Source organism: Gymnogyps californianus, chromosome 13 (assembly GCF_018139145.2).
Source record: "Gymnogyps californianus isolate 813 chromosome 13, ASM1813914v2, whole genome shotgun sequence".
Classification (NCBI taxonomy): Eukaryota; Metazoa; Chordata; class Aves; order Accipitriformes; family Cathartidae; genus Gymnogyps; species Gymnogyps californianus.
The window spans coordinates 17,242,036-17,384,039 of NC_059483.1; the positions used below are offsets into that span (position 1 = coordinate 17,242,036).

The 142,004-nt window shown below is 46.5% G+C and overlaps 2 protein-coding genes across 5 annotated transcripts in view; one reads left to right on the top strand and one right to left on the bottom strand.

The window, feature by feature from the left end:
- Positions 1–4,789, bottom strand: part of ALAS1 (5'-aminolevulinate synthase 1) — a 7,297-nt gene extending 2,508 nt beyond the window's left edge. The window contains exons 1-7 of one of the 2 annotated variants that reach the window (XM_050904479.1): positions 4,537–4,789; positions 3,608–3,796; positions 2,489–2,638; positions 2,185–2,407; positions 1,512–1,696; positions 737–916; positions 368–532 (exon numbers count right to left, since the gene is read on the bottom strand). In XM_050904479.1, coding sequence (XP_050760436.1) covers positions 368–532; positions 737–916; positions 1,512–1,696; positions 2,185–2,407; positions 2,489–2,638; positions 3,608–3,796; positions 4,537–4,738 — 1,294 coding nt within the window. In that variant the 5' untranslated portion in view covers positions 4,739–4,789. Of the gene's footprint in view, positions 1–367; positions 533–736; positions 917–1,511; positions 1,697–2,184; positions 2,408–2,488; positions 2,645–3,607; positions 3,815–4,536 lie in introns of both variants that reach the window. The other variant, XM_050904478.1, reaches the window with a different exon arrangement.
- A 6,785-nt stretch (positions 4,790–11,574) lies between these two features.
- Positions 11,575–93,585, top strand: POC1A (POC1 centriolar protein A). 3 transcript variants are annotated; one of them, XM_050904481.1, is made up of 11 exons: positions 11,575–11,591; positions 38,910–38,994; positions 42,187–42,358; positions 45,515–45,694; positions 46,837–46,944; positions 48,314–48,429; positions 53,752–53,885; positions 63,506–63,574; positions 64,504–64,602; positions 80,887–81,027; positions 93,301–93,585. In XM_050904481.1, the coding sequence occupies exons 1-11, from the start codon at positions 11,589–11,591 to the stop codon at positions 93,397–93,399; spliced, it is 1,206 nt and encodes a 401-aa protein (XP_050760438.1). In that variant the 5' UTR covers positions 11,575–11,588; the 3' UTR covers positions 93,400–93,585. The 3 variants fall into 3 exon arrangements, with proteins under 3 accessions (XP_050760438.1, XP_050760440.1, XP_050760439.1); XM_050904483.1 differs by lacking the exon at positions 11,575–11,591 and adding an exon at positions 37,260–37,319; XM_050904482.1 differs by lacking the exon at positions 11,575–11,591 and having other exon boundaries at positions 38,914–38,994; positions 64,504–64,606; positions 80,894–81,027.
- Positions 93,586–142,004: the final 48,419 nt, after the last annotated feature.

Genomic DNA, 142,004 nt, shown 5'->3' on the forward strand with positions numbered 1-142,004 from the left:
TTAGGAGCACTCCATTTCACATAAAAGAACTAAGTACTACTAAATATAGAGTACCACCCTACTAGCATTCTCACCTGAATTTATTCTTGAGTTGTATAATATGCCACTGGAGGACTTTTTGCTAGCTTGTTTAAAGAAAAAAAACCAATGCTACCTTAACTGATTTGTAAGGCAGCGTAAGTAGCTTAACACAAGCTTTTCAAACTTCGGGGCATACTTAAATCCTTTGGGCTTTTTGAAAAATCCTAGCCCCCAACAGCCCTTAGCAAGTTCATTTGAATAGACTGATTCTGAGTTAACCCACTTAATTTGGCTGCTCAGCAGCTTTGCTGCCTTAGCTTCTGTGAAAGTGCCAGGCCGTGCATACCAAGTGTTCCAGAGACGATGTCCATCTTGTGCATGATTCCATCCCGGTCTCCTATACCACCACCTCGAGCTCCATATAGCCCCACAGCATGCACTTCATCCACAAAAGTAATTGCCCCATGCTCGTGGGCCACATCACACAGCTCTTCCAGAGGACAGACTGCACCTAGGAACCAAAGCAGTTACTGGCTGTTTAGGATTCCCCGTACTCAGCTTGGATAGATACTACAAACACCCCCAAACACTAGGCATTTCAGAAGACCGTTTTCATGTAAGCCCTTGTAGCACTGTACACTTTCAGACCTAAAATACAGATGATTCGAGCACTAACTGCACTGGAAGGAGAGAGAAGGGTTTGATGTCAACTTACCATCCATTGAGTGAACAGTTTCAAATGCAACAATTTTAGGGATAGATGGATCGGACTTCTTCAATAGTTCTCGAAGATGGTTGACATCGTTATGGCGAAATATGTGTTTTGGCACCCTGCTGTTTCGGATCCCCTGGATCATGGAGGCATGGTTTCCAGAATCAGAGTAAATCTCACAGCCTGAGGAAACAGCCCAGTTACATGTTAAGTATAGAAAGCATTAACCGATTCCCAGCATTGCTTTATATGTGGGAAGTGTTCCAGCAGCAAGGGTAGCATGTTCTAGAAAGTAATGCTTTTGATCAAAAGAGCAAGTTACAGATCATGAAGCAAGAATAATATTTAAGGCCTATTTAGGTGTTTAAACTAACACAAACTTGAGCTTAAGGAAATTCAGAAGGTTTTTTTCAAGTCCTTAATATTTTTATCTAACTCTCCTAACTTCGGGGGGGGGGGCCCACACCCACAGCTGGGAGAACACTAAATTCCTGCTGCCTCATTTTCAGGTGGAATTTAAATGCAAGAGCAGAGACTCTGTGCTTTTTGTCTAATTCATTCTGCAGTTCCTAGCTCCTAGATCTCAATCTCAGTAGGCTGCTACTATGATTTGCATGAGTTGAACATAATTTGAATATGGCATTAAAAAAACCACCATACTTTGCTGATCAAGTAGGATGAATCCTCACTTTGGGTAGCCATTCGTAAAATGTACTCCCAACTGCTTAGGGCAAAGTTGTGTTTTTGTGGTAAACGGGGGTGCAGTCTGAGATCTCACCTGGCAGCATTTTAGCTAGAGTGAAGAGAGTGGAGTCATTGGCTACAAAGCAAGATGAGAACAACAGTGCTGCATCTTTTCCATGAAGATCAGCTAGTTCTTTTTCCAAATCGACATGAAATTTACTTGTTCCTGAAATATTTCTTGTGCCTCCTGCTCCAGCACCATGTTGCTTCAGTGTTTCCCTACAGAGGGCCCAAAGAGAGGCATCAGCATTACTGCGTGACACACAGATCAGTAAAGGATCATTGCCGAAAACATTCTAGTACATAATCGGTATTGTTCTAAAAAGGAACTGGCTGCAAAAAGCAGCTGTTAGGTTTAAGGTCTTTCAGCAACCTGCACAACTCAGGAATCAGATAAGCTAAGAAATCAGTTACCAAGTACAGCTGCAATATACCATCTAGTTTATCCAGTAACATCTGGGGGCTTCTAAGGAAAATCCAAGGAGCAGGGTCAGTGACTGACAGGTATACCGCAGCCCTGGAGCTAAATACTAAGTTACCTACCCCAGCTCAAGAGAAGAGCGTAAGCTTAATTATATACCAAGAATAATATCAGAAGCAGCTTATGTAGCACAGTACAGAAATCAATTCTTCAGAAGCCTTCCCACAAAAGCTTCTGCAGGGCACTATAGCTTGAAACTGCCTCTTAAGAATACGGCACTACTCACATAACTGCTCCACACACACGAGGGTGACGACTCATCCCCAGGTAATCATTGCTGCACCAGACAGACACCTCTTTCTTGGTGATCAGAGAATCAGTATAGTCATCTGCCATGGGAAAGACTTGTGCCTTTCGGTTCACTGTTTTGAATACTCGGTAGGTGTGATCCTTCTTCTTTTCATCTATCTTTTTCTCAAAGAACTGATCATACTGGAAGGTGGATACAGCTGAAATGAGACAGACACTTAAGCACACAGGAAATAATCACAAGAGGTCAGGCCTGTGGGGGTTTTGCCAGACAATCTTACATTTTGGCAAGTTATCCTGAAGCAGATGAGAGACACTTTCTGGTCTTTGCTTCAGCACAATATCCTTAAACTTCTTGAGCAAGCCACTCTGCTCTTCTCCCTCAGTCTTAGCGTTCCTCACTGTAGAAGTAGTTGGTATTTTGGCAAATTCTGTACCTACAGACATTGTAATAAATTCCAGTGAGCTTAATCAGTTTGAAACAAAATGAAGTTGAGTTCAGCAAAGCAAACATTTTAAGTAACTCTAACTCTTCATTCTTTAGGAAGCATGTGCCTGAATCTACATGCCTGTTAGGATCAACTATTTTATTTGCTTACAATTTTGCATTGTACAAGACAAAAGAATTAGCCTTGTTAATCGACAACAATACGACACGTAATTTCCTTACAACACATTTGGTTCATCATGACTCAGAAAACCACTCTATACAGCTACAGCATTTATCTGAAAGAGTTGGTACACACCTAACTGAAGGCAGAGTTCTAGTCAGTTGCTTCCTTTTTGTTCCTAGTATTTTGTTCAGTTAGCACAAATTTTTTTAAAGTTATGCCACAGAAAACAAACAGAAAAGTAAAATAAGCTTCCTGAGACAGACAGCAAGGCTTTATTGATATAGGTGAAAAGTTCCTTCCTTTGAAGGACAGCCCTTCCTCATGAGGAGGGCAAGCCAGCCAACACCCCTTAGTTCCATAAACCAGAAAAACCATTTGCTTGCTTTCCAGCTTGGATTTGTGCTGGTACTTGCCTACTACCTCAACCCAGTTTCTTCCACCTCTGGATACATTGCCTTTGCCTATACCAGCACCCTGGTGAAGCTCTCGTCGGTTCTAAGCATCCACTTTGGGTGCAAGCGTAACAGCTCGATTCACACATTTAGAGCCAGCGTATCAAAATACAGCATATGGTATTCCCGCACCAAAATCACCCAGGGGAAACACTGCACAATATTGCAGGTACACCATTAACATCTACATTCTCCAACAGCTTTTTATTGCAGTCTCCTGTAATCCCACCTGCATAATTTAAGTCATGACTGTTAGATATGGCACACTCTAGAGCAAAGTCAGGCACCAGAAGCTCTCATAAGGAACCAACGCTTCAGCACACAGAATACATACCTTTCCTGTCCACCTGCATTTCCTGCACATCCTCTTGGAGTTCTAGGCTGGCTTTGCAGAAAACATTACTGTTCTTGTGATTCATCTGAGCTGCCAGGAATGGGCATTTGGTAGCAGAGCTCTGGCTAGCACCAGCAGGTGGGTGGCCAGTAGGTGGCTGGGTTCCATCTGTATTCTGCTGGGCCACCTCTTTGGCATTTTTGGCCTCTGAGGTGGGGGTGGAGAAGGGAAAGCACTTCAGCTTCATCATTTTAATACACTGACTTAAGCTTTTCTATCCATTACCTTTGCAATTAATTTGGCACAAGCTATTCAGAACTATTTAACTGAGCAGTCACATTTTATTTATACAAGCACAAAATCCCAGTAACTGAGGGGCATCTGATTTCAGATGCTAGATGTAGCACTGTACCCTTTGAGGGAAAAAATAATATCTTCCCTAGGGAGTGATATTTTTTGAGGAGTTTGGCTATTTTCAGCCACCAATCCTTCCTCTGCTGCAAGCCTCAACTCTTTCCCCTGAGTGCAAGGGTAAGAATCCCCCAAGGAATGTTACTGGGTGGGGTAAAGACCTGCTCCAGCATGAGAAACCCCAACTCCGTGATCCAGGATCACAGATCCCCAACCAGAGCTCACGGCAGGACATCCTAACAGGCCGGTCTCTGATTTATGCCATGCCCATGCTTAATTACCATAGACATTTCAAGGATTAAGCAACCCTTATCTCAAGGCTGCCCATTCCATAAGTTTCCTTCTACGACATGCGATGTCTGTATTTTTTTTTTCTTAAGGGCGACTAGGTCTGTCCCTAGGAAAGCTCCCCGCTACAGCTACCGTGACCCAGCCCAGTGACCCGCTGCCCACCCTCAGGAGAGGCCTGGCTCCTGAGGCGCAGCCTGAGGCCGCTGCTCCCCTCCCGCCGTACTCACCCCGGCGGGCCGCGGGGGTCTCCTCCTCCGCCTGCTGTCCGCGGGCGGCGGACGTGGCCAGGGCGCGGGCGGCGGCCGGGGGGGCCGCCTCCATCATCTGGGGGCAGTGCTGGGCATAGAGGAGCAGCGAGGGCCCGGCCTTCTGCAGGAAGGCCTGCGAGACGCGGGCCAGGAATGGGCAGCGCCGCACCACCGCCTCCATCCTCGCCGCCTGGCGGAACACCGGACGTGACGTCAGCGCCCGCCGACTGACGACCACCACCGGGAAGAGGGACGCGAACCTCGGGTGCCGCTCCCGTACCCGGCACCGGCGCGCCCCGCCGCTGCCTATATAGCCCTGCCGGCCACGGCGCAGGCGCGCTGCGGCGGCTCCGCCGTCACGTGGCGCAGGCGCGGGCCGCACCGTGAGGGGCCGGAGGCGGTTTCGGGCGGCTTTCGCGGAGGTGGAAGCGGAGCGGTTGCCGGGGGGCGCCTGGGGCGCCCTGAGGAGATGGAGGGGGCCCTGGGCGGCTCCCGGGGGGCCGTGAGGGGCCGGAGGGGGCCCAGGCGGCTCCTGGGCCGTCATGAAGGGATAGAAACGCTGTGAGGGTACGGAGGGGGCCTGGGCGGCTCCCCGGACGTCGTGAGGGCACAGAGGCGGCCCGAGTAGCTGCCGGGGGTGTGTGTGAGGGGATGGAGGGGAGCAGCCGGCCCCGGGTACGACTCACAAGAGGGGCATGGCCCACACGGGAAGAAGAGGCGGGTAGTTGTTCTGCTCTGGGTTTTCCCTCAGCCCCAGGCTATGCAACACTTGTTTCCCAGAAATATTGGAGTTTCTTACCCCCCCGGACAGTAGATTTGGGGGCCCGTAGTGCACCTGTTATTGGAAAACATGAGCTCTGAGTCTGCTGAGCGGGGAAACCCAGTGCTGCTCAGACACACTCACGTGTTTTCTTCTTAAACGCGCCTCTGACTCCCTGCGGAGTCCTTGTATAGGGCCTCAGGAAGCAGCGGGTAGTCTCACTGGTAGTGGTGGGATCCTGAACCCCTCTCGCTTTGCCTACAGCCGCTACGAATCTAACAGTTTCTCTATCAGTGACACTCAGACTCCCACCACTGCGTTTTTGAAGTGTGGTGCCATTGCCGAGGTTTTGAAAATAAATAAGACTCTTGTGAGAATGACAGCAGCAAGTAAAATTGAATCCTGCATCATATGGTTTGCAAGGGACATTGAAGTTTATTTGTTTAAAAGAATATTTACAGGTGGGTAATGATAAAAGGAGCTCTCCTTATATATCTGGCCATCCGAGCTGCAGTAGTACTAATTCCTGTAAGCATATACTAACTGCTGAAGTGTGGAAAGAATGGAGAAGAAAGATAATGATGCTTTTTTTTTCCCTCATCTTGCGAAACAATGATTTCACAGAAGACAGATTTCGGGCAGAGTACTGCCTCTCAGCCTCACATCCCTCAGCTCGCCGAGAGTCGGCTTGGGCACTTTGAGGCAAGAGTGGTTTTTGTAACAGGTACAGAGTTTTGAGGAGACCTCTTTTAAAGCTCGCTCTTACTTGACTCGTGTCTTGCATGTAGTCACGTTGTGTAGTTACGAGAAGGTGCTCTTAGTAGGGAGAGTAGGGAAATACAAAACCTATGTAGAACTGTGGCTGCTGAACTCAAGTTTGGATACAAAAGGCACTCGGAAACTATTGGTCAGTACTTACATGTTGCAAATTAATCTTTAGATAACTCCTCTGTTGGAGGGCAGGGGGAAGACCAGCAGGATATTTGCCTGACCCTCCTCTCTTCATCACTGACTCACTTTGAAGATGCTGGCTGCAGTATGTAAACTTTGTGATCTGAGTAAGTAGATCAAGAGGAAGGCAACCTTAAACCATAGTGAGACGGCAGACTCGCTGTCAACTCCAGGGCGTTACTAAGCTCTGAGGTAGGAAATGGGACAGAGTTCTGCCCTCACGTACTCCTCGTGGGGCCCTGAAAAAAGTAGATGGGGCTTTACAAGACAGGGTGTGGGATTTGGGTTTTAGTAGGGCTAGATTGTTTTTTAAACACAGTTCACTTCGTGCTTATTAGGAATTTAAGACGGCATTGTTTAAGAAGTCTCGATGCTTAGATCTTAAACAATTCAACTCATTATTCCAGCAAAGTAATGCAGAAGTTGCCATTAAGAAACAGCCTTTCACCAATGGGCATTGTTAAAACTAGATATATGCTAGGTTTAATCTGTTCTGTAAATAATGATTAAACTAAGGCTATGGTATTTGACCTGAGCCTGTATAGCAGTTACGATAGCAAGAGTCTTGGCCATTTGCTAATGCCAGGACAGTGCTTCAAGTTATTAGTTCAGTTTGCTCATGAAAAGTGCTCTTTTTTCACAACTGGCTTTCAGTTAGTGTTATATGCCTCAAATATTTACATTTTGCAAAATATAATAGTTAATTAGCACTTGAAGTTTAAAGATACCTGATCTGTGTTTCAGATTACTGCTATCCCCATTCCCCTGACCATCAACATTTTACTCCCTACCCTGAAGTGTTGTATCACATCAGTTACTTTAAAAAATGAGGAAACATCATAACATTCTACCATGTAGACACCTGACAAGTGTCCTTAGAGCACAGAGTTAATATGTCTGAACCTAAGGGATCACTGCAGTGCTCCTTGGATTAATTTCAGTTTTAACAACAGAAATCAAGTTCCATATGCCTGATTTATAGTATTTTGATAGTATTTTTCCTTCTCCTCCTATTCTTCCCTTATTAATTGACCTTGGTACTTAACTCAAGAGGGACAGAGGGAATACATGTTTTGTTGTGAGAGGCACCAGAGAAAGGTGGTGTGCAAATATTCTGGCAGGGTACTGCAACAGGCTGCAGAGCTGTTCTGCTTGGACACCTGTCACAGCAGGTTCAATCCCACAAAAATCTGATAATCCTTCTTTATCCTGATAATCTTCACAGCAGCATCTTACCATGTTGCAAGGTTGAGGGATGAAGCAATTAGTCTGCTCTGTTGCTGGAATTCAGAAACTTGTGGTTCTGTATTCAAAAGTGCATGTGAAGTCTGAAGCCTGAAGTGCATCTGCTTTTTACACAAACGTCATTCAAGGTTGGCAGCTGAGACACAGCGACCTTGGCTACGATGTGGAGATCTCCACGTGGAGCAGAACTCTCGGCTTTCCTGTCAGTCTTCCCTACAATCTGTGCTATTAATCAGACCCTGCAATAACACTTCTTTAGAGCTTGATTTTGGTGAATTTATTTAACCTTGTACATGACAGGAGTTGCGCAGAGCTAAATAGCAATGGAATGATGTTAACTTGACCCTCATCTTGGAGAGCTGCCGAAGGAACATGTCCTTGTCAGTGCACAGAGATGGCTGTGAGCTCTGGGGCTGACAGGGTGGGGAAAAGTCAGGGGAAAAGCGTGTCTTGTCAACTGCTCAGCTGGTTTCCTCCCTTTGGAAATATTGCCAGGGCTTACATGTTGAAGGTGAAGTAAGTACTAATAAAGCTGCCATTAACTGAAATTTCTTAGGGCTTTGGTGGATTAATTAAATGGTATTTAAAGGTGTTAATTTTGGCGATATATTACCATCATCCTACAGGGCTCAGGAGAAACTAGCATGAAGTGCACGCAAATGCTGTTTGCCACACTCCAGGAGGACTTCAGACTGCGACAAGGGACAGTACCTTGGCAGCCCAAGGGGGAACAGGGAGCCCATCCTGAGAGAGAAAGCAGGCTTACGTAGCCTGTCTGGAGAGAGACAGCAGGTATGGTGGGTTGGGGAGAAGCAATGACTGCCTGTGAATATGTAAAGGGCAGAGTAGCATGTAATAAAGAAGGAGAATAGTTTAAGCTGAGGGGATAGCATTGGTATGAGAACAAATTTATGCAGCTGGCTATGACAAAGTTTAGGTCGGAAGGCAGGTAGTTCCTAGCTGTAACTGTGTTTTGGAGCAGTCTTTGGAGCTGGTACCTGAGACGCTGCGTACCAGATGGATTCAGCAGAGGAAGCTCGATGTGCCTGAAAGGCCCATGTGATGCAGTGGCAGGGGAAGGGAAGACTCTCAGCTACCCTGAGAGCGTCTGCTGATTTTAGTTTTCTAAAGCCCATTCCATTCTGATGATGTGTCCATTTCTTTGCTAAATAAGTTGCAATACGGGAAAAAAAGGTTAAATTCCAGCAGTCTGGGAGGTGGATGAGACGCCATAGAAAGTGCTTCCCATATAGAAATTGAAATGGGGAAAAAAAATCCCCTGCCACAGGGTCAAGTTGATTTCTGCAGATGTCTATGAAGAGCTGCTGCTGAAGATGGTCTCTTTCCATGTTACCGGTTTACTGTATAGGCTCGGGTGTAAGTTACCTTCAATACTTCCCTCCCATCTCTCTTCTCTCAAGCATGTTTTGCCCAGTATTCCTGGGAACAGAACTTGATTCACACATTTGTAGCCTTCATCCGGCCTCACATCTGTCAGCAGTTAGCTCCTTTCATGGAATTTTAATGAATTTTATGTTTTTAAGAGAGCATTTAGATACTTCAAAAAGCAAGAGTCAAAGCCCCTCTGCACTCAGCCTGTCCAAATGAAAGCATATAACTGTACCATTAGCAACCTTTAATCCCTTTTGCCCACTTCTGAAGTCAGAGCTGTGCATATTCTTAATTTTTTCCCACCCAGTCAGTGTCATGAGAGGGTGAGCCAGAAAAACAATTCCCCCTCCCCACGCACAAGCCACTGTCTATATTGAGATCTGAATTTTCCAAGGGAGTGGGTGTGATCCTGACATCTGGATTTAATCCAGACTCAAATTCCAGGCTTAGATCTGAGAACTTCCACCTCCGGTCCTGAGACCAGCAGTTCTTAGAGAGAACTTAGTTTACCTTTTAAGGCAAAATTCAAGGGTTGCAATAGTAGCTGCATAGCGAAAATTCTTCCCATGCTGAATTTCTTTAGCAGATTTTCCTCATTTGGATCCAGTGTCTTCTTTACATGACGGAACAGGAAATCTCATTTCTTTAGAGGACCCTCTAATCGACAGAGAATTCAGCCAAGCTGGAAGAGCTGCTGAATGCTGAGACACGTGCGACCTGTTGCAGAGTGACTGAGCAGCACCCCTGTTTCACAGACGCAGGCCAGGCAGGCTTCTTACCCCATCTCATACAGACAAGCACTGAGTTTTTTTCTCCCCGATGTAATGGATATCTTTTAAAATTCATGAACTGCCGGTGGGTCCTCACAAGGCTGTTGGGTCAGGACACTTTTGCCCGTCTGCCAGGCCCTAGGTGCTGCCCACTGATGCAGAGGATTTTGGTCTCTTGGGAAAGTCCCATTACAGGGGCATGACTCGCACTCAGTTGGGACAGCAGAAGCTGTTGCCGCCCTCACACAAAGTACCCTGCCCTTCTGCTGAAGGGCACCGCTCCCACACCAGGGCTGCTGCGGTCTACAGCCCATCTGATTAACACATCTAGCAGTGGTTTATCTTAATTCCAGAGTATCTCCCTGACATCACTCCAGTTGCTTCAGATGTGGAAAATCACACAATAGTCTTTTTTTCATCTTGCATCCTTGAGTTTGTCTTGCTTTGTGCAGCACACAGCAGGAAATGATACATGAATCCTGCCAGCTACTGTAAGCTTTGCTGCACTTGCAATGATTTGCATTCAAACCCTCATTTGGTCCTCTCTTACACAGTTTTCCTCCTTCTCTTAGAAAGAACCAGTAGACTCCAACCAGTTAGGATTATTTCTGGGCTTCAGCCTGTCATTTTTCTTGCATATCTCAGCCCTCGTTTCTCCTCTTTAGCTACTCAGGCAGAGACACCACCTTCTACGTCCGGTTTAGGAGCTTGAACTTTCTACGTAGTCAGCAGAGAGCGGAAGTACCTTAGAAAAAGTGAATCTGAGCACTTCCTGTATGAAGGTGTGAGAGGGTGGGGAAAGGACTTACCTCTGAAGTCAGAGCTCTCTATAGCTCTCTGTAACTGGAGTTTCCAGAAAAGAATTAAATAGATATCCTGCTCCTCTCTATATAGGAAGGACAGCTGACAGAGGAGAGAAAGAAGTGGGGGTGTCTTCATCTGAATTTAAACGCTCCAGGCCCAGAGAGACACTCAAGTCATGTTTATATAGTAAAGCGTCTTTGCTACACCAGGTAGCTCTAGTGAGCTCATATCTGCGTTAGTGTGGGCATTGGCAGGAATGTGGAAGTCAGAGCAGAGGCAGGATTGTAGAAGTCCTTGAAAACAAGAAATCGACCCACAGCAGTGAAAAATGCTGTGCTGGAGCCTATGGGCTGTCTCTTTTAAAGCAATGTTAATGTTAGGACTTTTCTGTCAAGCAGAAGATTGCTAGAAATCAAGGGCATACCTTGTTCTCTCCCTCTTGCCCTGTAAAAATGTACTGGTTTTGGCTGGGATAGAGTTAATTTTCTTTATAGCAGCTTGTATGGGACTATGTTTTGGATTTGCGATGAAAATAGTGTTGATAACACAGGGATGTTTTAGTTATTGCTGAACAATGCTTACACAGCGTCAAGGGCTTTTCTGTTTCTCACACTGCCCTGCCAGCAAGTAGGCTGGGGGTGCATGAGAAGTTGGGAGGGGACAACCCCAACTGACCAAAGGGATATCCCACACCATATGACATCAAGCTCAGCAATAAAACTTGGGGGGTGGAGGTTGGCTGGGGCTGCTGTTGTTCAGGGACTGGCTGGGCATCAGTCAATTGGTGGTGAGCAATTGTTTTGTATCACTTGTTTTTCTTGGTTTTGGTGGGTTTTTTTCTCTCTTTGTTGTTTTTTTCCTCTTTTTTAGTTATTAAACTGTCTTTATCTCAACCTACAAGTTTTCGCACTTTTATCCTTCTGATTCTCTCCCCCATCCTACTAGGGGGGAGTGAGCAAGTGGCTGTGTGGGGATTAGCTGCCTACCGGGATTAAACCACGACAAAAAAATCATCTCTCTGACTTGTATACCTGTCCCATGGGCCTGCCAAGGCAGTAGCATATTCAAGTGCCCTCACTCCTCCCCAGTCAGCCCAGACTCACTTTGACATGGTAAGTTAAATCCTTTGTATAAATTGATGTAGTTTTGTTTGTCAAAATGGAGATTCCCTGACCAGACAGGTTTTTAATCACTACTATTTCCTGCAGATGTACACGCTACCTTTCTTTTCCCAGGTGTAGTAATACAAATAAGATTGCCTTTTCAGCCTGGAGATAGGGATAAAGGCATCCTGTGAAGTCCTAATAGTCTCTCATCTCTTTTGGACGGGTGAAAATGATGGCATTTCAAAAGGCTGTCACCTTAAACTGTCTATTGTAGGTACAGTACACCTACAAGCAAGGCTAGTTGTTGTGGTTTGTTTCAGCAAAGGCTTATTCTTCTCTTACGCATCTGGTATTTTAATTTCTTCTGCAAGGATCAATATTTCAGTGAAGTAAGGCGAAGAAGCATTTCAGAATGAAATACCTGCTGATGACATGAGAAGGTGGGGGAAAATCCCCCTCCTGACTAGACCCAAGCTGAGAATTCCTGTGTGGGTGTTATCCCGTGAACAAGTACCCAGTGAGGCAACAGAACTCTTCTGTTATCTGGGTGGCTTTTCTTCTTATCCAGCTATTCCATAGCATTAGATATTGCAGGTCTTGAGACAGTCTTAAGAAATGTCTTGGAGAAAGCAAGCAATAAACAGAGGGAAGTGTAAAGCAGTTTTGATCTTTTATTGTTTCCATCAATGGTCAGGGAAACTTTATAGTTAAAGAATTAGTTGTTATAGTTAATATTAGTTGCTATAGTTGTATAGGCAGTTAGAATTAGCTCCTTGAAAGAAACAGTCCAAAGGGTTGAGAGGGAAGTAGCCACGCAGTAGAGCAGAAGGATGCCTCACATCTAAGTGGAGATGTTCCAGACATGAAAATAGCATGAAAGTGTGTGATAACAGGGGGTATGAAACATCACAGGGCCAAACCCACTCCTGTGAGTGGGAGGAGAGTCTGTGTAACACCATAGCCTGTGTACCACAGCAGAAAGCTGGAAGGATGAGCTACAGCCTTCTTGGTGTCCAGCTCCTTCCTCTGCAAATCTTTCCGTCTCCCAGTGTAAGTGTTGGTGCGTTCTGCCCATGTGGTTTGCTGTGCTATTTTGCAATAGCTCTTGTTGCTTAACCTTTGAGATGCAAGACGTATTATTCCTCCTTGTGCTGTAAAGATTATAGATAGAGGGTGGTGATAAGGTATTAAAATGAGAAGAGTGTCAGCAACAGGGAAGAAGGGGCCAGTGCTGAAATATTAAGGGAGGAAATTAGCACATCGTATCTCCAAATCTGAACTTGGGAGCTGCAGACCGGAGAAACTCTATGACATATTAAGGTTATTGGAGAATATGAGGCTTCCGTTCCCTGTTTGCCTTTGTACTGAACTCTTCAAAAAGCTGGCAAGTGCTCTGTTTGCGCTGTCTTACAGCCTAAGTCACGCAAAGCTCTGGGCTCTACTTTCAAGGCTGCTAGGCCACTCTGCCTGCCAAGCGGCGCCAGCAGTACCAGGAGGAGTACAAGTGAGGACCAGCCAGCACAGCTGGGATGGGAGGTTTCTTGGGGTACTGTGACCCCGCTGGCAGCGTTTTCTGCATGTAGTTTATTTGACCTGATGGTTCTGCAGCTGCTTTGAACACCATTCCGGCTGAGATCTGTGGGGCTAGAGGACTCAAAGGAGCGAGTTGTCTCTGACTTGGTGTGCTGAGCAAACCTAGTCTTGTCAGGTGTTGGCTTGGAGTGGTGGCAATGGTTGGAAAATGTGTTGCTCTTGTATCTCCAGGAGACGTGGTAAAGAACCTGGATCTCTAATGTCTTTTCAGGAATCCCTCCACTTAATCAGGAGAGATGCATGTGCTTTCTCTTGGAAATGTACATTGTCCCAGCCCTGGGCGAAGACGATAAAAGCTGATTCTAGGGAATGTTCTAGAAAGAGATGGAAGTGCAAACATTGCATAATGAAAAAGTTGAAAGGGATCAGCTGAGAAATTAAGACTGAAATGGCAAAAATACAAACCCGAGGTTAAGTCATTCTCTTTACTTCCGTGCCTGGTTTCTCATGTTGAATTGATTCTAAGAGCAAACCAAGGGAGAGCAGAGGGTTATTGCTGGCTTAGCATTAGTGATGGATCATGTGATTGACCTGTGTGCTGTGGTTTTATATAGCTCTCTGGTAATCTTATGGAGCTTTTATATACATTAGAAAATCTAGTCTCTTCAGACTTGCAGGTTGCAGCACTTTGCCCAAAAATTCCTGCAGCCATCCCACAATCTCCTAGGAGAACTGGAGTGTGGTTGTGATGGTTTGGTTTTTTTTAAGTACTTCCAATCATGATTTTTTAAGACCTCTAGTCTTGACAAGTCCCTGCTTCAAAGTTTAACTTGAAAAAGCAATTCAGAGTTCATGTTCTCAAAAAGTTGCATCTTGTTTCCAGTGTGAAATTTGATAATGTGTTAATTAAAAAAAAAAAATCCAATGTTAGGACAGGAGACCTCTCTTGAGACACCCCCCTCTTAGCACTCATAAGGGATGATTGATCACGTAGGGAGAAGGTACCGAGCCATGTGAGAATGTGGTGTGGAGAGGTGGTGGCTCTACGTGGAGAGTAATTTGGGGTGAAAGGTAACTGATTCTCTCCAGCCATCAGTAGCACTAGCAAACTTTCAGATTAACTCCACTGCACAAGGCTGTTGCTGGAATGCTCAGGTTTAAGCGGTGGCTGAACTGTTTCCCCAAAAGCCCTGATGGTAGTTTTGTATTTCTGTTGTTTGGCACTTTCAAGTCTGCAAATACAGCACAGCTGGTGTGTATTATTTCAGTGTTTAACAAGTAGAGAGGTGGTTGGGTTGCCTTGCAACATTTTTCCCCAGCCCATTCACTGCTTAAAGGTTAATACTTCTGCCTCTGATGGAGTGTGCTGAGCAATCTCTCTGTCTGGGTGGGTGTGAGGTAGGGCTTTTTTGCCAAGCTGCATTTTTGTGAGGCAACGATGTCTTGGAAGAAGCAGTTTTGGGGAGAGATGTCGTGCTGGGCAACACACGCTTACTAGGCCAGGCTCTAAGATACAAAGCAGACATTCATCCTGTCCAACCTGCAGCAGGAATGAGACCCTGTAGTGGAGGGTGGGGTACCTGGGAAGGGGGCAGCCACCACTTCAGCCACAAAACAGGAGCCAACAACTCTAATAATGTGAAGGTGTGCAAACCCTCTGGATCCTTGTGCTATCTAGTGCTGAAATCCAGAAGGGTCTTCAGGGCTTGCGTAGCGCCTGGTCTTGCACTTTGGCTGGAGGAGGGAGAGGAGGCTGGTGCTTGGCACAGCAAACAAGTATGCTGCTCCTCTGTGGGTGAGTGAAGGGGACAAGCTCTGGGTTCCCTTGTGAGCCTTTGGGACCAAGGATTGCTCCGCGCTACCTATGCCCTCTGTACTACTGTCTCAGAAAGGTGGTAACCTTTCCTGTGTTTGCTTCAACTTGATTCCCAAAACTGCGTGTCTCCTCCACAGCAAAAGCCCTGTCAAGATATATTTACCATGAAGGACGATGAGCAAGTAATCGAGATTTAAAGCTCCAATTACAACAGCAAATAAACTAGAGCTGCTTCCTAAGCTTGTGTTTTAATTGGAAGAAGTGATTTCAGTACATCTTTCCCAAAGTCCTTGCACTGTCTCTTGGGCTTGATTGCCAGTGACCTAGTTTTCATGGAGCGATCTCGCAGCTGTGCAGTCCCTCACCCAGCTGCACTTGGATGAGGGACAACAGTACATGTGTATGGTGATGGTGCGTATGCCTGGAGTTTGATTGCTCTGCTATTCAAAGTTTCCTTGGGTAGAAATACTGTTTTATGTTTACTTGGCAGCTTTTCTCCTTGCTACTTGTTCTGGTTTAATTGTATGGAGTCGTGTCTGTTCCCTGGTGTGCTGTCAGTTGTGCATGTTGCTGAATACAATGCCTTTGGGGGTGGTAGTGAGCACAAGTGACACCTTAATAAGGGTCCCTGGAGACATAGCTTTAGTACTAAGCTGCCCCCATCTCCCAACAATTGTCAGTTTAGGGCTTATTAGTCACACATCCCTCCTTTGAAACAACTATTTTTAATGCTCCTGCTCTGTGCTGAGTCCTCAGAAGCCCCGTTAGGTTTTGCCGTCTTTGCTGATGGTGGCTGCTTTTTAATTGCTGAGGTAGCAGAAGTGGGGCTTGAAAACTCAATCAACATTATCTCAGCTTATCTCCCTGTCACCAGTGGATTTAAGCAGATCAAGACATTCATAGGGATCATGTGTAGATGCAAAACACAGCTAACTGTAGAGGCCAGGGCAGATCACATGCACCTAGACTGTTCTCCCAGGTGTCAGCCGTCCGTGCCCTTGCCCTTAGCTGGTCTCTGCCACCCCAGTGCCAGATGGGCTCTCCGCTGTCATGGTCAGGGACAGGTCTTTCTGCCAAGTGAACAACCTGGCCCTGCCAGCGCATGACCTCTCCTAACTTCAGCTGCAGTGTCAGGCCCTTTTCTCCACTGGCCTTGATGCCCCTTTGCAGCACCCGTGTCTCAGGGCTGTGACTGCCAGCCCAGCATGTTAATTTAACCCTCTGTGCAAGCTGAGGCAGCGTACACGCAGAAGCTGGTAACTCTTAGCTTCTCCCAGAGGAGTCAGGGGAAGAAGTGACTTGGGATAGCACACCCTGGCACAGAGGAGTGTGGGGGAGAAGAGCAGGGTTGCAGGTGAAGCACAGTGCAGGGAGCCGGGGCTCAGCTGTCCAGCAGAATTTGGTATGACTCCTCTGCTGGAGCCTCATGTCTGCCTGCCCCTGGGCTGTTTTCGATCCTGCCTCTCTCCTGTTTCATGGTCTATGTCAGTGTGATTTAGGCAGTGGCTAGTGAACAGGCTCCAAGCTGCTGTCACTTCCTCGGAGGACATGGGGAGAGCCTGGTGTGTCTGCTGGCTAAAAGCTTGGCAGAGAGCAGGCTGGGCAAAGCAGCTGCTGCTGCCATTTTGTCCCCAAACCTCTGGGGGCTAGGCTGGGGTCTGGCATTACCCCTGGCCTGCTTCTGGGCTTAATGAGCTACCTTATCTGTCATGTTCCCCATGGCAGATGGGTTCTCTTCAGGATTAATTAAGGATAATAACTGACCTAGTTACCAGACTTGCACTATTGTTACTGGAGCTCTCTGAGCCATCAGGCTGTTTGAGAGAGCTTCTTACCCTTGTCTGCTCTGGTTACTCGCTCTGTATATCCTTCTGGGACTGACTCTGAGCCCCAGGCAGGATCACGTTACATTCATTTCTCTAATAGATTCCTGCCTTACCCTTGGGTAGGTAGCTAGCTGTTTTCTGCTTGCAGTGCACCGGTTGGCGTGGGGATTAGATGTGGTGGCCTGCATCTTTTGCGGTGTTGTCTCCTGTTTGGGAGGTGGGGCTGAAGATGGGGAGAGATCAGCTGCAAGATTAGAGAGAATGGTGCTGGAGACAACATCTTGAGACAGTCCAGTTCCATGCTGCCATGCCTTAAACCATACTGATGTTGAAGGGATATCCCAGGGTCTCTTCTCTTGGCTACTCAAATCCTTCTCATTTCCAGTTTGTACTTTATTGTAGCAAGCCTTTAGGAATGCTCACCATAAAGGAGCAGAAATGACTAGAGCTTGAGAAGTAAATTGAGTTCAGGCTCTTCTAACCCTGCTTCTTGCCTGCCAAATTTTCAGGTAGGGCACTATTTCAGCTGGGAACAACTCAGTCTTGTATTCCTGTGGTCTGCAGATCTGCTACAACCAGATCCTTCCTTCGGCTGGGGAGGGATTGCACCACAGGGATCATGGTGGGGACTTGTCCCCTTCGCATCTTCCTGCTCTCTCCTTCCCTCCTGTTGCTGCTTGTTTGATGAGAGCTTGCCTTGCCCGGTGGATTGAATCGCACGCAGCTGGGCCATTGCATGGGCTCACAGCCTTGTGCACAGGGGCTGCACGTGGCGTGTTTACTGTTTACATGAGGAGGGTTTATGTCCCTGAAGCTCACCTTGGTCCCCCATGGAGCTGGTCCTTAACTAGCCTGATGTTCTGCTTGGGGTCTGATCATGTCCCCAGTGGGATCCCAGCAGCTCCTGCTGATTTCAGACAGGAAGAGCATGAAGGAGGCTGTTGAGTGGGACCCCTGGGTAACAGCGCTTCGCTTTGTCCTCAGAAGCATGCGCAGCGGGGGAACTGCTTGGCTTTTCTCCTCTGCCTTGGAAAACATCTCTCGTGTTCCAGTGACCTGCTTATTATGTAGGTCATCATCAGCTGGAAGGAAAAAACAATTTCAAAAGTATGAGAAATCTAGCAGCGTTCCTCCACTAAGCAGCTTTTTCTGGAAAAGCAGGGAAAGTTGCCCTGGGGGAGGTGGCAGGCAGCGTGGCCTGTTCCTCTTCCACCCACCCTGGGCAGAGCACCCTGGGCAGAGCAGTTGGAGAGGGGGAACTCTGCAGCTGGAGGGATGAGCGATACCCTGAAAGCAAGCAGATCTGGTGTGCTCTGTGATGGGGGAACAGTGCATTAAGGTAGACAATAGGGACTTGACTTGAGTGGTCAGGGGTTGTTTGTTCTTTAATGACTTTCTTGGGCTTGGTTTTGGTAATTAGGAGGTTGTTTCTGCTGGTCTTACCTTGGTCATGTGTCTGCGCAGCGGAGATGTGTGCCATGTGTGCTGGAGGAGCCGTCCTTGCTGGGAGACAAGACTGTCCCGCCAGGGGTAAAAAGGGGACACAGAACAAGCAAATACCTCTGGATGCCAAAAGTAAAACTGGGACCTGAACCAAAATTCATCTCAGTGTCATGCCAGTGCCATTACCCTGGGGCGGCTCCACTTCGCTTGTAGCAGAGCTGACACCTTGTGATACCCCCTGAGAAAAGAGAAAGCCCTTAGCATAAACTCCTGGTTGTAACCTAAGCAAGGGACAAACTGCTCTGTGAACAACAGGTTCTGTCTGACTTCACTCATACTTGCCTCTGATGCAGTAACTCTTAATATCCCTCATTGTCCTCGCTTCTCTCCCAAATCCCCTAAATATCAGTTGGGCTGGAGACACCCTGTGCCTTGGCTACTTCCCACTTGGGGAAGTGTGTGTGTGCATTTGCTGGCCAGCCAGCAGGCAGGTAGAGAGCTGCAGCCTTTCCTTAGCAGGAGCATGAATGTGGCTCCCCTCTCTAACTGCTCACTGAGGGATTTCTCTTTGCCTTCAGAATGCGTAGAAATGTGATGTTTTTGAGACAACCAGGCTTGACAGGAGAAGCTGAAATCACTCACAGGCTTCACTAGTAATCAAGGTGAGACAACACGATCTTGTAAGTTGTTACCTTAGGAAATGAGATTTCAGTATGCTGCGTTCTTGGCAATAAAGAGCTGTATGGGGAGGTGGGCTCTGCCCCCCTCTGCCTTGCTATTTGCTGCGTCCCCTTCCCACGTCCCCATCATGGCTATGTCACTGCTCACTGTAGCAGAGCTGGCTGAGCAACCCCTCGCTGGGCGCTTGTGCTGTCGCTGCATTCACCCTGCTAAGCCTGAGTGAAGCCTCTCCAGTTGCAGGAGGTGCCTGGCACAGACTCTTGTGCTTGAAGGTGCGACTGATCTTTACCCAGAATACAGGTTCTTGCAGAGCTGCTTGCTTTGTTTTAGATGTGCTCGCTTCCTGCAGCCTTTGCTCTTTGCTTTATACCAGCATCTGCTGTGCTGTCTAGATAAAGCATGTACATCTGTCTGTGACTGGACTGTCCTCCCTCTTCAGCATCTTGATCTTGGTGGTTTCTATTTGAGATATGAAGATCTCTCTGCGGATCCCAGTTCTCCTGCTGTCTAACCCAAGGGTAGGCAGTACTCCTTATCTCATCACACCACAGTAGTCTAGAGAGAAGTCAATGTAGGAAGCAATACAGCAATGAAATTTTGAACAGAATGACATTTTTTCACCTACAGTAAAAAGACACCTCCCATGCTTTGTGTGCCCACACAGAGAAAAGCATTAAGAAAGCAGGCAAGCAGGCATGTGTCTTAGGTGGAGGCACTGCCATGCGATCTGCCAGTGTACCACAGACAGCTTGGATTAGGGTAAGTTCCTAGCACAAGATGTTCTGAGTTAGACAGGGGACCAGTGCCCTGAGGCTGGGATTGTCACATTGGCTTGGTGGGTCCTTGCACAATGAGGCTGCTGTGTGCTGTAGACAGCAGAGTGCTGGGCCTGTCATGTACTTGTGGTGAGAACGTCGAGGATAGCCTGTTATCTTTGCTTGGAGGAAGGGTTTGATTAGAAACTGTCTCATAAATGTGTGGTTATTGAATGAGTTGCTCCTTCAGTATGTATGAGCCATCTCCATATACATGCCAAGTGCATCTGTCCTGGGCATGCATGCAGCTGGTCTAAAGGAAAGCATGAGCTTTCCTCATCACAAGCTTTTCCTTATCAAGCTTTTTCTAAATTGCTGCCTGCATGGAGCAATTCTCCAACTATATTAAACACAGCAGCAGGGGTGAGTCAAGCAGATCTTGTCAAGGCTGCCCTATTTTTTCTCTTTTTCGTTTTATTATAAATTGAATCCACTGTGTCACAGGGCACAGTGCTGTTCCCAGAACGACTGGTGGCAACAAATAGCTAACCAGGAATGGTATGTATTGTGTGGTAGTTGGGGAGAACCTCCTGTTCCCAACATCGCCAGCCTGTCTGGGGCTTGTTGCCATGAAATTGTGGAACTTAACTACAGGATGATTGGGCTGTGAAAAAATAATTTTAATCACTGATTAACTGAGTTTACTTATGTGTGCCTCTTTGTCTTCAGAAGTTGGTGAGGCCATAAATTTAGCAAGATGGAGTGTCTAACTCAAGTTCTCAAATGGGAAGCAAGGCCACCTGGTGTTGTAATGAATGGTGATACTTTCCTGAGGGAGTAAAGGGCATTGTGGTCCATCACAAACCAGTCCCAAGGTGTTGGAGGGCAGGTTGAGACCTGTGCAGGCAGGCTGGGGTTCTTGCACCTCTTTGGGAAGTGTCTGGTGTTGCTCTGGATAAGAGATGAGATTAGGTGGCCCTTGAACTTGACTTCTTGAGATGGAGGCGTCAGCAACGCTCTGCCTAGCCTGGGGCTCTGCACAGCTTTCTGTTGCGAGAGCACATCTCTAATTTGCTCAACTTTGCTTAGCTCATCTCAAGATAAGTCTTGATATTGTTTAACGCAGGTTTTCACCCAAACCACGGGACAACAGTTTAACGGTTACTGTAGCCTCAGATGTTGCTGAACTATTGTGGGTAGTGGAAGAGCTGTACTGGAACATGGAGGGTCTTTAAGTAAACACCAGCCTGGGTCTTGAATAATAATTAGGGCTGCTAGCGAGTAGCTGTCCCACCAGTTACTTGTCTTGCAAGCATCAGTTGTCCTATGAATGAAACAACTTTTATTTGAATTAATCTCAAAGTAGAGGGTGCTTGAAAGAGTAAAACACCTTGGCTGTTTGTGCTGCAGTGAGCTCGCTGCAACCTGGGTTGCTCTTTCCTGCATGGCCCCCCACCCTGCCAGTGCTCAGGTCCTGGCTTCCACCTCTGGGGTGGTGCAGTGGCCCCAGCCCAGACCTGGGCTGCCCAGGCTGGGAGTGAGGAGCACAGCTGGGCCCTGCTGGGCAAGAGAGGAAGGACATGGAGAGGACTGTGTGCCTCTGGATGCATGTCGAGGGAGGTGAGGAGGTGGGGTGAGGTCACTGGAAGCTCAAACTGATGGTCTTAGCAGGGCTCTGCTCTTCTTTGTGCAGCCTGCAAGCAGATCCTAGCAGCCGCTGTCCCTGTCCCTGCACTGCCCCCTTGTTCACACGGTATTTTCAGACACTGCCGAGTAAAGCGGACAGGATACCCTCCCCACCAAGCCTTCATCAGGAAGAACGAGATGGCTTAATTACAACCAGACAAAGCCTTAAGGATCACAGCCTCCAGTAAGCCACTGACATCTCTGGTTGCTCAGCCCAGTGTGGCCACTGCAGCTTGGAGTGGGACCACACAGGGAACTGGCTTTACAGCTCTGTTGTGCTGGATGAGATCGTATTGGGGGGACAAGAAAATAGACCAGTGTCCCAGCATGAATCAGCCATCCATTTATATACAGCTACTGCTTCTCCAGTGGTACCAGGCAGTCCTGCAGGGTGATGGGCTGCAAGGATAAAGAACTGACTCTCCTCTTGTGACAGGAGGGTTTATGCTAGGCAGTTGTGACTGGCTACTGTTTGTGAGAGAAGAACAAGGCTCCAGATTGGGACTGAACTGCTTCCCTACTGTCTGGGCATTCAGGGCTGAAGATCTGGTAGCTAGATCATGACTGTTCAAGCTGTTTGGTTTGGAGGTTCAGGCTATTTCTCTGGGAATTGAGGAGAAGAGGCTACAAACAAGAATTTTCTGATTTGATGCCTTTTCAGATTTGGTATTGCAATTCTCTTGCATTTTAAAGGATTTTTGCTAGGCTATTATATGATTCACTATTGGCTTCCTTCTCCATCTGTTTTAAGCTGAACTTCATGATGGCACATGGGTGTGCTGTGGTTGTGCTGCCTGCCTGCCAGCGGCTTTGAACGTGGTGGCCATGCTTCAGTTCAGAGGAAAGCTCAAAGAACAGTAAAGCTTTTAAAGGTCCCTAAGGGATCTCTGAAACCACATAGCCAGTGGATAGAGACCTTACAATACACTGACCAAGAAAGAGGCCATAGCAGACTCGCACCATAGTAGCCATGAGGAAAAAAAAAACCCCAAACATGCAGAAAATAATTATCCAAATACTAAATCCATGAGGGACCAGGTTTCCTTAGGTCTGCTGTTGATGGAGCTCCTTGCATGGCAGAGAAAACAAAGTTGCTCACAAATTAGAAACCAAGTGAGTGGAAAAGATTTCTGGATTGCCTGCAACTATTTGCCAGTAGTGTAACGCAGACAAAGGTTAAACATTAATTTCTGTCTAGTATCTTCTGTACTTTTTTTCCCTTGCCCAGTGCTAATTCATCGTAGCTGTCTGGAGGGTGGGATAGCACACACAGTGCTGGGGGGAAGAGGTGCTTTTGGGTGAGGATATAATGTGAACGTCCACCTTTGTGGGATATCCTGCCAGGCCAGGGCTGCTGTTGCCAGTTAGACCAAATGCCACTGAGCTGCCGGAGTGAATGTGTGCTGCTGCGGGACTCTGCCTCAGGCAAGGTGCTACTCGTGGCAAGCATGGGCAGGAGAATTTGGCCTCTGCATCCAGGGTTGCTTCCTCTCTGGAATTACCCTGCTGCAGTCAGTCGCATTATGTACGATGGTATCTTTGGACAAATGAGAAGGTGATGACTTAGCCTGTGTTATAACCCCTGCCCTGGGTTTCTCCAAGCCCGTCAGTTATGAGTCACTGTTTGTTTGTTTATTTACAAAATGCACGCAAATGATACCAATACAGAGTAACTATTACAGACGCTGGTGTTTGGACATCAGGCTGTGTCTGTAGAGCGGAGACAGAGTAGTTGCACAATTAAGTAGTCACCCATTCCTAAGAAAATCAGTCAGATATCTCAGTTTGTCCACCTGACGTATTGCTTTAGCCCAATGACCTGACTCTGTGTGGTTGCTTTTACTATGTAAGGGGTTTGATTTTCCTGCTGCAAAGGTGGTTTAGCATGCATGGGCTTTGTATCATCTTTCCACCTCCTCCACTGCATAAAAGCATTAGGTCAAAAGCTGTAAGAGCATCACATCTGCCCAGCTGTATTTCACTTGGGAAGGGGAGGGGTTGTACAAAAGATATGTTTAACTTAAAACAATTTAATGAGTTTACTAGGAAATTTTTTTAATGCTAAAGACTCCTCCCCACGGTCTAAGCCCAGAGCAAGCATCATGAGTGCTAATATCACCAGCAGAACAGCAATGACAGCCCAGCTCAGGGGCAGTGTTTGGTGCTGTACCACCCTGAACAAGGATGTTTGCCTATGTAAGAGCTTATGGTGTGGTTGGCACCAGGAACCTTTAACTTATAACTATGTCATCTGGAGGTGAGATGAGGGTACATCTTTATAGCAGCAAGGAATTGTTCCTGTAACTGTGCAAGAAACATCATGTTTTTCTGTTTGGTTGAAGTTGTAAGAACCAAGGCAGCCCACTCCAGAGGTGTGGCAGAAAATCTGCTCTAGCATAGTCCTGAGCTTAGATAACGGACAACAGGTAGGTGCAAGTAGTTGTTGGGCTAGCACAAGAGAGTTGGGAGTCTTTGTTTATAGTTAATGTAAATAAGTCATGATGGAAGATTGTCATACTCCTCTTCTTTGGGTCACTTTTATCCATGACACCAATGATTGCAACATCAGCATGACTAATCCCTTGCATGGGATTTATCTAAGACGTCTGTTTCATCTGAGGTTAGACTGTTTGTTTGCACAGTGTGTTGTAATACTTTACAAACAAGAAGCAGAGCAGCCCTGTGCGGAGGTGTCTGCCCTCTTTGGAGATGGTGGCCTGTGTTCTGCTCAGGCTCACAAGAGACAGAAGGAAGAACTAAACGCATGAGACTCTTTGAGAAACAAGCCTGTAAAATCCCACACCACCAGGCGAGGAGGCTTTGTTTTGTGCAAACAAAATTGAGCCTCGAATACTTGAGTCTTGGCTGACTGTATGTGACAAGCAAGTCAGATCAAACGTCCATCCAGCTAGCAGCAGACACTAAGGGAAGGTGCTGGTGTGCAGTATGTCCCTGGCAATCCCCTGAGCCAGAGGATACAGCCCAGGACATAAAAATGCTGGTGAACCTGTTCTGCATTGATCTGTCTAACCCTTTTATGAACTTGCTTGGTTTAGATCCAGAACTTGGCAATGAGTTAGAGAGTTCCACATCATTTGGAAATGAACTTCCTTCAAAGAAATTAGTATTGTGTGTTCAAGGTCAGCTGCACTTTCCTGCCCTCTAGACTCTAGGATAGCATATCACACTGTCATAAAACTTGCTGGGTTTTACAGCTTACAGTTTGAAAGGCATAAGGTTTCATTTTGGCTAAGTATCCCGTAATGTCAACAGCTTGAATTTCTGACATCTTTTGTCATGGTGTAAGTATGGCAGCTCTGTTATGCTGGAGAATTTTTTCCCTGAAGGTCAGGACAGTTGCAGATGAAATAGCCTATCCCTCCCTGTGCCAGTCCCTTACTGTACCTCTACAATTTCTAATAAACGTTTGCTGATTAGAAAAATTACCTTTGGAGTAATTCGACAGAACTTAATGCTGCCAACCCTAATTGTTCAAGAAGTTAACTTAGCAAGTGGGGTCCTTCCCCTCTGCCTTCTAGTTATGAGCCTTTGTGGTGCACTTAGGTTTGCGATGAGGACCATTCTGCATAACTAGGAAAACAAAACACTGGATGCTCTTAGCATGAAGTTCTCCTACTTCTTGAAATAGGACACCGGATCTCTTCAGGTGAATACAAATACTGAAAGACATGTAATAAAAATAACAGGAGTTGGAAACGACTGGCCTGGCACCTCAGCTCTAATTATAACAGTGTTCAGCCACTGCCCGCACTTGGCAGAGGTACTGTCTTCTGTGAAGGAAGCACCCAGCTTGAACCAGTGCTTGGCCATTCTCCAGCGCCTGGTTTAGTGCGGCACTTCTCTGGGCAGGCAGCACCGTTCTCGTGCTGGTTCTCCAGGAAAGTCCCTCACACAGGACAAGTTTCAGTGGATCACTTCCTCATTCTGCTCTTCTGCTTCCACTTGTACAGGTTAAAAGTTACCACGAGCTTGAAAAATGGGCAGTAGCCATGCGGCTCTTGAACTGGTGTAAGTATGAATGCAGCTGTGGTGGAGGCTGTGGAAACTGCTCACATCAGCTGAGGGTCTGGTCCTTCTGTGCAGTGGTGGTTATTCAAGAAACCAAGCAACCCCTGAGGAGCAGTTGAGTGTGATATTCCCCCTGTTCTCCTGGCTGCTTGGAGCATCCCAAAGCCCAGCAGGTATTTTCCATTCGGCTGTGGCAGCAGGCTGTGTAGATAAATATCTACATATTCAGCAGACTGAGCAGGAGGGTTTGTGCGTGTCTCCCTTTAGGCTGGTCTGGACTTTGTCATGTTCTGCCTCCCCTTCCCAGATGCTTCCTTCTGTGCTTCAGTAAAGTGGGATATGGTGTCACTTTTGGTTTTGTCTTTGGAAGAGTAAACAAAACAGAAGGCCAAAAGCCAGCTGCTTAAAACACATTCCTCTGCTGTGACTGGGAAAAAATCTCTACTTCAGATACAGGCATCCACTGTTTGCATTGCTCATCCTCCTGGCAGGGGTTATGGGCTTTGTCTGCCTCACTTGATTTGAGCCTAACCTTTCTGATCTTTCTATTTTTGAGACGCCTGATATGCTGTCCCTTCCTCCCATGGATCCCAGGTTCCAGCTGCTTCCCACGTCTCCAGGAGTTGATAAAAAAGATCTTGTACAATGGATCAAGGTACAGTGATAGACAAGAATGCTCTTGGTCTTGATAGGGCTTGGTTTATCTACCAGGCGCATTGCGGACCTGGCATTGAGCTGAAAGGCAGAGGCAGAGGAATGTGTCCCCTCTCCAAGAGGGAGTAAACCTGACCAAGAAATGCAGGGCTGGGTGACTTGTGGGAAATAAGTTCTTCTGAGAAGGCCTGAGGTGCTGCAGGGGACAGTGGCTTCTCCTACACCTCAGGATGACTCAAAGCAGCACATCTCAAACTCACTGCAGCTGTAGCACCTCTCTTTTTTTGACTTGTCCATCTTCCTGTGACAACCAGCTCCTTTCTTCCCCTTTCTGCTTTCGCAGGAGAAAACGGAACGAGTCGCTTCCTGAAGGTAGAGATGGGAGAGGTGGCTGCGATCACTGGGTCCTGGCTCTCCACCCCAAAGGGTTTGCCCTGTGGCCAGCAATGGCATGTTCCTTGCTGTTCCTTGGCTTGTGTGAACACTTGGTGAGCTTCACCCTCAGAGCAAGCCTAAATTGCTGAGGATTTTCTGGAGATAAAGTGAAAGCCAAAAGCTGAACATGGACATTTTTCAAGGGTCAGAACGTGTTAGGAACTGGCTTGTTAGTTGAATCTGTGTTTTGGGTGGAGGATTCACATCCATTTGCAAAAGTCTAAAGCTAGATGGTGAAATACCCTCTGCTCCTCCCATTTCCCAGCACTTAATGCAGTATTAAAGCTCTATAACAGCATTTTGAAGGTCTCATGCTTAGATATAAACCATTTTATAGAGGAAATACTGTACAGTAATATTTGTGCTGCTCCCTTGTCCTGCTGCTGGTGAATCTCCCTCTGTTGACAAGCTCTTCATTCATAGGCATGATAGCGGCAAGACTGCTTTTAGCACCGTTTCCAAACTTAGCCACTGCTTAGAACAGATTGTTAGAGAACAGTAACCTGGGACTGCTAACAAGGTGAGCTCAGGGGTTGTTCTGGGCTCTCAGCTGTCTGCTGGGTCTCTGTCACCTTAGAAATAGCCTCCCCTGTTATAGAGCTCACAAAATGCTGCAGCCAACCTGCCTCACAATGGGCTGCAAGAGAGAGAAGCAGGAGCTCAGATACCAGGTACCATAGACTGATCCTTTGCATCGATCCTGCTGGCATGAAGAGGGTTTACGCCGCACAAAGGCTTGCTGCAATGTGTTTCAACAAGGGAAACCCTTTCCCCTTGCTTGACAGAAGTATTCATAGCCCCTTTGAAAGGTTAGTTTGCTACCAGGGAGCTTTTCCAGCTGCAGGACAGATCTCAGGGCATATGAAGAGTCCTTGTTCGCAGATCTTTAAATGCTGGCCTGAAGGAGCTTTATCAGTATTGTGGTAGTGCCTGGAGCATTGGGTCAGTATAGCTTATGTCAAACACATAAAGCTGGCTCAGGAAAAACTGTTGCCAGCTCTTCAAATCCAGAGAGGGTATTTCAGGGCAAATTTCTTCATGCACCCCCTTCCCTTTCTCATCAAATATAAGAAACAAAAGGCAAAACATCTTCCTCCCAGTTAAACTCCTCCAGGGCTAGAGAAGCCCAAGGATGAAGGGCACAATGCAGCCAGTGCCGGGGAGGGAGCGCACTGAAAGGTCGGAGCATGTCGCGGTACCACATGCCTGGAGCACGAGGGTGCCTGATGGCTGTGACAAAGATTATGACAACCCATATCAGGCACAGCTTGACTGTCCTGGTGTGCTGGGCTGGGCTGAGCTGTATGGTGGGCTCCTCCGAAAGCGGCCATGCATCTCAGAGGGAAAGATGCTGATCTTTCACCAGCCCATTAGGCTTCTCTTGGAGCAAAAATACTGTCAGAGCCTGGGGAGACTAGAAATTACTGCTGTGCAGTCCTGCAGTGTTTAGAGATGGGAGTATTTTGCTTGGCTTTTAAAGAATGTGCAGACAAGGCTTGTAAGATGTTTCTCCAGTGAATCACAAAAACTTCAGAAATGGGGGCACTGGGATGCCCAACACTGCAGCCGTCCCTGCTCCTCCCTGCAGACCCCCTCCTGGATGCAACCGGACACAGTACGGTCCTCTTATTGCCTACAACTGTTCAACACAGCTTTACTGACTTCTGGGCTCTCAAGATCAGATCCTCTCCTTTACAGAAAAAGCTCCTGATCCTGTAGAGAGGGGGTTGATTCAAAAGGTTTACAGAGCAGGATTGATTTTGTTGCTTTCATTCCTACATTTGAAAGAGCAAAGAAAAGCAGAGGAACCAAACCAAGGAAAGGGGGGGGTTGCACACCTCCTGTTTCTTCCATTTCCTTTGTGCAACCCTCTTAGTGTTTTACTTCTAGTTGATCCTCCAGAGCAGCCCCTGGGAGACTGCTGAAATCTGGGAGGGGAGCATCGCCTGGGCACATGCCTGTTCCCTTGCAGAAGCAGTGCTCTTCAAATCAGAGAGCCCTTCTCTGTCTAGAGAAGAAACAGGCAGCAAATAGGAAGAGATTTCTGTTTTCTTGCATTCATTCAGCTTGGGAAACGGACTTCCCCACACTGCTGCACAACCCAGAGGGAAATAAAGGGGACTAGGAGGGACCTAGTCAGGGTAACACGTGGGGAAGGTGAAGCAAAGTCTGGGTTGAGGAAGGACCCCTCAAACCCAGCACTCCAGACACTGGCTGCAGCCCCAGCCCTGCTGCTCCCCACTCTCTGCCAAAGGCTGTGAAGCAGGAGCTCAAGAGCCACCAGCACAGCAAAGGCCGTAAGGACGTTTCTGCAGGTGTCAGAGGTGCCCAGCTGGAAAGCTTCAGAAACTGGGCACTGGGATGCTGAACTCTGCAGCCATCCCTGCTCCTCCCTGCAGACCCACTCCTGGATGCAGCCGGACACAGCACGGTCCTCGCATTGCCTACAGCCGTTCAACACAGCTTTATGGACTTCTGGGCTCTGGAGTCCCACCGTCGGTGGCTCTGGGAGTGAAAAGCAACAAGTGCTCTTCAGCAACTTCTCCTCTTGCTGCTCCCTTCTGCCAGGTCACGAGTTCCACCCTGCCATGTCACCGCCACGCGGCATGGGTGCCACAGTGATGTTTGAGAATGTCCCATGGGAACCTGCAGTCGGCACCAGTTGGTACCAGTCAGCCTTTGGTTGGTGTCTGGCAGGACCAAGCCTGGCTGGCCAGAGTGATGGTTGCAGAAGAAAGGTCGAGCCCAAACGAGACTGGATGGTTCCAAAGGGAGTCATCACCAGCTGAAATCTCCTCCTCCTCTTCCTTGGACGAGCTGGGGGAGTCGTCAGGCTCAGCTTCTCCTGCCTCTCCTGAGTAGGATGATCAAGCAGCTGGGGACGCTGCTGCAGGAATAATGAGGGAAGAAGAGTCTTTCCAAGCTTGGAGTGATGACAGCACTACTGAAAGAGACACTCCTGCTTCTTCTGAGGAGAGTGCTGGCAAAACCGAAGACCTCTCCTTTCTCAAGCAGCTCTGGAAAATTGCCCACAGTGACGAGTTTCAGTCCATTTGGTGGGTTGATGATGGAGTCTTTGTTGCCATCAATGAAGAAATGTTCAAGAGGGAAGTGCTGGCAAGAAGAGGACTTGGGAGAGTTTTTGAAATGGAGAGCATGGAAAGCTTCCATCGTCAGCTCAACCTCCATGGGCTGCGTGAACTGCCAGAGGTGTCTGATTTGTCTAACTCTGGGGATGAATTTCCAGCAGAAGCAGCCGCTCCTGCTCCTAGAAAGGTACATCAGTTCCTCTGCACAGGAACTGGTGGGAGAGACTGATGTTCAAATCAGATAAGCCTTGGCAACAGAGGAGATGGGGATGGCCATAAATGTCCTCACCTTCATTTCTTTCTCAGGTGGAAACCCAGGATTGGTTATGACTTAACTATGTTGTAACATTTGAGACAGCCCAAGCTTGAGGTTTCCAGCGCCCCTGAGAGTCCTTTTCAATGCTCACCTTTGTCTTTTGTGATCAAAAGCCTTAGTTCTCATATCCTTGGTTTTTTCCCACGCGGGAACTGGTGGCAACTCACTCTTCTTTGCATTTTTTAGCTTCTGCGCTTCTACTACAACCCCAACTTTAAGAAGGACCATCCCCAGCTGCTAGCAAGGTGCAAGCCAAGAGTGGGATGCAAAAGGAGAGCCACAGCTGCATCACATCTGGATGAGGAGCTGGAGGAAAGCTGCCCCTCAGGAAGCCACCAAGGTCTTCAGCCTGCATGGGGAGCCGCTGCTGGGGTGGAGGAGGTGGTGTTTGTACCAGCTCCACGGCAGGACACGCCGGCATCTCCCCCTCGGAGTTCCCCAGCAACAAAGCACTGGGCTAAAGCACCTCCCAGCCTCAGCAGCACCCAAACTCCTTCCCAGGCAGCTGCCTCCCCACTGCCCGACCCTGCTGGAGCTGCAGGCAGGGAGAGCTTCTGGGCTGCCCCAGCAAGACAGGCGTCCCGGCACAAGCATGCGCCAATGTCATGGTAGCACCAAGAGGTCCAGCAAAGGCTGAGCTCCTGTTGGCACTGCACAGAAGAGCAGCCAGGCACCTCTTTCTCTCTCTCAGGATGAGATGTTGGGAGGGGAAATGATCCATGCAAGGAAGCAACTGGTTTGGCCCACACCGCCTCTCCGGTTCTGTCTGCCTTGAACGGGCTTGGAAATGAAAAGGACCGCTGTCCCCTCATGCAGTTAAATTCACTGCAGAAGGTCTGGCTTTAGTAACTCTACAAGCTGGTCAGACAGGGGAAAGAAGCTGCAGGGGAGATGGTTAGGTGGATGCCACAGAGTTAATGCTGGTTGGAACCAGGGCTGCTCTGACTTTTCTCAATCAGATGCATCTTTCCCTTCAGCATGTAAAGGCAGCAAATGCAACAGATACTTGGTTTTGTTCTGTGGTCTGTCCTGGTCATGTTGATCTGCCATTCCTCTCCGCAGCATGCAGGAATGGTGTGGAAAGGAGAGCAGAGGGCCACCCCGGGTCTTCAGGAGGTGCAAGGCCACTGGGAGTGCAGAGCTTTAGAAGAAGGACGAGATGGTTGCGTGCTTGCCTGTGCTGACCAAACTCAGTGCTGTCAACAGGAGTTTCTCTGGAAAGGTCGACGTCCTCCTGCCCACTCTGCTCTCGGCATGGCTGAGTGTGGATCCTTGTGGATCTTCCCATGTAATACTCTGCGTGGAAACTCAATACCCTTTAGCAGGGGCAGACGGATACCCTCCTCTAATCTGCAGAGTGAGGACTTGGACTTTGGATATTCTAGGACAAAGATTTTCGACAAGATTAAAGGCTTAAGTGAAGGCCAAATGTGATCCAGCCCAGTGATCAACATTGATTGGAAAGCAGCCTAATGGAGAGAGATGAAGAACTCAAAGCATGCTCCTCTAGCACTGTGCAGGCTGATAATACCATTCTGGTCTCTTAGGTGGGCGGTGCTGGACTGTGCAGCGTTACCCGCTCTGGCCAGGCCTGCCCCAGCACCAGGGTCTGTGCGGCAATGCCCCTGCCGGGTGTGGACGCTGGGCGCATGCCCCACGAGTGGGGAACTCCATGTCCCAAAGGTCTCAGCTTCACTCCTGTGAACTCAGCTAGCATTTTCCTAGTACCAGTCTCCGTGCACTTTGGGTTCTGGGTTGATGCAATCGTAAGTTCAGCGAAATCTGAACTCCACTCACCCCTGCAGGCAACAGCAGAGAAAGTTTGGGGACTGAAAGCAGCCGCCTGCCCTTGGTCAGCAAGATCAGCAGAGCTGGGGCCACCTGTACTGGGAGATATTTTAAAGGTGGGTTTGATCTACATTTGTGTAACCAATTTGAAGATCTTACAGTGGCTTAAGACACTAGAACCTATGTAAGTGGTCAGAGACAACTTTGTAGATGCCCAGAAAGCTGCTGATGGGATTCTGGCTGGATCCAGCTTGCCAGGATTTCTCACTCCTGAATCTTTCTCCTCCTTTAGGCTGGTTCTGGAAACTGTAGGCATGTATGAGTTCCCTTCCCTCCACCGCTCTTGGATGGCTGAAGAACTGTATAGCTTCACACAGGGAGTAGCAGTGTATTCCTCTGGCGCTCCAGGATATGTCCTGGTGTCAGTATGTCTCTGTCCCCTTGTCACCCTTCTCCTCACCAATTCAGCTATATGGATGAGCAGTGAAAGTAGTACAAATGACCTGCAAAGACAAGGCAGCAAATAAAATACGGTATTGCAATTAACAGAGCGCTTTCTGGCTCTCTGCCTAGCAGATGCTTCAGATCTGAGACAGACAAATTTTCTCTCAGTGGCCCGAGCAGCTCCAGAGCCCGCGCTCTGCTGACCCTTTGCTTTACAACAGCAAAGCACCCCTGCATGCTGAGTGCTGAGGAGGGGTGACGGGCTCCCCCAGCCCTGTCAGCCTTTTCCAGTTGTTGCTATAATCAGCTCATGTCACCTTCCTCCCTCTTTTCAAGGCTCTGATAACAAGCACCTAGGACAGCCAGTGACCTTTGGCTGAGCTTCCCCTTTAAACTCCTGTGGCTTTTGCTTCATTGCCTAGTTGTTACGCAGCAGAAAAGATCCGATAGCAGCAGAGTCTTTCCCCTCTGACTCACACAGGATCAAAGCTCTCTGAATTTGCTTGAACAAATTTGCATTTAGGTCAGTGAGAGATTTACTTGAGGAAAAGATTTTTTTCTCCTGTCTTTTTCTTAACTCCATAAAAAAGGAAAAGAAGCACAAAGGCAGGTGGGAGAAAAAAATTGTGGGCTGTAAATAAATGGGTTTGGCACACATGGGAGGACGAAGTCATTAGTAAGAGAGAAAATCACTGATGTGGCAGCAAGCTACATCTTCAGCTGATGTAAAGCAGCATGTCCCCACGGAAGCAATGGGACCACGTCATTGTCATTAGCCGAGCTCCTCGGTGGACCTGGTCTCTTCTGCAGTGCCTAAACTGTCTGCAGCTGCCTCCTTCCACAGCAGCAATGAGGGAAGTATGGACAGCAAGTCTCTGGACTACATTGATCTGCACCTGCAATTTTTGGCTCCATGTAGCTGTCTGCTTAGGCTGCCTAAATCCCTGCTGTGCTCTCTGGATGCAAAGTGGCAATAACAGGGTGGCTGTCCCATCCCAGCCGGCTGGGTTGACATATGCCAAAGCATTGCAGCGTTGGTTGCTCACGGCCCCTGCCTCCATCTCTAGGGCATATTGGGATGGGACACAAAACAGCCGTGGAAGACGCATGCTGGGATCGTGGTGGTCATGGAGACAGGATGACCTTGTTCTGAGAGTGCTGCTAGCGACTGGGAGACCTGGGTGTGGTTGCTGGTTCCATCTTAGCTTGTGCGCATTGCCTTGACCAACTCCACATCTCTTAGTGCTTCCCCTGTAGATGGCAAATACTTCTTCCCACCACTGGTCTCATTGAGAACCTCAGCTTTTCCAGGACAACAGTCTCATCGTGGCTCTCTGAAGCCTAGCACACTGTCCCCCAGTTGGCATATTCTTCAAACTGCAGAAGTAAGTAGAGAGACTGGTGGGCTCAGCAGTTTACATATTAACAAGACACGTGAGAACTGGGGTTTGCAATACAGAAGTGGTAAACATTCAGTTTAGTTGCTAAACTTAGACCCACTCACTCTAGCGAGAAGTTCAGGGCTTTCTGAATTGGGCTTGAAGTCAAAGGTTAGCTGTAATTTCATGCAAGAACGACCCACCTGAATTCTGGGTGGGTCTGATGGTGTGCAATAGCTTTGCTGCCCAACGTGGCTCTGTGCTGCCTTGCAGCGTGCAGGGACCGCAGCCCTGGCAGGGCTGGCCGTGCAAGGCTCTGTCGTTATGATAGAGGTGGCAGATCCTGGGGCTTCTGCTCTTTTCCTGACTCATGCTCATGCAAATAACCCCAGGGAAGGACTTGCTGAGGATTACTATATAATGTCTGGGTTGCAAGCTGGGAAGTGGTATTTGAAGGAGGCTAGCTCAACGCTTTTTTCGCCCAGAGTTATGGTAGTCTTAACAAGGAAGCTGACTAGTTTGGCATGATTCATCTTTAATGAAATCATGTTGTATTTTATCCAATTTTCCTGCTTATTTCTGTTCCTTCAGAAAACTGAAGGCTGGAAGGGGCCTCAGCCTGCCCTCAGGTGGTCAGCTGAAGAAAAGCAGGAGTCACACTGCTGGCCGTGTCTCTTCAGCCGGTGGTGACACCCGGGTGCTGCCTGTGGCAGGGTGACAGCACGTGGGCTGAGGTCCTTCTGCCTGGCTGGGGCGTTGGGAGGGGGCTGCGTCCCAGGGCCACGGTTTCTGAGGGATGGGAAAATCCCATCCTGCCCAAACCCAGGGCAGAGAATGCCACAAAGATGTTGGGATGCTCGGACAGAGCCTGCCCAGCGCTGCCCTGGCTGAACTGGGCTATCTCAAGACCCTGTCCTCTCCACCACAGGACCTGATGTGTGCCCGTTGCTCCTGAGGGCCCTTTTTTTCCCAAAGACTTTGGCATGAATATTCTTTAATTCTTTTTCTTTTGCCATTTGTTCTGGACTGCTGCAGGTGTGAATGTCTCGCCCGTGGGCTGCTGTTTCCTCTAGCTGTTGGTGTTATGCAGTGGCACCCCAGGGCTGAGGACTTGGTAAGTGAAGTAGCCATCCATGGCCACCATAGATGCTACTAGTGTATTATCTAGAAGGTGGGTTGGGGGTTTTTTTGGGTGGTGGAATCCTTCAATAAAAGCACATGTTCCCATTTCCTGCTTTTATAAGTGGGAGTGCAACCACAACATGTTTCTGACTCCATTTTTCTCTAAAATGGGTTGTACAAGGCTTCTTTAGCGCCTCGGGCATATTTAGCATCTTTTCTGTGTTCTGGTTTATTTCCATGCAGAGAAAGAAAAGCTAATAGTCAAATGCCAAAGAATTTCATGAGGAACAGATTAGGCGATGCTGGAAACTGCCTCAGATTTATAGATCCAAGATCTATAGCTATGTGGGCAGAAAGGCCATGTCTGAGGGAGGAATGTACCTCTTCAGACCCAAGAACTCAAAGGGCAGGGGGAAATGGAGAGCTTTGCAGACACACAAACACCCTTGAACCAGCAGACTGTCAACCACGGGATGGCAATGCAGGAGGGAGAAGGACGGATGGCTTCCCTGAGGAGAACAATTCATGGGATTGTGTTTATGGCTCCATGGCAGCCTGGATCGCACCAGTATTGGTTTGCTGTGGCCACGAGGGACGTCAGTAGGCTCCAGAGGCAACGTGTGGGCAGTGACTGCGGGCTGGCAGCGGCGTACGTAGCCTCGCACCAATGATGACCACAGCGGGGATTTGTGTCCTTCTCCCACTCACTGGAATCTGGCATGGAGGTGCTGGGAGGTGCAAGTGCTGTCCCCAGGGACTGATCACAACTGCTGTGGGTGCAGCCAGTGCACGCTGAGACTGCCTTGATGCTTTTGTCTGATTTAGGGGGGAAAAAGCTGCAGCTGGCGGTGGGAGAGGTGTGTTTGGACATTGCCCAAAGCAAAATGTCCTGGCTGATAGGGAAAAGGTTTGAAATTGTCAGGTGTTCCACTTGACTGTGCTTTTCCTTAAGAAAGTTAATGTTTTTTAACCCTGCATGAAGCAACTTCTCAGTTAGAGATATTAATCTTAAAAAATAAAAAGGAAAAAAGCTAGAAAAGGCCAAATATGCCATGTATTAGACAAAATACATGACCAATTGCTTTCTGAGAATTGGGGAGCTTGATTGCTTGGGCTGATTCACATTAGGGAAAACTTCTTTTCCTTTTTTGCTGTCAGTTAGGAGTGGGAGTAAAATAATTTCTGGTCCAACTTCAGCACAGCTTGAAATGTGTCTTGTAAAGGTCCTTATTGCTTGGTTGTGCTCTGGGAAGCGCTGTGTTAGAGCCCATCCACCGCCCTACGCTGCAGCAGGCAGTTTTCAACAACAAAGACAGACCTGTGTAATTTTGCAGTGGTTTGTTAACACTGGAATGAAAGCTGGAGGATTCCCCGTGTTTTGAATGAAGCTCTCAGTTCCTTAATAACTGGAGAACAATCCATTTCATTTTTAACCCAATTTCACGTAGTAGAATGAGCTTCCTCCAAAAAACTCAGCTTTTAAGCCATAAGGCTTCCAAACAAGTAAGTGCTCTGCATTTATGAACAAAGCAGGAGTGATTCAGATAAGGTGAACTGGCACATCTCCTGCCCAGAGGATGAAGAGGAAGGAACACAACGTTTGACGGTCTGACAGGGAGCCTGTAAAATACAGGCAGGAGAATTACATGCAGTTCTGCTCTTCTTGGACTTCAGCACGAAGTTAGGAAGCGTGTTTCCTGCTGATGCGATAAGAACCATGCTGGGGAGAGGCATAATGGGATGAAAAAAGCCGTCTTGGCAGCGGTGTGGGCAATGTGCTACGTTATGGAAATTCACAACTGGCCTGTGCTGACCGAGGCGAGAGGCCAGGATACGAAGCCTAGAATTACAAGGGTAAATCGTTATTCATGCGCATGAGGTGTCCCAGCCAAATCGGGGCATCCTGAATGTCGTTTTACATGGGGATCTTGCACCCTTCAAGTGTTCAGGTACAACACAATTCGACTAATCACTTAATCATAGGAAAACTTTGCAAAGCAACTCTATTTCTGCAGCATTCTTGCCGCTTGTCTATTGATCCAAATGTCCCTGGAGTTGGTCCTGCTGTAGTTACTTGTGTATGATGCTGGGAGGGTTTCAAAGCCGTGTCAGAGGGGCTTGTACGCCGGTGTTACCTCGGTTGTCCAGGGGTACATCTTTTAGCCCTCACGGACAGCTCTAAGCTTCCACACAGCGCAAACCTCATGCCCAGGGCAGGGCCGTCCTTTAGTTTGTTTTACTTAAGTACGAACAACACCCGAGTCTCCAGTAAAATTTCCCTACCTCCTTACATAGCAATGTATAATGTGAACTAATATATATTAACAGAGCTAATGCACTTTCACACTCTAAAGACTGACTGATGTAACAGTGAGGGAAGATTTTCGTAACACTGGTGAGCACCCTCAGACAGGGCCAGCTGTGCTCAGAGGAACCGACTTTCATAGCAAGGCCCGTGAGGCCCGTTCCCTACACATCCAACCGCGCTTGCTTTATAGCCTGACTGGCGGGAGGAGAAGGACGGGCCACCGGCTGCGGCGCGTTCCCGCTCCAGCTCCCGGGCCTGTAATGGCGGCCCTCCTCTGTGGGCAGGCCCCGCCCACGGCCGGAAATGCCCCGCCCGCCCCTTCCGGCCCGGCGCCGCGGCCCCTTTAAGGGCGGAACCGTTGCTACGGGGCGCGGGAGGCGCGGAAACCGAACTGCGGCGCGCGGGAGGTGTCATGGCAGCCGGCTGCTTGGTGAGAGGGTGGCTGGGGCCTGCTGCGGCTTGAGGGTTTAGTGCCGCCGGGGCTGGGTTGAGAGGGGGAAGGCCTGGGGGTTCGGGCTGGGGTCTACTGCGGCTCGGGGGTTTAGTGCCGCTGAGAGGGAGAAGGCTCGGCGGGCCTCTGGGGCCGGGTCGGGGGCAGCCCGGGCGTCTGGGAAGGTGAGGGAGGGGGGGGATGTGGCCTCTGGGACCGAGTGGAGTGTTGGGGGGCCCTGGCACTGGGAGGGGGGGTGCCTGGGGTCCCTGGGCTCGAGGTTTGATGGGGGGTGGCCCTTGGGGCAGTGCTGGGGGGGGCGAGGTGGGCACGGTGCAGGGCTGGGGAAGGGGTGAGGGAGCCCTGGTGCTTTGGGTGAGGGGGAAAGACAGGCCTGGTGCCGGGCCGGGGGGGTTGTGTCTGGGGCTGCTGGGGCTGGGCTGTGCAGGGGAAGGCCTGGGGGCTCTGGGGCCGGGGTGATGGTGGGATGCAGTTCTGGGTTTAGTGGAGGCTTAGTGCTGCTGGAGTTGGGCTGTGCAGCAATGGCTTACCTGGGCTTGGGCTGTGGGGTGGCATCATACAGTTGGGGTTGGGAGGGACTGGGGACAGAGTTGGGCTTGGGGAAGCTTAGTGCTGCTGGGGCTCAGGGGGGGCAGCCCTGGGTCTTGGGGCGCTGTTGCAGCTGGGATTGGCCTGTGTTTGTGTGTGGGGTCACCTCTAGGCTGGGGGGGTGGGGCTGGTGCAGGTGGTGGGAGCTCTGGATCTGGGGAGGGCTGGTGCTGGGTGTTGTAGGAGGCGGTCAGCCCCGTTCTTCTGGGGCTGGGTGCTTGTTTGAGCAGGCTGGGGCTGTGGTCAAGTCCTGAGGGGGAGCAGGCTGTGGTGGGGATTGCTAGGGAGGCAGAGGCTGTGTGTATGAGAGCAGGGATTGAAGGATGATCAGCCTGTTCTGAAGTCTGGACAATTTTCAAGTGTTACAACCTCTTGTAATGGTTCTCTCGGTGTTTTTGTTTTGTGTTTTTTTTTTTTTTTCCTCTGACCTCAGGCTTTGTTTGGCCTTTGCAGCAACATGCTGTGTAGGGACATGCTGTGTTCCCCAGATGTAGGGGAAGGGTAGTGGGTCAGTCTGTTTTGCTGCAGTTCTGATTCTACCTGTCTGTTTCAACAGGTGTGTTAAGTCTTGCAAATTTGTTCCTTTTGTGCAAACAGTGGCCTCTTGGCTACACCTGGGATGAGATGAGCAGCTGTCAGAGCAAAGCTGAGCTTGACTACCTGCTCAGATAGTCATTGACAAGGCTGATCTGTTCTAAAGTCAGCTTTGGGGTCTCTGTAGCAGCGGCATGTTGTAAAAATGCATGAATGATTTGTGCAAGTCGCCTAAGATCTAGGGGGGTTATTGGCTTGGATAATTTGCCTCTTTTAAAGTTTGTTGATACATGTGAAATTCACATTTTATGTTGCATGGTGTTCTTATCTCTACCTGGCTTTTGTGGGATGACTATGTGGCTTGGTTCACTTGTCGTAGAAATAAAATGGTTTTATTGTGCGAAGATGGTTATTAATCTATAGTGTCTGAATGTTATTGTCTTCTAGGAAGATCCGTCCCTGGAGAGACACTTCAAAGGCCACAGAGATGCTGTCACTAGTGTGGACTTCAGTCTCAATAAGAAACAATTGGGTAAATTGTCTCTCTGTGTTTTGATGGCCAGATGATAAAGAAAGAGCTTCTCTGCTTTAGTTAAATGGAGGGAGCAGTGGAGGTACTGAGCTCTACAAGAGCAAAGAACTTGTTTTCATGATGAAGAGATTTTGGAGAATTTCAGGATGAACATTTCTATGTGCTTTGAAAAAAAAAAAAAATCCTGTTGTTGAACCATAGGGTGCACACAATTGGCCACCCCTGCTAGAGCTTTAGGGACCTCTACCATTTCACATACCTGGCTTTCCCATGCAGTCAGCTTAAGGTAAAACCTTACTTATTTTCCCCTCTGTCTTCCATTTCTCCCCTTTAGACAGCTGCCTGTGGTTATGCCAAGGCTTATGTCCTAGTTGCTATCCAGTAGTCCACTGCATTTGCATTGAGTAGGAACCGGGAGGGTTTTTAGCTCTTAGTGAAGTCGCTGTTCAGTTGGTGTGGCATGGTGGACATTGCTTTGGCTCGCAGAGAAGGTAAGGCAGAAATGATAGTTTGAGGCAATATACCTGGTAGGCAGTGGGTGCAGTAGGCATGAGTAAATAGAAATGCAGCAGTCTAGCAGGTGGTAATCCTGTTCTGGATCTTGCAGCCTACACAACACTCTGGAAGCTGTAAGGAAATGAAAATGAATCAAACTTGTCTTGGACCCCCTCTCTCCCTGCTGCTGTTTTTATTGTTGTCTGCTATCTTTTTGTTTCCACTTCCTGCATCTTTGATTGCAGAGTAAGAGTTCCCTCTGCTCTGTGTCTGTGATTCTGTTTGTGTATCCCTAAAACTTTATCCAGTCAGTGCAGATCTCTGTTTAGCAAGGGTGCTCTGAATGTAATTTAGCATTGCTTTTGAATGGCCTTTCAGAAGTAGTACGGGGGCCTTTGCCACCTCCATCTAGACTGTGAAATGGTTGCTCTTGATATTTTTAGTAAATGAGATCAAGTAAGAAAGGGAACAAATTCTAAGAATTTTTCTTTTTTAGGTACTGTTGGGTCAGCCGTGTGTACTTGACTCTTATGAGATTTTAAAGTTCTTTTTCTGCATTCCTGTCCAGCCCCTCCTGTCCACCTCCCCCTGCCCCCCGCCCCCCAATAAAACAACCAAACCCTAGAGGACTCAGTCTTTTTATTCCATTAGATTCCTTGCCCAAACCACTAAGGATAATAGTTATTGCCAACAAGTCACATATAAGCAGTATCATACTGAAGTGCTTTATTGAGATGTAAGAGCATTATTTTCCTTAAATTTTTTAACATCAGTCCTGGGCAAGCTGTGATATTGCAACTTAATATCCTTGCCAGACAATGACTTAGTGTTGTTATGACTAACATTCAAATCTCTTGACACTAGGCTGTGTGCTCAATCTACTTTTAGACAGTTGTCTCCCCTTAAATTTTAATATCCCTAAGGAAAGGTGTTGCCTGTATGAAATACAAAACCAACAATTGAACTGACAAATATGTAAGGTTTTTTGTTTCCCATTAGGGGACATGCGTACTGAATGATCCTGTTTAAAGTGGGCATATATTAATCCCAAATCAATAGCAGGAACAGAGATGACTATTATTTTTTTGTGTTGAAATGACTGTGAAATAGAAGGACATTTCCAGCAAAATCTGTTTGGTATTTTGCCATAACACTAATGAACTGAAATCATCTTGTAATTATGATACTGCCATGTCAGAACCTACCATCAAACTGCTCTTTTTTTTTTTTCTAGGAATGTCTTAAGATCTCCCTGGAGATATGCCCCACTTGGCACCCGGGTAGAGAGATACAAATGTAGCTTAGGTTTGTTGGCAGGCTAAGATGTGTGTATTCTGTATTTGCCTATGGAAAATCTACAAAGTTTTCTATTATTTAGACACTAAAATTTATTTGAAGGGATATTTTTATTGTCATTGTTTGAGACTTTAAGTTGCCATGGGCATGTGTTTGCTTTTTTACAAATCACTAGAGTCCCAGTGCTACAGACTTGATGCAGTATGGTGGGCTTTAGGGGACAAGTAGCTCTTTGGTTTTCACTGCACTGAGTCAGTGATGGGATCTGGGCAGGGGAGTTTTAGACTGAAGTGGAGTTTACTCTTGTGTTTGGGAAACCTGTTGCCTGGTATTCTTGGCAGGGACTGATATGGCTCCTGTCAGATAGGGAGGGGGATGTAGCTTGTATGAAGTTCAGTGTCATGGAGATGAGTTGTCAGTTGTGCTTTCAGTGGAGGTAGCATGTGCACCTGAATTCTGCCTTCCACTTAAGTGACCCTTTGGTCTTGCTGCTGAGGGAGATCTTGAAAAAGCAGCATCTGTTCTGAGGAATGGCCACCTTCCTGTAAGTAGAGTCTTTACCCTCTGGGGTCTCCCTCCAGCCCTTTCTCTTCCTTCTTGTCTTTGGAGCATGCCTTTGCCCTCTTCCACCCCTTTCTTAGAAGCCCAAGAATAAAGGCAAGATGTGGTGGTTGTTGGTCGGTTGTTTTTTATTCCCACAGGTGAGTATAGAAGTAGGCATGAGTGGAAGAGTGGGTGTGAGTAGATGGAGAGACCCATCTCCATCCATAGTTCCTTAAAGCCTCTCATGAGTACCATCAGGTCCTGCTGACCCTTCCTACTAATAGCAAACTGAACACTGCTCTAATAGCGTTGCAAGCTTGTATTTTTCATATATTGTTAAGACTGCTGAGCTGACTTTGATCAATGTTTTGGAACAAGGGAGAGGTATTAAAAGGAGATGTAGCTGGGTTGCCTTTAAGTCACCAACTCACAGGGCTTCTCTGCTTAATCTGTAGTGTCTTACTTGATATTTAACCTGCTGCACCTGATAGGTGCCTCTGTTTCCCAATAAAGTGATGAGAGAACCTTCATTTACAGACATTCTATGTGTTTCCTTAGTGTGTATTTATTTGGAAGAAGTTTTGCAACTTGTGTGGCTTTTGCCTCTGCAGCTGTTGCATGATCTGACTCTTGGAAGTAAATTGTCAGTCCAAGCCAATGCATGACTGCCTTTGTTTTGTTTGAATTACTAATGAAATATACAGTATGCAATACATGGGTGAAGCTTCAAGGACAGTGTACTTGAGAATGGTGGATGCTGTGATGGTGAACTGAGCGTGAAATGTAGTTTCAGTGTAATTGGAGGAGAACTAATGCAACTTTGGTTTTGTGTGGTTTTGTTTTTCCTTTTTATTTCAGCAAGTGGCTCGATGGATTCGTGCCTGATGATCTGGAGTATGAGACCTCAGATGAGAGCCTATCGTTTTGTGGGCCACAAAGATGCGGTGATGTGTGTTCAGTTTTCACCTTCTGGTCACCTGGTGGCTTCAGGCTCTAGAGACAAAACAGTCCGTTTATGGGTTCCCAGTGTGTAAGTATCTATTCCCTTCTGTCTCTCTTTTTGTGTTTTAACTATGGTTTGGGATTTTTCCTTGGTGCTTGATAGCAGTTCTCCAGCTATGGGACTGGATTCTGCTTGAGGGAAAGAACCACCATTTGATGTGACAGCTCTAACAGAGGAGAGGTAATTTGGTCTTGAAATTGCATTGGAAACAAAACTAAAATCCTTTGCAAAGCTTAGTCAGTATTAAGTTCCTATGCTAACATAAGAAGTCACTAATGTAACTCATCACTGGTGAGCTGTTGAATTTTTCTTCCCCTTTCTCCCCCGGTCTGTCTTTCCTCCTACCAAATCAATCCTTTGCTTCTCTGCCAGTGTTAAGCAAGATGCTGAAACGCAAGTTGAGGTTTAGTGATGGAGATACCTGTTCTGTGAGCAGGGTGGAGGTTACTAGCTTGCATGCTTGCTGTAGTCCACAAAACAGTTAGGTGCCTTTAACCTTTATTTCTTGGTCTAAAACTAGTAACTCTGTGTTCCACTGCCAGTAAATGATGCTATATTACTAAGATAAAAGACTACTTTGGATTATGTATTGACTTTTTCGTGAGCTTGCATATGATTAACAAAAACTTACTTTCAGTACCTTAGCCTAATTATGAAGTTTCCATTTTTGAGTAGAGGGTTTAGTTGCTTTAACTCATTAACACTTGTCAAGTCCTTGGTAATCATTGGCTGAGACACCTCAACTTCTATTGTTTTACTCTGCAATGCATTAAGTGATATGCCTTCAGCAAGGAACACTAATTTGAAATACAACACAAAGAGGAGAGCACTGAAGAACTTCCGCTTGAAGACTTAATCTTGCTGCAAGTAATGAGAAGCTTTTTGCAGCCAAGATGCAGAAGAGCAACTGCCAGTGTTTCCTCTGGTCTTTTGGTTCCCACACTAAACAGTGGGATTTTTTTTTTTTCTGAATGGACAGGCATATAAAAAGGTATTGGAGTTTCCTTTGCTTATGAGCTTGTAAATTGCTGCTATGAAATACTAAAGGATTGTGTCCAGAAGCAGACCTGATGACTGTGGTGGCAAATAAAAGGGATTTAAAAAAACCAAACAAAACCACACAAAAAACGTACCCCAGCTTTAAAATAAACATGTTGCTTCAGGAAGCTGGGAAAGCATTTCTGGTTGTTTATTTTTGATGAGTTCTTATGGTTATGATTAGCCATTGGAAGCTTTATTTGATGATCTATTAAACCGTAAGTAATCTCTGCCATGGAACTGATAGGTTCTGAAAGTGACTCTTTAAAATCTGCGATAAAAGTGCTTTTAAGTATCTTAATTTATAGTGAAATAGAACTAAAATTTGCAGATTGTAATTTCAGTTATAATTATTTCAGTTTAGTTAAACTTTCCTGGAAGGAGTGATCACAATGACATGTTAGCATATGTATTATTAAAAGGCACAAGCTGGATTATGATTAAAATTTAATCTCGCTGCTCATCAATCTCCCATAAAGAGAGAGACTGACAGTGTCATTTTGCTATCTCCAGAGCTGTGCTGCTAACACAGAATGCTGAAAATAAATTACAGCACAAACTTGTTAGATTTATCAGAGGCTAACGTATACATTTTAAGAAAGGACTGGGATGTGATGAGAAAACTGAACTTGTGTTGGGTGATTCTATCTTGGTTGCTTAGGCATGTGAGCTCTGTGGTCTAAACTGCACCTATGGCTGTCATGTCAGAAAAGGGCCAGTGTGGAAAGGGAGTTGTTATTGTTATGCTGGTTGTGAATTCCTTGGTGCATGGCACCTTTAATCTGTGTTTATTTAGTATTCTTTGCCAAGTTACTTTCTCTAAATATAACAAAAAAAAAGCAGTGTTGATGTTGAATCAGGTTTGAGACCTTCAGCTTGCCAATTTTGCACTGTCATTAAAAGGGGAGGGAGAAGCTGCCCCATAGTCTGTGGCCAGGACTTTGTTTCCAAAGAATCTGAAAACTTGCAGTCCCTTTCAAGGGCGATATGTTGCTGAAGGAGTTATCCTGGTGTGTGGATTTCTGTCTTTGGGATTTGTTTTTTATAAGCCATGCTGACAGAATTTTGTAATTTCATGTTTCTGCATGAGTTTTTATCAAACTTGGGGATGTTCTGTGGTTTTGGACAGAAAGAAAACTTTCCTGAGAAGTAACCTTTACTGTTCCCTGCCTTCTGGCAAATAAAAGATTAAATAAAACTAGGCAGCTCTGACCTTTTCTGAGGAGGGAGGGAATATTGCTGGAAGGTATGTAGTATTTTGATTTTTTGGCCTTTACAGTTTTAGTAGTCCTCAGCCTCAGTATAAAGCCTGTTAAATCCTAATAGAGAAGGGAGCAAACCACTGTGTCTTTCTGTTGTTCTCTTCTGTCTGGAAGATGGAGCTCCTGGTAATACAGTATATGCTGGAGATGTATTTTGGACCAAGAGTCCCATATACCTGTTGGATCTCTAAATACGTTGCACTTCGGAGCTCTAAATATGTCTTGTGTTTGTTTGCCAGAAGAAAGCCTCTTGCATTTATTTGGAAATGATGGGTAAAGAAGAATAACAATACCTTGTCTTTTGTCTTGCCTGGCTGAGTTAATGGTAGCTTGCTGAAAGCTGTACAACATCAGGCATGCTGAATTTGGTTGTGTTATTTCTTGTGATGCTGCATTGGAAGCGTTCAGCTGGAGTGTGGGCCATTACAGAAACAGTTGTGAGGTGGTTGCCTGCTTGGCTCTGTCTAGATGAGCTGTGAAAACACTTACCTCCCTCCTCACCTGCCTTGCAGCAAAGGACCTGGTAACAGTACAGAATCTCAGCATCTCCTTTTATATTGATGTTTCCATAAATGTTGTTTTAAATGGTTGCACAAATTAACAGTAGCATTTTTTCCCTTTTATAGGAAACATGGGTTGTTTCCTGTTGGATTGGGCTCCAGTATTGAACTGGAACAACTGGTTTTAGCTATGTATTCTGTATAGCTCACGAAGCATGAGTTTGGGGTTGATCAACATTTTCTTCCTAGTGTAAGCACATGCAGTTCCCATAGAAGTGGTGGTTAATAGCACTGCTCAGCATACAGAAGCTTTGTGTTTTCAGGTACATAATGTCTTTGCTGCTCTGTTGTGCAGTTTTAAAGTGCTCTTTCCTTCTGTATAGCAAAGGAGAATCTACTGTGTTCAAGGCTCATACAGCAACTGTAAGAAGTGTTCATTTCTCCAGTGATGGCCAGTCGTTAGTTACAGCTTCTGATGACAAAACAGTCAAAGTGTGGACGGTTCACAGGCAGAAGTTTCTATTCTCACTCAGTCAACACATAAACTGGGTTCGCTGTGCTAGGTAAGTACAGCTTTCTGACAAATAGAGATGGGGATTTATCCCTCAAAGCAGAGACTGAGTATCATGGTCTTGTATAACACATTTCTATTCAGGATGATTCAGGTGTCTAGTGACTGAAATATATTGCTAATCTGCAGAGAGATCCCTTCGGATAATAGTTGCATACCCACATTGTGTTTTTTCAGTGATCTTTGTCAAGCGGAGATTTTCCTGCTTAGTGATTTGTGCTGTGTTTTGCTTTTACCTGGTATGGAGACTTCTGCATCTTGAAGTTGCTAACAGAAGTAAAAGGAGAGATTTATATTGTTATTTCAGCTTAGTTAGTCTTGTCATGCCTCTAGTTAAAACTGATCACCTGTGCTCCTTCCAAAATGCTTAAAGTGCTGCCATAATAGAAACATTATTTCCTGATAACTGTCTCAGATTTGGTTCTCAGTTGTCCATCTCAGTTGTTCTGAGGAGTTTTTATGTATATATGCATCTAGGATAAAGCCACAATTTCTCCGTAGGTGAAAAGTTCATTATAGTTCTTGAATGTGGTGGTGGCAGTGGCTAGTAGTACTATAGATGCCCACAGCAGAGCAGAAAGAATGTTTTTCCAGTATGTATGATGATGTTCTCTAGTTAGGGACTCAAGTCCTGATCCTGTAAAGTGTATGCCTCTGAAGAGAGATAGAGATCTGTCTTGTATATGAAATTTTGAGATAGGAGCTTAATACATTCTTTTAAGGCACTCTAATGATGAAGCTTCTCCTGTTGCAGCTGTTATCTTGGGAGTAATTGTATTGCTCTGAATGCTTGTGGCAAAGGTAGGAATCGTTTTGAATCAGGGTAGAGAAACAACTTGAGATGCACTTAAATTGAAACAAGTAGGACAGGAGATCTTAAGTTAGACTCAAGACTTCCCTGAGGGTTATCTTATGTGCTTGTGGAATTAGGGATAGTTTGAGGACTTACGGCTTGCTTTTTTTTTTTTTTTCCCCTCAACTTAGTAACTGGATTTTCAGTCTCACTGATGCCAGTGTGACTTCTTGAAGAGCGAGGTGTGTTTACCAACATACCTTGACAGCTGGCCAAATCCTGTTGAACCCATACACCTTTTGTTTGGGGGCATTTCTTAATTGCTATAACTCTTATCTTAGATTCTCTCCTGATGGACGATTGATAGTGTCAGCCAGTGATGATAAAACTGTCAAACTGTGGGATAAAACCAGCAGAGAATGTATACACTCCTTCTGTGAGCATGGGGGGTAAGTATCTGGTGGTGCACGAGGACCGGCCTTCTTGTGATTTCTGAAATGGGGATGCCTGGTGAATGTACACTTGGTTTTCTGACTGTAGTCAGAGGTCCTTGTCCTGGCAATCATTCCTACCTCTTAAAAGTCATTAGCACCTATTACAAAAGCAGCCAGCAGAGGATGAGATGCAAAAAGAGCTTCCAGAATTGCTTTGACCTTTTTATGACTTCTCCAGATGGGAACCTTGAAGCTTATATTTTGATAACTGTCCAACACATCAAGCCTTAGTTTCTTTATGCTTGTTTATTTTTGGAGATGTTTAAATTCTTTTTCTTTTTCTAGCTATGTTAAGCTTTTTCATTTTGCTCTGAGTTGAAGTAAATTAAAAGAGCAAAAGTGTAGTGGCAGATTGGTACTTGGATGCTTTGTTTCATCCTCAAATTTTTGAATGACAAGGTTATTCCAAAAAACACTTGTATTTGGAAAAACAGCTGTTGAATCAGGATTTTTTCATGGAGAATATTGAGCCACAGCAAAAATTAATTTGTCCAGAAACAAAACAAGTCCTTAGAACTGAGACTGGAATCTTCCTAATTTCTTGCTGTATTGAATTTTTAAGTACAAAGTTATGTTCTTTCCAGGGAATATACAATGATATTAAGACAAATTCAGTCTGCATTATTTTTTCCAGTGCTCTTAAGAATATAGTTTGTCCAAACAACCTATTGAAATATCTCAACTTCCTCAGTGTTTGTTACAACAATACTCAAAGGATAATTAATTTTATCCAATTTCTTGCGTGGATTGGATGAGGAGTTATAAGATGCTCTTCACTGAAGATTCTGAAGGTTTTACTGTACTTGTGTGTTCAAAATAAAAATTGATTGGATACAGGTCCAGAAAGGAACTTGGTCTCAGTCTTGCTACCTTCCAAGTGGCAACATATGATTTCAGGCACAAATTCAGTAAGTTCCATCTTAAAATTAGTTAAGCATAATACAAGAAAAATATCTGTTCAGTCTTGTACACACCACTCTAGAAATCGTGTTAATTTAGTAGAAGACATATTATGCAAACATTAAATGAACACTTGAAAATGTTGTTGTGACAGTCGGATCCATCAGATTTCAGGAGGCTTGTATCTACAGCTCCTACACCTGTAATGCAAAACGTTGAAGATGGTATGCTTAGATATAATCCTGCAGTCTACTTGAGGTTGTAAGCAAGGTCTTAAGAGAAATTCGGCAATACAAATTTTCAGGTTATCTCCTCCTTTCTGTAATGTTCAATGCATCACAATGTAGCTTCCCTTCTTGAAAAGACCTTTTTGATCTTTAGCAAGATTTGAATGTAAACAATTGGATTTAACTGCAATTTACAGGTTTGTGAATCATGTGGATTTTCATCCCAGTGGTACATGCATTGCTGCGGCTGGTACAGATAACACAGTGAAGGTGTGGGACGTTAGGATGAATAGACTTCTTCAACATTATCAAGGCAAGTTAAGATCTTAGAAAAGTCAAACCTTTCCACATATTGATATGAATTGCGCTGAAGTCCAAGGACTGTTTCTCCATCACCTGCTGCTTTTCCAGAAAGGCACTGGGCTAGGCCTGCCAGTGGAAGCCTTTTTTCACCAAAAAGCACATCGTGCTTTGCTTTATTAGCTCCAAGACTGATTCTCACATATTGGTGAGAAACACCGCTGTTCTGATTTCTCCTCTTCTGCCCACGATCAAAAAGCAAAAAAGCCCCGATGCTGAAACTGTCCCATGTTGCAGGTGTGCATAGGTGTTATCTGCGATGCCACTTGGCTCATATTCACTGTTCTGGAGGAGATGATGTGCAGTGAAAAGGATGTGCCCTTTGCCTCTGAATAAGCCTGTAGGAGGAGTCAGATGCATTCCAACAAAGCAAAAGGTTAAGTTCTTCATGAGAAAATTAGGAAAAGTTAACAAAAGAGGAAAGTCAAAATCAACCAATTGCAATTCTATACCATGATCCATGTTTATGGTTCCTTCTCCAGTATCGGTTTGGTTTTAAGCTTCCAGAATTAGCTTGGACCTTGTTATGACTTGTCCAGGTTGGCTTGTCCTTGGAGTAGCTAACTTTTCTATTTAGGAGTCTAAATCTTCCCCTGCCCCACCTTACCTTCCAAATAGCATCTCCTCCCATTACCTGTTCTTGTCAAACTGCTTAGCGCTGCCGTTTGGTAGAACTGGATAGGAAAAGGGTGCTTCTTTGAGTTTCATCATCCTGTTTTGTACATATTAGTTTCTTGAGCATAAATGTGGCTTTTCTTTCCTTTACTATTAACTATTTTTAGGGCTGCTGTAGTATTTTGTAAATCCATGCATTCTCAAGCATTGTTTCCAGTACAGATAGCTTATTAAACTTAATTTTGTTAGCTTTTCATGAAGACTGCTTCTGGCATGCTAGTAAAGCAGATCAGAGATACGGGGCTGGAGCTTGGTGTATTGTTCTTTCTGCTCTCCACATCAGATACTGTCAGTTCCTGCTGTGACAGCCTCACAGGTGAATGCCAGGCAGAAAAGACAGAGTAGTAAAATAGCTTGCAATTGATTCCTGCTAACTTTGGAAGTTAAGAGTCAAAAATTGAGTTCTAAATTAAAGCTGTTGGTCCTCCTGGCTTTATGTAACTAGAATTGTTTTTTAAAGTGCTTTTGACTGTGTATCCCTTTACTCACAAGGCGATGAAAGAATTTGCAGGCTCTCAATACAAGTTCTCTAGTTTCCCTTGATATAGAAAAGCAGAGAAAGTATAGCGATGTTTAAGGAGCAGAGTTCTTTGGTTTGTCTTCCTTCATAGCAACCTGTGAAAGACCAGACCTCTTCTGGTAGATAAGAGCAATGGGGAGTTACTCATCTCGAAGCAAATGCAGATTGTCTGCAGAGAAGCTATTATGATTATGAAATTCCTTTGGGTTCCATAAAAAAGTAAATAAAAGCTCCCCAAAAAGAGGTTGCTGTGCAGTAGAAACAGTCTACAAACTTTAGAATGCTTTTGTAATTCTGCTGTATATGGAGGGCTGTTCTTTTCCTCTTTGCGTGTAGATGGAAATGCTATTATGATCACTTGATCTGACTAAAGCACTGATGGTGACACCACTATCATTGGAACAGGGTTTTTTCTTGGGTAGAAAGAAAATCATATTCCTTATTTCTAGCATCAGCTTCCTGCTCCTGCACCGTGTTCTATTCCTGGCTTGTGGGGTGGTCCTCTCAAGTGTATTCTCCCTGTGTAGTCAAGTTGAGCACTCTTTGAACTCTTTTTCAACTGTAAACTTGCCTGAGCACCTTGAGCTCTCATATAATGTGATTTATTTTTTTTTTATTTCTTCAGTTATTTTTATGGACTCACAATCACTCCCAGTTCTCTGGTAGTTAACAAAATCTAATGGAAATCAAACATTTTGACGACAGTTGTTCCAATTCATCGGTATTGAGCTGGTACAATTACAACGATGAATACTGAAGTGTGATTCTTTGTGTAATAAGTACTGTTAACTTGTGGCCCATATCAAAATTGGGAAATGCCTTTCTGAAGTATTGTTGCTAAAATAGGTAGCATGTTTAAATACTTGAACAGTGTCAGTGTGTCCTTTAACCTACTTCATCAGCTTTTCAACAGTGGCAAGATCTGCAGTGCGTGTTTCCGGCCGCAGTATAACTTGGCTCAAAAATCATCTCTTCCTGCTTTCCACTTACTGCTGTTAAATTGTCCGAATCTAATGTGGTTTAGGTTTGGCTGCCAGGTTTATTTTTTTGTCTCGGAATTAAATATTTCCCCTGTATCCCATCCTTACAGAATAGCATTTTAGTCTGACACCCTTGCTATTGAAGCGATCTTTTCCTGTTACGAGTGTTATTTTTAACAGCTACTGTGTAAATCCTAATTGTGTATTAAACTTTGAACAAGGAATAGTCATAAAAGCCAAAGAAACCTAAAATTGCAGTGGTAGCTGTATGCAGTCACTTCATACACCTGTGGCAGCAAACTGATGTGTTTGTAACATGTTCTAGAGGTGTGTTTATAAGTCCTGCTCTTCCGAGGGTTAATACACATGCCTTTTGGCTAAATTGGATTTAGTTTTGTGGCTCTCCCATGTGAAGCTGCCATCGCAGTCCCACTAGAGGGCATCTCTTCCTTCAGTACGTGCTTATGCTGCCTGATTTCAAGGGAATCCATTTTAAAGATTGAGTTGCATCGAGGAGTTAATAGGTAAGTAGCCCTGCCACAGACTCTTGGGTGTTAAAGTTGGGTTGTTTTCCAAAACTGAGTAGTCTCTTAGCAGTGTTGCTCTTGTTGCCAGGCCTTGTTCCAACTGTGACATTTGTAAATCAAAGTTAGAAGTAGAGAGCAAACTGCAAAACCTTTTGTATGGTGTGTGGTTTTTTTAGCAAAGTAAAGTATGCTCTGGTCATGTTTACTGTACAGGAGAACAGACAGGTGCTTTCTTTAATCCTCTACCTGGCGCTAACTTTTTTGTACAGCAGATCATCCCCCTACAAAAATGGCCAATGTTTATTACCTGACATTTTTGCCCTGTGCAGAGCTGTGTGTGGGTACCTCTGTGGCAGGTCTATGGAGACAGCTCGAACCTTTTTTTTATTGCTGTTTAAAAAGAACAATTGGTACTTTTATACAGTTTAGGTGGGGCTGGATGGTGGTTATCTGTTTGCTAGGGGCTGTGGCTGTGTCAAGGCCATCCTAATTTATCTTCTCGCTAGTGGTTACTAAGTTGTTGCATTCACTGGTTACATAAAAGTAGTATTGTCAGACTTGGGACAGTTATGTTCAGTCACTCTGTAGGCTGGCATGACTCAATTTTAGTCGTTAACCCCCGAGTATGAGTCCCTTAACTGGCCGTGATTTTTTTGAGGTCTTGGCTGGTAGAAGGGTAGACTTGTAGCAGCAAGTCACTGGGAGATGCCACCTCATGCTGCACTGGATTTATTGTTTACAACATGAAATGAAGTGAGGTTGCAGGACGTGTTGGCAAGTTTTTGGAGGGGTGTTGTGAATAGTCTTGTGGGAGGCATGAGCTGGTTTGGTAGAAGAGAGATGAAGTTTTCTCTGAGCTTATGACAGCCAAGAACTCCTTGGGCCCAGAAGCTGTGACTGCTTACATGGCCACAGTCTAATTCCTTTCCATTATGAAAAGGTTTTTGGTGAAGTTGGAAATACTTTATTCACTATCTGGAACTTGGAGGATATATCATTAACTTCGTCTGTTTCTGGTGTGAATCCTTTCAGGACTTGCCTTAGTTGACAAAATGTGTTTGCTTTTATCTGAATATAGACACTAATGGGGTGAGGAATATTACAAATCACTTGGAATAAAATTTTCAAAGGAGAAATGTATTTAGCACTCTTTCAGGAGGAAAAACTCCACATAGGCTTTTTCTGTTTTAATACGTGGTGTAATACAGGGCTGGGGGGATAGAGGAAGATCTAGCTGTGTGATAGAGGCAGTATTCATCAACAAGAATAACTGTTTATAAGTTACCTGTGTTGAGTTAAGGTTTTCTTCTTCTGAGTTTTTTAGTAGTCCAGGTCAAAAGGAGTTATGGTCTCGGAACTTAAGCTGAGGTATCTAGTGTTCCTGAGAGTTTCAAAAGTTGATGCATTCTGTTTTACAATTGAGCAAAGTTATTTCAGATTTCTGCTTCAAATCCACATCTGCAAAAAATAAAAAAATTGGTTCTAGTGTCTTTAAAATTGTATTTTGACATTTTTTTAACATGCAGTTTGGATTTGAAATGCACAGTAGACTCTCAAGGGAATATAAATTTAGTTGGGGGGGAGCTGTATTAGTAGTAGTAGATTCGAGATACCAGAACATTTGGAGGGCACATAGTATAATTAAGAATAATTGGATAGTTAAAACCCTCTTCAAGCATAGTCTTAATATTCTCTACTGTCACATACGCTCAAAAAGCTGTGCATATGTAAAGTACTGCATGTTCTCATAAATAAATATGTTCAATAGCCTGTTTTGTAAAAGTTTGGGGAGGGAAAAAGCCCTACATTAGGTAGATGTTTTAATGTTACAGTGGACTTAAGGGTAGCTTGACTTTTTTCCTAGAGCATTTTCTTTAGCTCTTTTCAAAATAACTCTTAGGCTTCATCTTCATGCAGGAAGGATTGCTTTATTGGAAGTTCACACTCACTCCTGATAGTTTGTCTATTCATGCCTGTTTTAATTTTTGGTGAGACGGATGTCTGAAGAAATAATGCTTATACTGGACCATTTTCAAGTTGCTGGTTCTTCTTTCCTAGTTTCTCTTAAACCCAGTCTTGGTTAGAGTCAGGTAGTAAACCAAAAAAACCTGTGCAATGCCAACTTTTAGTTTGTCTTTGATTGTAATTTCAGTCCTCTCCTTAATGTACTAGCATACAGATTTTATTCTAGAATGACTTGGGAGCAAGAACAGCAGCTCCAGGGTAGTAAAATATGTCAATGTCCAGCTCTCTGGCAGAATTGTAGAGCTCACTTGCGCATATAGTTACATTTTGGGGCTATGCTGGAAGCTTTTGTAGCCTTAAATCTAGAATAATTGGCAAAACTTCCTTTTTCCTTTCAATAAAGTAGTGCCTATTTTTACAAGAATTGAGTACCACCCTTGTTCTCCAGTGCTTTGAAGAGTTTTTGTGGAATGTTTCCCCCATGATAATTTTCCTGTTAAACTTTATAACAGAAAATTGGAATGTGCTTGTACTTTATTTTATTCTTTTGCCTTGGGCTTATGTAAACTGGTGTCGGTGACTGTTATATACGTTTTTTCCATCCTTAGTGCACAGTGCTGTGGTAAACAGTCTTTCCTTTCACCCCTCTGGAAACTATCTGGTTACTGCTTCCAATGATTCAACTCTTAAAATTCTGGACTTGCTAGAAGGAAGACTTCTGTATACTCTTCATGGTCACCAGGTGAGGCAAAGCCTTTTATACAGTAACGTACAAACTCATGACAAACTGGGCAAATCTGTGCTTCAGCCTTTCATTCTTCATGGCCAAAAGTCTTTTGACAACTTCCTTGCATAAAATTACAATGATAGTACTACTAATAATCTTTGAGATCATCACTGTTTTGAAGGGAAGGCCTATGGGGAGGGAAGGAGGTAAGGCCTGAATGGAGAGGATGAGAAAGCAAGACAGAAAGGGAGCTCCAGTATTGAGGATGCAAGTCTAAGACCTAAGGGGCACAGTCAGAGCTGCGCCCTAGACCCTAATCCTGGGTCTGTCGTGCACGCTCTGTACTGCAGCTCTGACTGTCGCCCTCTCTAGAGTGGTGCAAGTAACATTTGGCCCTCGACATAGGTGTTGTGAAGATAAATGCTATTCACCTGACAGGACACTTAAGGACAGTAGGGGTAAAATGGAGGAAATATATTTCGGGATGTGATTTGGGAACATGTTTCCATTTTGTTAACAGACTGAATTAAATAATTGAAGGTGATAAATGCTGCTGGTTGGTTAAGTTTAACTGATTGGCCTATTAGTATTATGCTGCTGGATGTGTTGCTTGTAAGGTTAATTATATGAATGCTTGGAGCTCTCTTTTTAAATGTTAAATGGAAATAAATAGACTAATTTCATTGTCCATGCTGAGTGGGGCTCAAAGGCATGAAAAAGCAGACCTGCTTTAAAGGTTCCCTTTCCAAAAGGACAAAGAGAACAGGAATTCTTAACCTACTTGTCTCTCTGTTAAAATGGGGGCTGAGTCTTAAAGCATCAAAACTAGCTGTGGAAAATCACAGCCTGAAGCTGTTGGGGGTGGTGGGGATGGTTCTGGGCAATAATGGTAGCTGCATAAGCTGTAAAACTGGTAATTCTGGCTTCTCGTGGCTTTGTTTAGTGACTGCCTTGTCTGTCTAAGAAGGTCAAGTTTGTTCTGTAACTTCTCTTTTGCTGTGTATTAATAAACTTTTCTCCTTTTTTTGTAATATTAATGGAAAAATAGGACAACCTCATACTTAAAGCTCTACTTCATGGAAAGATCTGATTAAAACTGACCAAAGGGTTCAAATACTGAAAAGAATGGGAGGAAGATAATAAATGCTGGTTATCCTAACACATAAACCTTGACTGCAGAAAACTTACTTTCTTTGAAAACTGGACTAAGTGGATACTCCTATCATACAGGGGCTGCGAAGCTTTTAACTGTTGTATTAATCTTGTTTTCATGTTTGTCTTTTGTGTTAATTTGCCAAGAGAGTTCTTAGGAAGTAGCTTTCTGGAAAAGGGTAAGTGTGGAGGGACAGTGGATATTTACCTTTTGTCCTTCCCTCAGGAAGCGATGTGCCTGGTTATTGTTCAGGAGGAGGCTGAACCTGCTTTCCATTTTCCTCCCTTCTGAGCTGTAGGCTGCTCCTCACCGAGTGCAGTGGCACAAAAAAAGTTTAGCTTTGAGAGTCCAAAACTGATTGTGGTGATGGAGGTCTTCAGAATTAGACAACAGAAAGTCCTTTAGGCTGATGCTGTACTTAACTCAGGGCTTCTACAAAACAGTTAGTTTGTGAATCATCTGTTCAGAAGTAGAGTTAAAGCTCTGTATTTTTCGCCCCACTGTTTCAGATCAGTAATGTCTGCCACTCTCTCCTAGGCATCTAACTGGCATGACACTGGCACAGCTGAAGGGTAGTTGCCGTTGTGGGGTTACACCTCCTTCAGTTCAGAAACAAGTAGAAGTATAAAAGTGGCTGGTAGTGCTTTATGGTTGTCTTTAAGGGTATTGCACCAAGATGGCTGTGGAACCAGTCCTAGCATAGCCCTGGCTGGCATTCCCTCTGCTGGCATGTGCTGTATTGTTCTCGGTTGGTTCTTTTAATGCCTGATTTAACAGATACCTTGCTTTTCCACTAGAAGTGTATGATAACCTGTGCTTCATTCACAGTAAGCAACCAGCAGTGACAACAGGCACTGCTTTCATCAGAAGCTGCTGGGGTGGATTCCTGCACTGGCTGCTTCTCTAGCCTGCTCTGCTCAGAGATAAACCCAGGCTACTTAATACTGAGGGCTTTTTTCCTCTGTTCTCACTGTGATTTCTGCCAATATCTCTAAGTGGCTAAAAATGAAGTGGGTGTGGATTTTTTGGTCATTAAGTAGATTTGCCTTTTTAAGTGAGGGCTATAGGTTAGTCACCAAATGAACAGCCTGTTCTGAAGACATTCTTGAATTGTGACTGTGTGGGTGAATATGCTGGTTGAGACTTTGTTCCTACTCTGACAGCTGACTGCTGTTATGTTGTTCTGGGAAGGCTGCATGCAAGTGGACACTTGAAGGAAAAAAACCTTAAGGTCCTTTAGACATACTTTGACGCAACTGCTGGAGTGCCAGGAATTTGTTAGCAGCTGATTAGCTGCGGTTTACATAGGGAGGATTGCCAAGTTTACATTGCTGTCTTTAATTGTAATGTAGCTGGCCCCCTTGTAGCAGAAGGATTGTTAGAGACAGGAGTTTAGAGCTTGGAGCTGACATCTTGCAGCTGCAAAATATCATTCTGTATTATGCTGCATATTTTAGTTCTGGAGTGCTTCAAGCTGTGAAGTACTCTTGCCTAATTCTGTACAGATGAGACACCAGGTTGGTATGTACGTCCACCTCTGGTACTGAATCATAGTCAAGGAACAGAATGTTTTGGGGCCCCCAAGTCACCTCCAGAGAGTTGCTAGCTGAGAGCAGGTATGTACACAGTGCTTGTCCACCCTCTGGGGTGGTTTGATTAGAGCATTTCCAGACTGACTTCCTTAATGGAGTGGAAGTTCTCAGTAAATATTTAGAAAACATCTGCATGGTTATGTTTATAAATAGGAAGACAGAAAATGCAAAGTTACGATTCTCCAAGCAACCTTGACTTGAACCATGAAGTAGCTGCATTCTACCTACCTGGGTGGCATAAGTGCTCTCTGCTTTGCTGGCTGACTGAAGAGCAAGATCTTCTGAGCAGGTGCACAGGAAACAAATGTGCTCCTTTACTGTCTGCTGCCAGCTCTACCTAGGTGGCATTAAACATCTGTGCAGGTTTAGCCCTCTCTGAAGGGTGTGAGGACATCTCGGGGCTGCACAGAACTGGACCAACAAAGGGAGAGAAGGGTGTGCTGCAAACAACAAGCAATTGACTTTAGATTAGCATTTCTGAGTATTAAGAGGAAATAGCGCTCTATTCTTCCCTTGTATTTTTTTTTTAAACTGAAGCTTTCAGGAGTTAAAAAGCTACTGAAGATTCAATTATAAGGTGCCAGTATAAATTTTCCTTATGTTAGCTGTAGCCCTTACTCCCTGGCGAAGGAAGGTGCAGGCATGACTGCCTGTTAATTTGAATTGGTTACTGAACTCTCTTTACTGCTTTCTCTGCTGCTGAAACCAAGTGATAGGTGAAAGACAAATGACATCCAGCATCTTGTCTCGGGGCCTCTATGTTCTTTGGCACTTGAATGCATTTATCAAGTTTCTTACCTGCTCTGGCGTTTTTCCTAGTTGTCTTGATCACTTATTCTTTGCATCTTTTGCTCCTATACCCTCTGTCATTTCAATGTCCATCTGTCCAAGTGTGACTTACCCTCTTCTGTGCCATGAAGCAGTTGAAAGCACTGTGAACAGTGGCAATGACTGCTCTGTTTATTATTTTCTTTTATGCCTTGAACTGGTGATCGCATGCCTGGGATCCTAGTGTGCTGGCTGCTGGATTTGCTTATCAGACCTTGTCACCACTCATATCTCCTTTCTTTTTTTTTTTTCTTTGCACTAGTTAATCTAGGAGATTACCTCTGTTCCAGGAGAGTTTGACTGAATGTATTGGCTCATGTCTTCCCACTTCTACATCTCCTTTTGTGGGCAGTGGAAGAGGAAGCTTTCTAATTCAACTATTTGCATCTTCCAGATATGCCTTGTCCAGCACTTGGCACCTCCCTTACTCTCTTACCTGGCTGTTCTCTGGTATGCATTCATTTCTCCCAGGATTTAAAAAAAAAAAAAAAAAAAAAAAAATCTACTGGCATCCTTGACCCCACTTGTCTCTCCAGCTACCTTCCTCTCTGCATCTCCTTTCATTGTGCAGACTGCGCATCATTAAACTGCTCTCCTCTGGTTTATTTCTGGACCCTCTCCAGCCTGGCTCTTGTTTCTTCTGTTATGCTGAAGCCAAAATGTTAGTTCTGTTCCTAGCTGAAGCTTGCAAGTCTGGCCTCTCTTGACTTGAATTGACTGTTGGTGTTGGCCCTGCTGTTCTTGAAATCGTGTGCCTTCTCTCCTCTAGCAGTTCTGTGGGGGAGGAAATGGTCTTCAAGAGGGCTTTCTCTCTGGTTGTCCGTCTACTATTTTTAGGTGGTACACATTCATCTGCTATCTGCATGCAGGTATGACTGTTTGCTCCAGGCATATTTCCATTTCTCTAAACTAAACTCTTGGCCTTTCTCTTAAGTATTTATTTCAGAGAGATCTGTTAGCTCCACCTTTGAAAGCTTTGTGTTCAGGGATGCTATTCCTGTTGTCTCTTGTCATCCCTGTGTCAATTGTTACTGATGCTATTAGCATGCTGCCAGTCACTCATTCAGTGTTGTAATCTGTGTCCTGGCTTCAGATCCCATCTTTCTAGGTGATGAATTCATTAAAGCCATTCAGAATAGTTCTGAACATCTTTTTCTCAGGCCACACTTAATGTTTTGTGTAAGCTGATCAACCTGTGAATTGCTAGGGCAATCAAGGCCTTGTGATCACTAGCCTCCTTCTGTAGGAAGTGGGAGAAGTGGGGAAAACAAGGAGAAGGTATAATCTCTATCTCTGGGGAGTAGTCTGCACAGAAATTAGACTGTGTAACATGCTGTGCCTCACCCTTCTTACCGACGTACACAGCTAGAAGTGGGATATCACCTGGTGTTTCAGCTACCATGGCATGGCTATCCGACCTTGCCCAAATCTTGTTCATTGGGAATGCTGCTGCAGAGGAGTAGGTTTGATCCCGTTGTTATTCCTCCTGTATGGCTTCCTTTTTTTTGTTTCCAGTTTCTTTACCACATCTAATGTGCAGGCAATATGTCCTTTTCAAGGCTCCCTGGGGCTTATCTCCACCCTGCCTGGTACTCCTCTTTCACTAGAGGAGACGAGTTGATTAGTGGCAACATTCTTCCCACTCAGCGCTTCCAGTGGATGACTTTTTGCTCTCCTTCTGTGCTTTCCCCTCAAACTTTCTGCAGCTCTCTCCCAATATCACCAAAATTATTATTATAATGTCAAACTCTATTTGACATGCACAAAAGCTTGACAGTCCTGATGTTGTTGGTCTACTGAGAACTAAACAGAAATGTTCCTTACTGCTGAGTTGGTGTATCTCATTGTCCAATCCCTTCTTTCTGCAGCTCGCTGTTTAATCTAAGGCAACAAGCTGTAGGAGTTTGGGGACTGGTGCTAGCAGCTTGTGTGCAGCACCTAGCACAATGAGGATGCTGAACTGGAACTTCTGAACCCCCAGGGAATACTAATAGAAGGGCATTTGTATCCTGCTACAGAAAGAGAAATAAAGTGATCCTTTAGAAGGCTGCTGCATCCCACGTGTTCTAGTTGCATGGGAAATAAGCTTAAAATTGTCCCTACCACTTGTATAGAAGAATATGCAACTGCTGCTTTTTGACACTTTTAGTGCAAACAGTAAATTTAAAGGGGGAGAAAATCTGAAGGAAGGCTCGAATTTTTCAGTCTCCAACCATATACCTATAGTCCAGGACTGCATCAGAAATCTGTTGGATCTCTGCTGTGCTTACCTGGAACAAATGGGAGTCAGGCTGTGTCTAATCACTGGCAAGTGTACCTTTTTATTTGTTTTGTGTGTTTATATTAAATTGTGAGAGTATTTGGCAAACTATTATTTGTATGTTGCTATAGCAAACCTGTTTTATCTGGAAAGAGTGCTGTAAGTGTATGTAGCAAAAATACTTTCCACTTAATTTATGTCAACAAATCTGTAGAAGATGTTGTGTCTATAGACTTGTTTGTTCCCCTTCTTTCAATTTTATAAAGGCACATTCAGTCTTTGATATCATTTTCTATTTTGGGAGGAATACGTTCTGTTGAACTTCTTTTGTTCCCTTCAGAATGCCATGATGTTGGAGTCAGTTCATTGCCTGTTTTGATGTGACTTGTGTTGTGCTAAATTTTGTCTAAATACACTGAAGTATTTAGACTGATAAAAATAATTTTGTGAAACATTGCTTCTCTCCAGTATTTCTCATTTGTGCATGTTCCTGAACACTTTGTCTTAATGTCTTGAAAGTTTTTTCCGCCCTCCCAACTCTGACTGGTTTATACAGTCAGAGTGCAGCTTCTGTATCCTCAGCTCTGTTATCTTTGAGCAATATTCACTGATGTGCAGTTTTCTGGCTGTGTACTTGTTTCTGCCCTTCCTTACTGCTTATTTGTCTTTTGCTTTTGCATTTTTTTAGAGAGTCTCCATTCCTGACAGTGTGGTTGGAGAGCTGAACTGCTGGGGAAGGTGGGTGGGAGTAGAAGGCAGAAGCACGCTTCGTCTCAGCTGATTGATGGTGGTGTCTTTGGTTTGAAATATCTGCGCTATTTAATGCTGTGTTAGTTGAACAAACTTAGTCACACTAATGACTGTGCATGCATTTTGAAATTGCTGCTACTAGATAATTTCTGGCAAGATCTCTCAAGTGAGATCTTGCTATTAGAAGGCCTCAAAACCTTTTGAAATCGCTGCAGGTGAAATGATAATATGGAAATACCTTAATGTGTTTTAAGGAAGCTAAAACTCTTCACACTGGGAGTGACCACATCAAGACTCTAGCTTTGCCAGCATAACCTTGTGCCAGCATATTTGAAAGCACACAGGACTGTGGGACACAGGCTGCAGTGAGAGCTGGGTGCTTATCCCAAATGCAATCTTTGGGTATTTGTCTACCTTCAGGATTCATAATGATGAGCTCACTTTTACAAAGGAGAGAGAGAAGGGAAACCAGAAACAAACTGGATGTGAGATTTCCATGTGATGCCTGTTGGGAAGATGTGAACTCTTAATAGAAAAGTCTGTCCTTGCAGTTTGGTACAGGGTGAGGAGAAGCTTCTTACTTGCCTTCCAAGATATATGATATTACTTGGAAGAGGATAACTCTACTTCTGTCAGGAGGGGTATGTTTGTGTGGTGGAGTTTTCTGGTGGTGGTGGTTGTGGCTTTTCTGGTTGTGTTTTTGGGTTTTTTGTTTTGTTGTTTTTGTTTTTGTGTTTTTTAGCCTGTCACTAGTTCAGCTTGCTTTTCCCAGTGAATTTGGCCATAGGCAGCCTCTGGAAACGCTCGTTCCTGCCTCTGCCCATTTCAGCTTGGGCAAAAGCTCAGGCGTAGGACAGTATGCAAAGTAATGTGTTCAGTAGCTGACATAAAACTTCACTGTCTGGGTTCTCAGCTGTTCATTCTAAGCAGAACAGTTTCTGTTGTGCCTGTGCTCAAACACATGTAACAATTTCCCAGCTCTGTTTAACTGCATCTTAGAGCGCCTGCCTCATCCTTCCCATGTGCATCCTCCTGTGTGCTTTCTGAAAGGTTGAAAACGTATTAAAATAGATGCGTGGTGTGTAATGCATGCTTTTACTCAAGCAGTGCCTTAGCAGTCAGCACCATTTAAAGTCTCTCAGAACTGACTTTTTTAAGAGTGAGGCTTCTTCAAAATGCAGGTGGCTGTGCTGTGCGAAGATGAACCTGGATGCATTAACTCTAGCATCTCTTCTGTAAAACTACTAAGAGAAGAGCAGTTTAAGCCAGCCTTCTATTCTTCAGTTAAAAACCTGATAACTAACACAAACCTGCATAGATCATTAGGCTGTAGCTTAAAAATGGCAAATGATGGTATTCTAAGGAGTGTCTGCCTGCTGCTTGCATTCTGCCATGCTGCTGCAGGTGCCTGTTTGGTTTGAAGCCTCTGTTATGGCTCGGCCACATGCTCCACACATAAGGGGATATGAAGAAGTGATTCTGTTTTGTTTCTGATGCCTTTGGATGTCCCCCCTGTGTTGACTTTGTCCTGCTAGTTGGTATCCAAAGAGAATAGCTGCCTCCTGCAAAACTCTACATAGTATTAGAGAGTACAGTAAATAGAAGTTAGTGTACAAATACAGTATATTCTGCTGACGCTGCTCTGTCTGCCATTCAGTGACATGTTCTTTTTACCAGTGCTCCTCAGGTAGTCTTGGCTTTTTCTTCCTCCTGTGCCGAAAACTTTGTGGGCTTCTTGACTGCCAAGTCTCAAATAAAATGAGCAATTGGATTCTGCTCTGGATACTGAATCTTATGCATTCAGTTATTCTGCTTGTACAGATTTCTTGACTTAAAATGCTTCTAACCTTGGCCAAATCAATTGATGCAAATTGATTGCTTTGGTTGATTGCTGGTCAAGCATATTTTGAAGTTATGTTGTGGTGGAGTGAGCAAGAGCATTAAGCCTTGGGTCTTCTGCAGTGAGCAGTTTGTATGGAATTCCTAGAGAATATCCTAAAAATATATAGGAGAGCATGTGATGACTGTAAAAAACCAAAGAAACAAAACCAAACAAGCTCTCCCCCACCTTTTCCTTTGTGACAGAACTGTTTCACTTCTTGCATGTAGCCTGTTGGCTGTTTTTATCATCAGTCATGTGTTTTATGCTGTCCCTTAGTGACAGTTATGTATTTTCAAAGAAAGGCTGTTAGGAAAGCACGTGGACAGAAGATACTGTTTTCCATGGTGAATCTGGTGCACACAGTGGTCCATGAAATTTGCTGTCTTGTGGTGTCAGTGTCTTGAAGATTCTGGGTGATGTTTGAAGTTCTGGCCCCTGGAGTTCCATGTTTGTGTGAAAATCTTGGCTTAGTGCATTTTCCTTTCATGGTTCTGGTATTCACAGTGTGAGGAGGAGCTTGGAAAATGTGGATTCTGAGGGCCTGGCAATTGAAGCCTGAAAGGTGGATTCATCACTCCTCAAATGTGTCTTAAAAAACCTTATATTTTTATGGGACATGGTTTATAATTTGTGAATGCTTAGAATTGTCAGTAGTGGGGGTATCTTACGTCTAACAATCTTTCTCATATGCCTTTTGATGCTGCTCTGTGTGTATCTGTGTGTTTAAACCTCCTTTTCTGCTTTAAACCTTTCTGTCAGGTGGCTGCATTTAACAAAACTCAACAGTTTCACCACTTTTCATAAATGAACAGGAGTTTTAGAAATTTCTGATTCTAAAGGGAAGAGAGAATGACTGAGAGGGAACAAGGAAAAGCCTGAAGTTGTAAAACTTAGTTTGTTCCTGTCTCTGTCTTAATGCCATGGATATTGAAAAGTGGGTGTCTTAAACTGGGGGCAAAAATGTGGGAAATGGTAAGTAAGTGCCAGCAAGGTTAGCATGTTAATTGTGGCCCACTTACTTACCTGACAGATAAGAGCTTTTTAAGTTTTGCCTTTAGATTGCTGATCTCAAATGAGAAGTAACTTGTATAGCTGTAATGAATGGAGCTTTATAACACTTTGTTTTTTCACATTTTTTTTTTACACCTGTCTTTTTAAATCTGTTTGCAGGGGCCAGCTACCTGTGTAGTGTTTTCAAGAGCTGGAGACTTATTTGCCTCTGGAGGTTCTGATGAACAGGTATCTGACTAGTTTAATTTGATAGTTTTGTGCCTTGTTGTTACTGTTTTCTTGGCATCTTACTGCTTTCAAAGAAAACAAATGTTAAAAATAGTGAGAGATATTAAACATAGACTTTTCTTACTGAGGAAGCACTTCAGCTGCATTATCTGGGAATGGATATGTACAACAGAGGAAATATTACCCTATATATGGCCCTTGTTATGTGCCTTTCTGAGGCATCTGCTGCTGGGGAATAAGTTAGATGAGTGTACAAATGGCTGTGTTGAGATACCTTGAATATCAGGGGCTATGCTGATGGGTTGTCTTCTAATCTGCCACTGGCTAGTTCTGAGACACAAGCATAAGGACAAGGCAAGCAGGCAGGGATGCTTCCCCTAAATACTCTTCTAAGCCCCACTGGTCTACAGTGCTTCATACTTCATATTCCTTAATGTATTATGGAGAGAAGATGCCTATAAGTGGGATTTAAGTTTGGGATTCAGCTGACAAACTAGCTCAAGATCTCTAATGCTAGTCTCCAAAGTACTAACTCTCCTTTTCCTGTGAATGAATCTCATGATAAACCAGTGACTAGTTGTTTGGGGTGTGGCTGACAAGTGCTATAATGCTAAGCATGATATTTTAATGTATTTGTGGTTTTAGTGGTGTATTCTGCATGTTGCTTTGAAGTTCTCTAGGTAGCTCTAGTTTCATGATGTTCCTGACCCAAAGAATGTTGGAAGAGGTCACTTACCCATTGAGAACTCAGTTATGCTATGTCTGTATTCAGTAGCATATTTACAAATAACGTCCTTAATTTAATCAATGGCAAAGCTTTCTTAGGTAAACTTTGTGTGCATCTGCTGACTCTTTTCTGATGTGTTGACAAAATTCACCTTTAGCAAATGTAGATGGAAGATTTTAATGGGGATAACTTTCTTCTGCAGGTGATGGTGTGGAAGACTAACTTTGATGCAGTGGATTATGGTGATGTACTGAAAACACAGAAGTCTGGCACTAGTGTCAATGGGACCCATCACACTCTGGTAGGTCAGCATACAGAAATCATGTAGAGTTCCTTTTCAGTACACTTTCTGCAACTTGAAAGCATGTGACTCTTTCAGGCAGTTGAACTATAGAGCCACCTTTCCTTGGTATTTGAGCTGCAAGATGTCTGTTTTTAACCAATCTCATATTGTTTGTTTTGTTTAACTGTACTTACTTTATAGGAAAATGATATATAATGATTTTAAAAGGGAAATAAGTTTGGTGCATGTACATATGCTTTTTTATTAACAGCCTGTGTTTAAGAATGTGTGGTAGGCCTGGATGATAGTCCACAAAAAAAAGCATAGATGTGAGTAACAGCTGAAGTCAGTTTTGCTAGCTGATATGAATCCTTTAGGCTGGTGTCAGTCCTGAAAATAGATACTGTTCATGATATCATTTCACTGACAGTCAGCAAAGACAAAAGAAATCTCTGTACATAGACTTCACACATGAGAAATAGGTGACGTATTGTACTGGAGCTTCTTTCCTAAATATTTGGAGACATTAGTTCATATCTGTTCCCTGAATCGTGTTAAGAGACATCTGAGTTCTGACTATCTAATGGATAAATCCACCAACTGAATAATTCAGTATGATGCTCTGATCTAAGTGTTGTACTGATGTTGGATGTCATGGCTATTATGAGAGTAACCCTTAAGTTACTGCCCATATGATTTATAATTTTTGCACATGGTGATGCTTCACTTAAACTTCTGTATTTTGTCTTGTCAATCTTTGGATACTTTTGATACATTTGAGTATACCTAGAGGATTCTGAAATATGTTATTACTGTGGCTGTCTTTGGTACATCTTGTTCAACATGAGCTGTAAGCTAAAAAGCAGTTTGTGAACCAGGGGGTTTATGCATATGTGGCATTGCCTCAGTTGAAAAGTAAGCTTCTAGCCAACACCTGTTGCTGTGTAGCAGTGTCTTTAATCTAATCCACTTAGATATGCTTTACTGGGCTACTAAACTTATGTTCTGTCTTAAACATAGTAGCATTTTCATTTAATATGACTTCAGTCCATTGCTGGAGGTGTTGGAATAGCCATAGTATTTTGTCGTGGACAAGATTTGAGTCTGCAGCTCTAAACCTGATGCCTTACTATGTGGAGTGCTCTGTAAAGAAAGCAAACAAAACCAGAGGATGTTAGTGCTAGGTGAGTGGGAGAGGATAGTAGGAAGCAATCACAGAAGGAAGGAGGAGGTGAAAGTGTTTATTGATCCTCGGCTGGTTTTGGCTAAAACTGACTTCTTTTCCTCCTCTCCTGTGTTCTAACTCTAAAGTTATGCAGACTATGAAACTAGCAGTCCAATGACCTCTTTGTTTATTAGCCTGTTGAACTGGACTAACTTTGAACTCTATCTGCTTTAATTTAAGATACTGTGTAGTATAATTCTGGGCTGAAATACAGCAGAGACAAAGAAAGCCTTTATGGGAAGAAATACCATTTTCAGTTTGTAACATTCCAAGGAATGGGTTAAATAGTGTAGACAAGGTGTCTGCTAATGGGAGATTGTGGTAAGTTTACCCCCACCCGTACTGCTGTTACTACCAGAGCATATTATCCAGTAGTAATATAAGGAAAGGAAGGAAATGCCTGAGCTCTTCTAAAACTTAGTTCTTTGTTATAGAACCTCTTAAGATGTGCATTGAAGGTAGCTGCTGAACAAAACCCTTGAACAATGACTAACCACCCTGAACATCTGTCCCTCCAACAAAACTATTCCCCTGTGGAAGAGGGTTTACCTGGCAAAACCTCTAATAGATGCTGCTGGGACCAACTGTTTGTGTGCTACTGACCGGCAAATCCATGTCATGTGGTGTTGGTTGACAAGGCGTTGCTCTACTCATGCTCTGAGCCTATGGGAAACAGGGCGCTACAAATTCTTTGAGGTGTAATATATTGGTTTGGACCAGGTGCTGTGTTTTTACAGAGGGCAAAGCGAATCCATGCTGAGTCATGTGGAAGAGACATACTTTGGTTTGGGGACCTAAATTACTTCAAAGGAGTGAGTATTTTGAACTGCCACTCAAATGCAACCTTTGGCTTGGGCGTGCAGCATGGGAGCTGCTGATCCCAGCAGTAATACCTGAATATAAAAAGTGTTGGAAAGTTACTGTGTTATGTGCAATTTACAACAGATCAAACTGAGTGATAGTCAGTGGGATTCTTCCTATTTACTCCTTGGGCAAATGTGGTGTTATCTTTTGGTCTGAATAGCACAAATGATGCTTCCACTACCTCTGCCAGATTAGCTAGGAGCATGAATAGAGACTTGTAAATTAAACCTTTGACTGCCTTCAACAGTAAAATTATCCCTGGTTAAAAAGCAGGGGTGAAGGTGGTTGCAATGGAGAGCTTGGGTGCTAGCTGGCACAACTAAGACCAGTGTCTTAGTCAACTAAGTCTGTTGATGCAGTTCAACAATGTGGTCTCTTCTGTGCAGTTAAGAACATTGTTTTGCCTTCAAAGTGTGGTGCAGCTCAGTCCTGCTATAAAGGAGTGGAGTTTCAATTTCTGTCTGATGTCACACGGTCTGATTGGTGCTGCCAAAGCCAATATAGTCTAAATTTTTTTGAGGGGGATCAGCCATATCGTGGCTGCCTGTTACAAGAACAATCATGGAGCATGCTAGAGCCTATACCTGGTCTCTACTAAGAGCTCACTACACTTCATGAAAATGGAAGTGCAAAATATGACTAGTACTCAATATCCTTGTGTATTAGGTTATTAGGAGTGCAACGCTGGCTATGTAATAATTTGTACGTTCATGGCAATCTACTCTTTCTTTCAAGTGAATTTCATGACTTTTATCTTTTAGAAATATGTTATGCTGGGCTCTTTAAGAGTAGTCACTGCTACAACTCACTGCAGGACTTAAATTTCACTATGTATTCAGTTCCTTCTTTTGAGCAAAATGTTTGCTTTTTAATAATGAAGTACTTATTTTGGTGGATTTTGTGTAGTTGAGATCAGTTATTTTTCCCATCAAAATCTGCCACCTGTGGCTCCTGATTTCATGCCAAAGTCACCTTTTCTTTCAATGAAAAGTGAAGCTGCTTCATCTTTCTCTACTGCTGTGTTAGTGTGCCAGGATTCTGCTTCTTGAATAATACTGAGATTTTGCAGCTGGTTTGGGATGTAACTAATTTAAAACAGGCATATAAGTTGTTATTTGGTTTTGATACCCGTAAAACACATGAACACTATTCTTGACACATCTTGAATCTGTTTTCACCATTTACTTAAGTCAGAGAGAATATTTTTCCAAGGAGCGCTTATGCTCTCATGTGTAGCTGTATAATTTTTTTTCCTCAAGCATTGTGAAAGTACAAATACTAATCAAAACAGTGGCTGTGTAAAAACACTCAGTTTAGTGTCTGGTTTCTCATGGGGAGAGTCAGACTAACATGCAAGTGCTAAGAAAGAATAACTGAACACAGACATCAAAACTAGTTTGTCATTAACATGAATAGGAAGAAAAAAGAATCGTAAATAACCTGTGGGATAAAAGAAGCATGAAACACTGTCAAGGTTGGTGAGCTTGAAAACAAACTTGCTCTAAAACAATTTTCACTTCCGTAGGCAGAGGGAGACTGGAGCCTTTAGAAGATGCTGGTTTCTCAGGCAGTTGGTTAAAGTTCATTATGAATCAGGGTATTGGGCTTGTTTGCAACAATAGGCATGAACTTCAAAGTTGCTGTGCCCACCTGCTTGTGTTTTCTGTAAATATATGAGGCTTGGGAGATGTAGCTTGCTTTGAAAGTAAAGCTGCTCTGTGCAAGGACTAATGCAAATGAAAGAGAAGCTAATGATGAGCAGGAATTGCAGTCATGACTATGGTGTAAAAGCACAGACACGAAAGTGTGATAAAGAAAACACTGAAGCGGTCAGAAATGAATTATAATCTGTTAGCATAGATGTGAGACTTTAAATGTTAGATCAGAATTACAGTAGCTCAGAAATAAATGCTTACTCTTAAATTATAAGCTAACGATTGTAGCTGTTAAGTGTTGCATAATTGCCTTGAAAACTGAAGTTAAGGGCAAGCACTCATGATGCGTGCTGTGTGAAGCTGATGGGAAGAAATGAAGTCTTATAGTCCTGTGTCTTGATCCCATAAGCATTTGTGTTTGCTTTGATCTAGAATCTAAGGGGTAAGAGTAAATTCATGCTTTAAGCTGCAATATTGAGTGGTGAGGACCTAAAGGAAATGCAGAATAAGAGGTATGGATTTTGCATGTGATTTTGTAAATATGGGCTCTTATGCTTGCCCTGGGGTCAGTAACTGTAAGCATAAGAATCTGTCTGTATGAAGAGTTGTGTAGGATCAGATCAAAGGATATGCTCACGGATCTGCTATGTTGTGAAAACATTCATCAGACAATTTGTTCTTTCCAGAGAAGGCAGATAATGTGTTTTATTTTGGGGGGTTGGTGGTGGGTTTTTTGCGAATACAAGGAAAGCTTCATACAAGCGGTTACAGCTGACGTGAGTATACAAGAACACTCGTTTCATTATGTGACAGATTTGCTGCTATTGTTGACTAATTCCAAGAAGACTATGTATGGTCAAGTGTTATGAGCAAATGCTGAACAGTTGATGTCACATGGACAGTTAGAAAGTGCTTGGGTGTTTAGATAAATTTGTACACTGAAAATTATGAATAAAAACATTGTAGTGTAAGCTAAGTTGGTAAACAGTTTTTCATGCAATATTATGGAAAATAGGAAATATTCATTGATACAGAGATTCTTTACTCAAGTTTAAACATAAGCCTTCTTTAGGCATGTTGTAACTCTGTGCAAAATACTACTTTGCAAAGGAGGAGGCTTATGAGGAGACTTTAGTCTAAGCCTTCGCATATAGCTTTCTAAAGAAAAATACGTTAACACTTGTTTGTGTTGCAGTACCTCAGAGGCAAAGCTATCTTGAACAGGGGGAGTGGGAGCTTCAGATGTCCAAATGGCAGTGAAAAGTACAGTCTGCAAGGGTTGCGTGTAGTCTGTTTATCTCAAACTAAGGGTATCCTGGCGAGAGAGGTAATAGGTACAGCGGAACATAATCTTACAGGTGATGGCGAAGTGTTTCTCTTGTCACCTCAGTTGTGAATTCTGCAACCATATAACTTAAATATGCAGCTTAGTTTTCAGCTCCTGGATAGGACTCTGAGAGACCTGCTCATGTGAGCGGATGTGCAGACAGACTCAAAAGCAGGTAATCCCTTGGTAGAGCAATTTGGGAGACATGGGCAGAGGTGCAGAGTTGTCCTCTGTCAAGCTCTTGCAAGAAGTCTTTCTGCTCTTTTGAAATTCAAGAGCACAAGTGTTTTAAATATCTTGAGCTCCTTTGAAGTTAAATGGTACTCAATTGTGGAGCTACCAAATTTGAAAGCTATGGCATAGCAGACTTCACAAAGTGAAGCATGGGAAGAGCAGCGCTTCAGCAGAAAGGACTTTTAAACAAGTAGCCTGTGACTCTTCAAATGCGTTGGTTAAGACAGGCATTTAGGCCTCTTTCTGTGCTGCTGGGTTTAAAATTTTCTCCAGGCATTGGACTATGCTTATTTCTTCAATGGTAATTTTTCCAAAATAGTTCTGTTGGATAGGATTGGAGACTATGATCAGATCACATTTTTTGGAATTATAGTTGTCTGAGGCCTATAACGGAATGTCCAAAGCTGACTCCACCTCTCTCCTTTGCTGGTTCTGTTTTGTGTTTGGACGCACCCAAGTGCCTCCTGTGCTCAGCTCATGGTCTCCGTGACTGCAGCCTTTCATTCTGTCAGCCACTTGTTCCTTGTGTAAATAAATTCCTCCAGAGTTACTCATAGGCCAGATGTGCCTCTTCTTTTTTGACCTTTTGGCTTCCAAATTGGTAACTATCTCTAATTTTGGCATCCGTTAATGCTTATGAATACTTTTGTACACTCTTTTCTTTTTTACTTGCTGTAAAATCCCCTCCCGGGAAGCAGTTTCATTGCACAGAGCTGCAACTCTTCGCAATTGGATATGAATGTGTGTTGTCATTTGCACCTCCTCCACCCCCTTCTATTTATTTATTTTAAAGTGTTGTAAGGGAGGAATCCTGTATTCAACAGCACGGGATCCAACCTTCAGCCTTCAGGATAGATGTGGTCTGCAAAATGATTATTTTTCCTGATCTGCTCGTCACCTTGTTTTTCTGAGGATGCATTCCCACTCCAGGAAGCTTTAGTCTGCTACATGATTGTCTTCCTCTTGGAATAGGTAGGTAGATTATTTACTTAAAAGAACAACAGTGTGATGAGTGCTCAAGATGTTTCCACTGCTCTTTACCCTGCTTGGCTGTCCAAGAAGAAGCTTCATAGGGATGGGCAGGAGTCTTACTACGACTGATCGCAGGATGCTCAGGAGCTCTTCCCCACATCCTTCACAAACAGTGCAGTTGCAGATGGCTGCCCCTAGCTGCCTAACCTTCACTCTTCTTTCATTGAAGGAAGCCTGCTCATGTAAGCCTATTGCAACATGTGACCTTCTGATTTTTTTGCACGAGACAGAGATTCAACAGGAACAGAGGAAGAGACTTCTCCTTTCCTCTCTCTCCTTTGTGGTGCGGACAAAGCTGGGTCTCTACTTTGGCCTGTGCTTGAAGAGGGTGTGCTTGTAAACCTTGTGAGAGCCAGAAGGATGTCATTTTCTTTCATCGCTCATGTACTTTTAGCAAGAGCAGCTAGTAGTCCTTCCTGTGCAAGAAGTGTGCTCCTGTGCTGTCTTCCACTCATCGTGCTGGAAACCAGAGATTTAGAGTGGGATGAGCTCTAACCCCCAAGAGGTACCAGACAATTGACTAAGGGAGCTGTCATGGTGAGCAAGCCCGGCTAGTTGAGAATGTTTGTTTGTTTGCTTGATGTCTTCCTGCCTGGTTCAGCATTCTCAGACTCTGGGGAAAATAATCATTCTTCCCATGGTGGTGTATGGTTAGTAGGAACTATGGCTAACGTGGGCCAGAAAGAGCACACTGCCCATTCACTTGTAAACACGTGCTCTTGTTACAAAAGAGATAGAAACTTGGTCTTATGTTGTGTGTTTACAGGCCTATCTGAACTCCTTCACCCTGGTACAGATAACCTGGTTCCAGCCGAGAACATCAGGCAGGAAGGCATCAGTGTTGCATCATCCATTTTGTGGGTAGCCCCCAAGGGGATAACCCCGCAGCTTCATTGTTGAAAAGGCTGGATCCAACTGAGCTCTAGAGTCCGGCTCTAATTCACTGAAGAATAAAGTCTAGCAACAGTACCAGGTTTCTTCATATCAGGAAGCCCAAGTTTATCTGAGCAGAACTGGATAGCTGCATCAGTTGACTGTGCTCTTTGTGGAGCCTCACTGCAGATCTTGCCGATTTTCTGCATCTTAATTTGACTGTGAGGCTACATCAGAGCAAAATAAATGGCTTTCTCTCACTCGACTAAATGAATGTCTACCTCATATTCCAGGAAGCCTCTGTTAATGGCTAGCCCTCTAGTACTCTAAGCTTTTTGTTGTTGTTGCTATGTGAAACTGAATTTTTCACAAGCTAATGGGTTTTGCCCCTGTGTTGCTCTTTCCCCTGAAACTTTTGGGTTTGCTCTTCTCTTGATCTGCTCAATGTAAGGAGAGAAGGGTGTGCATGTCTTCTCTGATTTTGTGTGTTGACATCTTTTACGCATTGTTGCAGACTGTTTATCAGAGTTTTCCGATCTTGATGAAGGACCTGAGAGAGGAAAAGGCAGGGATAGGCACCCTCAGCTTGGCTTTCCAAGAGGCTCTGAATGACTGCAACAACCTGCAACAGCTTTGCCTGTTAGTGGATAGGAGCAGCTGTGCTGCTACAACTGTTTTTGCTTGTGTTCTTGTTTGACAAGATTTTTTGCAGAAGAGGATCAGCTTTTAATTTCTGTCATCTTACAGTGAATAGATTTGTTCTTTAAGGCTCTGGAACAATAAGGCAAGTCCTGACAAGTCATTATTGGTCAGAATAAAAATTGCCTTTTAAGTTCAGCATCTCAGGCTAATTAATGTAAATTCACCCACTTAGGTTGCTGCTGTATGTGGCTTGTTTTAATGCTTGAGTCATAATTCAAAGAGAAGAGACGGAGGCAAGATTTGTATTTTTTCCAAGCTGCTGTTCTGTGTCAGCTATGAGATGGATGAAGATAGCTCAAGCTTTAAAAGTTTAAGATCTCAAACTTTTCTGCTAAAACCCAAACTTCAAGCAAGAGTAATAACAAATGGGCGTATTATAATATGTGTGTGTCTGCATATGTTTACATATGTGTATATATACATAACATGCATTATTTCTATGTTAAGTAACATACACAGGCATGCAGATATGTATGTTACACAGCATATACATACCTATTTCATTAGAAAGAGGCAGATGATTCTGATGAAGAAAATGAGCTGGAAGCTGTTGTTCATGCTTCAGGAGATCACTGTGTGTGTGTTGCTGCTTGCCTTGGAGACTTGCTGTTGGTGTAAAAGAACCTGTAGCTGGATAACCCAAGGCTGAGGATAAACACTTTGTTTTAGTGTTTGGCTGGTTTTTCTTGGGAGCTTTTCCCAAGAGCAATCTTAAACGGGGCCAGGGAATTGTAGTTCAATTCTTGGTGAAATTCTTACCAATGGTTCTCATATTTATCTTTTTGTTCCTATAGTGGCTTGTTTCCACACAAAACTGTTCATTTGAGACTTTTGGTGCTGTTATTCTCTGGGAGCAGTGTTAGGATAGCCAGTTGAGCATCACCTATACAACAAAGCTTAATTATTCCATACTAAATTCTGGAAGACCTCTTCATATCTCCTAAGAAAACACTAGGACTGATGGGAGGGGAGAATTTGTTAAGGAAGGTAAAATTCTTAAGCAAAGTAGGAAAAGACAAATCTAAAATGTTGAAGGCTACCCATAGCTTTTTCTTCTCAATAAATACAGACCTGCTTTATTTTTTTAAACAGCTGGTAGTCATTAAGTTTTACTTGTCCATGTGCTCTTTCACTGGGCTTTCAATGTCTGGCAGTACTGTTTCCCATTTTCACTCATCACAGAAATGCCATTTGTGCTTTTGGAAATGTAATACATGCAAAACTCCCATTCTTCAGTGTTTGTAGAGGGCTTTTTAGCTATTTAAAATGTAACTCAAATTGGAAAGGAGCTGACTATTGAAGATTGGTTCCTATTATTTTATCATTTTTCCTTAGTAAGACTGTGAATTAATGTAGTATTGCATTAATTACTAGTCATTTGGAAACTCTAGCTCTGTTAGAGTTATATTGCTTACTGGTTTTGGGTTGTGGCGATCCCCTTTGCCAGAGCTTATCAGGAACTGTGACTTCTATTCCTTCCAGTGCCAGATACAGTCCTCCTTGGAAATGAGTGCAGGGATCTACTTTCTTTCAACTTTTTGTATAAAACAAAGATCACATAGCACAAAGAACCACGAGCCTGATATCAGCTGGCACACAACCAGTTGATGCCATGGTGTATATATAGTGGTGCTCAGTATAAACCAACTGAAAAGCATGGACAGCACATAGCTTGGATGCTTTTAGCAGTCTGCATAGATGCTTGCTACCTGAAGTTACCTCAAAAACCATGATACTAATGTCTGTCTTGGTTTAAAAGTGACACTTATAGAGTATAGAGGTAAGTTAAGTGGACCAACAGACAGTGAACCAAAGAGCAAGGTCACTGGAACAGGGGAGGGGAAGAGCTTTTCCCTTCTGGCAGGCAGGACCAGGGTGAGGACCTGCTCTTGGCTGGAGATTGCCAAACAGTGTCACTGGCAAAGATAGAATGCTAGTATTTCTGTAAGCAAATACAAATTTCAGTCCAAGTGCAGCCTTCTATGTATGGACAGGCTGGTTTCATGCATGTTTGAGTACAGTAGCTGGCCATGAGCTGTTACCCTGTTTCTTTCCTTCCTGGCAGCTTGGTCAGCAGAGCTGGATGGTGTGATGCTGCTTCACTTAAAATACACCTTACTCCATCTGCCTGCCTCTGCCAGTGGTTTGCTTAGGCTTTGGCACAAGAGTGCCTTGGGATTTAAAGGGGTTTGAGATGTACCTATTAACTCTATTTCTTCTTGGGGTTATCACAGACTTAATATTTACTGGCCTATGGCAAAACATGGCTATTACTGTAGAGGTGCCAAGTTTTAGTGTTCTAACTTGGAATTTTTAGTAGCACCAAAAGGGAGAAAGGTTCTGTCTGAATCGATTCTGGCCTCTTGCGTATCTAACCCAGCTTACCTTTTGGTGTGAAACAAAAATGCGAGCAAAAATAAAAGGGAAGTAATGTTCTTTTCACCTCTCTTCTCTTTTTCTCCCCCTCCCTCCCAAATCCCCTTCTGTTATTGCAACTAGAATCCTGAAATAAGAGGTGAGCAGGGATGAATGGTCCTATAAGTTGTTTCACAAAGCTGATTTAACTTGTATCTTACTTCTAGTTGTTACCCTATGCTGGTCTGGACAGTAGATGTGGAGTAGTGCAAGTCTTGAAGAATGTGATTGCTCCAGAAATTTCAGTGCTGCCTTGAAGAGGGGATACTTTTTCAGTCTAGAGAAATGTGCTTGTACTTGGAGAGCTGTGTTCAGTCAATGGTATTTTGCATGTAGCAGGGAGAAATGAGGTTACCTCTCAGTTTTTAGTGAGTCCTCGAATCTAGCATGGTGTACTCCATCTGACCTTCCTGTGGCGCTTACCTTGAAGCTAATATGCTTCCACTGGATGTCACTGTTGCTCTCTGGGAACACATTTAAAATATCACTTTACCTGTGGTCAAAATGAGTCCTTGAAATAGAAGACTTTTAATGGTATTTCTCTCTCCTTTGGATTAGTAGAATTGGGGTCCGAATAAACAGCGTACACCACCTTTGGGAGTTTTCTGCTCCTTTGTTGTTTCTAGGGGAATTTTTTTCAGCTAAGATAGCGTATTTAATTGCACTTAGTGAATTTAACTACATTGGATGTCTGTATTGAATTGAATACACTGTATGTATGTGTCGCTTAAAGGGAATGCCATCTTTCTGGATACTTGAAAATTAATTAATGATAACATCATATTCTCTTTAAAAAAACAAGCACAAAACCCCCAAAACAGTAATACACTGTGGAAATTGATTTAAAGGGACTTAAAGGTAGAGCTGAGCCTACCTGCCTTATACAACTCGGTTCCTCCCTTCCAGTGGAGAGAGGTGAAGAGAAGGGGAGAGAAATATTTCCTCTGGATTGAATTATAAGAATCCTACTTTTTATTAGTAGGTGTAAAATTCAGGTAGGTGGTTATCCTGTCAACATATCTTCCAAATTTCACCATTCAGAAAGCAAAATGGCATTTTTTTTAGTTGTCCCTTGCAGTTTTGCCACAGATGTACACGTCTTGTGTAGTTAATACTTGTCCCCCACCCCCTGATCAGCATTGTAATAGCTGGCCAGAATGCTGTTTAGCCAGAACAATTTTCGTAAGAGGCTCAGTGAGAGACCTCTGGAATGAAGGCTGATTAATTTTCCTCTTCCCCCAAGTAGTTGCACTGTGCTGTCTTTAAGTGGTTGCTATAAATAAATCACTTCTGTTTTCCTTTTGTCACTGAGAGCTATATTGTGTTCTGAAACTGCTCATCTATTCTTCCTTTAATGTTCAGCTGCTTCTTGCTGTACTCCTAGTGCTTAATACGCAGATGTTGTAATAAGATATTTAATGGCAAATACATTTGTTTGGTTGTGCCGAATAAATTGCGCACTTGAACTCTGACTAAAATAAATTAAACCTCTGCAGCAGTGTTGTTGTTTCTGGTGCCTGTCCCCAGGATTCAGCTGGCACTCTACCTTGCAGGTGAATCAGATGGGAGTACAGGTGTCTCTCTCTGTAATAGTGATGCTCATCAGTACAGAGACTATCACAAAGCCAATGCATATTTCAGGGTTCTTTCTATGTTTTTGCAATGTTTTTTAAAATCTCTTAGAATTTAAATCACCAGTGGCTGGCTCACCACATGATATAGATTGCTGTTAGGGGAAGGGTGGCTGTAGTTTGGTCTGTGAGGGTTTTCTTGTTCATTCTTATGGACAGTAGCAGGGGCTGATTTTTTACAAATCAAACTTTACAAAATTTGAAAAGGTTTCAGTCTGGGGGCAATTCCATTCTTCCTCACTTGGGTGCACGTTTCCTTTCAAATGTACTGGCCATTAAGGTCGTGATAAGTACAAGTTGTAGTCTGGCTGCTAAGGGAAAGCTTCCAAACATTTCCCTCTTTTGTTAAAATGTAAAGGGCAAAACTTCCCCTGAAGGACCCCACAATGATGCTTACCACTGTCAAATTTGGAAGTTGTACTAACAATTCAGCAGAGGTGGCCTTATTGCCTTTATAACACAGCTTCAACTGGTGTCACTGGTGTATTTGAACTACGACAGACATCCAGGTGGGTGCTTATGGCAGACAACCTGTCCCTCTGAGCATTGCAGTCTCTTTCCAGTTTTTTAAATGAAGAGTGTGTTTGAGCTCATAATGTTTGGCAGCTTTTTAAAATTAATGTCAAACAAAATTCTGGGTGTCCATTCGGATTTAGGATACTTGTAAAATGCCCTAGCATCTGCCCTGTGAAGTCCTGGCTGTGTTTTCTTAGCATGCAAACCTTCCCTTGACTGAAGGAAAAAAAAAAAAAAAAGGCTTCTGGTAGCAGAGCGACATGCTTTGGGTAGTCAATACAAATATACCTACTTGGGCTCCTCAGCCTCCTCAAAAAAGTGAGTTGAAATTAGTCTAGTGAACCTGATCCAGATGGATGCAAAGGCTCTGCTTTAACCTGTGAAAAGGAAGGGGCTGTGCGTTTGAGGTGCAGCAGTGTGCATGTCCACCTTGGCCGGGTTGGCTGTCAGCTGATGCTTTGCTGTTGTCCTTATGCTGTTCTGTACATCATGGACTGCATTTATAACTTGTGGTGTTTCTGTGTGTGTCTAGCTGAGAGTTTGCAGGCATTTTCAGTGAGCTCCACTTTGCACTGGACATGCCTGTGTTGGGCAAATCCAGGCTTAACCCTTGTTGAATGCTCTCTATAGGGCCCCTCTTTGAGAAGCCTACTTGGATGGGTCCCAGACTTCAGATTGCAGCTTGATGCCATCAGAGCAGGTGGGATGAGTAAGAAGCTAGAGCAAACTGACTTCAGTTTCTCTGCCTGACTGTTTGTGGGCAGCAATTCAAAGTGCTGTCTGTAGGTGTGGGTGGTGTATACTTGTTTTTTGCACCTGCTGTGGCAGGGTAGGCCAGGTAGGATGTGCTTGTTCCTAGAACTGAATATTCAAAGACCTTGGTCAGTTGAAAGCTTCCCTCTTGGAAGTCACACTCCATGACACATTGACATAGTTTTTATTTGCTGGTTGGATGTGTCCCTACTTTAGATAGATGAACTAACTCAGAACTTCATTGCTGAAGGCATTAGCTGCAGGTTATCTTCTTAATGATGATGGGCTGTAAGGAACCTTTCAAGCAGCTGTGGTGTTTGAAATGGGGCAGTATGCCATATTGTCGTGCTTCTATTTTTAAATGTAGATATAATTCTGTTCTTGGGGATGTTGCCACCATTCAGAGTGCTTTCAGGAGCCTGCATAGGCTTTGTGGAGGTGGCTTGCTTGGCTTTTCATGGGGCTGGTACATAGCCTGTGAGCTGATCAGCAGAATGTAGCATCTGTGACAAACAGCTGCTGCTGCCCCGGCTTCAACTTGACATGATGAGGGACCACCTGACCCCTAAAGCATTGGGTGTGGGAACATCTATGCAGTATTGCCCTTGCAAATATGCCAGACTCTTAAACTTTGTGGACTGTAGCAAAGAGAATATCAACTCTGAGTTCAACCCAGCAGCTTTTTATGAAAAGCGGTCTGACATATGCTACGAAGATAGAGGGAGAAAATATGTTGGTACCATCGTTTTTCTGCTTCTGTGAGTCAGCTTGTGCTAATGGATTTTGAAATGGAGAGGTCATCATCATTTGGGGTTTTTAAGTGCAGGTTGTATGCAGTGTTAGCTCACTCAAATTTCTGCTGTGCCATGATTGACTGGCCTGAAGTTACATCATCAAAATAGGATAGTCAGCCTTAAAATAACAAGAAAATATGCTTTTTAATGCTAATTACCCATTGAAAAGCAGTGGTTTGGTTTTTTGGTTTTATTTTTAAATTTAAACAGCAAATAGCAGCTTTGTAAGGCTGGCTTTATCTCATGTGTGCACGAACATATTTTAGTTGATTAAATCAATGCATTGGTGAGCAACACGTGGCTCTTGGGCTACCTGCAGCACAGGAGTAGTTTGAGTGTGGCTCCTATGCCGAGGCTGTGCAATGTGACCCGGAGTGTGGGCTGTGTTGGCCTAGGGCCTGTAGATAATCCAAATTATCCAAGCAAGTGGGAGGAAGCAAATTAAGGGAGGCTGGTGTGGCTGGTACCACCTGATACCCAGCTGCATCCCAAGCCTGTGATGTAGCACAGTGATCCCTGTGGAGCAGTTATATGTATCCTTTAAACCTTTCCCTTCCTTTCCTGCCCCTTAAGCAAAAATGGTTGTGATGCTTGGCTGTATGAGGATAGTTTCGTTGGCAGGGTCTGGAAGAATGGTCAGCCCTTACTTGCAGTTAGTGGACAGCAGCAAGCTATTCTCCTGTCAAAGCCTGCTATTGCTGTGGCCTCTCTTTCTTTTCTCACCTCCGCCCCGAGTCTCCAGCTTTCCTACGTAGTCACGTTTCTGTTCTTTGCTCTGCTTATTGCTTATTTTGCCAAACTGTTGGGCTGGACCTCAGCCTTGGGAGCCTTTCTGTGGCCTAAATCAGTGACTCCCAGCAGCACAGTTTTTTTACTATATATATTTATTTTTAAATGTATATATATGTGTGTGTGTATGTGTAGGTATGTATACACATATGTGTGTGTATATATCTTCATAATGCACTAAACAGTTTTGGGTTTAAAGTTATGTGAGCTGATCTAAGGTCTTGTTGCAGCTTAGTTGCACATCTGCATTCACCTGGCATCAAATATAGAGATGAGCAGGTAGATCGATACAGCGCTGGTGAGAAATGCATTCATAGTCGTGCGTATGAGAGAAGAGATGGAAGCAACTCTTCATTTCTTGCTTAGAAAAAGTACATGTGGGATAACTTTTAGATACCATTTTTCAATCTGTCAGAATTCCTCGCTGCTTTGTTGATTTGCAAGCTTCAGTCGTATATGTGAGTAATAAGTGCATGGAACGGAGCTGCACCAGGCATCGGGCCATGGACAACTACGTTTTGAGTGCTGTGATCTTGGCTTTAGATTCGAATCTTGTCTGTTAGTGTAAATTGAGAAACTTAAGTCTGCAATTGCTTAATCAGTTGGCTACCTTGTTTAGTTAGATAAACTTCTCAACTTCTACTGGCAGTAACGCAGATAAATAATGCACATAGTGTTTGTTCTAGAAGAAAGATACCATTTTGAAAGAGAAGGAAAGAAGAATAAGTTCTCTAGTAAAGATCTATTTGTGCTTTTAAAACTTAATTTATTCTGAATGAAATATTCAAGCTTGCATAACTAAAACAGTTGAAATTGAGACTTCAAAGTAAACTTGTTCTTAACGTCATTGAGGAGGGAAAACCAGTTCAAGATATAAACAAAATTAAAATTACTAAATCAAAACTGTCTGTTTTAATGCATATTGGAACATCTTGCTTTTGCTGAACTTCACTACAGTACTGCATCCTTGCCTTCTTACAACTACCAAACATGGAGAGAGGCTTTTACTGCACTGTTGGAGTAAAATAATTGGACTCTTCTCAGGGTAGCTTACTTAATTCGTATGATTTGGATGTAGTACTTCCATGTGGCTCTAAGTCTTCATTTACCTGTACAGTCTATGCCTGTGTACCACATGAACATGCCAAAGCTCTTTGCACATACAAAACTTGAACCTTGCAGGATTGCTTCAAGATTGTTATCTAAGGTTTGCCTTTCCTGATGAAGGTTTAAAAACAAAAAACACAAGCAACACCTCCCCTCCCCAGAAAACAAAAAAACCCCTCTCCACCTGGTAAAAACAGACAAGTCTGCAGCAGCTTTTCCTTTTCCAGCTGTGGCAAGAACAAACAATTCCTCTTCTCTTTTGCCCATTTTTAATAGCATAGACTGTCCCAACATAAACTGTTCTTTACTCTTTACCCTCCATGAAACAGCAGTCCTTCTCCAGTTGGTTGCATTGCAATAGCAGATTGTCTGTTTATTTTTCTAGCAATCAGAAATGGATTGTGGTGTTCATCTTAAGAAAACAAAACCTCAGGATTCTGGTAGGAACCATGCACAGCAAGAGGAGGAGACCAGTCTCACAAATACCTTGGAGCATATTATGGGACAGCTGGATGTTCTGACTCAGGTATGGTTTGCTCTTTAATTTTGCAATGAAAAAGGTACCTCTGACTGGAAGAACTGGGAATGTTTGCAATAGTTTCATAGGATAAAAGTGTGGCTAGTTCAGAACCTCTGCTTTTTAGGAATTTTTTGATAACTCTGTCTTCATCTGTTTGTCAGCTTTTATCTGTCAGTTCCCTTGCACCGACTTCCAGCTCAGGCCCTGCTCTTCCCCTAATTCTTTTATGCCGCAGTGTAGCAGAGCACTACTTGAGCCAGCTCTGGTACCTTGTGCTATTAGCCAAGGTTTACCTAAGGTGATGCCAGAAGGAGTGGTTGGCAGTAGGACTCTGTTTTGGCGAATAGTCTCAGTCTCTCTTCCCTCCTCCACTATACTGTAGTCTATAGGTAAACTCTGTTCAGATCCCGCTCCTTTCCCCCACCCAACGTTCACCTACACAATCCAATTTCTGCAGTATTCTCCTCCCATCAACAAGTCTGGGCCTTTCTGTGCCTCATCTCTGAAACATGCTTTTCACCCACAGCTAGCAAACAACTAATCCCTTGCTAAAGCATTAACATACAGTGCTTCCTCAGAGTCACTAAGCAATGCTTGAACAGTACCAGCTGTTAATGGTGATCATCATAGTATGTGTTTACTTAATAAGAATTTGGGGATAGAGCCGTTTTTTGTGTAACTAAATAGCTGCTCATTGCTCCTGTGAAGGAATACCATTTCTGATCACTGTCTGGGGCCGAATTTCATTGTGTATTTTTCAGGTATGTGAGAAGCAGGGAGAAAGCATGGGATAGTAAACATTGGTGATCTGTAGATGAGAAGAATCTGTGTGGGAGGGTTTTTCTGTGAGTTTTGAGTGTTGTTTCTGAGGAAGAACAAGCAGGTCTTGAACACTTGGTATTGAACATACTGATTACTAGTCAGAGTTAGCTCTGCTCTTGAGAAGAAGTACTTGTCAAAGAGTGTGAGATGATGGGTTGGAGGGCCCATCAGGGAGTTGAAGTAGGGCTGATTTAGGGATTAAAAAACATTCCAGGACTACAGACAGTCTAAAATAGTGTAGGATGAAAACCAAAAGGTATTTAAGTTCATTTGGCAGAAATGCAAGAAAGCACTTTTCCTGTGATCTGTAAAATTCTGAACACTGGAGGCGGGGGAGAAGTCTTACATGACATTGGGCCCTCGTGCTTGTGAGTAAAATGCAACCCAATGTACACAAAAAATATTACTGTTTTTATGTCTCCCTAGTAAGTTTGGAATGTGATTGTTATCTTTCATTACATAAATCAGATCCACACTTCTGATGATGGATGTGTAATGGCTCCTCTTCAACTTCATAGGTGTTTAGAGGAGGCAAATATCGCAGTAAACAGTATGTGTAGGATTTAAACTAGACATAAGCAATGCAAACATCTCTCGAAGATATTGTGTAACTGTAGAAAATTCCAAATGTTGTTTTAAACCTAGCAGAAAAGAAATTGAGATCAGTGGGGGAGGAATAAGTTAGTAGGTTATAGGATAAAATTGGAAATAGGCCTGAAATAGTAAAAAACCAAAAAGCTGCCTTGAGTAACTCTGCATTCAGCAACCTTTTACCTTTTTTGTGGCTTTTCTGCTATCCTTGAAGTACTTAATTTCCCATTGGTTCTAGTCTTTGTACGTTGTATTTTGTATTAACGCTATTTTAATGCATTTGTACAAGTAGATGTTCCTGACACGTTGAAATAGTTTCATAATTAGCAGTGAAACAAACGTAAGCAAATGAGCCTGGATGAAGTCCTCATTTCTAGAGTGAGGGAAGAGGTTCCTCCAAGAGGAGGGATGCAGGCAGGTAGCAAGGCAGAGCCGTGGAAGGTAACACTGGAGGGCATCTGCTTGCATAGCTAAACTTTGGTTTTTTTCCAATGCTGATGGCCTGTAACAGAGAAGGGAATGCAGCTCTGGTAGAGCCACTGTTACCCCTCTTTCATGCAATTAGATGTTGACCGGGAGGAGCCATGGCATGCTGATTGCTAGCAAGAGATCCAAGTGAAATGGAAACAGCAGCTGGTGGTGTTGGGTTGGTTGTCTTTCCTAGCTATTTCTGCCAAAGCACAACTGGGTGCTGCTCCCTGTGTGTAGCAGATTCAAACCAACGTTGTGTGTTTTATATGGCAACTTTGGGCTTGCTGACTTTCTTTTCCTGAAAGAAGGACACCACTACTTCAAAAAAGGAACAAAAAGCTTTCATAAATAACACATAATAGATGTCTGTATTTTTCCCTTCTTGAAGAAGGGCTGAGGATGCTCCTGGTGCTCTGTTATAAATCATTGATTCATAATTCCTGAGTGTTGCTTGTTTAAAGAGAACACTAATGGCGTAAGCAGGGTCATACAGCTGAAGGGAAAGGACAGAGTTCCCGTCGTATTTCCTCTATTGATATAGCCATCCATGGGTTTTTCAGGAATTTATAGTTTGTTAGCTCCATGGGAGCTTGGGTATATTTCTGATGTGGTACCTTGAGTTCCTGCGCTCTTTTTGTTTTTGTTGTAGTTCCCAAAACTGTGTTAACATGATGTAATGTACCAGTGGGGGAAACTTAAAGTTGCAATAAACTACTTTGGGAAATTATGCAAATATAAACCTAATTTATTTTCCTAATATTTTTTCCATAGCTATCATTTCAAGGTTTATCATACTAAACCTGGTATCATGTAAAAGTGGGAAGGAGAGAAAATACTTTCAATTTCTGCTGAAAGAGGTAATAGTAAGACATCAGCTGAAGGCTGTCATCTCTTGCCAGTGCACAGCTTTGTTCTGAGCTGCATGCTTGAAGCTGCATTGTCTGCTGCTCACCAGTTATCAGTACCTTCCCTCTGACAATAGATTTCCAGATGAAGTGGGGTGTCATGTACTTGGAGACAGCAGGATTGTGTTTATTCCATTGAGAGGTCTCTTCCTGCCAGACGCCAATCGCAAGTAGAAACGCTGAGGCTGTAGAGGCATTGTGCCCCGTGCAGGAGGATACACTGGAGCAGACTTGCTCCCTCAGTCAGGCACTTCAGTTCTTATTAGAGAAAGATGGATCAGAAGAAACTAGTGGCTGTTGTATACCACATCTAGCAGTAACCGCTATAGCAAATAGATATGGCCCCCTCAGATTTACAAAGCTTCATTTTTATGTTGTTGACTTTGTGCTATGATTTTATTCTTTAAGGTTTTGGCAACTTTCTTTAAACTGGTCTTTGATATATAAGTCACACTCCTACTGTTGACAGCACATTAGGAGGGAAAGAGTTCAAAATAATTGGTCTTTGTTCAAGCGCAGGATATTCTTGGGTACCACATTCCCATTGCTTCACCTCTTCCATGTCCAAACCGCATCCCAGGCTCGGACCTGGGTGAAGCTCAGTTCCACTCTGGATGCACAGAGTCTGAATGCATCCGTTATCTCTTGGATAACTTCCTGGAACAGAAAGTTGTGTTTTGGCTAAAACAAAAATGGAGCAGATATTAAGAGTTTACTTGGGTCAAATGCATTTTCTGCACTTGCAGCTGAACTGCATTTCTGAAAGAAGATCATCTGTGAGTAACAATCTTGGCTGCAGTGGAAAACTCGCATTTGCAGTGATTGTCTTCAAAGAGTTTGTATACTCTTGCCCTCACTCCAAACACCTGCAGCTGCCATGTTCACCCTTAATTTGTAGCACTGGTGGGCAATGGGCACTGAGGCAAAAGCTGCTGGTTTTATGTGGGAAGGAAGATGTCTGCTCCAAATGAAGAGTTCAGAATCAGGTTAGCATAAAAATTCATAAATAGCTGTGATAATCCACCCACAGGAAAGAGCTTTATATACTTCCCCAAACTAATCTTGCATTGAAGCTGGGAGAAAACAACACAGTGAAATGGAGAAGACTTGATAAATCTGTAAAAAAAAATCCAGGCCTGAACTGAAGGACAGTCTAGCTCATGTGAGATTAAAGGATTATTTCACTCCAGAAAAGATTTCAGAGGGAGGGAAGGGAAGAATTTTTAAAATTAAATTCTTTAGCATAAAAAAAGGCTTGGACACAAGTGAGTTGCTTTTTAATTAAAACTGAAAATGTTTGTGTGTGCAATTCTTATAATGAAAATGAGTAAACTCAAATTTGTTACTCCTTTTTTTGAGATGTGGTCTCCAAAGCCTGTATTGGTGAGGAATGAATGTGGCCCCTCTCTTCTGAGAGGTATTGAATGTAGACTAAGCAACTGGTTTAGTAAAATAAATGCTTTTATGCCTTCAAGTAGTTACAAGTCAAGAAAGATTTTTTTTTGGGGGGGGGGGGGGGGGGCAGTTGCAAGTGCTGCTGCCTCTGCCTTGCGCAAATGTCTTTGTTTCTATGTTGCTCTCAAGACCTGAACACCGACTGGCTACAAGCGGACCCAATACATAGGAGAAAAACTGCAAGCAGTTTTTATTCCAGAAGAGATGGTTTCAAATACAAAACACTAACAAAAACATTCCCATCTGAAAAATCTGTGAAATACCAAGTGAGCTTGGTTTTAAAATCTTAATTTAAAGGACATAAAGGCTATTTCTCATGAGTCTAAACCATCTCTTGGAGATGCAGTAGCTTTGGTCCCTCACTCAAAACAAATGAAGTATCCTGGTTGTTGCCAGTCCTCTGTATAATATCATCAGAGCTACTCTCTTCTGAAATTCACTTCCAAAATATACTTGTTACAAAATCTCTAAGTCTCAATGCAAAGACATTTTTCTTCTTTCTAAGACTACCTAAATTAAATGCACTCCTGGGGATATTGTTGTATTAGCAGGACACTGTCTAAAGGCTAGCTTCTCAGAAGTGCTGATCGTCTCCCTGGAGGTCCACAGGACCTTCACCTTCCATTATCCTTCAATGGGGAGGAATACTAAACACCTCCCACAATTTGTTTTCACAAGCAGACCTTGAAGATTAATATAAATTGTTATTCAGCCATTGGGTAGGGGCAGCTGGGTTAATTTAGCTGAGTGATTTGCATCCTTTCAGAGGTAGATTGGGTGGCAGGGGAAGGATATGGGAAGTCTTTGAAGTCTTTGTGATTGGGGAGACCTCTAGTCATTTGGGGTTCTAACCTCTATATTGTGCAGTTGCTCTCATGGTACATGCTTGGATATTTTGTTGTAGCTCATCATTACTTGCTGTGTTTTCCTACTGTGTGGTGAAACTTTAAGTCTCCTGACTCCTTTTGCTGTGCTGGTCTAGCCCCAGAGGTCTAGGAGCTCTGCACTAAGGAAGCTGCCTGTATCTGTGCAGAAGCTTGCAGCCATTCCTTTCCAGAAACTTGCAGGATCTGATGCAAGTGCCATCAGTTTAGCTTTGGCTGATCAACTGTCAAGACTGAAGCAACAGCAATGTGTGATGAAATATTTTTAGTAAGAGGGCTATAAATGGAAAGGCTCAGTTACAGATGGCTTGTGTGCCTTGTGTCCCCACACTGTGTGGAAGAAACTGGCAGAGCCTGTGGCTCATCTTCTTTGTGGCTAGGATTGATTTAATACAAAGGACATCCTTTTCTGTCCTCCAGGGTCCCTTTGGTCACTGATACTGGTACTGACCATGCTGCTTGGTCTGGCAAAGTGGATGATACCAGAATTTTCAGGTACTCTTGTATGGCTTTCCTACTGTAAAAAGCACAACAAGCACTGCAAGTGATAACTTGGTGGTGTTGCTGTACTCAGTCTACTGCATGAGTCTACTCATGCAGTAGACCGAAGTTGGTCCTATAATTTAGTTAAAGGGTTGGTTAACTGTGATTCAAGCATCTGCAGAAAGTGGAGTGTACTGGGAGGTAAAAGGAGAGATGGCAGCTGATAATCATAGAATCATAGAATGGTTTGGGTTGGAAGGGACCTTTAAGATCATCTCAGTTCCAACCCTGCTGCCATGGGCTGGGACGCCTTCCACTAGATCAGGTTGCTCAAAGCCCTATCCAACCTGGCCTTGAACACTTCCAGGGATGGGGCATCCACAACTTCTCTGGGCAACTTGTTCCAATGTCTCACCACCCTCACAGTAACAATAAGGAGTTAGCTGAGCAATACTGGTTTCAAATTTTATAACTACCCACTTCCTTCTTGTATTGCTTTGGGCTGCTAAATATAAAAAATTCTTTACTTTTCAAGTATTGTGAGTAGCACATGTCTGGCTAGCTGAAGAGAGCTGGTGGGACTATGAGCTTTCGTGCCCTGCACTAGAGAACAGACATCGAGGTTGTTTAGCCACACGACTTCTTGAGCAGATCTGGAGCTCTACGTAGGAATCCTGATGAGTCCAGGTTAGTGCTAGCGTCTGCACTTCTGCAGGCATCGTCATGTATTCCTAATCCACATGACCCAACAGTGACATTGGATGAACGTGCAAAAAACTGTGTTGAGGGGGCTTGTGGGACTTCCTAACCCACAGCTGTACAGCAGCACTGAGCAATATGTTCCTGTCCAGCCACACTGAAGCTAAGTGTTTTGTAGTAAGAAATATAAAAGCTTGTGGAATTTGAAGCATGTTACAAAGTAAACCCAGCAAAATTCATGAAGTTGCATTAAAGAAAGATGGAGGGGAAGACTGAAGCACTAGGTGAGTGATCTTCGTTCTGAAATAATCAATACACTATCCGTAAATCAGCCTGGTGTGAAATATTCTATGCAAATAGGCTTTATGAGAATCTACCTTAGAGTTTGCATTCAAAGCAATTGGGATGGTGAGGAGCTACAGAACTTATTTAAAATGTCTCTGGGGGAGCAGATCTTGTTTTAGTCTGAGCAGATGAGGAGCTATCATTTCTCTAGAAATCATTTCATATTAAAAAAAAAAAAAACCAAACCACCTTAACTGTGTATTTGATCTCTGAGATTAAGGCTTTGACCGCTAGAGTAAGGCTAGTCCTGGCATGCAAAGAGCCTTGCATGCGTTTGTTTGCTACATAAAGTGTTAATAACTGTGAAGGCTTCATACCTGGTTACACTCTCAGATATGAGGCTTACTTCTGCGGTTAGTCTAAACTGCCAGCTTTTGCTGAAAATGCTTCAGAGCATACTGAATGTCGGTAGCTGTTTCGGGCTCCATCTCAAAACTGTGCTAAGATGTAACTTGCACACGAGGAGGGTGGCCCAGCTTTCTTTAAGCATGCTTAGTAATAGCAGGGGTCTGCTTTGAGTTTCACTAGATGCAGTTGCTGAGACCGAAGGGAGGCTGACAGCAGGTCAGGGCAAAACAGTACGATATGAGGAAAAGCTGCTTCTTACCAGACAGGTTCATGCTTGAACCTCAGAGTGACTTTTGCTGCACAAGTTCTCCCATGAGCCTTTTAATCTTGCAGCTGAAGTTTGGTATTTTAAACTATCTTTGGTGGAAGGAGTTAATTTTTTTTTTTCTGTAAAAGGTAGGTAGGGCTACCCTGGTGCAAACCCTTCCTGTGGTAGTTTTTTATTTATTGCATTAGTTTAGAGAAGGGGCTCCTAAGCGTAATTTACCTGGATATTTGCTAATTCCTGTCTCTGCATAGGACTGCGTATATGCTGAGGACTATTTAGCAGGTGTTGGAGGTACTGTTTTAGTGATCTGCATACCATAACTGGGGCCTCTTCTTGCCAATATTACTCACTTTAACGGGTGCATTTGAAGGTTGACAACTGTACTCCTTTCTTGCAAAACTGTTTTTACTTACCAGTATAGTGCCAACAGGTCTCCTCAATGCTGTGCAGCAGTCTGTGGTCCAGGTGTCGTGAATTTGTGCCCCAGAGGTATACAGGTACCTCTGAATCCACTCATTAGTACTTGCCAAGGATGGGTCCTTGGATGCTAAGGCAGCATTTTTATGACGCAGTTTACTTGCTGTACTTCTTGGTCATGTTTGGGACTGAAATGGGCTCTGAAATGACCATTTTTAGGGAAAACCATAAGAAGTTATAGCAGGGCATCTAGCTCTTCAAAAACAAACCAGCGTTGGCCTTGCTCGTTACGGAGGGCAGAGCTCTTAAGCCTGCAACTCCAGGTCAAACTTGACAAGTCTCATTCTGCGAATCCATGGGCCATCTGCTGTCTTCATTGTACCTCTTGAAAGGCATCCCTAAGTCTCTCCTTGTACCAGCACAGTGGAGTGGGGAAACTGAGTGCACAGAAACTTACAACCTTCTGCATTGGTTGCATGTTCTTTTGCAGGTGCATTTTTTGATAAATTGAAAAGAAAATGCTGTCTTCATAAATTAACATGTCAGACAGGAAAGAAAAATCTGAAGAGGTAGAAGTAATGTTTTTTCTTGGGCTATTTGATATGTTAGTGCCCTGCAAAAGCTTTTTTAGCATATGCTTAGAAAAACTGATGGAGCAAACTTGTAAGAATCTTTTCATTTAAGTACAGCTAGGAAAGTACTGCTGCCTCCTTTGAGATCAATGGAGAGAGAGTTTGTTATGAAATGATGACAGGAATAGAATTGTAAGTGTAATACTTCGCTTGCACATAGCTAAGAGCACATCTACTTTGCAGTCGGTGTGCAGGATCGTATCCCTTGTAGGCTCAGCCAAGCTGTTGTTACCTGATCTGAGTAACTGTTGTATCAATACATGGGGTTTTTTGGGGTCCCACAATTACTGATGATCAACCGGAGCAGTGTTATGTCCCCCGTGCTATTATGTGTGCTAACTGAATCAAAGCCAGGGTGGGCAGCATACTGAAAAGCGTGTGTGCTGCTTGCAGAGCAGTCATCCCTTAGCAGGGTGAGCCTCACGTTATTCCACTGTTCCCATGCTCTTGCCAGCTTTGCCCACAGCTCCAGGTTAAGTACTGCTTTAGTTATGAGCAGCCATCTGTCTAGGTAGATATCTCTCTCCTGGCAGGGACTCCCACCACTACTCGAGAGGGTTGCTGACAGCCTCTGCTTCCTTGCTCTGGACTCTGCTTTTCAGGTTTCCTTTGGCAGTTGTAAAACTGGTTTCGGTTGGCATTCAATTAGCCCCTGGTTCCCCTTACCTGTAGTCCCCAGAAGAGGCAGGACTGACTGCCTCTCCAGGGTTGCTGCAAAAGCCTCAACCCTGAGGCTAGCGGTTCTTAAACTGTCTCTGCTACTTAATCAGACAGGGAAATGTTTAACATGAACTCAGGGAAAGATACTGATGAAAGCATCTTGGAACAGCATCACAAATCACTATTATTTGGGTTGAGGGAGTAAAAACAACATGGAGGAATAGCATAGGGGGCTTGTCATCATGTAAGCAAGTGTGACTACTGGGTGCTTCAGTTTAGGTGTCCTGGGAGAGGATGGAGCTGGATATTCCCCAAAACTTAAAAAGTAAATAGGAGGCAACTTCTTTTTTTCTATGTAGTTTCTCATTAATGTTTCCAAAGAGAAGAACAGTTTTTTTTCTAGGCTAAGTCTGCGAAGATGAATGAAGACAAATGTTGCAGGAAGTGTTGGTAGAAGTGATTTAACAAAGCTTTCTTCTGTGTGAAAAATTCCGTATTCTGTTCTGGTGTCCATAGTAATGCTCAGTATATTACTGTAATGTCAGAAATACTCCTTAAAAAAAATAGGTTGATCTTTCTTCTCATTTAAGCCTAAGCTGTTATCCTTCTGCCAATTTGAGCCAGGACTTTAATAAATTATCCAGCATTCACTCCCTGGTGCGTAATGGAGCCATGTACTGTGCTCCTGACACAACAGGAAGCCCAGATCCTGCCATAGAGAAACGGCTCGAGTGCGAACTTGGCTCCAGTGAATCCTCACTGAATCTGGCTAACAGTGTGTTCCTCCTTGGCTTAATTGTTAGTTCGTTATCTTCTCAAAAGCAATAGCAAAAACATGCAGGAGTTGAATGGGTGCAGTTTAACTTGCCTACCAACAAGGACTTGCTTTATAAATAGCAACATGGAAATATTGTAAAACTGTCAGCTGCTGATAAAGGAGCTTTTCTTCTATGTGTAAGTTACAATATAGCACTAATAGCAGCTGGGCGGTGTTTGTGCTTTCCCTTACCTTCCTAGGATGTCAGATGCCCTGTGTATTTTGGGCATCATATGTTCAGGTCTAAATGGACTGTAGTCATCAGTTCCTACTTTGGACTTCTTGGATTTCATTTCTGACTGCTACTTTCCACTTTTTAGTTTCCAAAAAATACTTGCTACAAGCTTTCTGCTTATACTTACATGCAATTTCCATTCCAATAAACATTTTCCTTACAGCTTTTTCACAAATTCAACACTTTCTGAAATCTGCTTTACTTGCGCTTAGTCTCACGGTGCCGCGTGTAACAGCACTTAGCTCGTATCAGCAGGATCGTGGTGGCAGTAAATCATGGGATATAGGAACCGCAAGTAATCTGGGGCTTTGCTTCTAGCAGGGCAGTGTAACCAGGACATTCAGTTGATTATCTTTCTAAAGGAAATTTGATGCAATGTTTCACCACCCCCTTTTTAACAGAGTCTTGAGTTACTAGTTCTTCTTTTTTAAATGGAAAAGCCAGGATCCCTACTGCTTTTCATTCTCTGTCTGATTGCTTGCAGGATAAGATCTTTGCTGTCAACCCCTAGCAGACATTCAGCCTGCTGTGTTCTGCCCTGAGTAGCTTTACTCCTGACCTCTGTAAGACAGCCACTAGGCAATAGTGTGGCTGGATATGAAAAAGATGAAATCCTCTCTCCTTTGAATAGAGGAGAGGGCTCCTGCTGGCTCTGGGGCACCTGGGATGTTACCTGCTGGCTCCACAACTTTTCTTCTGGTTCTCTGTGTACTGCAGTTCTTGTGCCTCAAAGGGCTGGCAATAGAGTAGGAAAAAAACAACTTCAATGAAGCTAGTGCTGTAGCCCACAGGAGTATTTAGCAATGCACGGTGTTTTTCTTTCAGGTGAAGCTTTCTACAGTTGCAGCAAAGCTGCATTAGGCAGCAGGAGTTAGCTCTTCTGCCTTGTCACAGGTCAGCGGTACATGTGCAGTAGAAATAAGCTTTGAACTATGTTTGGGGAAGAAAAAAGGGGTGCATTATGGTAAATGCTATGATGTGCAGCCCTCTCAGACTTTGTTGATAACACGATCTTGCATGATGGCTTTGCCATAGTGCTTGGTGTTGTTGTTACTACATTGGTTTGCTTTTCGCCCCCACCATTTGTCTCATTCCCCAAATCATTTTACGGGAGACTTTTCCTAGTCTCAAGTGGCCTTAGCCAAGCTATTTCCTCTCTTTGTGCTTTCGTTTCCCCAGCTGTAAAATGGGGATAATGAGACCTGCTTTCTTTTGTCAGGCACTTAGAGATGTGCTTATGAAACGTGCTATTAAAAGGCTTTCTATGTATAACTTCTATACAAACAGCGGTTGTCCAAGTTTATTTGAATTACTTTATTAAAGTCCAAGGTTCTGAACATCCTTTGTTTTTAACAGAGGATGTTATTTATGCAGTAGAAATGCTCAAAATGTGAAGCTATTGATTGTTGCTGATAAGTTTATGGATATTAAAGCATTAAATCATCACGGCCTATTATCAGCAGTTCCGGTGTCTTTGGAAGCTGAAAGCGGTTCTGCATAGCTAGGTCCCTTGATTACCTCGCAGTGATCAATAAAAGGTTTTCAGCAGAAGCTTTTATTGCCACGTGGTTAAAATGTTCTTCCTGTGCATCCTGTACATGATGACTTCAGCTCGAGGAGAAAGATATAACAATCCTTTGTGGGGTAACTGGATTACACGAGAATATTTAGGCATTATGTTGAGGTAGATATTGTCACTCTGGGTTTCAATTCCCCTCCATCGCCTGTTGCACTGCCTTACGCTGGGAGGGTTTTCTTGCTTGTCATCGTGCTTGTCCAGCAAGTTTTGCATGTTTTAATTGCAGCAAACTGACGGCCTTCAGGGAAGGGAGGAAAGAGTCGGAAGCAGAGAGGCAAAATCAAAGCTAAAACTGGGCAAAATTGTTCAAAACCTCTGTCTCTCGTTAGCAGAAGGGTGTCTGGTGGTTCTCCAGTGTCTGGTGGCTCATGAACGTGGAAGGTCAGAACCTGACCGTGAAAGGAAATGCAGAGCCCAGTTTGAAAGCACCGAGTGCTGAAACGGGTGCTCAGTGTTGTCTGCAGGAGAGCTTCGTGCCTGCCAGCCTCTGTTACTCCTCTCTGAAGTCATGTGGGGCTCTGCCCTGCTAAAATGCTGATACTGGAGTTACAGCCCTGAAATACCTCAAAATATTCCTGTGAATTTAGCATTTTATTACCCACTGAGAGTACAGTACGTAGCTTGTCTCTGTGAGCAGCTCAACAACAGCTTTCGTTTTTGTTTTGCAGACAGTTTCCATCCTGGAGCAGAGGCTGACACTCACTGAAGACAAGCTGAAGGAATGTCTTGAGAATCAGCAGAAAATCATTCAGAACAAAACGAGCTGATTTCCTGAGAGAAGATGGGAGCTGAAGGCGTTGGGAGGTTTGAGGTTGTTTGTGTTCCTAACAGACTGTGTGTGACTTGCTTTAACGATTTTGAGCGCAATCTATTTTTCAGTTGGAATGTACAGTTATTGTATCTGTAAATAAGCTTTGTTACTTTACTAAATAAAAGAAATATTTTATTCATAAGCGTGGATAACAATTGTGATCTCCTCTGTTTTCCAGAGATATAGCAGCCAGTGTGTGGTCTGAGTACTAACTAGGAAGGTTGCATCTCTCCTGCCTTTGGTGCTGCTGAGTTAGTTTGAAAATGTTTAAGCATCTTGGAGTTGCCAAATGTCTGGCACAGGCTGTATTAGGCTTGTTGCTGAGTTGTGTGCTGGCTATAGCTGACAAGCAAAGAGCTCCCAGGGTATTTTGGGCAGTGGGAGTTCACCTCTGTTCTCAGACCACAGCGAGCAGGTGAGGTCCCAGCACAACCAGCACCTGGAGAAGGGTCTGTCTCACCCGGGTCCCAGGTGGTGCCTGGCAAATCTGACAGAGCAGTTCAGACCCTGGATGGTATTTGTGCAGAGGTGATTAAATCCAATGGTGGGATTTAACCTGCTCCCTTGTGCAATGTGTGAAAAACAATTGCTTGAGGCTGGAAAAGAGGCCCTGGCGGGTCAGATGCAGGGTGGATTCCAAGTGGATTTTGCTTTGTCTTCGTCTGCTGCTTAAATTAAAGGCAGGGTAGAGGGAGAGGAAAGGCAACCAAATGGCAGAATGTTCACTCCATCGTGGAACTTCCCTCTTCTCGCACTGGACTGCCTTTAATTTTTGGTCATTTTGCAGATGTTTTCACAGTTGAATAGCTCATCACTCACACCTATGCTCTCACCCTGCTCCCCTCATTGCTCCTCCTGACTGTTTCAGGGCTTTAGCAGGTGTTCAATATGTAGCTGCACAAGAATTTGGACTTCTGGGAGATCCTGTTCTCCAACACCTCTTCTGCTAACACACACTGGAGGTCTCCTTTCTTGCAATGAACTGTTACCCACATTCCTGGAGAAGTGAGCTGTGAGAACTTGAGCACCTCAGGGTTAATGAAACCTTCCTCACCACTGTCTGTCTGACCTCTTCAAACAGGGAGGCTGCCTCAATCCCTACCCTTGGTGGTCCCTCCTGCCGCCACTGCCTGCCAGCCTCGCACAGCTTCCGAGGCCCCCATCTCCAGATGTGCTGTGGGCATTCTGGATGCTTGCCTGAGGACTGGCTGGCATCCTTATTTCACATGGGGCTTAGCAGATCTTAAGGCCAGCCCATGTGTGTTTGGTTTTGGCTGGGTTTTTTTGCACCTGTTTCTGTAGCAGGCCGTGTCCACTGGTACGGTGGCTTGATGGCGTTAATACTCCTCGCCCCATCTGGGTGAAGCTGTTCGCATTCCCCTGCCATCACCAGGAAGCTTCTGGTCTCCTTCCCCCCTGGTACTTTCTACATCTTTAAGAACCCCTTGTTGGCGTTATCACAATATTTCACTCTTTCATTTGCGGGAGGCTGAGCGCCTTCTCATTTCCATGCTTATTGAGTTGATTATGAATCTGAGTTTCTCTCTGCTCTGCCACAGGCTGTTTGTTTTCTGTTTCCAAGCTCCAAATCTGATAGATCATTATTTTCTCTTAGATTACGCTAATGGAATCAATTCAGTGATATTCTTCCGTGCTCTTGCTATAAGCTTTCAGTGGCTTTCTGCTGAGAGACTGACATCATTTTCATTGGAATGAGCTTATGTAGTGATACGGGTGAGTGGGGAGGAGGGGACTCAAAGGTACGTGTGGCCGATTTGCTGCTAGGAGAAGGCTGTACCTGCCCTGATCTGCTGCCGCTGCAGCGATGACAAAAATGAGTTGCAAGAGCCTAATTTATCAACTTGATCCTCCATGTTGTGGACAGGCCTTTGGGGTGGGGGTGTGGAGGGGAGAAGAAAATTTCAGCTATTCCAGCATTCATCAGTTTTTCAGCTTTGCTTTAAAAATAGCCTTTGCTTCCTTCTGTAGTTTTTAATGTCTTAGAGGCCACAGAAGCATTTTGTATATAGTATTTTAGGGAGAATGGCAATACAAATGACTTGGGCACATTCAGTACAGACACTTTTTCCTTTCAGATGTTCTGAGTGAATTCATTTGAAAGATTTAATTGCTTCTAAAACAGATGAGATGCTCAGGTGCTGAAGGGCAAGCCAGTGGGATGTAGGGAAAGTTGCTTTTCTGGACTCAACTTCTTAAAAGCACTCATTTGATCAAGACAATGTATTGTTGTAGAGGTAACCCAGGGTGGGTGGGTGTGGGGGGTCAGGAGGAGAGGGAATCTAACAACCTGTGTATGATTTAGGTGGCAAGAAAGGTAATCTGAAGGGGATTTCTTCTGACAGTACTCTCCATCTCAATCATTTCCTTGTCCCAAATCTCAGCAACTTGCTCTCTCTTCGTTTCCCCTCCTTACAACCTCTTACCTGGAGCAGGATATCAGGACTTAAAATGTACCAGCACTTCTAAAGGGTAGCTATTGCTTGAGAGGCAGGCAAGGTGTGGAAAATACAAGATTTAAATGATAATCCTTGTGCTTAAACACTGAGCAATAACCTCAAAAAAAAACCATCAGAGGAGCCCAAATCCTACTGCCTGTCTTGTCCCTAGGCTCTATGCTTAACTCTATCCACTAAGCACCACGGTTTTTGAGTGCTGAGGAGAGAGTAGCCTCCGGAGTGAGTTAAACGCACTTTTACATTCATGATCTTTTGTTTTTGTCTTGGGAACACTTGCAGCAACTGATTTGTGAAGCTGTTAACTCAGGGAGCACTGGAACAGCCGAGCGAGGAGGAGCACGTTGTCTGTACTTGGGCTGACATCGCTTCTACGCTGCGTGAGGATACACCCTACCTTGAAAACTGCTTGCAGTGAACTCTGTGCACGGGGAGGCTATGAAGAGTTAAGGATTTTGTTTTGGATCTCCAAGGCATACTTGAAGCCAAGTTCTTAAAAAAGTAGTTTAATTTGTTGCCGTTATGTTTGCCAGACGCATGACCTCACTAAACTTTTAGCAACAGTTCTTTGTGCCGAGATTGGTCTCTGGGGAGCCCGGCGCTGCTGCAAATGGCTTTTTGGCTGCTATGAGCATGGAGCATGTTAAACATAACTGTGATCTGTGAAAAAGTAAGAATCTTCAAGCACTGCCCACTTTCCTTCCTGTCTGGGAGCTGGAATTGGACAGATACCACAGCTGAGCTCATAACTGAACGGGCAAAAACACTGGAGTGCTGTGGAGTTGACTCTTCTGCCTGGGAAGCGAGATGGCCAGGAGCATCCCCTGCCCACAGGGTCGTCACTGGACATGAGTCCGCCAGCTAACTAGAAAATAAAATCCAACTATAATCTAAGTAGCTGGGCTAAAACTAGCCAGCCTCATGGTACAAATCACGTGTTATATAACACCTTTAAAGAGCTGCTTTTGAACGAAATGTTTTTTGAAACACGAATGAGTAGGAGGGGAGGGAAGCGAATTGTTTTGCAAAGGTTTGTCACTTCTGACGTGAGAGCAGGGCTGCGTTTCTTCTCTCACTTTTAGAAATCGTTGGTCTCCAAGTGCTTCTCAAATGGCATGACCTGATCAGCTGTAGTTTTGGGAAGGAAATGTGATGGGAAAGAAGATTCTCTTATTGATGCTCATCTGCATATTTAACCTGGATTTAGCATGCTGTAGGAAGTTTTATGTGTGTCTCCGGGAAAGCTGGGATCTATTTCTAGCTCTGCAACAGAACTGCCATCGCAGGCAAACATCACTCTTCAATCCCCTGTTCTCCCTGTCGGGGGAGATGCATGTAAATTACTTCCTCTATCGAAGTACAGGTTCTGTGGACGAAGAGCTTGTTAGAGATTTGAATGTAGTGTGGTGGGGAAGAGAGAGGTGGGCTCGCTTCCAGAGCACAGGGTCTCTAGCATCCTTTGCTTTCTCCCCATCTCCTTGTAACGCAGCAGCCAGTGCTGCCTGGGGGTGGTGCTGAGCGCCTTTCTGCTCCTCAGCACGAGTGATGGCTGTCACCTAGGGCTTCAGGTGGAGTTTGAAGGTAACTGGTATCACTTCTGAGCAAAGACCGAGGGTACGTGCTTACATCAGCGTGTTGGGAGAGGGTGCTGTGGGGTGGTTTCTGGTGGGGGATGAGCAATGTGAACAGCTGGGGATGTTCTGGCAGAGAGTAACTCATTGTCTGCTTAGCTGCAGCTGAGACAGGCCAGGTGACCACTGCTTGAGGCCATGAATTTGCCATCTGCAAGGAAGTCTTTCCCCAGATGACCACCCTTGGATTTCTTTATACTCACTCTGGCCCTCCAGCCCTTCCTCCCTGATAACGCAATACAGCTGGAAACACACCATTTTGTTGTCACAAAACAGGCTGAACGAGCGCCGTGACCCAGTGCCAAAAGCCTGTCACCTCTGTTCTCCTTTGCTGTTTCTGCTCCCTGCAGGCATCTTCCATGCAGCTAATAACTTACTGCCACCTTCCGGACACCGGTCAGGCTGAGGATACGGTGGTGCTCTGCGTGGCACGATGATTTTTCTGTAAATATCTAGTGAGGAGTGCTACAAAGGCTGATCCTGCTTACTCCAAGAGCTTGCGGCTGCATGGAGCATGTGCTGTTGGTGGTAGGTGTTCTTTCAGCTGGTGACTGAAAGGGTTAAGCTAAATAGCTGCCTGGATGGAGCTCTGGCATGGCCTCACTTCCCTCTCGGGCAGCTGCTTTCGGCAATGTTTCCATCATCACGTTTGCACAGCCCTGCTGAAGGCCAGAGCCGACCTTTCGTGTGCAGATCTCCCAACTGGAGGGAGAACTTCACTGCTTAGCTGAAACGGGCAGATCTTATCGGCCCTCCCAGCTCAGTAGCGTGCTGGGCACCATGAGATCCTCCCAGGAGGAGAACTTCCCTGCAACGTGATATGGGCTGGGAGGGGGGTCATTGCTTTTCCCTGTCTGTGAAGCCACTCTGCCACATGTAGATGCTGTAAGAGCAAGAAAGGCTCTGCCTGCCTGCTGCTACACTTTGTCCGGATGGTGCGGCAGGCGCCTTGTGCTAACCAGAGTTAACCAAGATGGTTTTCATCCTGTAAAAGCCTAGGAATATCCTTTTTCTTTTTTTTTTTTTTTTTCCTTCCCTCCTACCTTCCAGTTGCTCAGCTTCTCCAAAAGGCTGCGGTTGCTTCAGAGGATGTTGTTCCTTTTGTCCTGGGGGCAGTAGATGTTGCTTTCTATGTCAGTGTCTTCTGATGCAGGCCTGTGGCTGGAGATGCTTCTTGTTGCGTGTTGGGTTGACTAGACAAGAGATTTCTCCAGGAGTTAGGGATGAAGATTTTGGCTTTTGACGCTTGTCCCTTGTGAGCATCAATCAGTACAACCAAGACAGAGGTAGCTGTGCTATTGCAGAAGCTGCTGAGTGCTCCGTTTTCCTGTACGGAACGTGGTTGAAGCAGAAGTGTGTGACACATTGCTACTGAGAGCTGGTAGCCCACAAGCCAGTATGGTTGAAAGTTTCATCTGGCTAAACCGCAGATCCTTGGAGAGGCTCCGGGAGTGGGAGGGCAGGCTTTGGTTTTGCAGCTTTGCCTCTGCAGTGTTTCATCCCATCTTGCGTCCACCTATGCTGGTGGTAGAGTTTAAGAAACCCTTCCCCAAAGTAGCTTCAAACTTGGTCAATGCAGCGAGGTCAAGGTGGTGTTTGGGTTCTGCTTTTGAGGTTGTAGGGAAAGACAGCACTTACCGTGGAGAAGCTTTGCACAGCAAGGCTGTAACAAGCTGCTCCTCCACTTGCTCCTTCTTCATTTCTGCCACTGTCTGTGTTGGGCTGCAGGTGAAGTCCCTGTTAGCAGGGTGGTGCTTTCTTACGTGGAGGTGGAGCGAGGCAAAGGGCCAGAGTGGAAATGCCAGTGTTCAGCTGGGAAGTGACTTACCCCAGGCTTCAGGTCCGAGAGCACAGGCGGGGAACGGTGGTTTGACTCTGTTCTCGGCGCTGATGCTACCTGGGAAAGGTGCTCTCAAACCCTCCTGCTCACCGGGCCCTCCCCTGTTGTGCTCCGCAGCAGCAGTGGTACAGCTGGAAAGCGGCTGGCTAAAACAAAACTGTAGGATGGGGAGGTGTACTGGAACAAAGCTCTCGAATGATGACCCAGCAGCAGAGACTAAAATCCTGCACGCATGAGGGAGAGGAGTGATTTGGGAGAGGTACAGCTGCCTTGCCATGGAGCTGTTCCCTTCTTCAAGGGCTTGGTCTTCAGTACGACGCCGTGACAAAATACTACAGGTGCTTCCACAGCTTCAGGAGTGAGAAAGGCAGGCTTCAAGCCTGCAGGTTTGTGGAGCAAGACCCCTCAAGGTGACCCATTTGAATATGGCCATACCTATGTGCTGTTGAGTTAACTAACAAATAACTTTAATGCCACTTGATCTTTTGCTTGAAGATCAATGCGTGCCTGCTGGGTTATTTTTTTTTGTAGCTCCTGTTTGTTTCCTAAGGGAGAGATTATTTGACCTGTGTATTGTGTGATGTGTTTCTTTCCTTTACTCTATTATTTATGAAATCAATAGATCTTAAAAAGGAACATTTGCCACAAAGTGTCTGGAGCAAGGTGTGCTGGAGGAGAATGCGAAAACCTGCCTGCTAGCACGGCCTTTCCCATCAGCTAAGCATCTTTGCCAGAGAGGTGGAGAGGAGCTCACCTGAGCACAAAGGGGTGGTTTGTCCATGAAAATGCCTTGACAGCGGCCCAGGTGATGGGGGCACAATTCTTGCCTGAGTACCTGCAGGTCACACAGCGGAGCAGGGGCAGGAATAAGGGTGGGCCATGGGATTGGTCTTCTAAATTTGGCAGCCCAGGTGGGAGAGGGGAGGCGTGATCCAGGCTACATGCGGCAGAGGATGCTGAAAATTCTTTAGATACCTTTAACCGGGGCTGTGTTGGTGGTGTTGAGCAGGCTCGGTTTGCTCTGGAGACTTTGCAGCAGTCCATGGGGCTGCTTCATCTCAATTTCAGAGGGCAGATCTGTTGCTCCTGTGCAGCACCCTGCACAAGATGGTACAAAGCATCCTTGTCCATGCCAAGGATACCAATACACCGGCAACAGCCCAGGTTTTTGCCTGGCAAGGTGCCGCGTGTTCCTTTGCTTCTAGGGTCCCGCACCCCAAACTGGCCTGCTGCTTTCCGAGCTGTGGCCTTGCCAGCCTCCCTGTGCAGACAGGAAAAGTCAAATTCTGTGTGTAAGGAGGCAGCAGCGAGCAGGCTCAGCTGACCCAGCCAGCAGGGATGTACCTCATAGCCATGTTTTGCAAGAAATGCCAGAAATGTCCGAGGTGCGACCCAGGAGCATCCTGGCTTTGCCTTCTCTCTCTGCACTCGTGCAAGCTGGAGAAGGGAGCCCAAGCTTCAGCCTGGCTCAGGTATGGTCACGAGTTGGTGTGCACAAAGAGCCAGCTATTACCCATGCTCTGCTGGCTGCAGGCATTAGTACCCCAGCACTGACATGGCTTTTTTAGAGGAACCAAAGCCACCAGAAGAACCAGCTTCTGAACCAGCTGATGTAGCGCCTGCCTTTGATATCAGCTGGGGCTGTGGGCAGAGGCATCTTCTGCAAACAGTGAAGCTGAGAAAGAGGAAGGTGCTTATTCCTCCCTCACTGCTTCTATGTTTTTCCTGTTGCAAGTGAGTGTCTGCTCCTTTCGAGTCAAAGGGCAGCTGCTAGTCTGGCTCCGACAGGTTGGAACACAGATGCCTGCAGAATAAGTCCTTGGAGGATGCCCCAGAGCTGGAGCGGGGACTGGGGGGCTGCAGGGGTGGCCTTGGGAGGGGAGAAGAGTTGTGGAAAAACCAGGCAGCAGGACCAGGGGCAGCTTGGGGATAAACTGCCCCTTGCTGCTACCCAGTAGTAAATTAGGTAACCTGAGCACCAGGCAATAAACCACTCTATCTTCATGTGCGGGGAGGGAGCGAGGGTGGGATGGGGAGCACAGCTCCACGGGGCAGGGCGCAGGGGCTGCTCTGCACATGTAGGTCCAGCTCCCAGAGGACAGGGAGCTCTCCTGTGCTGCCATACCCGCTTGTGGAGTCAGGAGCAAGCACCCCAGCGAAGCCCTGGCCCCTTGCTGCTCCCCTCTGTGGGATTTCTCTGTGAGAGCATCTCCGGACGGAGTGCAGGACCTGTGCCAGCGGCCCCTCTGGCACCTGCGCTCCCCAGCAGCGATTCCTGCTTGGAGTTACCTCCGTCACCTCCCCGGTGCTGCAAAAGGCAGCAGCAGGCAGGGCAGCTCGATGTTGTCTAACTCAGCGATGGGTTTGCTGTTCCCAGGCTGTGGGTGAGGGCATGGCCACAGCAACCAGCTCTGCTGTGGCCCCAGCTTGCAGCACGCCTGGGGTGATTTTGCCACCTCTGGCAATTTGCTGCCTCAAGCAACTGCCTGCTTTGCCTGTGCCGAGAGCCAACCTTGCTGCCCGCTTACAAAGTGACATTTTAACACAGCGAAACTTGCCTGAGCGAGATCTAGAGCTTGGGATTGGTGCTGAGTTGTTCCCTGCACCGGGAATCAGTCGCTTGCTTTGCTTCAAGAAACAAAGTTGAACAAGTCTCTGTCTCTGCTCCCTTTCCCTTTTCCCACCCCTCCGATAGCGACGGGCCTGTTCGTTTCCCTGCGGCCGGCGGGTTTCCCTGCGCTCCCTGCCCTGCGGCTCGGCAGCGCATTTCGGAGGTTACATTCTTTGCTGCAATTACCCCGCTCTCCTGCCTCTCCTTACTGTGTGCTGCCTTTGTTGCCAGCTCTCGGAGGAGAAGCAAAGATGAAAGAGAGCAGAGATGATTATATTTAATAGCAATGAAAATTGGCGTGGTGATTGGGGGCCGTTTTCCTTCCCTCTCTCCCACCTATTGAAGTTGGGAGGCGGCTTTGAAACCGCACGCGGTCATCTCGCCAGGACTGCACTGAGCTCCACCATGGCACCAGAGGGGAGGGGGAAGCCAGCGGCATGCTTTACGTGCATCCATGTTATCTGAGTTTTCCAGCCTGGCCCCAGTAGTCAGGAAAGTAGCTTTCCCCCCCCCGGCCTTTTAAATGAAAAGCCCCTTTGCCCCCTTCTGCAAGTGCATGCTGCCCTGGCCCCCAGTGGATTGGCTTGCCTGCCTTTTAGATGCAAATATCTTGCTAATTTACAACGATGGGAAAGGAGCAGCAGAAAGCTAAATGAAGGTCGGCTAAAGCCATCTTTCCTTAATCCACCCTAGCATTTCACAGGCTTGCTCAGAGAGCTGCTGGGTCAGCTGCCCCTCATCCTGCAACAAGCTGCTCTGGCCCCATCTTGGGATCCCAGGCTTTGGGAGAGGCGTTGCACCCCAGCGTTGCTGCTGCTGCTCAGGTTATGCTGGGAGAAGGTTGCTGGAGGTGGAGAGGTGCCGAGATGCCAATCAGTAGATCCCCAGCAGATGCTGCAAAAGCTTCTCCCCGTCTTGAAGATTGACATGAAATGGACCCCATGGCATATAAGGTGTTCAGAGAGCTCGACAGCTGAGCGAGTGACAAAGGGACCGTGACTGTGGTACCACCGGCGGAGCCAGCGTGTCTGTCTGTCTGTTTTCAGTGGAGTGAGTGGCAAGGCCACTGGTGCAGTGCGACCACAAAGCCCAGGGGTAAGTACATGCTGTGGCCTTGGCAGGAACCTCTTTAAAAATATGAATGTGGTTCTTAGCCCAGTATTTATTTAATGTCCCCTCCTCAAGCTAAGCCGTGATTTACCCGTGGGGACAACTATTAGACTCAGTCCCCTCTTTTTCCTTCATCCAAGGACATTGATGGCCTCCCTTTCCTCTTGCCAGGCCAGCGCCTCTGCCAGCAAGAAGGGGACGGAGCTCAGGTGTGAGCTGAGAGCTCCATCGCTGCTGAAGGATCCCTGAACAGGCAGGAAGGAGTGAGACAGCCTGTGGCAAGGGGCTTGTCGACCAGTAGACTTCCATCATCAAGGCTTCCTAGGTGGCTGCTAACAGAAAGCTTCAGGCCAGAGAGATGGGAGGCTTTTCCTTCCCTAGGGGGTTCATGTGCTGGGCAGCACAGAAATGTGTCACGTTCCCTGGGCGGTCTGTGGTGGGATGGAAGGAGACAAGAAACCAGGGCATGGGTAGGAGAGCTTGTTTGTCCCTGCTGTGAGCCAGCTGTGATAACGGGTTATACTTGCTATGAAGCTCATCCTCATCTTTGTGCTACGGGCTGTACTAATCTGAAATGGAAGCTGACAGGTACCCCAGAGAGGTCACCATCTGCCTTGAGACAGGAGACTAATAGATTTGCCCAGCAAGGCAGGGACGATGGCGGTGGGTGAGCCTGTCACAAGCGCTGGCCCTTGGGGAGCAGCAGGTTCATTGTCCCTTGGGTGAAGCGGTGGCTCGGTTATGGCGTGCTGGAGGCTGTGTCAAACTTTCCACCGCCCTGGACTAAACGCTGCCTGCTGCAAGTGGCTTCCCCCAGCCTCTGCAGCCAGAGTGCAGGATTTGGCAGTGAACCAGCTTTACTCCCGGTATGTGGCATATTTACCTCTCTGCTGTGGCAACCCATAACCTGCCTCCATCCTCCTGAAACCCTCCTGCCTGCACAGGCCAGTGCGAGACTTTCCTGCCGGACGGGGAGATGCTGGATCCGGGCTCCACCACCTCCCCAGGTATCTCTGCTTTCCCCAAGGCATGAATCACCCCAGGGCTTTTGGTGAACTGTGGCTTTTGGATGGTGGAGAGCTGTAGCCTGTGTTGGCCACACCTCTTCTTAGGATCACTTTGCCTTTTTCCCACCTTTTTCCCACTAAACAATCCTTGTTTTCATCCAGTGAGAATTTTATGTGATTTAACTATTCAATGAAGGTTTTTCCCTCTTCTTGCTCACTCTCAGGCTGCATGGAAATTGTTCTTAAAAAGATTTACATCAATTCATCTGAAGTCGATTCCTTGGCAATCTAAGCAAGACTGCTATAATCCATCCACATCTATCTGCACCAGTTTAACTAATAACTCTGTTGAAAACCCTGAGGCTAGTTAAAACTAGCCCCTGCTTCTAAATGAAAGGGGTTTTGCAAGGGATCTAACCCTTTGCCTTCCCTTCCCAGTTGCACAGAGCAAGTAGTGAAGTCCCAGCTGGCCGCCCGGGAGCTTTCCCTCAGCAGAGGGGAGATCAGGTACCGATACAGAGATTGTGCAGAGCTAGGGTTGGGGCCAGATGGCTTGGGAGGCACCTTCTAAGGTTATCAGCTCTGATGAGGTGTCCAAATGCAAAACGTGTATGCAGAAAGACGGCAGTGAAATCATTTTTTACTCAACACAGCATCTTTGCAACCATTTACAGGACTGTTGTGCTGGAGAGACTTCAATGCCTCCTTTCGTCTGAGCCTTTTTTTCTGTCTGACATTGTTTTTCCTTTTTCCTGAGCCTTTTCTTTCCTTGAGTTTGCATCCTGGCTGGACTTAAAGCTGCTTTGTGGCCTTGCAGGATATGTTGCATGTTGTCCCTGCAACTGGTAGTGTTCAAATGGGTCCCGTCACATCTAAGCAACAGATGGGCTGGTGGCGGACCTCTGCAAAGTGTGGGAGATGGTGTTTCCAGGAGGCTTTGTGTGGGGTCGTGTTTAATTTGTGGTCTTTGTTCTCATGCTGTGCAGGGATGAAGTCCATCAGCTGGTATAGCCCATCGACAGGCCACTGTGTTTCAGAGTGACGGCATGCGCTTGGAAACCTCTCATCACCCTCTAGCGTGACAACCAGGTAAAGCCAGAAAAACAATGTCAGGAATGCTAGGAAAAGCAATAGATGTGAAACCCTAAGAGAAGAAACGTGGTCACAGCCCACCGAACAGCTGGCAGCTCAGCAGGGTCTGATGGGCCAGCTCTGGTTTTTGTTTGCTCCTACTTACCCAGGTAAGTAGGCCCCTGTTAAGAATCGTGGCCTGGCTGAACCGCATTACCAGAACTGTGCGCGCTGTGTTTCACATCACACCCTGGCAGTCGTGGGCTTCTGCAGGCCCCACGGCTGAGGTCCTTGCCTGGAGTGTGAAGCCTGAGGGATGGTTTCAGGGCAGTCAGTGTGTAGAGGAAGGGGACCCATTCCAAAGACACATGGGAACCCTGTCTTTCCAGATCCTCTCACTAGCATCAGGGCCATCCTTGTCTCATCTGCAGACATGAAAGGTAAATCTCTCTTCCTTTACTTTCCTGTGCTAATAGACCAGGACTTCGTATCCTTTCTAGGTGGGCTTTGTCTGCTAGAGTTCCCCTGTGGAGGAAGGGGCTGTTCATGGGCTGGGAATGGAGAGGCTTTTGCAAAGCCCCTTTGCAAAAGGCTTTCAGGGCCAGTCCTGTGAGCTGGACCTGTCAAAGCAGGGCTGGAGGGAAACACATGCACCACTTTTGCGTGCTGGTATGTGGGTCTCGCCAGTGAGTCAACCTACCCCCAAGAGTCTTGGATAGTGCTGGAAACGGTCCTTTTCTCCAGCGGGGAATCCTTCGCAGAGCCCCACCACATCCCTGCTGGTAGGTTTCTCAGCACTCCTGTCTGATGAAAACCATCACGTAGGTGGCATGGCATGTAATCGCAGCATTGTGCAAGCATCCTTGAGATCTTTGCCGGAGCCCTGTGAGATAGGAGAGCCCGTACTCAAACCACCCCTCGTGGACAGGGATCCTGACTCACTGGAAGGTGGAGTGACTTGCTTAAGACTGTGTAACTTGTCCGCATGCGGTCACGCTGCGATCTCCAGCTTGGACATGGAGATGCAGGTTTGGTTTAAGCTGGCTGGCTAGGGTGCTGCTGGCAGTGGAAGTACAGCATGGCTGGACCATCCGGCTGTTTTGCCACCGTCTTAGATGACTTTTGCAGCCTGTGTGGACCTCAGTTTCTGCAGCTACAGTATCTAAGCCAGCGAGAGGCTGAGCCAAGATCAGCACCTGTGTTCTTGTTTCTTTTGGCCGGGACATCCCGTAGGACACTTGTGGCTTTTGCCTTCTGGAAGGCGCCCCAGCGTTTGGGTGCTGGATGGAGATGCGGCGTTGCAGGGAGAGTTTGGTTTGGCTCTGGACTCCCTGTCCTGAGCGGGAGCTGGCGAGCTGAGTCCTGAAGACCTTTTCCTCTCATAGATAGGGATAATATTTCTATTAATGGGGTGGTGTGAAAGTCAAAGCCAAGTGAGCAGAGGTACTGCTGAAAGACCTGCAGGTGTCAGAAAGCTACAACAAGTCTATGCTGTGGTGATGTTCTCCTCCCCGCTAATATAGTCCAGGAGGCAGAAATGTCAGTCAAAACAGGGGTTGCTGAGAGTGAGCCAGATCCTAAAGACAGGTCCTCGCAACTGCCTGCATCACTCACCAGTGTCTGTGCTTGGCTGGGGAAATAGCTCATGGCCGTGTTGAAATGCGTTTGGTTGGGCCACAGCCCAGGTGCGGAGCTGTGGGTGCTGTTTGATTTCCTGTGCATCTTACGGCTCATCTCTCGAGCACTTTCTCAAGAGGCTTTCTTGTCTCCCACACCAAACCTCCTCCCTTGTTGACTCTCCACAAGCTGATTTCTACACTTGGATTTTGTGACTTACTCCCTTCCTCTTTGTCTTCTAAGGGTTTGATGCTGCCTGGTGGGTTCACTGGAGACCTCTGAGAAGGGAGGGATCCGTCTCTCCTTTTCCTTCCCTGCAGACTGCTTCCCTTGACACAATGCCTTTCTCCCCATTGTGTTGTGCTGACTGACCAGGTGTATGTCCCTACTTCAAGTCCATTTTCTTGGCTCACCCTGAAGATGCTCAGAATTTGCTAATAGGGTTTGTAGTTCCTGACAACCACCCCTTTCCTCAAGCATCAGGTGTGGAACAGGCTGCTGCTACCACTTTGAGACCTGTTTCCTTGGTGGCAGGCTTCAGGCACAAATCCCAAACTTAAATTTCCCTTCCTAGCCTCTTACCACTCTCCCATCGCTATGTTCAGCCGAGGCTGGTGGGACTCTGCCTTCCCGAGCAGGAGGCTGGGAGAGGGGCAGGCAGCAAGGTCCTCTGTGGTCAGTGCCGCGTGGCTCGGTGACTTGGCTTGTCTGGTGGAAGAGAAACAGCATCTCCCATTGCCCAACAAGAGCTGCCGCGTGGTATGTTTCTGATAACGTGCAGTGGGAAATCACCTCTCAAACCTGACCCACGGAGCTTGTGCTGATGAGATAAGCGCGTGCTGGATGGGATCTGCCCTGGTTGGCTGTGTTACGCCTGCGTTGCACAAAGTGGATTGCTCAGGCCATGTTACTTCCTTCTCTAATACATTTGGGGTGACACCCGCACTTTCACCATTTCTCGGCATGGCTCGGGGCACAAGGAGAGGCCAGTGCAATAGGCAGGAGAAGGAGCCAGGAGGTGAGGCTCCTGCTGCTTAGGCTGGCTGCTGTGGAGCAGAAGGATTTCAGAGGTGCTTTTAATGGGGAGTCCACAAAAATTGGACACGCTCAACACTTTCCCTGAGCTTGTGAGCTTGACCTGCCAACGGGCAAACTGGTAGCTTAGTTCCCCCCGTGCCCTATTGCTGTGTGGGGCTGCACAGCTGGAGGGAAGCCCGGGAGGTCGGCGTGTCTGCTCCCCAGCCATGGGGAACAATTAGTTCGCTAAACCATCCCCAAGACGATAAGCTGCAAATCAAAGGCAGATGATGTTGGTCAAGCAGCGTGCACGTGTATCTGCCCTTCGTTGTGCAGCACTCCTTTGGCTCCTGCCTCGAGCACAGTGCCTGGGGGTCCGTGGGGCATCCAGTGCGGAGTGGGAACACTGCTTTGGTGGTCTCCGCGGTCAGGCCAGTGTGCAGATTGTGGGGGATTGCATAATCGGGAGATGATCATACCTTTTCTTATCTTAAATGCCGTCTCTTATCTAAATGCCCTCAATTGTGTCTTCTGCAACAAAAGCTTCCAGGTTTGAGTAGAAATGAGTTTACCAGGCGGCTGCTGTGGTGTGGATGGGTGAGCAGCAGATGCCTGGCTGTGAAGAGAAGCTTGCAATAACTTGTTTTTGGTGCATGATGCTTGTGGAAAGCCTCTGGGCCGGCTGATTTCAACCATTTGCTTCCCTTGGACCCTGTGCTTCAGGTCTCCGTACTGCCCTGGAGCGTGCCGTTTCATGCCAGGGAGCAGAAAATAGCAGTGAGAATATGGTGAATGAAGGGAAAGGAGCGTGGCCATCCAGCTTCACTCTGGTTTTCTGGAAGAGATCCTCTGCAGCATTAGGAAACACTTACTCAGCTGGTCTAAGCTCTTGGTAAAGGAGCCCGGTTTCACTGCAGCAAGCACGTCTTCTCCAGCTGCCTTGGTCCAAGGCAGATGTCTGCTTTGCTCAAAGCCCATCCAATGTTTCTATATAAACTCATTTTGGGTGGGATGTTTCAGAGCTCTACCAGTTTCTGTTATTGAATATTATGATCCAGATCAATAAAACTGTTTCGCAGCTCCCAAGCTGAAGGAGCTGGTGTCACTGGAAGCAGTGCTGAGTGTGCCATGGTCACGTATGCTCCATCAGGAACTGAGGTGGGTCGAAAAGAAACGCTGACTGATAGGTGCTTGAGAAACAGGTAGAGCTGACAGCTCTTGGAAATGTGTCATACCCATTGCAGGCGTTAAGGAAGTGTTCAAAGTTCAGCTTACACACAAAACTTTCCCTCTGCCCTGGACCCAGGTGGATTGTGAGCAGTGCCAGGACACACAGCCTGCCAGGCAAGGAAGAGCAGGTACCTTTGGTGGAAATAGTTATGCTATTGCATTCCCTGATTAGTTGCCTTTCCTAATTTCCCCCAAATTTTGACATGTGTGGACAGAAGAGCACTGCGAATCGTTTGCCATAAAAAGTGCCTTTGTTTTCCCGCTGACTCTAGATCAGATTGAAATGTTTTGGGGCAGGGGATAATCAGTCACCCTTAGCGCAAACTGATTTCGAAATGCAAGTATAAGGTGTAATACGCACAATCGGATGTCAGAAACTGAGCCTTATTGCTCTTTTAGAGGTAACTCTGATCTCCCTTCGTTATGTTACATAGATGTTATGTTTTCATATGCTCAGTCTCTCGTGTTGTGGAGGATGCACCAAGCAGCAATTTTCTGTTTTTCATTCACTGTTTAGAGACCTCTGGGGGTCTTTGGGACAAAAAACGATGAATATTTTTTTTATGACAGAGAGAAAATTTACTGTATTTTTTGAAATTGCTTGCTTTCTTATTGGTTAGTTGTTCTTAGCCTTCCAAAAGGCCAAATGTTTTTTGTTGTTGTTGTCGAAATCTAATAGAAGACTTCCCATTGGATAGTGTTGGGGAAAATTTTCTTTTCCAAAGGTGGAAATTTTGCGAGTCTGTTAAGTGCTTCAGTGGGAGTCGTTCTGCAACATCATCAAGGTGGCATCTGCTGCCAGCCAGCATCTACTGACTTGCTCCGAGTAGAGTGAAGTTGGGTGAAAGATGTTGGTGAACAGCAAATTTGCAGAAAAATGTCACTTCCTTTCCCCTGAAACCATTACAGATTCAGCCTGGCTTTGGTCAGGGCAGTGCTGGGGTTGTTGCTGCTCCCCCTGTGCTCGGAGCACTCCCCTGGGGTCGCATCCAGGTGAAACTCCCTCTTGCTTCTGGCAAGATCTGAATCCATTTTGCCCAGTTCCTAAATCTTCCTCACCTTTTTTTTTTTTTTTTTCCAGCATTTTTTCAGTCAAGTGGGAAGCTGCTCAGTTTGTACTGTGTTGAAGCTCATGGAAATGGGGGAAGATAAACTTTTGAATGATCAAGGCATTAGACATCAGAGCTAATTTCTAAAATGTCAGGAAGGAAAAGAATCTCTAAACCACGCACCCTAGCTTGGCAAAGCTGTTTCTGTGACGTTACCTGCTTGGGTAACAACATCTGCACGCTTCCCCTCCGGGCTTGGATGACAAAATGACTCATTGATGTTAGTGGTGTCCCCTTCCAAATGATGTGACCCTTCACCACAAGCATTGGAAGGCTGCTGTGACCATCAGGTTGGCAAGGAAATCAAAGGGAATTCGGGGAGGGGCTTTCCTGTCCCTGGAAAATTCTTGCAAATTCTTGCCCTGGACTGAACAGCAAGGGAAAAGCGACCAAATAAATTAGAGACCTCCAGAGCAGAGGTGTCTCAGGCACAGCAGCTCTTCACAGCAATGGACCACTTGAACTAGACTCCCTTCCCATCACACACAGACCTTCTGTTTAGATTCTCTAGGGAGTAGACCTGGAATCTAATTCCAGAGATCTGGCCTGGAGGATCTGGCACTGGGGACAAGTGCAGCGAGGATATTGTCTCACCTTCTGGGTGTTGAGATGTGACGATGTGCCCTTGTGTAGGTGTGAAATATCAGCAGTGAACGTTTACTGACGGTGCCTGACGTGACGTGCAAGGACCTGCCTGTCATTTTGGACCATCTGTTTTTTGCTATGGAGGTGTCTCTTGTCTTTCCTGGTGTCTTCCTCAGCCTGGTTCTTCTCTTTCCACTCATGGTCCCCGCTGCAGGTGCTGCTCTCTCCCTCTCTCCGGTTTTCCATCCTGAGCCTGCTCTGTAGCCTTCTTCCTACAAACATACTGGTATCTTGGGTTTGATTCTTCACTGTGGATTTGATCCCTGAAGCAATACCCCTCTTGTGAACTCATTTTTCCTCGTTCAAGTGGCTCTTGCTGTCTCTCCCTCCCCTTTGTGTGGAAGAGATGCACTCGGGCTATGCCTCTCTGACTTCCACTTGCTCAAGTCCTGGGGACTGGAGAGCTTGTCCTGACGTGATCCCGTAACACACGGAGCATACCCCTAACACAGGGCTGAAAGCATTTGTTGCCAAAGTAACCAGGGAAATGGAAAATGCCTGCCTGACTGTGGTCGAGCCCTTATGGTGGCTCTCCCAAAGGACTCTGCTTAGGGAAGAAACTCCCTTGGTCTTTTTTCCCCTCCCTGTTCAAGGCTGGGCAGCGCTGTAGGAGTGTGCTCTTGTGCATCCATGGGTAATTCCTACCCTGACCCCATAGCGTCGGGTCCCTCGTACAGGGAGAAGGGACCACATGCCCATAGCAGCCTCATACAGATGGGAAAGGCAGCCTGACATGTGGATGGGGAGATGTCAAGCAGGAAGTAATTGTAGTCAGTTTTGCCTTGCTTTTGGTGCTGGAGGAGGGATCATTCATTGCCCTTGCGCCTCTGAGACAGCTGATGCATTCTGCTTTGGGGCCGTCTCTCTCTGAGGGAAAGGGTGAAGACCCAGCAGGAGCAATCCCAGCAAGAGCTGATCCTGTCTTTCTGCTCCCAGCCCCGCTTGGTGTCGGGCACTGTCTGCTTCTGCAGGGATAGCCCCAGCCACCATCGCGGAGTTTGGATGGGCACAGGGTGTCCCATGCCTTGGCACTTCTCTGGCCATGGCTGGTTCTTGCTTTGTGCTTTCTCCTCCCTGGGTAGATGATAAATGAAGGAGAGCATTTCCCAGGAAATCTCTTCTGAGTAAGCCTCTATGGTGCAGTATTTATTTTGCAGGATTGATGTGTTGTGCACTTTTCTCTCTGGCTAATTCAAGCAAACGCACACAAATAACACTGCTTTTATCTGCCCAGGTCCAGACCGTGCTCAAAGCCTCCTCTTGACGTGACTCACTCCTGGGCAAGCCCTGGAGAAAATAGATGTGGTAATTCAGTTGCAGATCCCGTCCTTTTCTCACGGCCCTGTGGTCAACCGGCTTTGTCAGATGTGCTCTGGGTAGCTGACGGAGGAGTGAGGTCCTCGGAGCAGGAGCCTTGCATCAGCCGAGCACTCACTCCTGCACCTCCTGCCCTGCTCCAGCCCTCCCAGAGGGATCCTCCTGGTTTGTGGGGGAACTTGTTCCTGCAGCCAGTTTGGGATGCTGTTTTCTATCAGCCATATCGGTTCAGTCCTGGTGGAGGTGTTGGTGTAAACTGGGTTCCCGATCCGTTGAGTAGTTCGTAAGAAGTAGTTCATAAAAAATGTGCATCGTGCCTTTTGCTGATGTCCTCTCCTCTGCAGGCTTCTGTGAGGGTAAATTTTGTTAGCTGAAAATTTTGTTGTTTTTACAAAACGATGTTTTTTTTGTTATCCTTCTTTCCTTTTCTCCTGTTTTCCCTTTCTGTGTCCTCCTTTTTAATCCTTAAGTAAAAGCTCAACATAAAGAAAAATCCATATTTTAGGAAAAAAAACACATAGAATTGAAGGGGGAAGGTGGAATCCAATTTGATGAATAATAAATAATCTCCGGCTCAGAAAAGCCTCAGCTATTTTTCTCAAAGCAGCCGGTGCACTACTAGCTTGATTTGCTGCTATAAATATTGGCCAGGTTCTTTCAACTCTTCTGAAGGTAAATGAGAAGCGGTTGCCAGGTTTGCTTGGTATTGCATGTCTGCGATGATGAAAGGGCCAAAGAAACTGGAAGATCTGTAATTGCAAGTGGGGTGCTCAGCCATGCGGTCTGGGAGCCCAAGCACCAAGGTGCAGCAGAGAGGCATGCGCTTGATGTGGGATCTCCCTTCGCCACGGTTTCTACCTGCCAAACACCAGCCTGGAAGATAACTCGCGCTGGCTCCAGGATAGGAGGGTGCTAAAAGCGTTCCTGCCCAGACAAACAGGCAAACCTCAGTGACGTGGCACCGGGTGCACCTCCGGGCATTTGCATCGCTGCTCAGGGGCGAGGGGTTTGGAGCGCCGACACTCCCTGAGCACACCGCAGTGATGGAGCAGTTGGACATCAGTGGGCAGGTTGGTGCTGTGATGCTTTTCCTTCCTTCCTTGTGCCTCAGAGGAGCATTTTTGCTTCCTCAAGTCCCACACATGACAGCTGAAGCTTTGTCCTCTCTCTGTTTTCAGTGAATCAAATTTTTATTCTGCTTTCCTTTGCAATCTGCTTCGGATGCAATAGAGCCCCTTCTGCTTGACACTCTGGTAACTCTTAAACTTGCAGGACTTGTCTGTCTTTGCATCTCTCCATGCTTACAAAGCCCTTGCTGCTGTTCAGGTCCAAGGCAGCCATCCTCCATCCTGCCCTCCGGGGCAGGTTGGTGTGGGATTGTGCGTGGTCCCTTTTGGCACAGCCCAAGCCTTGGATTTGGGCTTCTCCCCAGCCCTGCCCAGCACGGGGCTTGAGCACAGGCCTGAAGGAGGAGATAAGTACAGCCTTCGTGGGTCTGACTGGAAGCATCTCCTGTTTCCAACAGCTACTGTGAGGGATGCCGTGGGATTAAAAGAAGAATTAGGGGCACGTGTAGACCCGTCCTTCCCCAGTGGGCAGTCCTTGGCAAGCCATGGTTTAAGCTCTGCTTCCCCAGCATAGATGATTTCCAATCCATCATGCTTAAGAGGATGGCTTCTTCTCCAGGAATTTATAGCCTCCTTTTTTATCACAATTTAAGCTTGTCCTCCAGGCTCTGTGGAAATGCCCCCATCACCAAGGCTGCTGTTACTTTCCTGAGGGGTTACTCCACACCCTGTGGATTGGGATCCAGGCAGTGCCCGCTCCACCTGGGACGAGGAGGGCAGTGAGACCTTTCCATTTCTTCCTGCTCTTTCACCTTGCAGGTTCAGGACTGAGGAGGAGGAGGATGTGTCAGGCTGGGAGATGTCCTGCTTTTCACTGGCAAGGACTTTTCTCTATTTCCTTGTGGTGGCTGACATCACACCCTCACAGGGCTGACTTGACTGGCCAAACCATTGAAGAGACCAAGTCCTTGAGAATAGTTATCTGAAGAACAAGAAACATTTGGGGATGTTTGTCCCTTAGCTTACCTAAGGGTTATTAATGACTTTTCAGTGGAGCCAATTAAGCAGGTGCGTTGATAATGACACAGCAAGAGCTGCATCACTACCAAGATAAACGTCAAGTGGTCTCCAATGGTCTCCTGGTGTATGTGCCACTGGTGCTACCCCAAGGGCTTGAGCAGCTGTGAAACCCTCTCTTCCTTGGTCTGAGAGGGTTTTACTGTTGCTGGTTGGGGTTTTTTTTTAGCGACTTGGCCAAGGGGGTTCTCCAGCAACACTGCCTCGGGGAGGCTGGCTGCGGTCCCTGCCTGTGCCCGGCTGTGCCGCAGTCGGCCCTGGTAGCATCGCGGCCATTTCCATGGCAACAGCACGTGCGCGGCCGTAATAAAGTCAGATTACAGCTGCTTCCCTGTGTGTGCAGGCAGGAAAGGAGTTTTCTGAGGTAAGAGCTCAAATGACTTGCAGAGGAACGTTTTGTCTGGGGAAAGGCAGACTTTCCAGCGGCTAGAGAGGCTGTTTGTACAGTGCTAGAAATGCTAACAAAGATTGAGTGAGTTTTCTGGGATGTTTTTTTTACTCTGCCAAGTAGATTTCATGCACACTTGTAGTAGGAGCTAAATTTAAAGGGTGATTGTCCAGAAAGGGCTACGGAGCCGGTCTCTGAAGTCTCTACCTGTCCCACAGGGCAATAACATGGGCTGTGTATTTTCTTAGAAGTGGCTTTAAAGGTTGCTCTGGGATCCAGTCTCAGCCTGGAGTCTGCTGCTGGGATGGCTGTTTGTCATGGGCCAAAGGCCAACAGCCAGGCTGCAGGGAGAGCTCGCACACAGCCCTTGAATTGGATATCCTAAGAGCAAGAGCTGGGCAGGACTGTGTTTTGGCTTGGCCAGTGATGAAGATGAGACCATGCTTGCTCTCTTGACATGGCCAGCCTGGAGGACAGAGCTGCTCTGTTAGCTCTCAGCACGGTTACCAGCATCCTTCGAGCTGACCTGGGAGGAAAATGGAAAGGTTCATTTGTTCTGCAAACCCTGGTCCATCCTGCTCTCCTTCCATCATCCTTCTATCGCCTCTCTGCTGGGGTAATCAGGGTGCCACCCTCTCTCATGGTAGGTGACCTAAGGATCCTTGGGCCAAAGGACTTGCATGGTCCCTGTTCCCTCTGCAGCACACCTGCTAACCTCCTATGGGGTTAGGCATGAGCGGCAAAGCCCGTGGCACGTGTTATACTGGTACGGCAGGGGCTGCAGCCGATGCCGGGGGCTACGCAGCTTGGCAGATGATGCCTTTGCAACATCCTGACATTGTCTCCTCCTCTGGAGCATGTGTTGTAGTCCACGGGTGTCCGTTTGGTATCTCTGGAAGCCTCTTCCAAATGAGGCCATGATGGGACTGTTGGTGGTTGTTGTTGATGGGACTGTTGGTTGGTTGCTCGCCAGCACTGTCAGCATGGCAGCTGAGTTTGCAGGCATCCAAAATGATGAGTCCTTTGACCCCAGCGCGGCGGTTCCAGCACTTTGGTTAAAAGCAGGAACCCTTTTAATGTGGTCAGATCTGGCTTTCCCTGTCCAGTTCAATTACAACTAGTGAAGTGAGATTCCTGGAGGGGTTTAGGGGTGCAATTTCTACTTAAATATCTAAACCGTACACAAGACCAATGGGGTTTTAGGCGCTACATGGGTTTTGGAGGACTGGGCATCTGAGCTGTGCTGAAGTGGGAGAGGAGATGCTGGGGTGGGGAGGAGACCGAGGGAACTTGTTGCTTTCTGAGAACACCAGATGCATCTCGGTGAGGTTTCTTTGGTCTCTCCCCGCTCAGTCTTGTGGGGTAACATCAAAGAAGGCTGCCAGTGGAAACAAATAGAGACCGAGCTAACACCTCGTCACAGGAGAGCCTTGGGAGCCCTGGCTGAGGGAAACCCGCCTGCCCGGCTCCAATCGGTCTGGCAAAGCTGGCTCTTCCCAACGCAAAGTGTGCGGCTGGGCTAACCCTTCCCTGGGCTGTGTAATTACTGTGTGTGCATGGGACTGTTGGCAACTGCCCAGGGTGGCTGCTTACAGCAGAAATTAGGGCAAACACCAGTGGGGTATTGCAGCCCAAGGAAGCTCCCAGAAGGTTTTAGGGAAGAATTTGGGTGTGGGTTAAAGAAGGTCAGGCCCCAGGTATTGTCAAATGTCACGGAGGTTCAGGACCACAAACGCCCTGTGGTTTACTGCGTTTCCCCACTGTCCCTGCCACCACCTCTCCTATGTCCCCCGTGATGTGGCTGTGAACTGTGTGTGTGTTTTGGAGGTGTCACCTGGGCAGCACCCACCGACTCACCCAGCGGGTGTGAAAACCAGGGGCTGGCTTTAGCACCAGCCCTACTGGAGAGACCTCAGCAGTTTCAAAGCATCCTCTCCACTCAACTGAGCTTGGCTTGCTTTCAGCAGGCTTTTGCTTGAGCACCAAATTCCTCCTCGGGAAGCGTAATATTCATGAAGGAGACGCGTTAATTAGCAAGCTGTCTGCTCCCTGCTTTTGCACGTGAGTAGGTGGTGTTACCTCTGGAATTAGGTTGAAATCCGTTTGGTATTTAGGTGCATTTGGTTTACAAGAGCTTGGAGGCCCCTTGAAGAACACCTCTAAAGCACGTTGAGCTACATGCAACCTTCATGTTATGTGTTTTCTCTCTGTAGGTCTGGGGCATGCAAGGAGACCTCATTCCCAAGCTGGTATCCCCTGGCCATCTGAATAAACTGCGGACAGCCGACCGCCAGCAGTCGGAACAGATCCAGTCATTCATGAGCGCATCCTCCCTTGCTGGCAGAGCATCCACAAACAGATCCATGATTATCTCGGACTTCGTCACAGAAGTTGCTCAGGGGAAGCTTAGTCTCAAATTGCACTTTATCTTTGGTTGGAAGTCAAACGAGCAAATCCCAGTTATGCAGCTTTGCTGCAGCCGGTCACGTGGCTTTGCTGCTGTCCCCAGCCTGGAGGAATATTACTGCCTCCGTTAGAGAGTTATAAGCCCAAGGGTTACGTTTCAGCCTGTTATTGAACCCTGACAGCATGAAAGTGAACACAAAAAGGTACAAACACCATCAAACCCACTTAATTTCAAATCAATTCTTGGCTGTTTCCACCACCAACATGGTTCCAGTGCTAGTATATAGTCTTCAAGTATCAGTAAGTTTTGGCAACTTCTCTAGAGCACGAGGAGCCAGGATCTCTGGAATCCAGCTTTTTTTCCCCGAATCTTTTCAAGAAGTCTCCCCCTTCTGCTAAATTCTGGGAGTAAGAAGGTAGAGAGTGAAGATGCTAAAAAAGACTACAAATCTTGCTTGTGTTGTAGCTGAGAAACAAAACTTTCTTCCCTTTTGTAAATGATTTCCCATGGTTTCGACATTTTCTTCTTTTTTTCTTTTCATTTTGTCACAGAAAAAAAAAGAAAGGAAAAAAGGGGGAGAAGTAATGAGAAGGCCAAATGTTTCATTTTCCAGTTAATCTCTTAAGAACTTTAAAGAGTAAAAAAGTAGCTCATGCTAATTTCTGGAAAAAGAAAGAGAAGTTCCACTTTCTGCATGTGATTCCCTTCCCCCCCCCCCCCCCCCCCCCCCCCCCCCCCCCAGTAATTCATCCTGCCTTAAATTAAAATGTTTGATTTGGAAACTGGGGCAGAAGGTGAGTGTTTGTAGGTGTGTTGGCAGGGGCATCCTAAGTGGCTAAAAGCTTTTGGAAGGGCAGCATGCAGCCCCCACACTGCAAGAGGAGCTATACTGGGACTCTCTTTGGGTAAAACCATGGCGGGTGCTGCTGGGGTGGACGAGGAGGTGAAGACGCCAGCCCAGAGAATCTTTAAATATTTCCAACACAGGAGCTCAGCCCCTACTCCTGTTAATTTGGGAGCTACTCCCAGCTGCTCGCTCTGGGTCCAGGGGATGCCTCGCTCCCAGGGTCAGCAGCCTGGGTGCCCAGCATCCCCCAGGACAGCTCCTTGCCCTCTCTGCCTGGGTATTTTCCTGGGCATCAAAGAGACTGTGGAGGGAAAAACCCCAGCTGCAATGAGGGGTGTATTGCCCTCCTTTCCTGATGGAGCCCCTCTGGAAGATGTTCATCACTAATGCCACGTTTCTCTCCTTTAAATGAAGGTTTCTGCATCCACATGCACCCCCGCTCTGGAACACACAGGTCTCCATTGCAGGACCTTGACCTCAGGGTAGACGGAGGCTTTGCTGAGCTGAACTCCTGGTTATCCGCAGCATGAGGGTGCTCCCAAGCCAGGTTCAACGAGAGGGACTGAGCTGGGTGAGTTGTTTCCTTCCTGCTTTTTCTGAGCCTTTTCCCACCAGTGTCACCCAGCTCACCAAACATCAGCCCTCTGAGGCCGATTCTCGACAGCAGTTTACCCGGAGCAAAGCTGTCGGGTGCACCCAGACGCACTCCCCGGGGTGCCGGCCAACTCTCTGTGAGCAGCGAGGCATCGTTTGCTGGTGCCTTCGGAAGCAAATCCTGCAGCAGGGGACCGCTATTGTGCCTGCTTTCCCCAGCTGATGATGTTGGGGAGGAGAAGGCATTGTTGGGAGAGAATGACTTCATGGAGCCGCTCGGGAATCGGTCACCCCCTCCTTCCCCTCCGCGAGAGCTGCTGGAAGGGAGCCCAGGCGAAGCACTTGCAATGATGTCTTCATCCTCATACCCCATTACAGGCAGTGTTTGCAAACGCTGAGGCGATGCTGTTCAGTGAGGAGCCAGCCAGCTCAGCTGATAATGTAGCTTTTGGTGGCTCTGCTCAAAGCCCCGAGAGCCTCATGGTGTGTTTTGGCTCGGGGGTCGCAGTGGTGGGTTTGGATGGCTCCATGGGAGTGGAAGAGGTGAAAGGAGAAAGCTGGCTATTTGGCTGCTTTTCTCAAAGTAAATGAGCTCTGCCTGAACGATGAACCCCATAGGGCTGTTTCTGGACCCCACAGCCCTGCAAGATGAGGATTTCCCCATTTACAGATGTAGTGATGTTCTCCAGCTGCACCTGAAGCACAAGGGGGGATCTCCTAATGCAGCTCAGCTCCCCTGGGCTGAATCGATCAGTGGCGAAACGAACCCAGGCCTCAGCACGCTGTGACATATCCCTGCAACCCATAATTGCAACAGAAGAGCGTTGCAGAAGCACTCCAGTCCTGGTGCAAGGGCTGCATGTGGCCAGAGCCCATCTGCTGTGTGTTGTGCAGGGCGGACTCGTGTCCCATCCCCCCTCCCACACAGAGCTGCTTTTGCAAGAGTGAGAAGCAGGTTCATCAAAGGCATCTCCACTGGAGCACCAAAAATGCTTTAAAGTTATCTGTTTTGCATTGGGAAGGGGGAGAAATGCAGAACGGATGGCTCTTGTAAGCTGTCTCACAGGAAGCACCAAAGGATGGAGGCAATTAATTAATTAATTAATTTCACTAGCTCCATTGGAAGGGTACTGGCCACGGCCCTTGGAAGTGGTTGACGGGGCTGTGAAAGGTGGCTGCCCCCCTTGCTTTGATCCAAACCAGTGTGAGCACCCATGCTGGCCGTCCGGAAACCCAGGGTCGCACTGGCATCCTGCGGTGCCAGAACCTGAGATAAGAGACAGCTTCTCTTTGAAGTCAGGATCAATAATCTGTGAAAATAAAAAAAATAAATAAATAAAAAGCGGGACCTTCTCCTCTCTACTCCCCCAATGGGGAAGAAGTGGCAAAGCCTTTCCCGTGTTCAGGTTAGTGCTCTAAGAGGAACAGGAAAGATTTCTAGCGGCCTATCTTCTAGGTAACAAACCCATTTCAATCCTGTGGTTAATTATATTAGATAATTATGGGATTTAGCTCATTTACCCTGCACTTTTTCAAGCCCTGGGTGACCACGTGATGCCAAGTACAAGACAAAGCAATTAGAGGAGGTGGACTCCATGCCTAGCTCCACCACTGCCACGGGACGTGGCCGTGCCTCAGACCTGCGCTGGCTCCTCCGCCCGATGACAGTGAGCTCAGAGGTGTCGAGGCTTACATCAGCCATGCGCTGAGCGTCTCGAGCAGGAGATAACGCAGCAGTAGTGTCCGGAGCCCTCTGGGAGCACTGGGAAGCTCCGGTGCGCGGCCGGGAGCTGTTGCATCTTGCTGTGTAATGAAACACTGCCACACCTGTGCAAATTTCCCCGTAGCCTGGGGCTTGGGTGGAAATGTGTTGGATCATTAAATCAAGCTACTTAAGAGCTTCTTGAAGATGGAAGATGTGAAATCAGGCATATGAAATGGCGATCGTGTCTAGACGATCCCCTGAGCATCTGCCTGCCTCGAACAGAGCTGCTGTTTGCAGCGACTCTGGTTCTTGGCTTGTGCCCCTGGAGGGACAGGCAGAGCTTGTTCGTGCGGAAAGCCCGGCTAAGCTTCCACTCCGTCTTTGCAGAGCGGTTGGGGCTCGCCTGAAAAGGCCAGGATGTCACCTCGCATTGAGGAGCCAGCCAGTGAGCTCAGGTTGGTGGTGCGTGTTAAGACACGACCTAAGGGAGATCTAGGAAGAGGCATGCGAATCTGGGACGCAGACCCCAGGTGCTGGTCTTGAGGCAGAGTCGGTCCTGCTTTGTGGAAACGTTCGCGCCACTTTTAGAAAGGCTCTGCTTAACTCCTCTGTATTTGTGCTTTCTCCTGGCCTCCTCCTCCTCCTGGACCGAGATCCCAAGAAATTGGGAAGGAAGCTGGGTGGGAGAAAAAGCCTTTTAGTTTGAAAGGAGCCACAGGGTGAGTTGACACGTGCCTCGGCCTCATGCATTTGGGAGCTTCCTTAGCACGTTGCTGCATGCAGCCCAGAAGACTGCTCCAAGCAGCTCGCTGCCTGTGTGCATCCCCGGGGGTTTCTGTGTTGCTCCCTCCTCTTCCCTTCCCAGGGCATGAGATAATGCCTGAGAGCCAGGACCATGCACTGCGGTCTGATAATGCAACATCTTTTCCTTTGGTAGTCAAGACTGCAGGGTAGCAAGCTAATTGCAGGGGATATTTCACGCCACATGTTCATCCTACAGCTCCTCAATGGAGAATGACATATCTTACCTTGGGGCAAGGGGGTCGATCAGATCATGGGAGCCACAGTTTTCCCCTGGAGACTTGTGCAGAGCTGGAGCAGCTCCAAGCACAGCTCCCAGGCTTGGTGCCTCATCCATGCTAGGCTGCATTGGTACAGGGGCTGATGGAGCATCCAGGTTTTGGCTGGCAGAAGCAGCCAGACAGGCTGCCAGTGCTATGAAGGCTGCAGAATCCTGCTGCAAGACCAGCTCAGCTGCTTCTTTTGGAGGAGATGTCTGCTCTGGTGCAGAGCAGGGCCAGAGACTATTTACTGGTGAGGAAGAGCACAATGGGTTCAAAAGTGGATGTTTTGGGAGCAATTTTGGCTTGGAGCATCTGTTTGGGGTAGCTGTCGGGGTCAAGCCGTGGTACCTTGATGGGTAAAGTATGCCCAGCCCATGAGTGTATTTCATAAGGCTGTTTCCTTTGGCGCTGCCTGCTCCCTCCACGCAGCTTGTTGCTAATGAATCTCCACATCCTACCTAGGAGACAGACAGAGCTGATGCTGGCACAGCACAGCTGGGCTTCAGCCGGTACCCAGGGTGCCCGGTGGAAGGGCTGTCACGCTGCATCTGAAACCCAAACGCAATTACGCGGTGTCTGCTAAGCCACGAGGAGCTTCGCTGCCTGCAGAAGGTACCGGCAGCAGCCAGTAACTGGTTGCTTCTTATTGCTGAAGCATCATTGATTTTTACCAGCAGCTTCTCTCTGTAACCACGGCTCTGAGGCAATCGCTGGGCTGGGGCAGAGGGAAGGGGAGCCTGCAGGGTGAGGCTGGATGGAGGAGCAGCAGTTTTCAGTACAAACAGACGAGATGCAGGCAACTCGTTTTCCCCATTTCGCTGCTGGTTGCCTTCCATGCCTGTGTAGTGAGATGTCAGGCCGGGATGTTCCCCTTGTTTCTGTGTGTCTGCATGGCACTGGGTTGGTCTGTAAATCCCTGTCCCCTGCATGGGGACAAATGCAAACGCTTGGTCTCCCACTGCCTCTCCAGGAGACGTTTGGCACGCGCATCCCTGCGCTCCTGCCGCCTCCTTGCAGTCGTAGCTCAGAAGCACCTCTTGGGCTGTAGCATCTGCTATCTTTAGCTTTACAGCTCTGAAACGCGCGTTGGCTTCATCACATGTTTAGCACTGCTGACTGGGATGTGCCCAAATATTAAGTAACTTCCCAAGCTGGGTCTAGCTCAGACCGATGGGATCTAGGACTGTTTCTCTCCACTTGGGTCACGGAGAGCATTTGGATAGATAATTAGAAGAGATGCTGCCCTCCCCAATCTGCTGGTGGGAGAGGCAATAGCCAGGAGAGAATTGGGTTGAAGGTTTGCTTGAAGAAAGATAAAGTGCAAGTCTACTGGAGACGTCTCACTGGGCCTGAAGATATCTTAAGTATTTTGGAGAGGACCAAAACTGATGCTAGATGGTTGCCCATCACTGTCAGAGGGGATATTTGGGAACCAAAAGCCCAACTCCAGAGTTTGATTTTGGGTTCTTCTTTCTTAGGAACGGGGCTCAGCACGTGGGACCTGCCTCTCCCCCGCAGGAAAGGGGCTGGGCAGCCCAACAGAGTGAATAACACGGTGGCTGTACCCCCCCTCCCCAAAGTGACTTCGGGCAGCTCCCATTAGATCACTTTAAATCCAGCCATGCTTAGCCTCTGTGTCCGATTTAAACAGCATGACCGAATACTTGCCAACGGGGAAGCCTTGTTTGATTGTGGAGGTAATAAGATGATTCGAACACAAGAGCTGATAGTTTCAAGTAACTGAAACTTAACCTCGCCATATAAAGCGTTATTGTCCTGCCACAGAAATCCTCTGTCTGGGAGAGCACAGCTGCAGGGAAAATAAATGCTCCTCTTCTTTTTTTCTTTCTTTCTTTCTCTTTTTGCTGTTTGTTTGTTTAAAACCCGGGGACCTCGGCTGCGATGGTGGATGGGTGGTGGTGGGATCGCGAGCGCTGAGCTCTGCCCAGGGAGCTGGGGCTCCCCGGGAGACTGCGGGGCAAATTCCCTTTAATCTAGGGAATTAAGTCCTCAGCAAAGCCATTGACAGTCGTGGATTTAGTTGAGATCCAGGCCAAATCCTGGCCCCATTGAAGTTAAATGGGAGCTTTAGCTGCTGGTTTCAGAGGGATCAGGGCTGGGACCTGCTGCTAGGTGTTAAGCATGTCTGCCCTACCAGCCTCAGCAGGACAGGCTGCCCTGCTCGGGGGCGAGCGCACGGCTGGGATCCTGCTCCCTGGGCGGTGCAATGTTCGCAGAGCACTTAGGATGGCAGCGGGTGCCCCGGTTGTGCTTTCCTTCCCCTGTGCAGGTCCTGGCTCCAGACCAAGCCCACCTTGCTCTGTTTGAGCAGGCTGTGAAACCTCACCGAGCAGCAGCTGCTAATTCTTCAGTTGCCTTCTCGAAACCATCTTCTGATAGAGAAACAGCTCGTCGCTGCCTGTATCCAGCAGGAATGCCAGACCCTGCTGGCATCTGTTTCAGATGTCAAGGCAAATGGGTCTGGGATGGCTTTATCTGAGGGTGGAAAACCACTACCACCAACAGTGTTGCACCAGGGCTGCTGCTCGCCTGCTGCCACCATGCCGTGGGGCCAGGAAAAGCACTCCCACACAGGCTGACCTTCCTAGGTGTGTTATAAATGCAGTAAAAAAAGATATATTTGAATATATGTATGTGAGTGGCTGTTTTGGGCAGAAGCTGGTGGTCCCTGGGTGTTGGGAGCTGCAGGAGCAGCCACCTCCATCAGCGCTGCATGTCCAGCTCAGGGCTCGACCTGGCCTGGCAGCCGTATTGCCCGACTCACGCAGCTGTGTTGCTTCTCAGGCAGTTTAGACTGTGTTTATGAAGGTAAGGGGATTTTATTTTGTTTGCTTAGTTTTATTTTTTTAAAAACTTCCCATTTTCTCTAATTCCTCACCCACGCAAATCAGTGGGGTGGACAGGCAGGGTCTTAGTCCAGTTGGTTTTGTGCGCGCTCAGAAATCCCCACGGGGATTTTTTTTCTGGCAGGGCTGGGATACTCTCTTCCCACTCGTAGCTACCATAAAAACATTTCTTCTGATTAAGTTGCACTTATTTATTTGTCCAAACACACAGCAGCCCAAGCCTGTATTTGTGTATGTGCTCAAATGTCTTCCAAAAGCCACTCCTACCACCCCTGCAAAATAGTTGGAGGGTGATACAAGAATGATAAATATCTGGCCAACGGGAATGCTTTGGAGTGAATGAACAGGAATTGTGAATGGGAATGGGTCTGTGTGCGTAGCACTGCGGCTGTGGTGACTTCACTCGGTGTGAGCCCGAAATAACCGAGGCGATGCCCTTGTATTCCAGGGGAGAGGCAAAGACCCTGAGTGCCCGGCTCAGGAAAGTCCCTTGCTCAAGAAAGAGGCTTCAGTAGATGCTTCATCCAAGCTTTTATGCTGGCATGGATCGAGGTCTGGATTTGTGCTTAAAGGTTCACACAGAAATCCGTGCTTAACTCAACATCATCTCGCAAAGGGGAAGCAGTGATTTGTAATCTGTTGCGGGAATCAGCTGTCCTGTTCATCGCAGCTTTCAGCTTGGTCACAGGATATTTGTCAAAGATGATGTAAGAAATTCTACTGCTTGGGACTGAAATAACGTCACTTTATTGTTAATACCCAGGGAAAGCCTCAGAGACTGTGTCCATACTAAATGCTGGTTCACATGCTAGTAAAATCCTGCTGGTGTAAGTAAGTTTCTAGACAAACGTGATTTTTTTCTTCGCTCTTGGGAGCTGGCAAAGTTTTATTATTTTTTATTATTTTTCAAGCGTCGCCTCTACAAGCTACTCTAACTTCTCCAAGGGAATATCTTTGCCATTACTACTAAGTAGGTGCTTTTTAAAAGGATTAGAAAAATGAAGGCTGAAATGAAATCCAGGAATAATCAAATCATCCAGTTCTGAAATTGATTCTAAACCCAAACATTTTTGGAGAAATTTCTGTTTGAAACATTGTGAGGGATGCGTGTTGACTCTTCTGACTCCGAGTCCAGCCACAAATGATTTGTGACTCAGGTGAGAAACACGTGCAGCTTCGGTGGGGGCTGAATTTCCATCAGCAGAGACATCCTGGCAGGTGAAAGGATTGCCTTTCAGCCCAAAATTGCATTCTGGGGCAGGGATTGTCCCCGCTCGGTATTCCTGCTGCCTTCACTGCTCCGCAGTGGTGATGCTCAGGCTGCCCCTTCCCTCCAAATGATTTTACATGGGGACTTTGGCTTTCCCGGTTGACATGTCCCCAGCTCTGCCAAAAGCCTTTCTGACAGTGAGACGTATTAGGCGATGGGATTGCTGAGGTGCCATATCTCCCAGTACACACCATCCAGCGGTGGAAGCAGGAGGGGACACCAGGTCCTGAGCCCAGGGCTCACTCTCTCCTCCTCTCCAGGTGATGCTGGGGCAGAGGCTGCCACTCCTCCCATGAGCACATGACACCCAAACCCACAAGTTGCTTTCATCCCCTGAGTTATTTTCTCTGGTTTATGGGCGTCTTCCTCGGTCTTTTTTGGAATGCTTTTGTTTTTGCTTAAAAACATTGCAATAGCGGGAAATAGTTTTGACAGAAGATCCAGCCCTTTTTCTTGCATGTCCTCAGCACAGAGGCAGCAACTGTTAGAAGAAAACACAAAATATTTTCTGGGTGACACGTTTCTCGTCTGCCACTGTTGTGGGCATGGGGGAAATGCCAGAGCGCTTGCCCAACAGCTGTTGTAAACTTTGCTCTCCTGGCAGTACCCTGAATCTGCCACTTGCTGCTCTTTCCCAGGGCAGCAGAAACTGACTCTCCAAGCCTGACAGAAGTTTCATGGCCCAGCTTTGCAGGCCCACGCCTGCCACAACCCACGCTACAAATAGCCCAGCTTGGCTCCACACCCTCGAAGGTGCTGACGATGGGGGGCTCCATGGACCACGTGGCCCTGCACCTTGCATCTCTCCTAGCCCCCATCTGCAGCGCATTTGCAGGTCCCTCAGGGATTGCTGGTGTCCCAGGACCCCACCACTCCTTGACCTGAATCTCTAGCTCTTCTGTGCTTCCTTTCTTCTCTCTGCTGCCCATAATTACGGTCAGATCTCAGACAACAGACCCATGTAGGAGTGGGAATGGTAGTTGATGTGGCTTGGGCTCGCTAAGGACAACCTCAGTAATGGACTCAAACCACAAGGACCAGGGTAACTGTACTCCAGGATGGGTGTGATCTCCCCAAAGTCCTTGCCTTCTCGACTCAGGGTCCTTCAGCATGTACTAGACTCAGATCCCAAGAAGCTCCAAGTCACATGTCACTTCTGCAAAGCCTTGGCCTGCCCATCTTAAGCCAGAGGTGCCTGATGAAGCTCCTGTTATCTTCCACAGGGGTCCAGAGCAGGGACTCTGGCTCTGTTTGCATCTCCCCTGGTAGAGGTAGCTCCGACTGCCAGCGTAACATCACTCTTCTCCACCACCAGAGATGCACAAGCAGGGAAACTAGGCCAAAACATGGGGTTTTATCTGCCTTGTCTCTTGAGACATCTCTTTTTCTTCATTTGTTTGGTGACCTGTGCCTTAGCCCAGCTGGGGAAGAGGTGTTTTATGATGCGTGGCTGGAAAAGAGAGGCTGAATCAGAGAGTTTTGGCAGTGGCCGGGCTGAAGGTGGGGTTTGAGCATGGTACTGGCTGCAGGAGCTGCGAAGGCTCAAGCAGACCCCCAGGAGCCTCCCCAGCCGCTCCCAAGCCATCTGCACCTCTCCTAGAGACAGCCCTGCACCGGTGTTGGGATTTCTCTGCATGTGCCTTGATCCAAGGAGGGCTTTTTTTTCTCATGGAGAGGGTTGCATGGAAATAGCCTGATGTGGGAGTCTGCTCTTTGCACTGAAGGGGTTAAAGTCTGCTCCCTCCTTTTAGGCTGACCATGGAAAATAACGCTCATGCCAGGGACTAAATGCAGGACAGAAACTAGGGCTCCTAGGTTACAATAATACAAATAACACAACTTGTTACAGGAGCAACAGAAACCAGCAAAGCCTGGTTTCCGACAGGTTTGTGTCGTGGGGTAAAGGGTGCACATGGGCTCTCTCTGGCCGGTAAAAGCTAAACACACGCTCATCAGCTTCTCATCAGCCACCAAACTTCACAAAATTTACATTCCTGTAATAACCGGGAGCTCCTGTACAGTGTGGCTGAAAGCATCCAAAAAAAAAAAGGAGAGGCGGAGAGGAGGCGTGCATGGATGGTATGGCTGCGTAAACCTTGTTTCCATAGAAAATCAGGTTGTAAAATGAAGGATGCAGGTGGAGCATCCTCTGGGGAAGTTTAATGATGTTTCCACAAGTTTCTGCCCCAAACTACACATCCACTTTGTGATGATGCTCATTTTACCAGAGGCAAAGGCACCTCAAAAGGCAGAGGTGCCGCGTGACAAAGTGTTGGGCTGGGGTACTTTGGGTCCACAGGTGAGTAGAGGTGGTGTTCTGTTTAGCAGTCTGTTTTGGCCTTCAAACCGCAGAAACCTGTGTCCGACTTCCCATTTCAGCCTAGACTTGGTGTTTTTGATCACCCCTGCAGCTCGGACCTAGGGACATCTTGGGGTTGATGGATGCTAGAAGCAGAGCCCTACCGCCGTCCTCTGCGCAAGGCGTGGAGTAACCCCCCGAGCTGTATCTGACGCAGGGAAGATGCAGCTATCGCATAACCAGCTTCTGGCAGCCACATAAAGGAAACAGCAGCTTAGTTTCCTATTTTTTTCTGCTGGGATCACATCACGCTTGTTTTCTAGGAGAGAATAAACATGTGGTGGAGATGTTCAGCAGATGCATGCTGGAGCCCCACAGGAGCCAGACCTTCATCTGTTTGTCACAAGCCCCTTCTTGACAGCAGCACCAGCCCATGCCACCCTTCAAGGGACAGAGGAGTGGTGAGGATGAGGCAGGGGTTTCTAATTAAACCCAACAAAGATGTGCTTGCTGATTTGTTCCTCATCAGGATGTGGTGCAGGCTCCTTTGTGACGCACTGGCGGGGAGAAGGAGGAGGAGGGAGCTGCTATGTCATCTTCACGAGAGTGGCAGTGGGGCCACTGGTGTCCCCTCACTCTGAGCACCCACCAGTGGGGAGAGCCCTGGCAGAAATTAGTGTCCTATGAGTGAGTGGGGGAGATGGGGGAGCCCTGTTCTTGTCCCCACTTGCCTGGGTAGGAAGCAGCATGGTCCATACCCCCTCCCCAATCTCCTGAGCCAACTGGGGGAGTTGTGGCTCTGGTGTGCTCCTTGACAAGTTCTCCCTTGTTTTGAGGGATGAGCATAAATGCTGTCCCCAGCTAGCTGGGGTGGCCAGGAGGCTGCTTCGCATTACTGGAAGGCCAGACCTGAGCTGTGTGGTTTGCAGGAGGATGACACAGGCTAAGATGACTCGTTACTGCAAACGCACTAGACGTTACTGGGGTGCTCTGTAAGATTAACGGGAAGGAAGGAGAAGGTCTTAAGGTAAACAGAGCAAAGCTGGCAGATGACTGCGCCATCTATGCGCAACCTCGTCTAAGTCTATTTATATAAATCATGTGAAACCCAAATTAGAATTTCATCCATCTGCTGTGCTGTAAGTCGCTCTTCCACCAGCACAGCAAGCCAAGAAAATGCTCTTAACTCTGTAAGATCTGCCTCAAGCGTAAGAAAGGTTCGTATACAAGCCCCAGAGCTGGTGGGAGGGCTGAGATGCTGCACGTTGCAGCTTCCTGCAAGGCTGCAGGACACGTTGTCACCAGATCCTCCAGTAGACAGCAGTATCTTGACGTCAAAGGCAAGCCAGGAAGACACGTGGATGTTCAGTGAGAAACCTCCAAGACTCCTCACTGTGTGCGGGAGGACAAGGGTTCACCTCTGCCTTGTGCGTGACATAACCATGGGTGAAAGCGTTGGGCAAGACCATCTCTGCCTGGCTCCTGGTCCCAAAACCAGTGCCCAAACATTAGGGTGAACTTGTAGTGGTTTAGCACAATGAAGAAGGCAGGGAAACGTCCTCTGTCCTTTCCTGTGTTTCCTACTTGTAACAAAGCTGGACTTTTCAGCCTTTCCCTCAAGGAGGCTGTTACCCATTTGCTTTGCCGATGCACGGTGCTCTGCTTGGGGTGGCTCCTTGGGGGAGTTACACCACAGGCAAACGTGACCACAGGTCTTTGCCTGCCTTCATGTGTGGTTGCTAAACTTGCCGCTCATCTGGGAACACACTTACTGTAGGAGCATGCTGCGGCTGATGACTCGGCCAGCCAGACACTGCCCTGGTAGTCAGCACGGGGCTGGCCCCGCTGCTGCAGCAGAGCGATTTCTAGGAAGCACATCTGCCTGCACACACGGGAGGTCCCTGATGACAACGGTGACTCACCAAGGGATCTTTTGACCTCTCTACCCGGCAGCGTTGAGATCTGGCTTTCTTGGCATTTAGTGCTTTTCCTGTCGTTAAAAATAAACACCTACTTTTTTTTTTCTTTTCCCCTCATCGAATTGAGGATTTCAGTGAACAGTTTGGGGGTAAACAAGCGAAGATGACACTGTGGAGGAACAGTTGGTCAAGTTTGCGAGAGATGGAGCCAGATCTAAATATGGCACAGCCTCGCTGGTACAGAGCAGAAGGAAGGTGGCATATGTGTCTGAGCAGTTGGATTGCTGCACGCTCTGTTAGATTTCCTTAACATCAAGTGCGTCTCTTCCCTTTTTCTTTCCTTTTTAGCAAAAAAAGAAGTAGAAGCTCACCAAAAATGTCTTTGGGTGGAAACAGGAAAGGGCTACAGGGAGGTGGTGGGCCCTCCATGGCCCCACTGGCTCAGCTGACAGGTGGAGGCAGATGTGTCTGGACAAGATGCTCCTCTGCAAGGATGAAACCAAGAGGCAGTGGCCACCTCCAGCCGATCTCCTTGCTGCTGGTGCCCACACCAAAATTTGGTCTGGCAAAAGGCCTTGTCTCAGGTGACCTCCATGCTCCTGCCAAGTGTTTGGTACCAATGGAGGGACTGCTCCGGGCCATGTATCCTGCAGAGTCCAAGACCTGCAGGAGGGAGGAGGTCACTGGTGCTCATCTGGAGACGCTGCATGCCCTCAGCCTTCCAGCTGGGCCTCTGCACACCAGGAGCAAGATGCCTTTCCCAGATGCTCTGGACTGCATACTCAAACTGAGTGTCTCCTCCAAAGTCCCAGGCCACTTTGTCAACACAGAAAAGCTGCTTGCCTCCAGCAGTTCCTCCTGGGAGGTGTATCCTCCCACCCCACTGGCTGCATCAAGTTTTTGAGCCTCTTTGCCCGCTGACAAAAAGCCTGCAGAGAAATCAGAATGTCCTTCGACTGTGTTCACCGCTGGAAAGCACTGAACAAGGATTTCACTCTCCCTCTGTGGCTGACTATGGAGACAGCCGGAGGCCAGGCTGTGCCAGGGAAACAACACGCTGCTGGATGCACACTGCCGACTCCTCATGTGGCTCCTGCCCATCCTGGAGGGCAACCCACAACCCCTGTGCTGGGGGGGTTTGAAGCTTTGTTGCCTGTGGGATGCTCTTGCTGGATTTTCACATGCCCAGGGAAAGGCAGGGAGCTGGGGAGGGGAAGCCAAAGGTGAGACTGTTGCAAGCACCTTCAGTCAGGACTTGATTCTTAAACTACCCAGTTACGGGGTTAGTTGTGGAGCCTTCTCCATCCCTGCAGAAGATATACTGATTTGACTGTGAAGCCGCGTGTCGGAGTCTTGTGTCACTATGTTTCGCCATTTAAACCAAGGCTTCCTTATAGCTTTCCAGCAAGAAGGGCTGATGTGGCTGAGCAGAGGAGAGTTTAGCACAGATACAGTGGGCAGGTGACTTGTCCGACCATCGCCAGCAAGGGCAGGGCCATGCACATGAAGGGTGGGAAGGAACAGGCGCTGTGTCCTGGACCTGAAGAAGACAGGAGCTGAGGGTGAAACACCTTGGGGTGGCGACCTGCTCAGGGGTTGCTGCTGCTGATCATCTCCCCCAGCAAATGACTCACCCCATCTCAGGACTAATGTAAGGAGCAACCAGCCCTATCGTGGGCAAAATCTAGCCTGGACCTTTCTGTAGCTGTTTCAGCTTTGGTTGGCTCAGGGTCCTGCCCAGGAACTGGGGAGGGTCTCCCCAGCCTGCTGCAAGCACCACAGCACCCTTCCTGCTCTCCCAGGCTGGGTGGATATGCAGCCAGGTCAGTGTGTTATGCAGAACATGGCCTCCACTAAAAAGTCAGTATTTGCCAGCAAATAGCATATGGTTTTGCTTTTGGTGTAATTGCCTCAGAGTCAAGCTCCTAATCTGCATTTTAGATCAGAGACCCCAAAATCCTGAGCACAGGAGAAAGAGCTACAGAGAAAGAATGAAACAAAGACAGGTCCTGGAGCACTGGTTATGCTGTCTGGTGTGTTGCAGCGATGTCAGCTGCCTTGGAGTAGCACCCCAGTTTGCTTTCAGCTAGTTCTTCAGCCCTTTGAAGACTTGTGTGGAAATGACCAAGAAACTAAGTGCCCAGCCTGCTACTGGAAGAGCAAAAGGCTGTTGGTAGAGCATTGCTTGAATGAAGAGGCTGAGGACCATGCCTGACTTTCTGCACTCTCATCCTCTGAAAGCAGGTGGAAAATGATCCTGGTTTGGTCGTCCACTGCTGAGCTAGTTTGTAACACCGAGCCTGTGAGTAAAAAAAGGATTAAACAGAAGTTTAAGAGGTTTAATCACATAAAATGGAGGTGGTCAAAGTGTTTGTGTAAGGAGATGTTTCAAATGCCCTTTTGCAAGGGCTGAGACTCATCTTATTTCAAGGGGTAGAAACAGAGGAATATAAAAGCAGAATCTTCTGTGATGCAAAACTGCCACTTGTTTCACGGTTTTGCTTAATTCATTTTTATGAACAGGCTTTTAATTCAGTTTAACTCAGTCTCTTTTCTCCCCCTGCTCCCCCTATGCAATGCAAGTCCATTTGTGTCTAGGTTACTGGCAACCAGTATATTGAGCTCCAGCCAAGCATGTATTAAAATAAAGCTGCAATCTGCTGAAAAACAGGTTTTAACATGGAAACAAATAATTAGAAACACAGAAATTAGTGTATGTCTGACAACAGGTTGAGCTCTGCACGGATTTAAAGAAAGCTGCAATGGCAGGATGCAAGCAATTCAAACTGGAGGCAGTGGCTGAGTGTTGACTTTAATGGGTCAGCTGGAAAAGCTGTGGGGAAGGAGCAAACCCGGGCAGGGCTGGCTAGGGCTGAGCACCCAGAACTGCCAGATAAAATAGCAACACTTGGGGTTTTGTGTAACTCATGGCCTTTCAAGGACCGAGGCCTCGGATGAAGCATGAGTTTTGTCTGATGGTACGAGTGCTGCTGCTGAAGCACCTCGCCTCCGGCGCTGGTCCTTTCCCTCTGCTGTCTGCCTGCACTGGTGCATGTTTACTGGGCAGTGGTGGTGGACCAGTAAGCCACTTTGGTGGGCAAGGGGTGGAAGTGCTTTCTGTGGTTTTGTACCTTTGCTGTTGGGTGTTTTTATGCCTACAGGCTCCAGCGGTCTGGCAATGACCCAGGGCCAGGTTGCCTCCCCGGGGCAAGGCAGCAGGGAGCCCTGCCAATGCCCCTTGGCTGGGCAATGGACAGGAGGTCCCCTGGGGAGCTTTCTAGCAGCTATCGAGAGCAAATTGGTTAAATACACTTTTTCTCTCATTCACATGGGCATCTCACCACTGAAATTGCAGTGTGCCCATTCCTCGGCGTGTGTGTGAGCGAGCAAGGCACACCAGCAGCATAGATTGTTCTTCTGCACCCATTGTTATGGAAATTGCCTTAGAGACAGTTGCTCCAGCGTACATTTTTAGAAGCATGAGTGAGCCGCACAGCAGGAAAACCGCTCCAAGGGGAGGAAAACCGCCCACCAGGCTCCCAGCGCTGCCCCTTCCTCCAGCGTGGGCACAGTGGAGCCTTGCCGGCTTTCTTGGTAGGGATGGGATTTAAGGTGTTTCTTTGCCTGGTAAGGCAGGGAGAAAGAGCCTCTGGAGGAGAAGACCCTTCTGCGTCAGTCTCCAAGGAAACCCTTGGGGATGTGTCGCTCAGCCTTTGCCGCACGCCCGGAGTTTGGGCAGTGGCTAACGTGTCCCAGACTTGTGTCTGAATCATACATCCATACTTCCATCTGCCAGTGGCATTTCACTAGTGCAAACGGCCCCATTTTAGGCAAATTGTGGGGTTTTCCTACCCCTAGATGCCACTTTATCTCAAAGATGCGGTTGGATTGGTGTGCAGGAGAAGTGATGTCCTCCCGTGAGCTCGAGAGAAACTAGACCTATCTCTGTTTCAAATGCACATTCCTCACCGTTGAGTCTGAAAGGAGAAGCCTTTTAATGCTCCCACACCTCCCAGCTTCTTGAGAGCAAGCCTGGGAGATGCGGTGCTTACAGGGAAGCTTGGGCAGCAGGTGCCTCCAGGTCTGCTGCCACCAGCCTGGTTGCAGTGCCCGAGCCAGAGCGAGTCACCCCGAGCTGCTGGGGAAGAAGGGTTGCCTCTGCCCACTGCCTGGCGGCAGGCAGGAGGAGCGGAGGAGAACAAGCAAGTCGCTACCCCGGAGGTTTCCAAAACACCCCAGGTTAGGGCTGGCCAGCCACACAGGTGGTTTCACTGCTCATCCCCCATTTGCACTGAAATGCCCAGCCCTCTCGTCTCAGTTTTGACCGAAAAATTCAGCTCTTCCCGTCTCGATTAATTACAAACATGGGCAAGGTTTGCTTCTCTTGGGCTTTGCCTGCGCTCGTCATAGCTGCCTGCTGCAGAGCAGGACCAGACCTCCAGCCTGTGCCCAGGAGCTTCGTGCAGCCTCAGCTGATGAAAGCGAAAAGCGCGGATCCAGTGACCTTTGTTTGCATAACTGCTGCTCACAGTCCCTGCTTGACATTTGAGGAGCGACTGTAAGCACTGGTGGGGGTGCATGGTGATGGGGGTGCTGGGCAAAGCAGATGAACTTCATCCTTGCTGGCAGAGTACCAGGCTGAGCTGTGGCCTGTCCTTCTCTCTCTGGAAGTCCCAGTTGACTTGCACAGTGGTGTCTCGCCAGGAACCAAGGACAAGAAACCTCCCTCCAGCTCCACGCGGGCCAGGCAGAGAGTTTGGCCACAGTTTGTCTATTCCCAAGACTGGTTTGCTGCCCACACCAGCAATGGAGCTGGAGCAGAGTGGAGCATTTGGCTCTGTGGGATGGTGTGTCGATCACTGCCAGTGCCATGGGATGGGGCAAGAGGGACCTCACAGGCTGGAGCTGGGAGGGGACCTTGTCATCAAAACGGGGATGCTGGGAGTCACAAGGTGGTGGGAAGATGCCACTAAACATCCTGGCCCACGCTGGCCTGCCAGGTCCCCAGCTTCAGCCCTAGCTGCTCCTCAGCATCCCCCGGGCACTGCCTGGAGCTGCCCATGCCTGCAGCAGTGGTGGGGTGGGGAAGGACGACCCCATCCCACGCCCGCCTCCTTTGGCTTTTGCAAGTAGGCTGGTCTTAACACCTTCAGGCTCTTTGGGCAGAGTGGTGCTTCATGAAGGACCATGGTGTTGGGTGCCGCAGATGTGTTTGAAGCTGCTGAGCATCCTGACCTTTGTGCTGGCAAATTGTCCAGCTTTGCAGCCAATACAGCTGAAAGGGTATTTTTCTCCCCGAACCTGAGAGACTGTTTATCCCAAGGGTCCTTGGTGTTGCTAACCCCAAAAGCTCAACCCTCAACAGCCAGAAGCACGAGATTAGCATAAGCCCCCAACTGAGTTTCTTTTGCTAAAGAAAATTTTGGGGGAGGATGAGGAAGGGCAATTCTTTGTATTTTACATTCTGAGCCATTTAAGCTTATTTTACCTCCCTTGCTACTTTATCTGCTGCACTTGCAATGGCTGGAAGATCCCTTTTATTTTGTTTTGTTTGCTTTTAATGTGAAAACTGAGATTTTTGGGGCAGGTAGCTGAAGCTTGGCCACAGGAACTGACAGCCCTGGGTCGTGCCTGGCCGTGAAAGTCAGATGCCTTCGCTGGACATCTGGCTGCTTTAGCGACAGATAGCAGGGAAGCGCACTTTAATATTTATCCTGAGCTAAAAAAACAAGTAGAATGGAGAAAAATATACAAAGTAGGCCATGAAAACAGGGTTTGTGAACATCTGAGATCCGCTCATAATTAATAGCAGTTCCCATCCCAGAAATCATGCCATTCAGCAAAAGTTAATCATCTTTGCTCATACATACAATACACTTCAAGAGAGAATGAGTCACCCTCATTGAAATGTCTAATGTTATGAAATCCAGTGTGACTGATGTAACAGACCCGGCTAAGCTCTCCAAATTGGCCGGGAGCACCAACAGCGAAGCACAGCCCACGTGTAAGTTGACTTCATTGAGTTTTGCTTGTTTGTACCCGGGATGGATTTTGCCTTTAGTTACAAAAACAGACTCACAGCGAAGGGCCCAAGAAGGATGTGGGTGGGCAGGTGAGCAGGGCAGGAGGGGTTGGCATCGGCAAGCCCCAGTGGTCCTCACCTCCCGGCATGGAGCTGCCCGTCCCCACCTTTGGGAGCCCACAAAGCAACTCTGCACAGAGGCCCCAGTCCTGCAAATATTTTGGCACGCATGTCATTCACAGCTCTGTTGGGCTGCCTGGGACCAGCACTTTAATCACATCACTCTGCACGTTTAACCATTGGCAGGCCCAGGGATTTAATCTTCATTTCTTGGTTCAGAGAGGAATGTAGGTTGAATTCAGCATTTAGATTCTGCCTCGATATCAGCTGTTCCCTCTTAAATTAAATATTATTACCTGCAAACATTTCCTTTTAGCACTGGGAGCCATTTGCTTGGCGTACTTTGTTTAAATGTCACCATATGAATTACTGAAAGTAATTTAAATATTTAAAGACATATACTACAAGTCTAATTTTATTTTGAAATACTGAGCCAGACTCACAGCTGATGCAGCAGATAACAGCTCCGCCTGGCACCCCTGGTTCCTGTCCCAGTTCTTTAAATTAATAATTTGCATTTCCAACACCTTTCACCCAACAAGTCTGGGCTCTGAGATTTTTTTTCAGCCAGATTTTCTTCTCTCTTTGAGGCCTTGCAGCCCCTTCAGGATGAGTGAGAGTCTCTCAGCGGGCTCCTCTCCCATCCATCCATCCATCCATCCACCCACCCACCCACCCTGGCTGCCCTTCTGGGGCATCTGCCCCATAGGGCAAACCCTGGGAGAGATAATATCAGAAATGCCAAGACCCCAGCAGAAAAGACAGCAGCACTCTCATATTTCATGTTTTCCAACTACAGAACACCCCTCCCAACACAACCTTTTCATCTCTCGTTATCTTTATGAATAGCTTAAAAAAAAAGTATCATTTCTGGCACACTGGCCATGCTGCTGAAGAGCTGTTCCGCTTCCCCCTCCTTCTTCACCCACTCAGATGAAAAGCTACAGGTAATGTTGGGGAGTAAATGAAAGGCTTTCCACAGGGAAATAAGCTAAAATAGTAAACAAAAGGCTGATTCTTAAAAGCAAAACAGCTAAAGATGTCACCAGGAAAACACGGTGACGAAACACTCCTGGTCCTCGGAAATTACCTTACACGCTGTTGGAAATTATTTTGTGACTCAACTGGCTCAATGCGTCTGATGCCACTTTGCTAATAGCTTTTACTTGACCTGAATACCCATGGTTTTCAAGGAAATAACGTTCCCCATGAGAAATGCCACCACCCAGACCCAAGCCTTCCCTAGCTTTCCTGAGAAAAGCTTGGGTTAGGTGGACGCTGTGATTTCTCCAGCTGCTGGGAGCAGCCTACCCCGATGAGCTATGCTCCCACCGCCGTGTCCTCATGGCCAGCCAGTTTGCGGGGCTGGGACCGGCTCGCTGCGTGCTGAGCTGCGTGGGTGCACCCAGAGCCTGCTCGGCTTTGATCTCACACCTCTGCCTGCCATCTCAGATGGGTCTCCTAACGCAAGGTCCAAGTTGCCTTTTGATCATGCTGCAGGCATCTCCCGGAGCATTCATCTTGCCTGATGCCCTGCCTGCCCCTCTCCCTCCAGAGATGAGTCTGACTTCTTACGCAAAGCCGGTGACTCATTCCCCAGGATGTGTTTGCTTGAAAGTTGCCTGGTCACCTCTTTCTCTGATCACTGCTTCCTCGCTTTTCAAATCAGGAGTGAAGAAATGGTGACACGCAGGCACAACGCACGTATGTGCTGAAATGGCACAAGCTGCTTGCAGGATCCCCCTTTCCTTGTGCCCCGTGTGTCCCCAGGCCATGTGTCCCCCCCTGTTGTGGTCAGTGGTCAGATGTGGAGAAGCGTATGTCTCAAAGCCCATCCTTTTCTCTCTGCTCCACCACTTGAGCTATTAAATGATGTGAGCTCTCCCTGCCCCACCGGCTTCGCACGTGTCCCGGGGCCATCCCAGCTATAGCAGCTGCCAGTGAAAGCTGGGCTGTTATTACGGCTGGGAAGGTTTGCTCCCAAGTCCCCTTTTGGCCACCAAAGCTGGCCCCTCCAAGCCGCGCTCGAGCAAGCTCCAGACCCTCAAGAACCCTTCAGAGATGATGCTGTCAGTGGGCACGGCAACGCACGCTGTGTCTCGGGCTGGATCTAGCAAGTGCCTTCAATGAAGACCACTTGTGCATTGCTTCCTCGCGCTGATACCATCCAGTGTCTTGTCCGCTGTGTTTGCTGGGGTGACAGACCGGGCTGAGGGTCCAGCAAAGCTTCCAGGGCTTGGCTGTTGTGAAATAGATCAATTGCTCAATGCCGTACCGAGGGGCTTGGAGGACATCTGGGGAAATTGTGGCATCTTCCTCTCCAGCCTACAGCACAGCAAGGAACTGAAGGAACCACGGGACCAGCTGCAAAGCCGGGCACGGGAGGAGCAGGAGCTGCAGCCAGGGCACGTTTGTCATGGCTCAGCAGCCAGGCAGGCACTGCGAGACATGCTCACAGCACTCAGAGGGCAGGTCTCCTTCTCCACACCGTGCTGGTGTGTCCTTCCCAGTGCACAGTGAGATGAACTAAAACCAGGCTGAATGGCCATGCTCAGAGGGTTGTGGTTAGCAGCACAAAGTCCAGCTGGAGGCCAGTGGTGTGCCCCAAGGGTCAGCAGTGGGGCCAATATTGTTTAACTTCTTTATTGATGACCTGGATGATGGGACCAAGTGCACCAGCTTTTAGAAGATACAAAACTGGGAGGAGCGGCTGATCCATCAGAGGGTCGTCCTGCCATTCAGAGGGACCCTGATGGGCAGAGAGGAGCTTCATGAAGTCCAACAAAGGGAAGTATGAGCTCCTGCCCTTGGGGAGGAATAACCCCACGCACTAGTACGCACGGGGGGCCAACCAGCTGGAAAGCAACTTTGCAGGTAAAGACCTGGGGGGTCCTGGTGGACAACAAGCTGACCATGAGCAAGCAATGCATTCTCACAGCCAGCAACATCATGGGCTGCATTAGGAAGAGCGTTGCCAGCAGGCCAAGGGAGAAGAAGGAAGAAGGTTTTGATTCCTCCTTCGTCACCAAGTACTGCTGCCACTGGTGGAAACTGGACTTGCACTTTGTGGGTGTTTCAGGTACTTCTTGCTGACTCTTAGGTCCAGCAAAGTGCTACATGAAGGGGCTTTAACCCCATTTCAAGAGTCGGGAAGCAGGACGCAGACAGAGGGAAGGGACCTGCCCAGCATCACACAATTAGGCCAGTGGTGAGTTGGGAAGGGACCAGTCTCTTCCCTGAGACCTGGTCCAGTTCCCTCTGTGCTGGGTCATGTTCTTGCAGGTCATATATGTGTATCCAAAAGCTGTGAGTGTACCCAAGAGTGTCAAACAGGCTGGACCAGTGACCAGTGGGGACTGCTGAACAAGTTCACAGAAAATTGGAATTTTGTTAAATACATTAAATTAAAAAAAAAACCCAAGCAAAAAAGAGATTGTCCCAAGAGACGCTTTGTGTTCAAAATAAAGCTTTGTTTCCTGGAAACTAAACTTTTGGGGGAAAAAGAGCGGGTTCGGCTGAACATTACTAATACTGGGAGGAAAACAGAAGTTGTTTTCCGATGCTCTGAAAGGGGAACCAGCCCCTCGCTCCCGAAACGCTTCACGGAAATGGCTTCTTGGGTTTCGTTCAGTTTTATTTTAATCGCAATGACGGCTTGCAAAACCAGAGGACTTGGTGCAAGAAAAAAACCTCAGGAACCAGAGCATCTTCACGGATGGGCGGCAAAACTTCTCAATGAAAAAGCAGTGTTGCCACAGCACAGGTGGTGAGACCTTGAAGTGGGGCAGGAGCCTGGGTTGCCCGTCCATTAGTAGCCACCAAATACATCCAAACCAGAACAACTACGTGAATGAAAAGCAGCATTGTGGGGGGACATGCACTGGCTGGGAGACCTGCCCCGCTCATTGGAATAAAAGGATATGAACAATAATTGACTTTAAAGCCATCCATGGTGAGAAGCGGCAGTGCAGTGCGATCTCCTTCCCCAGTATCTCTGCATCGGCTAAGGGCTTAATTGGTGCAGTTTGGGGTTTCGTTGATAGGCAGGGATGTGGTGCACCGCCACATTGCTGAGTCCGCCTCTGATCTTGTCACGGTGTAAATCCCAGACAGCACTGCTGAAGCCACCGGGACTGCCTTGGATCCGCCGCAGCAGAGCTGAGCTGGGCTGCCTCACCCTTTCAGCAGCGGGGAGAAGTCCTGGCAGGGTTTGCATTTCAGAGGAGCACCCAGAAACCCAGGCGCCTTGCAGGACCAGGCTGAGGAGCAGTGACTGCCCAGCTCAGGGTGGGGAGAGAAGCCTGTCCCGGTATTTGGTGGCCCTGCTTGACATCAGACCCAGCAACATAGTGAGGAGGGAGAGCACGAAGGCTGGTGAGCCAAAGCCTGGCAAAGTCATCGTGTCTTCTCTCAGCTTCTCTCACCTTCTCCCACCGGAGGGCCAGGCTGGGAGCTGGAGGGGCCACGCAGCACCTTCCCTGGGGAGGATCTGCACTGCCTGCACCCGTCCCAGGTTTTCCCTATCCGGCTGCTTCCCCTGCCCCAAGCCAGCATCCCAGCAGCAGCTTGGGAGAGGTGGGTGAGGGGCACAAAACTCACCCCATGGGCATGTATGGGGGGGGATCTGGGTTAGGGGTGCAGAGCTGGGTGCAGCCTGCACCCGCCCTGCTCATTTACAGCCCTTCCTGGTGGGTGGTGAAGCTGCTTTTGCAATTGTTTCCTGTGAAAAGCCCGCACCAGGAAGCTCGCCACTTAGCCTCCTTGAAAAAGAAATATTTCTCTGCAGGAAATTGCTTCTTGAAAACAGCCCAGCCGCCTGGGAGAAGCTGCCGAGGAACTGACGTGTGCGCAGGGCAGGCGGCCGAGGATGCTGAAACTGTGGAGCCGGGGAGGCGATGGAGACACGAGCGGATCAGAGGGGAGGTGCTCAGACAGCACCAACAGGTCCTGTACTCGCTGTCTTGGGCAATTCCTCTCTTGCCTGACTTTTCTAAGGAGGAAAGGCTTTTTTTGGCATACAAAAGGAGGAATGATTATAAATGGGGTATGTAGGTATATATTCAACTACATGCTGTGCAGTCTGTGTCCAATACATGCATGAGGCAGCCTTGAGAGTAGATGTTACTGGCTTTTTAAGTCCCATAAATATCCTGTCCTGCTCCATCATTGCAGTGACAGACTCTGGAGAGTCTAATGCCAGCGGGAGCATCGGAGCTGCGCCCTCCTCTAAGCCTCCGCAGGGGAGGATTTTGTAAGGGTGGTGGCACACAGCTTCCATACCTGCTCATTTAAAGCCCATTGCTAAAAGGATAAATAATCTTAAATATTCTCCAGTTTGCTAAAAGGATAAATAATCTTAAATATTCTCCAGTTCTTCCTCTGGAAGGAGCCTGGAGCCCAGGAAGCAGAGGCAGGGAAGAAGGGAAGCGGTCGTTGCTCAATAATGTTTTCCCAGTTCAGTTAGATTGGAGCTGCCCTCCCTTGCTGGCAGAGCCCATGGGGGCTCTTGGCTCCTGCTTAAACATGAGCCCCCTTTCTCTCCTGCGTTTCACAGGAAGCGTGGGGACCTCCCGAGTTTTCGTGTAACCAGCTATCCCAGCCAAAGCATTGTGAGAAACGCTGGGCCAACATTTCCCAGAAAAATTACTTTTGACTCTGCAGATTATTGGATTTTTTGCACCCAGGCAGAAGCACACCCCTTTCTGTAAAAATGCAGAGGTTTCCTCAAACCCTGAAGATTGAGCCAGACTTTTCTTGGGTGCCCAGTGAAAGGATGAGAGGCAATGGGAACAAATTGAAGCATGGGACGTGACAGTTAAGCATAAGAAAACACTTTTTCACTGTGAGGGTCAAACATTGCATCAGGTTGCCCAGAGATGTTGTGGAGTCTCCATCCTTGGAGATATTGGAATACCCAACTGGGATGCAGTACCTGCTCTAACAGATGCTGCTGTGAGACATGGGTTGGACCAGACGCTCCTCAAAGGGATCTCCAACCTCAGCCCTTCTGGGCTTCTGTGACCACTAAGAGATGATCACAGAAAACAGAAAAATGGGGTTCTTGGAGCCTCGGTTTTTGCTGCAGAGATGTTTAAAGGGAAGCTAATGTCCACGTTCCCCAAGGCCTGCAGCATTCTGCACATAACTTTGCTCCCCTGCGATTGCCACAGAGCTTCTAGATCTACCTGGAGACCTGCATGGTGGAAAGGTAAGAACCAGCCCGAGGAGAAGACTCC

Bases quoted from the DNA above. Each gene is read 5' to 3' on its own strand.
- POC1A (XM_050904483.1), top strand. The intron at 42,359-45,514 runs GTAAGTATCTAT...CCTTCTGTATAG, and splicing joins CGTTTATGGGTTCCCAGTGT to CAAAGGAGAATCTACTGTGT. The intron at 45,695-46,836 runs GTAAGTACAGCT...CTCTTATCTTAG, and splicing joins AACTGGGTTCGCTGTGCTAG to ATTCTCTCCTGATGGACGAT.